Genomic DNA, 133,109 nt, shown 5'->3' on the forward strand with positions numbered 1-133,109 from the left:
TGATGTAACTTGCTGATGTGTTACAAATTGGTATATGTGGTGCGCTGATGTGGCCAATCCGATCCTAATTATAATATCCAATCCCATTCACATACTTGACCTAGGTACCTAATCAACAAAATCTATATACGTTGAATTGGAGTTCAGCAGTCAGCAAATTAACAAATGAGTTCTTGAGCACGATTGGATAGCCCAGTGGTGGGGTTATCCTCTGTTGACCCGGGGCACCCGGGTTCGACTCTGGCTCATCCCGAGAATTATTAGAACAGATACTAAGTTGTAAGGCATATAAGCTTGCATTGTCAAAAAAAAAAAAAAACAAATGAGTTCTTCATGCATCGTCTCAGTTAAAAAATATAAAACTATATTTATAAAATTATAAAAATTAAAAATTATATTATAAAAATTATAAAAAAAAATTATGAAAAATTATACTTAAAAAAATCATAAAAATTAAACAATAATTTTTTCTCAGAATTTTATTAGAATAATTAAAAATTTCACTATAAATTAGAGGAAATCATTTTAATTTGTTTTTTTTAAATTTTGAAATGATGATGTTATTGAGTAAATTTTAAATTTTGTTTGTTTCATATTTTATATAATTTTAAGTTTTAATTAAATTTGGTGTATTTCATATTTTATGTCATTTCAATTTTAATTAATAAATACTCTTAAATATTTTATATTCTTATGACAATTTTATTGAATTTCAATAATTAAATATCTATTTATAACTCCAGTACAATAAACAATAGCTATTATAATCAACCCATCAAACAGTACCAAAAACAGTAGCAAATAAATCCATCCACTAGGATCACAGTAGCAAAAGTAGTGGAAGTAATACTTAGATTGTACCTAATACATATTATACCTACTAGAGAGGCCTAGTTTCACTTTTTCTTTTGCCTTGGTGTAATAAACTGTTATACAATCTGTGCACAAAACCAATATATGTGTTTTTGTGTGCGAAACAGAAGAAGAATGAAGGAGACAGATTAAACAGAAGGATATGAAGAAAATCCGAGTCCAGTGCGAAACTGTCTCCTTAAAGCGTATTCGCCTCCTCACCGTATGTGCGGAACGAAAGCTTCCCAGGATAAAACGGATTGCGATGTCGTTAACAAGAACGGCACCTTCGGCGAGCTTGAATCGAGCAAGACAACTATCACCGGAGAGATTTAGGGTTGTGGTATTGAGAGAGGAGGAGGAGGAGGAGGAGGAGGAGGAGGAGGAGGAGGATGAGGAGGATGTGTTTGATGATTCAAAACCCTTCAACCTATATGGGTATTTATAGGTGCAGAAAGACTTGTGCACTACTCTTTTCTATAATTAATCGTCATTAATTACAGAATCGGTGTAAAACTTGCACGCCACACTATTCCATAAATAATATGAAACAGAATCAAATAAATATTTGCAAGTTATTATATCCCATATATAATCTGAAACGGAATCAGATTAAATATATCAAGATATACACCATATCAATTAATCTGAAACAAAATCAAATTAATTTATGCCATAATATTTGAGCCAAATTCCACTTGGAAAAAATAATTTCCATTATCAAAAAGATATCATCATATCTCACACATAATGCTCAAAATATTATTTACCAATATGGGACTTATACCCATATTTTCCAACAATCCCCCACATGGGTGAGATTGGTGATCTTAGTAGTAGCACACACCTGACAAACAGACAGACACAAGATTTGACTTGGTGATAGTTTTCTTCGATCAGATATAGCATACGACAGTTAGAGAATGCTCTTTGATCCTTCATTTGAGTAAGTATACCGACTTTACTGGTAGACAGTAGACGTGCTTGTCCTTGAACTGTTCGACCGTTTGTGTAAACGATGATATACTTATCACTATACCCTTTCTGACTCGTTCAGCTCTCATGAGTATGTCCATTTTGGCCATGGAACATCGTCCTGGTTCTGCGGGAGTTTCTACAGAATTGTGCCTCGCAATTCTCCTTTGAAGCGGCCCCACTTCTCTCCTACCTAGGTGATCTTTATCTTATAGAGTAACCTGCGTTTACTCAACTGAATTCCATGCGTGTACCACTCCATGTATTCACCAAAGATCATTAAAAGCTCAAGGCTTAACCTCGTACCTTATAGGTCTCACTGTTTCTTCATCATAGGAACAGGCCAGGGGTTACCCCCACAGTGATTTGGTCATCATGATTTAGTTGTCCCATTGAACCAAGTTCTTGGGATCTCCAGTCAGCAATGGTTGGGTGTCCACCATGATGCCGTTAAGCGATAGGCTTAAGACCCATTCTTCTCGATGATCTCTCAACCACTTCTTTTGGTAACCCCTTTGGTTAGCGGATCCGCAATATTATCCTTTGACGGTATATAGTCAATAGTGATAATCCCGGTTGAGATTAATTGTCTAATGGAACTATGTCGTCGTCGTATATGACGGGACTTCCCATTATACATTGTGCTCTGTGCTCTGCCAATAGCGGATTGACTATCACAGTGTATCCCTATTGCAGTCACATGCCTCGGCCATCTTGGAATATCCTCCAGAAATTGGCGTAGATATTCAGCCTCTTCAGCGCATTTATCTAGAGCCACAAACTCAGCTTCCATTGTGGAATGAGTTATTACCGTTTGTTTGGAGGATTTCCATGATATTGCTGCTCCAGCTAGTGTAAACACGTAGCCACTCGTAGACTTTAGTGCCTTCTTGCTAGATATCCAGTTTGCGTCAGTATATCCTTCTAATACTGCTGGGTATCTGCCATAGTGCAGTCCATAGTCTCGAGTTCCCCTTAGGTACCTTAGTACCCTTATGATCGCTTTCCAGTGATCATCTCCAGGATTACTCGTGAACCTACTCAACTTGCTAATTAAGTACGCAATGTCTGGTCTTGTACAACTCGTTAGGTACATCAGACTTCCAATTATCCTAGAGTATTCCAACTGAGAAACCCCCACACCTTTATTCTTGGATAGATGTAAAGTCATATCCACAGGTGTTCTAGCTTTCTCAGTATCATCCTTAAGAAACCTCTCAAGGATCTTGTCAACGTAATGAGGTTGACTTAGTGCGAGACCCTCTGATGTTTAAGAAATTTGAATTCCTAGAATTACATTTGCCAGTCCCATGTCTTTCATGCCAAATCTTGATTTTAACATGTCTTTTGTAGATTTTATCACTTTATCATTGCTTCCGGCAATAAGTAGATCATCCACATACAAGGTCATCATGACATAACTGTTCTCGTCATCCTTGTAATAGGCATAACTATCACATTCATTGATCTTGAAGTTGTGTGCTAACACGACCTCATCAAATTTCTCATGCCATTTCATAGGCGCTTGCTTCAAGCCATATAGTGATTTCACCAATTTACATACTTTCCTTCCTTTCCCAGGGACAACAAACCCTTCAGGTTGTTCCATATAGATTTCCTCATCTATATCTCCATTTAGAAAAGCTGTTTTCACATCCATCTGATGTACTGTTAAGTTTCGCATAACAGCGATTGCAAACATCATCCTTATGGACGTGATTCTCGTTACTAGAGAATACGTATCAAAATAATCAAGGCCTTTCTGCTGCTTGTATCCTTTGATTACAAGTCTGGCCTTATACTTATCAATGGTTCCGTCAGGTTTCAATTTCTTTTTGAAAACCCATTTGCTGCCTAGTGTTTTACAACCAGGTGGCAAGTCCACTAATTCCCAAGTGTGATTCTGTAGGACAGAACCATTTTCGCTTTTGATGGCCTCTTTCCACATAGGTCCATCAGGTGAGGTGACCGCTTCCTTATAGGTTTTCGGATCACCATCTTCGAGCAAATAGGTCATGAAGTCAGACCCAAAGGATTTCTCGTTCGTTGTCTTTTGCTCCTCCTCACAACCCCCACATTTTCGTCTTCACTTTCATCATTCTCATTTTCATCATCTACAGATTCATGAGTTCGTTTAGACGTCATAGGGTGCTCGTTTCTTGGATTACAAGGAAACGTAATCTCAAAGAATGAGGCATTCCTTGATTCCATTATCGTATTCTTTTGGATCTCAGGAATCTTAGAATCATATACAAGAAACCGATATGCTGTACTACGTGGAGGGTATCCGATGAAGATACAATCCACGGTTTTTGGACCAATCTTCACCTTCTTAGGTGTATGGATCAGTACCTTAGCAAGGCACCCCCACACTTTCAGGTGTTTGTAACTCGATTTCTTTTTCTCCCACATTTCATAAGGACTCACATCCTTATTCTTGCGCATGGTAATATTTAAAATATTATTTGCGCTTAAGATGGCTTCCCCCCACATCGATTGCGGAAGTCCAGAGCTTAGCAACATCGCATTCATCATCTCCTTGAGAGTGTGATTCTTCCTCTCAGCCACTCCATTTGACTGAGGGGAGTATGATGCAGTGACCTCATGGATTATACCATGTTGTGAACATAATTCCCCAAACGGTTCAACATATTCACCTCCACGATCGCTACGAATCCTTTTGATTGTCTCAGTCTGTTGTCTCTCGACTTCTTCCTTATAGATTTTAAATTTATCTATAGCTTCATCTTTGCTTTTCAGCAAATATACATAACAGTATTTTGTACAATCATCTATGAATGTAATAAAATACTTATTTCCCCCTTTGCACTTAATCTTCGTAAAGTGTCATAATTCACATGTCCTAATCTAGCATGCCATAAATTAGGAGACTCAAGCAAGTAAGCAGAAGAATTCTTCATTTCATTGTTTTCCTTAACGGACATTACATTGAGCTTAAACAGCCCATCACTTGCATATCCCTTGCCTACAAATATACCACTCTTAGACAAAACAACTTTATCTGACTCTATTACAATGCGAAAGCCATGTTTACTCAACAAAGAACCGGACACAAGGTTCTTGCGAATATCAGGCACATAAAGTACATTCTTCAAAGTCAGATTCTTCCCAGAGGTCATCTTCAAAATCAATGTGCCTTCCCCTTCATGGTAGAAGTCGCAGAGTTTCCCATGTAGAGCTTCTCACCAGCATCAGAAGCTATAAGGCTAGAGAAAATCGCCTTGTTGGAGCAAATATGCCTAGATGCTCCTGTATCAATCCACCATTCTCGCGGATTAGATCCAACCAGGTTCACCTCAGAGACCATAGCACAGAGGTCTATATCACCTATCTCCTTGGAGATATCATCAACCATGTTTGCTTCTTTCTTCTTGTTTGTCTTCTTAGGTTTCCTGCAGTCAGCAGACCTATGACCAACTTTATCACAGTTGAAGCACTTCCCTTGGAACTTCGAAGGCTTCGAAACTCCTCCTTTGGGTGCCAGTTTAGCCCCCTTCCCGGAACTGGTCTTCTTGGACTTAGAGCTTTGTGCATGCTCCACCATATTTGCCTTTTCACCAGCAATAGGCTTCTTTCCGGATCCCCTGTTATTTTCTTCAATGCGAAGTCTAACAATCAGATGCTCCATAGTCATCTCCTTACGCTTATGCTTAAGGTAGTTCTGAAAATCTTTCCATCCAAGAGGCAACTTTTCTATCACAGTAGCAACTTGGAAAGATTCCGTGAGACCCATCCGCTCGGCATGCATCTCATGAATAATCAGTTGCAATTCTTGCACCTGACTGTCAACAGTCTTGGAATCCACCATCTTGTAGTCAAGAAAGCGTCCAACTATCCACTTCTTGGCACCAGCATCTTCGGTTTTATGCTTACGGTCAAGTGATTTCCATAAGTCCTTAGATGTTACCTTCGAACTGTACACATCATACAGCGGGCTAGTCAAACCATTAAGCACATAGTTCCGACAAATATAGTCGGAGTGCTTCCATGCATCAACAGCAAACACCGCCTGCGTATCGCTCTCAACAGTGAGCATAGGTGTCTCTTCTCTTAGATAGCGAGACAAATTCAGTGTGGTCAGGTAGAACAACATCTTCTGCTGTCACTGTTTGAAGTTCGTTCCGTTGAACTTTTCTGGCCTTTCAGCGTGAGCAGTAGGCACGTGAGGCATAGCCGGCGCAACTGGCGCAACAGGCGCTGTATGCACAGCAGTCACAACCGGCGGAGGAACATGTCCTGCCGGACTCTGTGTAAGTGGAACACTGAACGGACCAAAGGTCATATGTCCCGCCGAACCATAGCCTAGAGGCGTAGGCCCAGAACCGTAGCCCGCAAGCGTAGGCCCGGAACCTTAGCCCGCAGGCGTAGGCCCAGAAACAGGTGGCACACCCCCATCTGGATTAACCAGTGCGTTGGGGTTAGCCTGCAACTGTTGTGTCTGATCCCCATCTGGATTAACCAGTGCGTTGGGATCAACAGTCGTACCGCTCATGGGGATTGCTCCATTAATATTATTCATTAAGTCTGTTTTCCAACACACAAACAAACCAAGTCAATCACAGATGTAGAACAGATGTAGGATACGCTTTAAGATTGTTATGCAATCTGTGCACAAAACCAATATATGTGTTTGTGTGTGCGAAACAGAAGAAGAATGAAGGAGACAGTTTCGCACTGGACTCGGATCTTCTTCATATCCTTCTATTTAATCTGTCTCCTTCATTCTTCTTCTGTTTCGCACACACAAACACATATATTGGTTTTGTGCACAGATTGTATAACCATAAACTTCTTCACATGTTTTGACACAGTTCCAGTAGCAATTCTTGTCATTGAACTCTGTGACTTGGACATCTGACTTGAGGTTAATATTTGCTTTTCATTTTTCTAAGCATTGGGAGGTGTTGATGCAGGCAGGGTGCTACCAGAGAGCACATGGGCTTCAATATTTTTTACTCCAGGTGCAGGCATCTGAAAAATGAAAACAAAACAAATTACTTAAATATAAACAAAACTAACAATTATTAAATTACTGATAAGGGATAAAACATACAAATTTCATTCTAAAATTTGTAGAGGGCAGAACAGTTTCAATTTCAACATCATTATCCAGTCTGGGAATTGGTTCTTCATCAATCAGATTCAATAACTCATCCATTAATTCAGCTTCTCCAGTATCAGCTTCCATATTCTGCAATTCCTTTTCAATTCTTTCCTCCTTGTTCAACTTCATTTCCTACCTCTTATTCAACCTCTGGTCCATTTTGTGCTTTCTTAGGTCTGCCTCTTATTTTTCCACGTTTTGGAGCTACATAACCTTCAGGTTTTGTAGGACATTTATTTATTCTGTGATTTTCTTTCCCACAATAGCCACAATGCATTTTTCTTCCCTTGTAACTCATTCTTTGATATTTTCCAGAGCTCACACTCCCCTCCCACCCTTCTCGTCTTCTTAACTTTTTTGGCCGACCTCTAAGCTTTTTCACAATCAGTGGTGGATACAGTATCACCTTCAACTTCCTCCCAGAATTCCTCCCCCTTTATTATTTCTAAACAGTTAAAATAGGTTTTCATGTAGGTTTCTTTTGTAAACCATTTGGCTACAAAATCAACAGGATTTTGTCTTGATTGTTGAATAGCCGTAACGACATGAGAACATGGTATGCCTCTTAAATCCCATATCCTGCATGAGCATGTCCTATTCTTGAGACTAACAAAACAACTTCTACTCATAATCTTATCGTGAATTTCAGTCAACATGTCGATAAGAGGCATGTACCTTGTTCTGAGTATCCAACTGTTAAAACATTCGCTCATATTATTATCAGTGTTGTCTGTCATGGAATGTGTCTCGAAAAATGCCTTTGACCACCCACTTGGATCCAACTGATTTATCTTCTCAAATGCTCCCTTGCAATGTCTTTGTAAGTCTTTCATTGCACTGTTGAAAGCTTGTGGATGTGTTGCGGTACTTGCATTCCAGATGCATTCCTAACAGCTTGTGAGGTGTAGACTTTTGTTAAATTTGCTTCCAAATGCCGTGTACAAAATCTATGTTCCACAAAAGGCAACAGCTCCCTAATGGCCTTATCCAGCCCCTTGTAAGAACAATAAAAATTCAGTTTAGGAACAATATTTAAGTCAAGAACAATAACAAGAACATCCATTAAAGAAAGCAACAAGCATTACCTTTTGTTGATCTGAGATTATAGTTTTGTTTGTTCCTTCTCCTAAATCAAGATCTGCAATCAACAATTCCAAAAACCATTTCCAGCTTTCATAATTTTCAGATTCCACAACAGCCATAGCAACATGCATTATACTATTATCACCATCTATTCCTATAGCTGAAAGAAGCTGTCCTCCGCAAACTGTTTTTAATAAACAACCATCAAGGCCAAGTACTGGTCTGCAGCCAACCTTCCAAGACTTTTTTGAAGCTTCATAGCATATATACATCCTCTGGAATCTTGGTTCATCCCCTTCTTGCAGTCTAGTAGTTCTAATTTTGACTGTATTGTTCGGATTGCTTCTTAGAATTTCTACACCAAATTTCCTAACATTAGCATAATGCTCCCTCATCTTATCTTCAACCCCCCTCAAAGCCTTTTGCCTCACTCTACAACATTTCCATTGACCAACATCAACTTTTAAAACTTTTTTGAACTCTTCTTGCATTTCTCCTAACTTCCAGTTGGGATTTTTTCTAATTTTATCCCCATATTTGTTAGCAAGCCACTTCACAGTCACTAGCTTGTTGTTGTAGTTCCAAACACAATTGTGGTCATTTAATAGAGTCTTTATTTGCCAACATTTTGTAGGTTCAATATAGGAGGCCCACATCTTAAAGGGACAGCCTTTAACACACCCCACTTGCATTCTTTTTAATCATCAACTAAAAACAGGTAGGACCTACCTGTTGCCATAGAACTTGACCTAACAGCATCCTTAAATTCAATTTTGCTGGCAAAACCAAGTCCAACCTTCCACTTAATATTTTTAGGAGCTATATTTGCATTAAAAATCTCTCCCACTCTTTTACCTTTTTTTTGCTCAGAAAGTGTTGCATAACACACTTCTTCATCACTTTCCTCTTCACTACTTAGCCCATCAAAAGAACCACTAAGGTCAGAACTGAGAGTGTTGCATAGCTTCTCTCTCATGTTTGTCCATGCTTTGTCTATCTTCCTTGATTTTTTTACAAATTTCATTAAACTCTTCATCACTGCAACTGAAATTATCACCATCTAATATATTATCAATGTCATTATCATCAATTTCATCATCCCATTTAACTGGTGTTTGATGATATACATAGAAAGTTGCAGTATTATCACAGAATTTGCTTAATTCCACCACTTCAGGCTTTGTTTCTTTAGTCAACAATGTAATGCCAGATTGACTATTGTAGTACAAAGAGTCAAATTCCTTTAATATGTCTCCTACACATACCTTTAATTCTTGGACACTGATCGTTTCGAGGTCAATATTATGATAGATTTTCCACGTATTGGAGGTGTACTTGACGACAGGAACTTGTTGAAATTGTCTTCCATAATATACTATAACTTTATATAATTATTGCCTGCACAAATCAAGTTACTCGATCAAGGTCTTAAAATTATAAACCCTAAAGGTAAACTAATAAATTAACATTAAAGACTTACATTGAGTCTTCATTAACACTGCAAGAAGGTGGATTTTGAACTTTAATCTCCGGTGGTTTCTTCATCTGGGTTTACTGATTGTATGTATATTGATAAGTCTGTGAATAATCGTGAAGTTGAGTTTGATTTGTTCTATCGGGTTGCAATATTATGAAATGGGCCAAGAATTTTTGGGTTGTTTTTTAATTTAATTTTGATTAAAAAATAAATGCGTGTCATATTACGTGGCAGTATTTAACCGAGTATCGTTAAAAGTCAACACCGGTTAACAGATATGCAAGTTAATTTTTGTTTAATGATTTAATTGAAAATGATTATTGGTATAATAACCCAATTGCAAGTTTTTTGAGTTTGATTATCCAACTGCAAGCTAAGAACGAGTTCAGTAATGAATTAGCCAATTAACCCTATAAATCGCACCAGTTGTTCTCAAGTTGCGACTACAACGTTAGTGTAAAGAAAACCGAGCTGCGACTTATGGTGTTTACTGTTTAGGGCTCATTTGGTTTGAAGTCTAGGTGTGGATTTTTATCGTTCCAAACTCATATTTTCTGTTTGGTTAAGAAAAAGATAGTATGAAATTTATATCCTAGAAACTCAGCAAGATATAGGTTTACAAGATATAGCTTTTTCGTATCCAAACAAAGAGATGAGTTTCGTGCATGGGTACAAGAAATCAACATATTTTTCTTTTGATTTTATCTATATTTATACAATTATATCTATATTTTTTATACAAACTAAATCAATGATAGAGTATATTTTATATATATTCTAGATGATTTTATTCTCATATTTAATTGTATTTTGCATTGATTTGGATATTTATTTAATAGATTTTAATGTTTTATTGTAGAGTGCAAGGAATTTCTAAAGTTGGAAGGATTTGAAGAAATAAAGCTTAATTGGACTCAAATTTGGATGGAAATTCAGATTTATTGGGCTACACGTATTATTTCGCTGTTTGGGCCATATCTGGAGTTCCGTACATCAGATTTTGACGATCTTACAGCCCACGCGAAGCTTAGAGAATTTTCTTTGATTCAAAGATGGTCCAATATCCAAAACCCAACTGGAAAAGCCCAGAAACTGTGGAGAAAGCAGACCTGCGAATTTTAATTACAGACTCCTATTCGGTTTCGGAGATTGCCTTGTAATTTGATAAAAGCATTAAAATACTTTTATTCTAGGACATCAATTAGTTTTTATTAGAGATATATACATAGAGATAGGGAGAGAAGAGAAGAGACTTTTACTTTTCTTCTTGTTCAAGATTTGAAGATTGAAGGTTGTTTCTCTATTCTCAATAATAGTTTAATTATGCATTTTTATTACATCTTGTGTTTTGTTAGTTTAATTATGAGTGAGTAGATCTATAATCCGGGGTTAAGTTGAACCCTAGCTATGATAGATGCATGATTCCCCCAACCCCAAATTGATTGTTTAATTGCTCTCGCTTATTGAGTTGTGCTGATTTACAATTACATGTCAGGCATGATTATGTGATTTGTTTGAACCGATATCTATTTACCATCGGAAGTTGGATTTAGATGGTTGTGATTTATCCAATAAGGACATGAAATTCTCCATGGAAATAGGTAGAATGGATTGTTAGGAAGCCAGGATGCTGTGTTTAATGTCTCTAAATTGCATGATACCATGGAAATAGGCTTGATTGTATTTTTAGAGAAGCCATTAATACTCGGAAGAGGTTAATGGTATTTTATAGGGCGCATCTTTCCTCTTGAGTAATATATTTGATTGATTGGGGTAGGGAATCGTAATTGCATTGATTCATGCTAGTGGGGATACTTAATTCTGGATGTTTTAATTAATTGATAAAATCCATATTTGATTTCGTATAATTAGTATAATCATCTCTAAAATATTATTGTGTTCTTTGCTTAGTTGAAATTGGTCAGAAATAACTAGTGTTTGACACATTTGTCTCTGTGGGATCGACTCCGACTTACCTTGCTACATTGTTAGGAGGATTTATTGGGATTTTTATTTGATAGGTATACGACAGCCTTGTCAAATTTTTGGCGCCGCTGCCGGGGACAAAGTGGTGTTAGATTAGTCTATTTTTGATATTTTTAGCTAAGTCTTTAGTTGTGTTGCTTCGGCTATTATCTCTTGTTTTCTGATCCTTTGTTCTAGTTTTCTTGATATATGCACACTCGAAGTTCAGGTACAGAAAATTTGATTCCACTTGATCCTGAAATTGAAGCTACAGCAAGAAAGCAATCCGGTGAACAAAGGAGAAACAAAAACAAGGAAACTATGGGCGAAGAAGTACCAGCGAAATCTTTGAGGGAGTATGGTATGCCAGACACCACAGGCGTCATGTCCTCTATTCTCAGACTAGCTGTCACAGCTACTCACTTCGAGCTCAAGCCTCAGTTCATTCAATTCATCTCTAATGATTCTTTTGCGGGCTTGGCTTCTGAAAATCCAGTTGATCATCTCGAGAGTTTTCTTGAAAAGTGTGATATGATAAAGCTGACCAATGTCCCTGATGATGCTATCAAGCTGCGTTTGTTTCCATTTTCTCTTCGGGATGCAGCTAAGGATTGGTTGAAAGATGAAGGGCCAAACAAATTTACTACTTGGGATGTTTTAGCAAAGGCCTTTCTACTTAAATTCTTTAGGCAAAAGAAGACTGCCAAGCTAAGGAATGACATATCTAATTTTCGTCAAGAAGATGATGAATCACTACATGATGCTTGGAAAAGATTCAAACGCCTTCAAAGGCAATGTCCTCACCATGGAATTCCTGATTGGTTGCTGATCCAAACATTCTATAATGGGTTGACACAAGAGTTTCGAATCTTTATCGATGCCGCATCTGGCGGATCAGTTATGGCAAAGAGTACCGAAGATGCAAGAACTCTATTAGACGAGATGGCGTCTAATGACAATTATCCTTACAGTGATCGAAATCAACCCAAGAAGGGTGGTAAGTACGATGTTGATGCTTTGACCATGTTGACGAGTTCTATGAAAGAATTGGCTAATGAGATCAAGGAGCTAAAGTCTGGGTCTTCATCTACAGTTGCTTTATGTGAAATATGTGGTACACAGGGGCACACTCAATATGCTTGTCAATATAATTCATCTGATATGGCTATGGAGCAAGCAAATGCCCTTTACAATCAGAATCAGAGGCAACAATACAATCCTTACTCCAACACGTACAATCCTGGTTAGAAAGATCATCCAAATTTCTCATACAAGAATAATCAAGCTCAATCTCAACCACCTGGTTTTCAACCAAGAGCACCTTTCAATGCACCAGTTCAACCACAAAAATCCCACTTGGAGAATCTCTTGGAAGGATTTATTTCAACACAGGTAAAGAAAAATGATGGAATTGATGCAAGTATCAATGAGATGAAAGCTCACAACAAGATGATGGAAAATGCAATCTCTCAATTAGCTCAACAAGTGAATCAACTTGGAAAGTCTTCGGGTCAACTTCCTGGCCAAACTGAGCAACCGCCAAGAGGTCATATCAATGCGGTAACTTTGAGGAGCGGCAAAGAATTGCAAGAGCCAGAGTCAAAGGTGAGAAAAAGGGTTGTGAATCTTGAAGAAGATGGGGAGAAAATTACATCTGAAAAAGTGATAGAGAATGATGCAGTGGAAGAAGAAAAGAAAGAACCAGTCGTTGTTCCTATTACACCATATGTGCCACCTGTTCCTTTCCCTCAAAGGTTGGCAAAAGCTAAGCTTGAGAAGAAGTATGGTAAGTTTCTTGACATTTTACAGAAGTTGCATATTAACATTCCATTCATGGATGCCATAGTTGAGATGCCTTCTTATGCAAAGTTCCTCAAAGATATTTTGTCAAGAAAGCGAAAGATTGAAGAAACTTCTACTATTTCATTGACGGCAGAGTGTAGTGCTATCTTGCAAAATACTTTTCCGAAGAAGCTAGCTGATCCGGGTAGTTACTCTATTCCTGTGAAACTTGGTGATGTTGAGATCAAAAGAGCTCTATGTGATCTTGGGGCAAGTGTGAGTCTTATGCCATTGTCAATCTGCAAAAAACTTCAGATGGGTGAGCTGAAACCCACACGTATATCTCTACAATTGGCAGACAGGACTGTGAAATTCCCTCTTGGTATACTTGAAGATGTTCCTCTCAAGGTAGGAAAATTTTATATCCCATGTGATTTTGTTATCATGGAGATGGAGGAAGATGCAAATATTCCTATCATTCTTGGGAGACCATTCTTAGCTACAGCTGGGGCTATTATTGACATGAAAAGTGGAAGGATTTCTTTTCAAGTGGGAGGGGAGAAGATGGAATTTCAGCTTCAGAATTCAATGGGTCATCCCTCTATGGATGAAACTATAAACAGGGTGGATGCACTAGAAGAAGCAATCAACGTCAAGATCAACACTCTAACATGTGATGATCCACTTCAAGAGGTTCTTGTGGGAGAAATTGATGCTGAAAATAGAGAGTGTGCGGACTATACGAAATTTCTTGATACAACACCGACAGTCATGCAACCTCATCTCAGTGTACTAAGCCGTGAAGATGTGAAGGAGAGTACTACGCCTCCTCAGGTAGAACTAAAACCACTTCCTGCATCTTTGAAATATGTGTTTATGGGTCCTAATAGTACATATCCTATTATTGTCAATGCTGAGCTTGATGACAATCAAATTGAGCGTTTGCTCATGATTTTAAAAACATATAAAAGTGTCATCGGGTACACCATTGATGATATTAAGGGCATCAACCCATCTTTGTGCATGCATAAAATCATTCTTGAGGACGAGCATGCCTCCTATAGAGAACCTCAAAGGAGACTTAATCCTAATATGATGGAGGTAGTCAAAAAGGAGGTTCTAAAACTTCTTGATGCAGGTATAATTTACCCTATCTCTGATAGTAAGTGGGTTAGCCCTGTACAAGTAGTTCCAAAGAAAGGAGGAATGACCGTTGTCAAAAATGATAAGGGTGAGTTAATTTCTACTAGAACTGTAACTGGTTGGCGTATGTGTATTGATTATCGCAAATTGAATAAAGCCACCAGGAAAGATCATTTTCCTCTCCCTTTTATTGACCAAATGCTTGAAAGGTTGGCAAAACATTCCTTTTTCTGTTATTTGGATGGATATTCGGGCTTCTTTCAAATTCCCCTCCATCCGGATGATCCGGAAAAGACGACCTTTACATGTCCTTATGGTACGTTTGCATATCGCAGACTACCATTTGGATTATGTGGTGCTCCTCCAACCTTTCAACGTTGTATGATGGCAATTTTCTCAGATTTTATTGAAAATATAATGGAAGTTTTTATGGATGACTTCTCTGTTTACGGAACATCTTTTGACATCTGTTTGCATAATTTAGAAAAGGTGCTTCGTAGATGTAAGGAAGTTAGTCTAGTTTTAAACTGGGAAAAATGCCATTTTATGGTACAAGAGGGAGTTGTTTTGGGTCATGTTGTCTCAAACAGAGGCATCGAAGTCGATAGAGCTAAGGTAGAGGTTGTCGAGCGCTTACCACCCCCAACCTCGGTGAAGGGTGTAAGAAGTTTTCTTGGTCATGCGGGATTTTACCGCCGCTTTATAAAAGATTTTTCAAAAATTGCTCGACCTCTAACTGAGCTCTTAGGCAAAGATGTCCCTTTTGTTTTTAATGATGCTTGTGTTGAGGCCTTTGACAGGTTAAAGAAAGCTCTTATCTCTGCTCCAATCATACAACCACCAGATTGGAATTTGCCATTTGAAATCATGTGTGATGCTAGTGATCAAGCTATTGGTGCAGTCTTGGGGCAAAGGAAGGATGGAAAGCTTCATGCCATCTATTATACAAGTAAGACCTTGGATGGAGCTCAGATTAATTATGCAACAACGGAGAAGGAACTGCTAGCAGTGGTCTATGCAATGGAAAAATTTCGATCATATCTTGTTGGCTCGAAAGTTATTGTTCACACTGATCATGCAGCACTGAAATACTTGATGAACAAGAAAGATGCAAAGCCTCGCTTGATTCGTTGGATTCTACTTCTCCAAGAATTTGACTTGGAAATTAAGGACAAGAAAGGGGCTGAGAACGTGGTTGCTGATCATCTTTCACGTCTTGTTCTTGGTGGGGATTGTGATAAAGACCTTCCAGTTGATGATTCATTTCCTAATGATCATCTATTTTCTCTTGCAAGGATAGATGTTCCTTGGTTTGCTGATATAGCTAATTATTTGGCTAGTGGTACTGTTCCTCACGGGTATTCATCTCAACAAAAGAAGAAGTTTTTCTATGATGTGAGGAGGCACTTTTGGGATGATCCTTTTCTCTACAAATCTTGTGCGGATGGTGTTATTAGAAGATGTGTTCCCGAAAGTGAGATTGCCTCTATAATCTCACATTGTCATGATTCACCATGTGGAGGCCATGCAAGTACTACTAAAACTGCTGCAAAGATTCTTCAATGCGGTTTTTACTGGCACACTCTTTTTAAGGATGTTCATCTCTATGTTCACTCTTGTGATCGTTGTCAAAGAACCGGAAATATCTCAAGGAGAAATGAGATGTCTCTAAACAACATACTCGAAGTAGAAACTTTTGATGTTTGGGGAGTTGACTTTATGGGACCATTCCCTTCATCGTTTGGGAACAAATACATCTTACTCGCCGTCGACTATGTTTCTAAGTGGGTTGAAGCCATTGCAACTCCTACTAATGATGCGCGTGTTGTGAGCAAATTCTTCAAGAAGACAATTTTTCCTAGATTTGGAGTGCCAAGGATTCTAATTAGTGACGGAGGAAAGCATTTTCTTGAAAATCGCTTTGAAGCTATGTTGAAGAAATATGGAGTACATCATAAGATAGGCCTTTCCTATCATCCTCAAACTAGTGGTCAAGTTGAGATCTCCAACCGTGAAATTAAGACCATCTTGGAGAAGACGGTTGCAAAATCAAGGAAAGATTGGTCTATGAAACTTGATGATGCACTTTGGGCGTATAGGATGCATTTAAAACTCCTATTGGGACAACTCCATACAGATTGGTTTATGGGAAAGCCTGTCATCTTCCAGTTGAGTTAGAACATCGTGCATTCTGGGCCATTAAAAGCTTAAATTTTGATCCATTGGCAGCTGGTGAGAAGAGACTTCTTCAACTTAATGAGCTAGATGAGCTTCGTTTCGAAGCTTATGAAAGTTCTAAGCTCTACAAGGAGAAAACAAAAAGATGGCATGACAAGGGTCTACTGCGCAGGGAATTTAATGAAGGTGATTTGGTTCTTTTGTTTAACTCAAGATTAAAGCTCTTTCCTGGTAAGCTCCGTTCAAGATGGTCAGGTCCTTTTAAAATTCGAAAAGTTTACCCATATGGCTCCGTTGAATTATGGAATACGAGTGGTGGAACTTTTAAGGTGAACGGTCAAAGAGTGAAGCACTACAAAGCTGGTGAGCCAATTGTTGAGAAGGTGGAGATTCCACTTTCTACCCCTTCGTCAGAATAACTCTCGAGGAGGTCGAGCTAAAGACCTTAAAAAAAGCGCTTCTTGGGAGGCAACCCATGGTTCTTGTAAGTTTGTATAATTATTATTCCACTTATTAGTATTATTATACTATCATATTTATAATATTTTATTTTATTTTACTGATTAGATTTATATATATATATATAAATTCTTTTTACTTCCATAAGGTGTCTTGATAAATTGTGTGAAGTGTTTCAGGATTAAAGAAATATTTCTAACAATTTTGAAATAGAAAAAAAAAGAGCTCAGCAGAAATTTGGAACGACACCTAACGCTCCCCGTAGCTCGCTTGGGCAGAATTTTTAGAGCTACAGCTCTCTGTTCCCTCCTCACAGCTCGTTTTTTTTTCCTCCTTACAGCTTCCCTCGGCAGAATGAAAAGAGCCGTAGCTCTCTATTCCCTAGTCACGGCTCCTTGAGCTTCTGCCTGCGTAGTGCGCGCTGTCCTCGCGCGCTTATTCTGTGATGCCGCGCGCTGGCCCACATTTTAGGCCTAGTTTAGAAGTAGTTCAGCCCGCTTCAATAGATTGGTCCAAGCCCAAGTTTCCAAATCCAGTCCAACATAACATGCCGTGAAGGCTGTTCGTTGCAATTTTTTACATCCACAGGACACAGGAGTAGTCATACACGTGATGTCAGCATGACATCAACGCCCAGTCAGCGCTTAGTCAGCAGCGGTCACCAGGCTATGTTCAAAAATAATGCTTTCAACGGGAATTGAACTCCTGACCCTTGTGCTTATCAAACAGCAGTGCAACCACTTGGCTAACTCTCACATTGGGATGGATTTCTAAAATTTAATATTTGGAGTTTTCCTGAAGCTGGATAATTAATTAAATGGAGCCACACTTCATTTTTTTCGAGCGGCACTTCGTGCTTATGCACTGGGGAGTATTTCTAACCTTTCTTTGTATAATATTTTGTTTTTGTTTTTTAGGATAATATTATTATTAATTTATTCATTGAGGACAATGAACCATTTAAGTGTGGGGATAAATCCTTAATGAATGGGAAAAAAAATCAAAAAAAAATTATATATGATTAAAAATTAATAAAAAAAAGAAAAATTAGAAAAACATTGTATATTGCCATGTCTTAAGTTTAGAAAATTCATGTTAGTTGCATTAAATTAGAGCATGTAGTTATTTAATTTTTAGTTTTTTTAGTAGTTTTTTTCTTTTAGTTTGCATTTGCATAATTCATGAAAGTATATAATACCGAGTTAATTTCTTGTGATGAGTTTATTCGCATAATTCTTGGCTAGTATTCTTGATCATATGTGATGTCTTGCATGCTTAGAAATTGCTTGTGCGGAAATTGTTTTTACACTATAAAATGCTCTAGAACCGAGACTTAGGCTAGCTTAATTCTTGAGTCTTTGCTATGAGTCAGGCGTAGAATTTTAACTATTCTCTTTTGAGCTTAGAGTATGTAAATCTTAAGTTTGGGGAAGCCATGGGATGTATATGCCTTTCTAAAAAAAAAAAGTTGAAAATAAAGTATCAAGTACTCCTTTGAGATCAATGGGTGATAACAAAATGTCATGTGAAAGGGACGATCCATGTGCATGTGCTGGTATTAAGTGATGTACTAGAAGTAGAAAATTTTCTTGGTGACTTTTCACAACCCTTGGTTACTGGAGAATTACTTGACTAAAAAAAAAAGATAAATAAAGAGCTAGCGAAGTCTTATGGTGGTCGTAACTCACTTACCCTGAGAAGCGTCCCGACCTTAGACCGAGCATAGATTAAAAAAGAGAAACATAGAAGAGAGGCATAGAAGTTCCTTGGTGACCCTAAGCTATAGTTGACTCCACTGTAACGAAGTGTTTAAGCATTATTCTGATTAATGGCTCATGGTTGAGACTCTGTTGAAGTTTGTTGGTCTCTGTTTTGTTTCATTAGAGAGCATATTAAGCACACACGAGGCACTCCGTACTTGCAGTGGAAGAGTTGCATAACTAATATGTGACATAGATGAATGCCTTGAATGTTGCTTATTCTGAAGATTATATGTTGACAAGGTTAATGCTTTCATGATTGTATATGCATATTCATTTAGTTTGCATTCTTGAGACTTGGTAGAAAATAATTGATTTTGTGGGTAAATCTTCTATAAACCCTCACGAGACAAAACTCGTCCTACTAGGGCTGCCTAGGGGTTTAACGGCTTGTTGCATGCGCTCAATGCAATCGTGTCATCTACGAAAGTGATGGTAGTTAGTCATAGATATTTTATTTCGCTTATTTGCCCGAGGACGTGCAAATGCTTAGTGTGGGGATATTTTGATAGAGTATATTTTATATATATTCTAGATGATTTTATTCTCATATTTAATTGTATTTTGCATTGATTTGGATATTTATTTAATAGATTTTAATGTTTTATTGTAGAGTGCAAGGAATTTCTAAAGTTGGAAGGATTTGAAGAAATAAAGCTTAATTGGACTCAAATTTGGATGGAAATTCAGATTTATTGGGCTACACGTATTATTTCGCTGTTTGGGCCATATCTGGAGTTCCGTACATCAGATTTTGACGATCTTACAGCCCACGCGAAGCTTAGAGAATTTTCTTTGATTCAAAGATGGTCCAATATCCAAAACCCAACTGGAAAAGCCCAGAAACTGTGGAGAAAGCAGACCTGCGAATTTTAATTACAGACTCCTATTCGGTTTCGGAGATTGCCTTGTAATTTGATAAAAGCATTAAAATACTTTTATTCTAGGACATCAATTAGTTTTTATTAGAGATATATACATAGAGATAGGGAGAGAAGAGAAGAGACTTTTACTTTTCTTCTTGTTCAAGATTTGAAGATTGAAGGTTGTTTCTCTATTCTCAATAATAGTTTAATTATGCATTTTTATTACATCTTGTGTTTTGTTAGTTTAATTATGAGTGAGTAGATCTATAATCCGGGGTTAAGTTGAACCCTAGCTATGATAGATGCATGATTCCCCCAACCCCAAATTGATTGTTTAATTGCTCTCGCTTATTGAGTTGTGCTGATTTACAATTACATGTCAGGCATGATTATGTGATTTGTTTGAACCGATATCTATTTACCATCGGAAGTTGGATTTAGATGGTTGTGATTTATCCAATAAGGACATGAAATTCTCCATGGAAATAGGTAGAATGGATTGTTAGGAAGCCAGGATGCTGTGTTTAATGTCTCTAAATTGCATGATACCATGGAAATAGGCTTGATTGTATTTTTAGAGAAGCCATTAATACTCGGAAGAGGTTAATGGTATTTTATAGGGCGCATCTTTCCTCTTGAGTAATATATTTGATTGATTGGGGTAGGGAATCGTAATTGCATTGATTCATGCTAGTGGGGATACTTAATTCTGGATGTTTTAATTAATTGATAAAATCCATATTTGATTTCGTATAATTAGTATAATCATCTCTAAAATATTATTGTGTTCTTTGCTTAGTTGAAATTGGTCAGAAATAACTAGTATTTGACACATTTGTCTCTGTGGGATCGACTCCGACTTACCTTGCTACATTGTTAGGAGGATTTATTGGGATTTTTATTTGATAGGTATACGACAGCCTTGTCAATCAACAACTCAAACATATAAATAAGAATATCATTAAAAATATCTTAAATTAATTAAGATTAATTATTCAAAAATATTTTTAAGCAAAAATATTCGTTTGACCAATCAAGCAAACTCATGATATCAGAAATGAAGTTGCAATTGTTAGTGTTGAGGACTCGGGAGCTTACCTGCTAGACGGATCTGAGATCCAAATCTTGAGAGGTATCAAATAAATTTTCGAAAAAGAGCTATATATTTTTAAATTTACTGGGACATTTCTATAATTTTATAAATTTAAAATGGTGAAAAAAAATGTCAAAAAGAAATTTTGGAGACACAAATATCTCCGTGTCTCTTACTAAATCCGCCCATCGGTTTAGGCTGAGGAAAAGAAAAATGAATTGAAATCGAAATCTAAATAATAATAAAAAAATTGAATTGACCGGAATCGATTACCTAAAAAAATAATTGAATTTATAATTTATGTTAACTATATTTTTTTAAATTATAAACAAATATTAAATATGCTAAGTAATTGAGACGTTTCTTCTCAGTTGGGCCCCTCTTTTTTCATAAATTCTAAATCCCAAAATCATAAAAATCTCGTTAGCAAAATCTTCGGTTAAACACATAGCTTGACAATTTGTTGAACTTGTAAGACATCATGCTTCGATGATATTTGCTATATTGGTTGGTTATAATTTATAAATAGTATGTTACTAATAGTTTAGATTGTTATGAATAAAATATATCACTTTAATATGATAATAAACGATTTGTAATCATTCTACATATTTTTTACAGCCTGTAGAGGTTCTACAAATATAGCGAGGTTCTACAAATATAGCCATATATAAGAGGTTGACTATAATTATAGATAACCGGAAAGTATGATTGTAGTGTAAAATTTTCTGAAAATTCAGTCTATTCGGTCCGGATCAAATAGATCGAATCAAAATTCGGTTCAGTTCTGTTCTTTAAATTACGATCCGGAACGAATAGACCAGATAATATATAATATAAATTTATATATATTATATATATCTTATAATATATAATTTATAAATTTAATTAGGTGAAGTGGTGATGATTAATTAATATTAATTTTTGAAATAATGCATGAATTTTAGTTTTATATATAATATAACTAGTTGAGAAGCTGCGCGTTGCAGCGGCCTATAAAAATTATATTAATGATTCAATATTAATATTTGTAGAACTAAACAAATTTGTGGCGGCCTATAAAATTTATATTAATGATTTTGTAGAATAAAATAAATTCTATATTATAAACATCTCGATGCAATACCAATACTAATATATAAAATTGCAAAATTGGACTATAATTTATGAGTGAAAAAAAAAGAAATTTTTTTTTTACATGTAATTAACGATTTAAAGCACGACAAATCTTAATTTAGTTGTGTTTTTTTTTAAGTAATCATGTTCTTCACTGACATTGTCACATTCCTCCAATTTTTTTGATTGGTTGTGCACAAAAACATCAACTTAAATCCATGAGATAGCGGTCTATAAATAACCTTACTTGCAACAACCTTTATTTTATTAATACTATATAAACAGTTTTCACTTAAAAGATGTTTGAACCGAACAAACAGATATTGTGGAAGTGTTGCATGAATAATATTTTCCAGTATACAAATAAACCATGTAAAAATTAATAACAACAACAAACATGTCCGATAAACAAAACAAATATTATAAAAGAATAACCAACAAACATATATCACTAACAATTAATTTATTGACATTTTCATCCATTAAAATCATGTCAAGACTATATTCTTCTCACATGTTTGGATTTGTCGATGCCAACATCCGACAAAACTCTTACTCTTATCAGCCAATCATCTCTATCGCTATCCAAAACATCTAACACAGTGTAACTCATTATTATATTACATAAAGAAGATAAATAGGCACAAAAAATTTGTTTGTGTTAAAATTTATGATGTCTAACCTTAATTTCTAGGGGTTGATTTGAGAAAAGACCAACTCATCAAAAATATTTTCCATTTTTGATATACACCTTTTCCAAAAATATGGTCGTAGTCTTGGAAGAGAAGTAAGTCTTTTTTGGTATCAAAATAATTGTAAAGAAGTTCAAATTCTGATCCAACCCTAATTTTCTCTAGTCTAGCCTCTCTCTTGTCGTAGCCGCCGGGGGCTTCCATCGGTTTTCACCGGTGGAAAGCCCCGAATCACTTGATTGTTTTGTTTTTCTTCCTAATTTTTGAATAATACATCTTCCCGGGAAATTTTGATCTAAAACCATCGGAGATTTCGCTGTCTCTCTTCCAAGCGGGTGAGTTTTAGCCCGATTTCTCTTGTTTTTGTGGTTCTGCTCCGGATCTGTTCTCGGGAGAATTCTTAGATCTAAAACCATCGGAGATTTCGTTGTCTTTCTTCTCTGTTTCAAGCGGGTGGATTTTCAGTCCGATTTCTCTTGTTTCTGTGGTTTTGCTTTAGATCTAAGGTTGTTTTCTCTCCCTAGTGAGAGTTTTGTTTTTCGCTTCTTAATTGTAAGCGGGGTTTTGATTTGGTGATGAGAGTTTATATGGAATCGCCGTTTTGGTCGATAGCTCAAACGATAGCTCTGTCAGGGCATGATGAAGAGGGTACCAGTTTTTCAACGAGGATGCATGAAGCGGGTACTTGTATTTGTATATACATTTTCTTCAAAATATCGTTTAACTGTCTCTTTACGAGAACAGGCGATTGCAAATCACTGTTTGTTCGACTCGATCATTGGTGTAGATGCCGTATGGCTTTTTATTATTAGATTAACACCTTTGTTTCAAAAAAAGAGTTCAAATTCTGATTTAATATTTATTACGGTAAGTAATTTTTATTTTTGATATATTGCAAAAGGTAGTTTTGAAACTTTCATCCAATACTTAAAAAGGTAATTTTTATTTTTGATATTTTTAAAATTAAAATCAAAATTTGAAACTTTCTTTTAATAATTTTGATACTAAAAAAGGTAGGCAAATTTTATTGTTGATATTTTGAAAAAGGTAGTTCTGAGACTTGCTTCGAATATATTAGAAACTAAAAAATTCCGAAACTTGCTTCGAATATATCAGAAACTAAAAAAGATAGTTTTAATTTTTGACATTTTTCATCCAAAAATTCCAGAAAATTAGAAAAATAGAACAGAGATATCTGAGAAGCGCCACATACACGCCCCTCGCTTCTACTTTGTATAAATATATTGATTTTTTATTTTTCTTAAAAAATTTCGATTATTTCGATCAAGACATAATAAAATTTCGATTCATTTCAGTCCGAAAAAAAAATGAAATTTTTAAATTTTCAGCCTGTTTGTTTGGTCCGGTATGATTTTGGACCGAACCGGCCAAGTCGGCACCCAATCTATACTATCAATATTAGGGTTAATTATCAAACTCATCACTGAAGTGGACAAATGGTATCAACTTCGTCACTGATCTCCACGGGGTATCAAGTTGCTCACTAAACTCGCTTAATGGTATCAAACTCATCACTGCCGTTAAAAAAAAGTAACGGAGGTTAGACAGAGTGACAGATTGACGGTTGATGTGGCACATTATAAAAAAGACTGAAGAAAAACAAATGAAAGAAAATAAAAAAAAAGTAGAAAATAGGAATGCCACATAATTTGAAGTTTATATGTAAATAAAATATGCAAACTTTTTATTAAATTGATTTTAGGATATAATTATCTAAATAAACGTATCGAACTAAATTTTATTATATAATTAACTAAACAATTAAGATTTACTTTTATGTTTTTTATTAGATTATAATTATTTTTGAATAATATTGAAATGTTTTCTCTTTTAATAAATTTTATTTATGTGAATATTATTGTTGGCAAAAAAATATTTTCGAGCTTATCAATAAAATTATGCTTTAACTCTCCTTGGGTCGCCCTGCCAGACCTATGTGTAGCAGGGGTCGCCCTGGGCGCCCTATGCTTGTGTTTTTGTAAAGTTTGGGTCGGCCGTTTTCAAAACAATTAGCCTGGTTAGTTTTGAAAGCTCGAAAAAAAATTAGTTGTTTTTGAAAAGTGGTTGAACATACTGGTTACGGGAGCCCCCATTCCCATTCCCACCAATCATCCAAACACCCCCTAAGCTAAGAGCATCTCCAACCATGTGCATCTGTTAGCTATATTATCTAGTTGGCATGCTGTATACCTAATAACTCCGAAAATGGGCCATTTATATTTGTATAAAAAAATTAGCGTAAAATTTACACCACGTGTACACATTTGTTGGTACCTAATTTTTAAATTTATAAAATTAAAATAAAATTTTAATTAATTTAATAACATATATTCTTGTAAAAAAGCTTCACTTGATTAAATTCAGAAAATAATTTATTTATTAATTTTATTTACAATACATAACTACTATGTGAAATTTAGCTATTAAAATATGAAAATAGTCAAATAATAGATTTTTAAATGATAATATCATTTCAATTAATTAGAATAAATTCAGAAAATAATTTATTTATTATTTTTATATAAAATATTTATTTAACTGTATTTATAAGAAAGTCATTCAAGAAACTTATTCACAATAAGTAATTATTATTAAAAAATATAATTATTAGAATGTGAAAATAACAAAATAACAAAATTTTAAAATATAGCTAACCATTATAGCTAACACTGCTGGAGCACAAAGCTTACAGGTTCAGCAAATTTTTACCTAATCATTTATATTTACACTTTTAGCTAACAGTTATAACTATCTCTCTTGGATGCTCTAACACAACTTTTTTTTTTTTTTCTAAATTTAAGCTAACACACTTGTGTTCAGTTATTCTACCAACTTTCAAAAGTCTCCTCTGGGCTTTGACAGCCCCAACTTTTTCACATTAACCCATTTGACGTTCACTCCCCTTATCCATCGTCCACCTACATAGTACTCCTTCCGTCCCAATCATTTGTATACAAATGGCTGGGACACGGAGACCAAGAAATTGTGTAAGAAATGAGTAAAGTTAGATGAAAAGTGGGTATAGTGGTGAGACCCATTTATATTTAATGATATATTTGAGATAGTGGAGGAAATTAGTGGGTGTAATAGTGTTTATATTATTATAAAATGGAGATAGTGGAAGAAAGTAGTTGGTGTAATGATTTTTTATATTATAAAAATTTACTACTTTTGCAATGTATACAATTGATGGGACGTCCCAAAAAGAAAACTGTATACAATTCATTGGGACGGAGGGAGTACATACAAATGTTTTCTGAATTTTCGCCGGTCTTGTTTTCTTTTCAATAGTTTTGACTGGAACATTAAGATTTTTTTTTATAGAAGACTCGATCATTAAGATGATCATTAAAATTTTATTTTATAAATAAACCTGTTTTGGACCGGTTACTCCTTCCGTCTCACTCAATTGTATATTGGCGGATGAGATCTTGACACGTATTCTAATGTTCACATAACAAAAAATTTTATAACTTATTTTGAACTTTCTTCCTTCCGAATAAAAATTTATTATCTAAACTTTTATATGAAAAAGAACAATTTCAAAAAAAAAATGGAATTATGTTTATATTCGTCTTAAAATGCGTGTCGAACAATACAAAGAAAGTAAATAAATAAGAGAGATGGAGGGAGTATAATATTATTGAAATTTCAAAAATGCTGAAATGCATTAATCTTTAATCCATGGATGGACAAATATAAATGGAAATAACTTGTAAGCTAACTTTTAAATTATAGAAATTTATTATTTTTTATAAATTAGATTTAAAAAATCAATAAAAACCTCAATTAATTCCAAAGAAGTGGACTGAGTAAATATATATAATAAAATTATATTCTCTCAATCCCGACCCATGTATGCGTATTGACACATATTATAAATTTTTTATAAAATATATTATCTTGAAAATGTTTTAAGAAATAAAAATTTAATGATAAATTTTTTAAAATAATTTTTTTAAAAACTGAAATAAAGATTTTAAAACATTAATTATAAAATTATATTTAAATATCTAATAAATCAAAGTAAGAAAATTATATAGAACTGAGGGAAGGAAGAGAATATTATAGTATCAAGTAAATAATTATTATAATTGTAAAATTAAAATTTTGAATAAGTCAGACTTAAGGAAATAATATGCATAAGTACTGACAAGAAGCAGACCGGTACATACACACTGCACGACTCTTCATCTCCTCCCGCTATCTGTGATTCTGTGTTACAACTTAAAAGCTGATTTGTGTTACAACTTAAAAGCTGATTTTCAACAATTTTTCTCACTCATTTGCATCATAATGGCGGAGCCTGGTGTGACGATGGAGGTCGGAAACGACGCCGTTGCGGTCATCACTATTCACAATCCTCCCGTCAACGTTGTAGAGCTTCCAAGTAATCACCTATGCACACAACTTTTTTGTATCTATCGGTTACTTTCATTTCATTATTATGACATGTGGTGGATTTTAATTGTGTACAAAAACATGTACATAATGACATGTGGTGAATTTTAATTGGATGACCCCCTGCATTTACACCAACCACCCCAATTAAAATTCACCACATCACTTGCCACATCATTATGTACAAAAATTCTGTACACAATTATGTGCACCTAGCACTACTCTTAGTTTTTTATGCTTTTTCTTACTGATTTTATAGATACAGCTACGTGTGTGTATCGTTTTAGTTTTTATGTATCGGTTGTGATTTTGTGTAAGTTTGTGTCTAAATATCTTTCGTTGTTGAGGTAATTACAGTTTGTAACATAGGTTTGCTCCAAACGCAATTTAATACTTGAACTTTAAAACGTGGCGATATGCACCCTACACTTAACATTCCCGTGCAAGTTGTAACCCCTAGTCACTATTCCGTCCAAATCTGCCGTTAACTTTAACTGTTTGAGAGATAACAACGTGTATATTAGTTTCCAACAGTTACTTTACCCTTGTGACCCCTCAAAAATTATGTATTATATTTTGAAATTATTTCTGAACACACACAACGATGTAAAAAAATTAATATAATTTTTAAAATATGTATCTAGATTTGAAATCTGAATATTTATTTTTTTACATAAACGATGTAACTTATTTTAAAATTTTAAAATAATTACATATTTTAAAAATTATTTTAATTTTTTTTACATCGTTGTGTGTGTTCCGAAATAATTTCAAAATATAATACATAAATTTTGAAGGGTCACAGAGGGTAAAGTAGCTGTTAGAAACAAATATACACGCTGTTACCTCTCAAACAGTTAGAGTTAACGGCAGATTTGGACGGAATAGCGATTAGGGATTACAACTTGCATGGGAATGTTAAGTGTAGGGTGCATATTGTCACGTTCTAAAGTTCAGGTACCAAACTACGTTTGGAGCAAACCTATGGGTTACAAAGTGTAATTAACTCTTTGTTATAATACCTGAGTCTACCGCCCTATATTGTTAACCAATCAGAAAATTGGAATTATTTTAGGACAAGTCATTCCAAAATTTTACACCAATCAATCAGAAGTCATTTCAAAATTTTAGACCAATGCTATTCATTCTCTAACTTTCCTTCTACCACCAGTTAACCAATCAGAAAATAGGAATTATTTGGACCAATCAGAAGTCATTCCTAAATTTTAGACCAATCATATTCATTCTTCAACTTTCCTTCAACCACCTTTTATAGTTAACCAATCGGAAAAAAAAAGGGAATTATTTTAGCACTAATAATATACATTATCCAACTTTTCTTCTATTAAATTTTATCCAAAATATTAACCACATACAAGTTAATAATGAGTTAATCAATACAATTTTTTATTATACAATATAATTAATCAACTCCTTTTCATTATCTGATTATAACTCAACTAATTAGACTCCTTTTCAATATCTAATTAAAAATCATCTAATTAGATAATAATAGAATTTGAGATTTACTTTAAGTAAATTTAATTGAATTCGATTCAATTTAAGAAATAATAAATTATTTTAGGATGTTAACCAATCAAAAAAGAGTATTTAATTTAGTACTAATCAAATATCATTCCTTATTTTAGGCTAATGATATCCATTCGTTGACTTTAGATAATTTTACAACAAATCAGAGTCCATATCGAAATTTTTTATATGACTAATCAATATTTATATTTTTAGATCAATTTGATAAATCTTTTTTTAAAATTATATGAGTCTCCACACCCTACAGATTATAACGAGCTTTTTATTTACTTGATGGCGGAAAAAAAAACAGTTTTCTTTATGTTCCGGTGGTTAAAATATTAACATGTTTTACATGACTATGGTCTTTCAAGTATTATATGATATAAAATTAAATATTTTCCATTTTATAAGATTAAATTTACACTCAGCTAATATAACATCGTTTTCATTACTATAAATATTTTATTATAATGTAAGAAATAATATAAAATCAACACAAGTTAGCATCCAGAATGACCAGTTTTCATAAATCTCACGGTGATTTTATAATTTACTAAGACAAAATTTTCACTAAATCCATAAAAATTTATTGACATAGATGAATTTTGACAGATTTACACTTTTACGACATATTCAATTGAATTTAATAATTTATATTATTTCAAAAATAAGTTAAGTGCATGCAAATTTTCAGAAATATGACTACAAAGACAATTATGCAGATTAAATGAATATGCGTATATTAATTAAATTATATAATATAATAATAACGACTGATATTAGGGCATTCATCCACCCGATCTGATCGACCTTAACCCAACGTTACTTTATTTAATAGGGGAAATTGAAAAGCATTATGACCTTGAAATTATTCGCCCGCTCGTGTCCCATTCTCTAACTGGCTCCCCAATTCTCATATATATTATAAAAAAATTTATACATAAATATTACATAATTGTTAAAATTAATATAATTTTATACGAGTCCACCCATAAATTTTTATGTCTAATCAATATTTCTAATTTTAGATCAATTCAATAATTTTTTTTAAAATTATGCGAGTCTCCACACCCTACTGAAAACAACGAGCTTTTTATTTACTTGATGACAAAAAAACAGTTTTCTTTTGTTGCGGTGGTTAAAATATTAACATCTGTTACGTGACATACATGGTCTTTTGAGTATTATATGATATAAAATTAAATTCATACTCATCTAATATAAACATCATTTTTGTAAGTGTAAATTTATAATTATAATGAGAGAAATAATATAAAATAAACACAAGTTAGCATCCAAAATGATCAATTAGAAATCTCACAGTGGATTTATAATTTACTAGGACAAAATTTCATTATGTCAGTGATTAAAATAGATATAAAAATAAAATATATTTATCTTTTTAAATTAATAAAATCTTATTTACATAAGTGAATTTGTTACAAATTTATACTTTTACGGTCCATTGAATTTATAATTTATATTACTTCATAAATAAGTTAAGTGCATACAAATTTTCTAAAATATGGCTACAAAGACTAATCATGCGGATATAAATGATTTTTTGTGTACAAATTAATTAAATTATATATTAATAATAATAATTGATATCAGAGGATGCATCCACCCGACCCGATCTACCTTAATATGACATTACTTTATTTAATATGAGAAATTGAAAAAATTTATTGCCCTGAAATTAGTCGCTCCGCTCCTGTTCCTATTCTCTAACTGCCTCCCCAATCATCATATAAACTATAGAAAAAAATTCATACATAAATATTACATAATTGTTGACAATAATATAATTTTATATGTACATTTTTTATCCTCTTATTAGTTTTCAATATTTCATATCATAAAAACAAATTAATTTACATCAACATCGGTGCGAATTCAAGAATCAGTATGAAACTGAGATAATTCAGATTTTGGATCCGAAACCGGGAGCAGTGATTGCATTCCATGATCTCTAAACGATAGTCGATTCATATATAATATTATTATATAATTGAAAAGAAAAGGGTTAATTATCAAATAGGGCACTGACTTCACCTCGATATATCATCTGTAACACCCGCGAAATTTAGTACTCGTTTAAAGCATTGATTTCACTAATTAACTAAGCCCGTTAACTTTTTAAAATGAATATAACGGCAGTATGCTCCACGTCAGCTAAAATCTGACTCAACATCCACCTCAGCGTATGCTCCCAGTTGCATGCTTATGTATATATGCGCGTATTCCACCCTCCATTTAACCCCTTTTTTGAAGTAAAAATTATTTTTTCTGGGCCGCAGTCAATGCAAGAAGTTAATCAAATTTTATGACTTTTTTGTAATGATTTCCTGGAGAGTTGCTAGAGAATTAAAACCTGTAAATAGAATTGAAAATGACTAACAAACTAAGACTTTGTTCAATAAACACCTCCATAAATTTGATACCAAATCAAAAAAAACACAGTAGCAATAAGATAGCAACATAACATTTAGTTTGATACCAAATTCAAAAGATCATCATGCGATAAACCAACATAAAAGTATAGCAGAAACAAAGTAGCAAAAGTAGACGATGTGGAACATAGTGACAGCTTATGGATCGTCTTCATCAACATCGACTGCAGTCTCAGGAGTGTTCGTGAATTTAAACTGTGTTTTTGCTATCAGCCTTACGCTCCTCCTTGGCTGAGTACTTGTTTGTTCTTCGGGTTCATCATCTTCTTCATCCAATGGCAGCTCTGCATCCTCTTCTTCTTCAGCATGTTGTGAATCTGTTGTTGCTTCACTTGGACGCTTGATTGGTGGCCACCTGAGTAGCCACTCATTGTTCAAAGGACCTCTGAGATCTTCCATAAATTTTTTGCCTTCACTTCCAGTCAAGCACTGTGATGAAGTAGCAGCTGATTTTGAGGTTTGTGAAGATTGTGTAGTCTCTGCAGCAGTTTGGCTAAGATAAGGCTTTGTATGCTTTGTCTTCGGCTGCATTTTTTCCTTGCCCTTACCTGTGATAGGGGCATCACTTGTTCTTATAAGGCTTGGTGCAGAGGTGTTGATCAACCAATGTCCTTATTTCAACAGTCTCCTCATTTTGAAGCTTTCTGCACCAAATGTAGAATGGACAGTTCTTCTCACAAACAACTTGACACCTTTCCACATTATTGTGATTGAACAAAATTGCTCTCCTCTCTAAAATTCCATAGTCTCTAACAGCTTTTCTGAATTCATCCATTGAGCCAAACCTCATTCCAGGACTGAACTTAATAACATCTTTACATTTATTTGGATTATACACTGAACTCTTCTTTTTTCTTTTTTTATTTGTTGGTGGTGGCCCTATGTACCCCTTCCTAACTGGCTCATCTTCACTTGAAGAAGCCACTGACCTCAGTTCATCAGAAGAATTTCTGCGATAATAGTCAAAAGCAACTGCATAATGCTCCAAATCACTAAAAGCCATGGTCTCAGTATCCTCCACCAAGTTATCAACTACCCCCCCAACATATGTCACAGTCCCATCGGGTGGGCGTGCAAAAAAACCCCGATGATGCACATACACATCAATTTTAACCATACTGAAAGCAAAATAATGTAAACATATGATTACAACCCAACACTACATATATACATGCATCACGATATGAACAGTCATAATGGATATGATGAACGATATGATCACAGAGGTGAAAAAATACATACCTTTCAACTCAGGCTGCAATGGATTGCTGTTATCTTCGTTTCGCCGCTTCGATTCACCAATCTCTCCCAAAGGGGTTAGGGCTTTGATTCTCCGAGCTCTCACAGAGGGTTAAGGGTTTACGTCGTTTAGTGTGTTTTCTTTATTTTGTTTTGTTTTTACTTTTTAATTTTGTTTTGTTTTTATTCTTTAAACTGTGTTAATTGACTTATATTTGACTCTTACAGCTGTTGCCCAATCACTATGCGCGCGTTGCCTCGTCATTGTACACGTAGACGACGTTAACGGTTTCCGTCTATTTTAACGTTTTCATTTTAAAAAGTTAACAGGCTTAGTTAATTAGTGAAATCAATGCTTTAAACGAGTACTAAATTTCGCGGGTGTTACAGATGATATATCGGGGTGAAGTCAGTGCTCTATTTGATAATTAACCCGAAAAGAAAATATGGTTATTTCATTTCATATAATACGAGGGTGTTGATCAGAGTATTTAAGAAATAATATTATTTTCTTAAAAAAATTATACCTATATTATGTAATAAAATTATATAAATGATAACACAATATATACTTGAATTTATAAGTATACAAATTTATTTTTATTTTATAAAAATAATCATTCGGTGCGTAGCACCTAGCACGGGTAAAACACATTACTGTAATGAATTACTTATTATTCTATATGTTTTAGATAATATACCTTTTAAACATTGAATACAGTTACTTTTACGCACTAAATACTATCAAAATGAAAATTTAAAAGATTAAAGTATCTAAAATACAGATTCTTTGTTCGAAAAATTAGAAATAGGCTCTTTTTGGAAGTTATAGGTTTGAGATAAAATTAGAGGTTCAGGATGATTTAGAGTTTTGATCATTTCAATCTGGTATTGTTATCGTTAATATTAATGTTTGGTAGTTAGCGGATTGAAACAGAGGTTTGAGCTCAATATGCTAATTTCAAAAAATTATTTTGAGGAGTTTCTTTTTGGGTTAGAGGATTTGATATGTGTCATAAAAAACTAAGCAAACAGCTATTTACCAAACAGTTTTAGATTAAATCGCTAATTCAATCCGCTAATCAAAACATCTATTTTAATTAGCTAATCAAAACAGGTAATTCAATAGCTAACCACCAACTGCTAATTCTCGCATAGGCTCATTAATAATTCACAATTCGAGTACGTCCCAATTATTATATAAATGTTTATTTCCTCCAAAGTCTTTGTATATTGTGTTTGAATATATAATTTTTCTGTCCTAGCAGAATGTAGATGTCTTTGCACACAGTTTAAAAAATTTATCAAATCTAATTTTTTTAAAATTATTTAAAAAGCTTTTTAAAATAAAATTTTGATAATTAAATTTTTATTTGAACACAAAGCTCTTTTTGGAATAAAAACAAAGAAAATATAAAAAGGTTATAATCATATATTTTATAAAATCTAAAAATATGTAAAAATTAACATAAAGAAACTATATAAAATATAGTGGCCGGAGAGAATATATATAATATCAAGTAAATAATTATTCTAACTGTAAAATTAAAATATTTGAATATACGTTAAAAAATCTAGACTTAGGGAAATAATATAAATACGGACAAGGAGCTGAGGATCTCCAAGGAAATTATTATCTTATTATTCTATCGAGTTTTTTTATTTTTTACATTGGCCCAAGTTGAGATTGGACAAATTTATTATTTTCAGAGTTTATTAATTTACCGCGTATTAATTTAAAGAGTTTCGACTGTATATATAAACATGGTACATGGGTCAATGGTCATGAAATGACACTACAAAGTCAATCGTCAGTTCAGTTTGAGTAGGTGAGTCATGATCGGAAGTCGGAACTTTCAAAATAATCTCCCCACCTAACAGGAAAATGAAAAAGATTTTCACTCTACAAAATATTTTTTTTATATATACGCACGTTTTTTCGTCTTTCATATCAAATTTTGATTATTCCAACTTAGAACTCAAAAATATTTATTCATGTAATTTAAAATTAGAACAAAACTAGAAAGTAACTTAAAATTTGAAGTTGATAAGTTGTATTTCTTGAATTTACTGAATTTTTTTAACAAAATTTAATATATTATTCAAATAAATATTTATCAAATTTATTTTTAATAACCTATAATATAAAATTATTCCCTAAACAGTCTTCTAAACGGTAGTAAAGAGTAAACAGACAAAATCGATGAAAATATGAAACAGAATTAATCGAATAATTAATGTATTTTCTCAAAAAAATCAAATAATTAACGTATTAAAAAGATTAATCAAATGATTAATCAAATAATAATATTTAATTTATTTAAATAATTGTGAAGAATTACCCATTTTTTAGGATAATACGTTATTGTAAACCTCTCTTCACTGCATGCCTCCAACAACTTTCAACAGGCCGCCAATCAAATGTGAACTAAAATAGTCGTACAATGGTGAATAACACCAAAATTAATCCAGTTATTCATACCAACTTTCCGTGGCATTATAAATATGGAGTCATGGACCCATAACATAAATCGGTTAACTACAAAAATGGACCTGACATAATGTTCGGGTACATTTGTTGATAAAAATAGTTATTCCTCATTTATTTTTGTAGGTTTGTGTATAAATATTACAATAATTAATTAATTATTATTCTTTGTTTTAGATATTATAACTTTTAAACATCGAACACGGTTACTTTTACTAACTAAATATTATCAAAATGATGTTTCCTCGAGTTGTGCTATTTTGTTTTAAAGCCAACTCGCGTTTTAATATTAATGCTATTAGTATGAATTATGAAAAAAAAATATTATCAAAATAAAAAATTAAAAGATTAAAGTATCTAAATTAGGGATTCTTTGGTCGGAAAATTTATACTCATAAATAAGTGGTATGAGGTTGGGATGAGTAATATGATTAAACTGATACGGGTTTGAGGTATCATATATCAGATATTGTGTGTGTGGTTGTGTGCTGGAATCAATAAATATAATTTTTCTAAGAAATAAATTATTAATTAATACTCGTATTAATTAAAAATATTAAATAAAATTATTATTGATATATATTTTACATCATTAATTTAATTTTGTTTCAAATATTAATATTTCATTACTTAAATAAAAACAAAAAAAATTAAAAATGAATGCTTCTCATACCTATATCTCATATCCACCTCCGATATCAAAAACACATATCTTACAGGTTTAAAGTAAGGGTCTGAAAATTTTGATTTTTTTCGATCAAACACCGGTTTGAAATGAGAAAACTCGGAAAAACTCCATGCCTGATTCCGGTTACCAAAACACCTCTAATTCACAATTTGTGTAAGTCTCAATTATTATATAAATGTTTATTTCCTCCAAAGTGTTTGTATATCGTGTGTGAATATTTTAAGCTAACACACTTGTTCAGTTGTTCCACCAACTTTCAGAAGTCTCCTTTGACAGCCTCACTATCTAACTTTTTCGCATTAACCCATTTGACGTTCACGCCCCTTATCGATCGTTCACATTAACACATGTTTTCTAAATGTTCACCGGTCTTCTATTATTTTCAATAGTTTTGACTCGATCATTAAGATAATGTTTAAAATTTCATTTTATAAATAAAACCTGTTTTAGCGTTAAGAAATTATTAATTTCATGAATGATGTGATATATTAATATTTAATTAATACATCGATTGATATGAATAGACGTAACAAGTAAGAAAAATTTTTATATCATAAAATTTTATTTTTTTCTTAAATTTTGAAATATAAAAAATTAATAAAAACTTCTTAATTATATAAAGAAATGAAGTGGACTGAGAATATATTATAATTATAAGCAGAATGTAGATGTCTTTGCGCACATTTAAATTTTTTATAAAATCTATTGTTTTTGAATTATTTAAACAAGTTTTTTAAAATAAAATTTTAATAATTACATTTTTATTTGAACACAAAGTTCTTTTTGATATAAAAACAAAAAAATTATAAGAAAGGTTATAAACTAATAATTTATAAAATCTTAAAATATGTATAAATTGATATAAAGAAACTATATAAAATTTAGTGGCTGGAGAGAATATATATAATATCAAGTAAATAATTATTTTAACTGTAAAATTAAAATATTTGAATATACGTTAAAAAATCCAGACTTAGGGAAATAATAATATAAATACGGACAAGGAGCTGAGGGTACATACTGCACGGCTCTTCATCTCCCTCTGATATCTCTTTTCGACTTAAAAGCTGATTTTCAACGATTTTTCTCACTCATTTGCATTATAATGGCGGAGCCTCATGTCACGATGGAGGTCGGAAACGACGCCGTCGCGGTCATCACTATTCACAATCCTCCCGTCAACGCTTTGGCGCTTCCAAGTAATCACCTATGCACACAGCTTTTTCTATCTATCGATTACTTTCATTTCATTTCTAGTCAATTTATGCTTGTTATTACTGATTCTTTAGATAAGCTATGTGTGTGTGTATTGTTTTAGTTTTGATCAGTTGATTTGACTCTGTTGTTGACTTTTTGATGTGCTGGTTTTGTGTATGTAATAACTGTTACGTATCGGTTGTGATTTTGATATCGATGTTGTGATCGGTTTGTTGTGATTCGTTGTGTTTTTTTGGTGTTGATTAGATGTTTTGTTTTTAGTTTTGGCTGGATTGAAGGAGAAATTCGCGGAAGCTACGAGAAGAGATGATGTGAAAGCTATTGTGCTAACCGGTAATTCTCGATAATTGAGCTGATTTTAGGTTGTTTGAGTGTTGAGAGTGTTGTGATTTGAGTTGTTTGATGATGAATTTTGACTTGTAGGTGGAGGAGGAAGGTTTTCGGGAGGATTTGATATAAATGTTTTCCAAATTGTTCATAAAACTGGTACGTTGATTAGTTGAGATAGTTGTAATATAATAAAGCTTGATTGTGATCAGAACTCATTCTCATTTGTATTGGATTGATAGGCGATCGGTCTCGATTACCTGATGTGTCTGTTGATCTTGTGGTTAACACGATTGAAGGTATTTACACTGTCGTATTTTTTTGTTATAATTTATTTGATTGTGCTGATTTGAATGGTGATGAGGATGAATTGTAGTATGGAGGTAATGTTGATGTGAATTTGTTGATTCAGATGCGAAAAAACCTGTCGTTGCTGCTGTACAAGGACTTGCACTTGGAGGTGGCTTGGAATTGGCTCTGGTTTGTAACTTTTGGATATGATAACAGATTGTTTAATAATTCAGTCTTGTCTGTAATAATTTTGTCCATAACATAACATGATCGCGTATTTGCTCTACCTAGGGATGCCATGCACGTATTGCAGCACCTAGAGCTCAACTAGGTTTGCCTGAGTTGACACTTGGAATCATACCTGGATTTGGAGGTGCAATTGCTGTGTGTGTGTGTGTGTGTATTTATTCATTCTTATAAAGGAATTAAGTGTTATATTTCGAGCAGCTAACATTATTATCATTGCTTCAGGTACACAACGGCTTCCCAGGCTTGTTGGACTGCCAAAGGCAATTGAAATGATGCTGGTAAGCCTCCCTTTCCTGTTATGTTGAGAATAAACTTTTAATTAAGGAGTTATAATTTTTTTTCCAAGTCTTCAGGAACATCATTAGGTGTACCTTTAACTTGTTTGGTAATGGAATATGCCAAATTTTGTTTAAAAGAATCCCATGTGCATTCATAATCTAAACTAGAATACAGTTTTATTTGTTAGCAGATGCTAGATTGTCAGTCACTTAAAATCTTATACAGGTTAAACTCCTCAGCTATACCTTTTGGCTTTTTATCACAAACTATTTGGGTAGTATGAGTTGAGTCGTGTGGAATTAAAGGGATCGGGAAGTGAAAAGGAAACATAACAAAAACCTTATAAAAGAACTATTTTGCTGGTTTGGTTACAGATACCGCTATTAAAGTTATCTGTGCATTCATATAGATTGTAAATGATAAAAGTCCTTTTGCAGTATTCTAAATCTATACTGTCTGAAGAAGGAAAGAAGCTAGGACTTATTGATGCCATTGTGTCCCCTGAAGATTTGCTCAAAGTATCTCGACAGTGGGCCTTAGACATTGCAGACAGGCGCAAACCTTGGATAAGTTCTCTTCAAAGGACAGATAAACTTGGTTCTCTTTCAGAAGCAAATGAAATAATTAAACTTGCAAGAGAACAAGCCAAACGAACTGCTCCAAACATGCCTCAGCATCAGGCATGCCTTGATGTAATGCATGATGGGGTAGTTAATGGAGGATATAGTGGGGTTTTGAAGGTAATATTACTAATGCTTTTCTACTAGATAGTTATTCCCCTCTGGAAAATATTATAAATGTTCAGTCATCACTGGTTGAATTTGGGAAGTCTTACGAATTCAATTCATATGCAAGCTAAATATCTATCAAATACTTTTTGCAGGAGACTGAAGTGTTTAAGGATCTGGTGCTAACAGGCACTGCCAAAGGTCTGGTTCATGCTTTTTTTGCTCAACGTGCAACATCTAAGGTACATTACTTGTAAAAAAATTGATATAGTATCGTGTCATAAAGCACAAGGACCTCTATATATTTGTCTTTGGCCTTTTCACTTTGATCTTATCTTTGTGGATTTCAAATGACTGTTAAAATTGAGTACGAGCTTTAAACTCGAACTGACAGTTAACTTAGCTCTTGTTCCTAACTAGAGAAACACCAGACTTCTTACGGATCTATTGCCCCTATATTTTCCTTCATGCTGAACTAAAAATTAGAATGTTGATTAAATGCATGTTAACCCATCGTAATCCTCATTAGGTATTCAGAAATCTCTGTTAAGATTCCTAGAGCCTGTATTTCGGTTTGCATGTTTTGTTTTTGTCTTTGTATTTTTATCTATTCAGATTTCTGTACGATGACCTGGGGTCTTATGTTGTCAGGTACCTAATGTTACTGACATTGGGCTCAAACCAAAGCCTGTAAAGAAAGTTGCTGTTATCGGTGGTGGTCTCATGGGTTCAGGCATAGCTACAGCTCTTATATTGAGCAACATATTTGTTGTTCTTAAGGAAGTCAATTCTGAATTTCTTCAAAAAGGAATAAAAATGATTGAAGGTGATTAGTGAAACTGATGAATTATTTTTCACTTCTATGCTGAGTGGACAATTTCAATTTTATACTTGTGCACAAATTAATAAAGACTACATGCATACATTTCAGTTTTCACACCTTTTAAACTGTGCCAGGCATCAAGGATACTGCATTTGTATTTATTTATTTGTTTATTTATTATTATGTTCTTTATTTGACAGCTAATGTTCAAGGGTTGGTAGCAAGGAAAAAGTTGACAAAGGATAAAGCAGAAAAAGCTTTATCATTGCTCAAAGGTGTATTGGACTATTCAGAATTCAAAGATGTAGATATGGTCATCGAGGTGTGCTTCATTTTATTATAATTGGACTGTAATATAAGTCTACATCTAATTCCCTAATAGTCGTTACAGTTTTCATTATTTTGTCAACTTGCTTGGATTTCATGAAGTTGTGAATGTTTAAGTTTTCTGCTTAGTTGTGCATTTTGTATTCTGTACAAATATAAATTAGCACTAGTACCATATGATTGCAGGCTGTCATAGAAAGTATTCCACTAAAACAAAAGATATTTAGTGAGATTGAGAAAGCTTGTCCTCCCCACTGCATTTTGGCATCCAACACTTCAACAATCGACCTCAACATAATTGGAGAAAATACACGGTCACAAGACAGGATAGTGGGGGCCCACTTTTTTAGGTTAGTTTTATATAACCTCTTCCTTTTAAGCAGATTGTAAGCTTTTGCAATATACTGTTTCCCTTGGAGAATAAGTGCAAACTGCGAATTGCTGTAGCAATCTTTTATATGCTGAGGTAAGGAGGTGTAGTTTTATTTGTCTGGTGTCATTTTTTCAGTCAAAATTTTTTAACAGTACTTCGTAGTTATATTTTGCTTTGTTACTGGGACTCTTCATTTGCCTTGAGTACCCTTGTCAGAAACTCGACACTTGGACATGGGCATGGACAATTTGACAATTATTTTGGGCAAAAAACGTTAAAATTATGCTACACTTTTAGCCGAGTCACAAATATATTTTGTGCTTGATTAAAGATCATATCATCGCTATAGCATATAACAAAACAAGTATTTTGCCTTGTCTGCCTAGTTGTTTGTATTGGCAATTGATGATAAATAAATTAGTTATTTCAAACTTAAAAGTTTGTCTTGTTTATTTTCTTCTGAAAGGTTCATAATTATCCAACTAATGTAATTTTTTTGTCCCTTCCACAACTAATAAAAAGCATCTTGGGTGTTTCTTCTCTGTTTTTTTTTTTACTTATTAGATGCGTCATGACTCCAAAAATGTTTATATAAAGCTTTATAGTGATGTTTTATTTTCTGTACTAATATTATTTCATACTGAACAGTCCTGCCCATGTGATGCCCCTTCTGGAGATTGTACGGACGGAGAAAACTTCTGCGCAAGTAGTTCTTGACCTTATGGCAGTTGGCAAAGCCATTAAAAAAGTTCCTGTTGTGGTGGGAAACTGTGCAGGATTTGCTGTAAACCGGACCTTTTTTCCATACACCCAGAGTGCACATATCTTAGTCAACTTAGGAGTAGATGTTTTCAGAGTTGACAGATTGATCAGCAGCTTTGGTCTGCCCATGGGTCCATTTCAGTAATGTTCTTCTCTTTCAATATCAAATTATTCAATTGGATATTTTCTTTGGCTTGTACAGAAAAAATGTGTGTGTGTGTGCGCGCGCACCCAGATGTAAATGTAGAGGTAAGATGACAGAAATACAGCATGATCATGCTCGGATATTGGCATGTGGGGACTGGGGTCCTACATGACAGTCTTTAGGAAATATTATGCAAATTCTGTGATATGCAAGATATTATCTGGCAGAATTTTGTTGAAGTGATTTTTTAATTTAAGTGTGATTTATAATCAATGATATTTGTTATTCATGCATATGTCCTCTTTGTAAGGATAAAATGGGTAAAGATCTCTAAATTTTTTCCATAATACTTGCAGGCTTCAGGATTTAGCTGGATATGGTGTAGCGGTTGCTGTATCAAAGATATTTGCAGATGCTTTTCCTGATCGCACATTCAGGTCGCCTTTGGTTGACCTTATGATGAAAGACGGACGCAATGGTAATTGCAACTATATCCTCTTTTGTTTTAGTTCTTTTTCTGTTTGTGCATCTTTGTTCCTGACATAAATTTCACAGGTAAGAATAATGGAAAGGGATACTACATTTATCAGAAGGGAAGCAAACCAAAACCAGATTCTTCAGTACTACCAATTATAGAGGAGTCTAGAAGGACCACAAATATTATGCCCAAAGGAAAGGTATGTTTCTGCAGTGTCAGACTGATGTTCTGTTATGATATTTCTTTATGTTGATGACTGATGGCCATTACTGTTTACTTATGTAAGCAATGTAGATTGTACTTGAATCAGAAATAGTTATTGATGTGTAACTTATGTGGCAGCCTATAACAATCACTGACAAAGAAGTTGTGGAGATGATCCTCTTTCCAGTTGTGAATGAGGCTTGTCGTGTTCTCGACGAAGGATTTGTTGTTCGTGCATCTGACCTTGACGTCGCATCTGTCCTTGGGATGAGTTTTCCCTCTTATCGGTGAGTGCTGGAACATAATAGCACTTCTCCTAGTTCATTCTTGCTAGATTCTTCTGTGAAATTGTCATTCTTTTAATGAATATCTGATTGGCAGAATGTATTATAAAATGTGATGAATATTCTTTATTCTTGTTTTAGTTGCACCTTAAAATACTTTACTGTCATGTTTCTATGCTGTGTTAAAAATGATTCAATTATTGGTTTCCATTTTGTTGTTTTGGTTCAAAGTAATACTTGATGCAAATTGGCAATATAACTATATAGCAACTAATATTTAAATTAGAACAGCTAATGGATGTTATGTTAGGACAAACCTGTTTTAATTGATTTATTTCCTTTCTTATTTGTACTTTGTTGGTTGGGGGTTTAACTTGCCTCCTACCAAGTCCACAGCTTTTTGTTAGTTAGGAAATCACATTTACTGTACTAAGGCCAGTATTGTTTCAATTTTTACTTGAGGTTCAGCGTGAAGGGAAAATCACCTTACAAAACCATTATTTGTATGCCTCTTGATTTTTTTAATGATTATATATATATCGTAGATGTGGCAGAAAAAGGTCAAAAAGTCCATACCTGGTGGAGGCCAAGTTTGTTTGATGTCAGTATATTTACTCTCAGTTCCTATTATATTTCGACCTTAAGAGATGGGCGGAATTGCTTTGGGAAGAATATCAATCAGTCATCATACTGTACTTTGATGATGCAGTAGAAGTTCATTATTAGTACTCACATGCCTGCAGATTCATATGCAATTAAGTTTAACTGCAAAGTGCATTTTGAAATGGAAAAATGCGAATTACCCACCTCATTTTCATTGGTCGTAAATTGTTGGCACTATTTTGCTTGTCCATAGAGACCATACTTATTTATTGTGTTTAGAACTGAAGTACTTTTCTTTCAATGCTTTTATTAGTCTAATAAAAATGCTTATATCTTGACTTATCAACATATTGTTGGCAACTTGGCAGTGGTGGGATTGTGTTTTGGGCAGACACAGTTGGACCTAAACACATATATGCAAGTCTAAAGAAGTGGGAAGAAGTATATGGTGGTTTCTATAAACCATCAAGATATTTGGAAGAAAGAGCAACAAGAGGCGTACCATTGGTAACTATTCTTTACTTTTCATCTCTCTGTGTTCTAAACTTTAATGTAGAATATTATTTTTGTGTTGGTAATATTTCTCAAATTCTTCTCTAAATACATGTTCTGTGTAGTTACTGGTTAGTATACTAGATTATTCCCGGGGGATGCCCGGTTATATATTAATGAGATTAATGATGTACCTTATATATATTAAACAATATATATGTCTTGATATTTATATTTTTATAATATATTAAATTTATAACTTCAATTACTACTCCCCCTTTTTTAAAATATAGGTCGTTTGACTTTTTGACACATATTTCTAAATTCTTTGACCGCATAGTTAAAATCATTATCTTTTAAGTTTTCCTTTCTTGAATAAAACTATATGGTTGATTTTATAATTCAGAAAAGAAAATTTTAAAAATAATGTTTTTTACTACATGGTCAAAGAACTTAGAAATGTGTGCTAAAAAGTCAAACGACCTATATTTTAAAATAGAGGGAGTATTACTTGGATAAAATAATTTAGTTTTACATGATTAATTAAATATTTTGATTTATATATTTCATACTATTTTGAATGTGTTAATAAAAATATAGAACATACATATAAACATATGATAAAATAAAATAGTATATCACAAAATTTAAATATTATTAATAAAAAAGTATCACTTTTATAGATATAAAATAAATTAATGAGTACTTTTATATAATATATTGATAAAAGATAACAAAGCTAAATATGAAATGGAGAGATTAGTGTGAGCTCTTAACAAAAAGAGAGAGAGAGAGAATTAGTTTTGAGTCTATAATGAAATGAAGAGGCAAGAGATTTAGTGGGAGGTGAGAAAATGAAAGAGAGAATGAATTAATTAAATAAGTACACCTAAGCAACAACTTTAAAGGAAGAGATGACACAAGTACATTAAAAATTTGAGAGAAACACATGTATCAAATTAAATGTGAGAGTGACACACGTAAAGCTTGTTCTTTGTTTTAGTATATAGAATGAAGATTGATGCTCTAGACTAGCATCATGTTATATAGAAACAAACTTGTGAAGTGTATGTTAAACTTGCTTATGTACTCTGATGTTTCAGTTTATGAACTGTTCGGTATACTTTTTGTTCTTAATGATATGCTCAAAGGGGTCGATGATTCCTTGGCTAATTTAGCTGCTCTTTATCTTCTTCTTCTTGCATCCAGACTTCTCATACTTTTCTCTCTATGCAGAGTGCACCAGCTTCATCCTCAACATCGAAGTCCCGTCTATAAGAAACTCATCTACATCACTAGTCGTTGGGGGAGAACAGCATTTTGAGTACTCATAAATAAAGAAGTTTTTATGGTGCCTGCAAAGATAAAGAGAGAAGCATCTTGTGTTGTTTTTTAGAAAGCTTACATTTATATTTATTTGCTCCAGACTTGGAATTATTTGTATCAACTGCAATTACGTTAAAAATTATTACTGCAAAATTATTTACACCTTGCTGTATTGATGTTTCCGTTGTCCTTAATCTTTCCTATAAATGATGTATCTACTGTTTATCGAAATATTAATACAGGATTATGTTTATATAAATTTCAGACACCAGCTGGTGCAAACCTCAATATACCCCAATGTGTAAGAGCAAGTCCAATGCAATATTATAAGTGGTGTCATTTCTATAATTTGAAATTAAATGCTAAAAATCTCAACTCCAATGGGGTTCTATATTTGGATGCAAATATGCATCCTTGGTTCTAAATTTGAAACCAAGGATGCATTTATGCATCCATGCCACATCATCAACTAACTACAATTGGTATGTATAGTGGTAAACTTTAAATAAAGTTTAGGTGAGAGGGACTAAAGTTACATAAATTTGGAATTATTTAGATGCAAAATGCATCTAGCATCGGAGTTGAAGTTCTATTTTAGCACTAAAAAACACTTTTTAGTGCTAAATTATAACAATAGCTATAGCTATTTTGCATCTTGCATTGGACTTGCTCTAAAAGTGTAAAAGGTTTATAAAGATTGTAACTACATAGACATGTCCTTGTTTTTAGATCTGGTCGTCAGCTCACTGATCAAGTTTAACTTCTGGGTAATTATATTTCTTGTTCGTTTAACGTATTGGGCTTGCTTTGTACTAGGGGTGTTCATCAAACCGCCTACACCGCATAAACCGCCCGCACCGCTCCGCACCACACCGCAAAATGCAGTTTTTCTTTTTCGTGGTGCGGTTGCGGGTTGAAATTTCAACAAACCGCGCGGTGCGGTGCGGGTTGCGGTTTGACATTATACATGCGCGGTTCAAACCGCACCGCACTGCCTAATATATAAAAATATATCATATATAATTACAAATATTTATATTATATAGAATATAGATAGATTATTTATTATGATATTATCTCCTATATGTGTGTATATACGTTCAAGTTACTTAACTTAATTTTAATATTTTTACAATACAAATTAATGTTATTTTTAATTCGACAAATTAAATATTATAATTATATTTGTTTTCCAATAAAATGACTTGTAAGTGTTGAAATCTTTTCATCTTCATCATTATCATACTCATATTTTAGTTTATATTTCTTTTAATGAGTATCGTAACTCTAAATTTGTGTGTGTGTGTATTATAAAAATTATTTTTAAATACATATATTTTAAAATTATATTTATATTGTCATTCAAAAGTATAATTTTTTTGAATGTATAAACCACGCAAACCGCACCACACCGCACCGCAATTTTGTGGTGTGGTTTACGCGGTTTTTATATTACGCGGTGCGGTTGCGGTTTACGAATTTCCCCAAACCGCATACGTGGGTTGGTTTGCGGTTTTAGGAAAAAACCGCACCGCCCGCACCGCGAACACCCCTACTTTGTACGTCTAGTTTGTCTACTCCCTCTGTCCCAGTTAATTCTATACGTTTCTTTTTAACTGCTCGACACGCATTTCAATGCTCTTATAAAATATAGTTCCATAACTTATTTTTGAGATTTTCTTTTTCTGTATAAAAATATAACATCCAAACTTTAATTCAGAAAAGAAAAATTTTAAAAATAGATTGCACAACTGCATTTTGCAGGAGCATTAAAGTCCGTGCCGCGTCCCCGTCCCCCAATGTATACTACTCAGGGGGACGGAGGGAGTATTTTTTATGATCTTTCCCCTTATTCGTTTTATTGTATATTTTATATTTTATTATGGCCGCAACAAGTCGTCAAATAAATGTATACTCTCTCTGTTTTGGAATATAATGTTTTGGAATATAAATCGTTTGACTTTTTTGCACACATTTCTAAGTCTATTGACCGCATAGTTAAAATTATTACTTTCAAAATTTTCTTTTCTTGAATAAAAATATATAATTAATATTATAATTCCAAAAAAGAAAATTTTAAAGAAATGTTTGCCAAAAAGTCAAACGAACTATATTTCAAAACTGAGAGAGTAATGTATACTCCCTCCGTCCCCCTCAATTGTTTACATTGGAGGGGGACACGGAGACCAAGATAATGTGTGGAAAATGAGTAAAGTTAGATGAAAAGTGGGTAAAGTGGTGGGACCTATCAATATTTAATAATAGATTTGAGATAGTGGAGGAAAGTAGTGGGTGTAATAGTAGTTTTTATTGTTAAATATGAGATAGTGGGGGAAGATAGTGGGTTTAATGATTAAAAAACTTACTATTTATGGTAACGTAAAGAAATGAGAGGGACATCCCAAAATAGTAACCGTAAAGAAATGAGAGGGACAGAGGGAGTAACATTTTTAATCGAAGAATAGCGCATATTTCTCCCTTCCGAACGTAATACAAAATTAAATGCCAACCATTTAACGGTCACTAGAAACATTGGTGTTGGTGTGGCAGTTGTTATGCCTATGACTCTGTGAGCCCTGCAGATGCTACATAATAAGTACTGTATTTCAATGTAAGCAGATCATAATTTCAATTGGTTAAAGTTGAAGGAAATAGGTCAGATCCTGGTCAATTTCAAAAATAGGGCCAACTATAATTTAACATCCGCATCATACAGGAGATTGGAATTACAGAGATGCAGATGCAATCTGAGAAGTTCTCTGGTCCTAATATTTTACAATGATTTCTCACTCTTCTGTTTCGAAGTCCCGTTTTCAGAAGTAAATGGAATTCTAGACTGCAAGTCATTATTAGAAGCAGCAGATACAGATGCTGGGTTAACCGTCTGAGGTATCAACACAGGAGGAAGCATTGAATGTGCAGGGGCACCGTTAAAAAGCCCTGGGTGATGTATACTTCCCGTACTGGCATTTGCCGTGGCATTGCTGAAGGCATCGATTTTATCATCTGATTCAGTCTGAGCCATCGTGGAACATTTTCTTTCTGCGATATGGACAATGCACACATTAATTCATAAACGGGATACAAGAAATTGATTCCACGTGTGACATCTTATGCATAAGATTATGCAAGTACTAAAAACCTACTACAATTGGCTCTTTTTTTAAAAGATAGGAAACAAATGTGAGCTTGTATCACCTGATAGAAAAAATATCGTAACATTTGCACCAGAGTGCATATATCTGGCAATTCTAAAAGAGTCTTATCAAAATGGAGAGTATTTTCCAACATTAGTTACAACCCTCCAAATCATAAATCATAATTAAGCAAGAACCAAACACTCTAACCTTAGTGCACCAGAAGACAGAACTCATCTATGCAAATATTTTAACACATGATATGCCAGGGGGCTGGAACTTAAATGTGCACAAAATAGGCCAACCTCTATAGTTCATTATGATCCCCTATATTACAATATAAAATTACAAGACTACAATAATGAGCCAATGACACTAGTAGAGGGTGTGCATTTTACTACCTGAATGCTATAGTTTATTATCTTACGAGAAATGAGATGCATGTTAGATTTTTTAATTTTGCTCACAGCTCTGCCATCACCAGTTTTAGGAAAAAGCTGAAAAGACTATTTGCAGTTCATGAAAAAGTGTACAAGTCAAATGTGCAGAAAAAATAATATTTTATTCGAAAAATTGGACAGGAGACTTGCCTTTTATTTGCCCCAAGGTGATGAGTTTGTTCAGACAATCTCGAAACTTTGTTAAGATAATTCTTTCTTGTTCAACATATGTTTCTGTTACGCCCTCGCCTTGTGGCAACTGAGAGGATGCATTACCACCATTGCCCAAAACCCCACTTTGGGAAGCAGCAAACAGTGTATCTTGTTCATCACACATCAAAGCCAGTGTTCCAGGAGACATTGGCCTTCCATTTGATGCATCAGCACCATCAGAACTGGACTCATCGGGTATGACTTTTTCAATTTGGTTAGCACTAGAACAATCATCAATCACAGATCTTTCAGCATCAAATTCCCTCTGGTTTTGACACCTTTCTTGATTCGATGAAGTAAGGGAGTTTTCTTTACGATCTTCTGCCTGCTTTTCCATAGCATTTCTATCTGAAATTTATGAAGTACAAATTAAAAGAAGTACAGATACAGTACCATGACAATAGATGTTGTTGGGGCGACATAGTTACTAAGCATGCCCAGTTTGCTGAATATATTTAGATGAATTATCTCTAGTTCTTGGATAGTAAATAAGAAGATATCATGCTCATATGGTTCGCGAAATATATTTTTCTTCAATACAGGAGAAACATGCCCCAAAAGAAGCATATAGTTTATACAGATGACTAGATGAGTACAGGTGGTATCCGCAGAAAGAGGCTCTTCAATTTCAAATTAATATAAGAAGCTCTGAACTTAATTTTTGAGTTTGCCCACATGTATGTTCTTACCATATTTCCCTACAGCTTGGTACTTGAAAATTTTACCTTTCTACTCCCAAATACATTCCACTTCTTTCCTTCACAATGCTTAGGCTCGTCAACTGAGCCAAAAAGTTTACAGTAAGGGTGACTATATCTTTAGTAGGCCTTTTTATTAGTGCAAAAACTTCGAATGGGTAGAATCGACCAATACTACACTGTCTAGATAAGTGGATACTCAGAGCAGGTGCTTAATGTGTATGGAAGTTCCTTCAGCAGCTTAATGACCAATGTTAAATATGGTCCATAAACTCCAAGGTCTGGGTGAAGGCCAACTAAAATGGCATCTTGGGACTTGGGTCATGATATTCTTACTCAATACTTCTAAAAACGAGGTTAAATTGAAATTTTTGCTTATTGATAATTTGAATATTGTTGGAAAGATTAAATTTAAACCAAAATTTTATTGCATTCAGGTGGCAATAGATCGTTGAGTTTACTTGTGAAGGTGCAAATATATACCTTCAATTATCTTGCCAGTTTCTCCTGTATATACCACTAGAACCGAGCAAAGTTGCTTTAAATCTTCGGGTTGGATTATGCCTTCTAAGAGAGACCTGAAACCATTCCGTAACTGATTTTATTAAGAACTGACAAATAACAAATGTTGATCATATGTCAAAGTCATCTAAATAAACTTGACAAGCACATGCATTCCTACCTGTATGATTTTGAAGGACCCACGGCAGCACAGTTGCTGACACCAGAACCAGGATTGGTAGATAAAGATGAGGGTGCAGGTCCTCTAAAAAAGTTTGTCTGTCAAATTAAAAAAATATATGAACATATATTTATATATCATCAAATCATGGATGTATTGCGGATCTCGATATTTTTTACTCGTTATGAGCTGCACCTTTCGTTCAAGTACTTCAGAAAAAGTCATACATATGATTAATTTATGAGGTTCCCCAGTAAGTTTACATGTCATGTAGATACTAATGCAGACTACCCAGGAATAACCCATCACAACCAGATAATTTTTCCTTTTCACCAAGTAAAATGTACATTTAAATGGGATACAAGTTCAAAGGTCTAAGAACATGTTGTCGAAGGGGCCAAGACTAGAAAAGTACCTGCTGGATATGTGGCTGCCTGTGAGTGGATAAATCTTTTGCTGTTGAACCAAAGAAAAGTTCCTGCCCTTTCCTCTTCTTGAACACCGGAGGTCCATAACCAGAAGATCCAATAGCTCCTGTAATGGCAGCATTTGCTGCCTGATGCATAAATGCGATGTTGTTGGCATGATCACCATGAAAGAGGGCCTGCCTCTCTTCACTTCCTTCAAAATTCTTGCAGTCCATGCACTTACAGTTTTCGGAGCAGAGAATGTTGGCTTGAAAGCATTCACAGTACTTCTTCAGGCACCCTGATTTCTTGCAATGACATCCTTTATTATGCTTTCCCAAAATTAAAACTTCACCAGCTTCCTCCTAAATACAGTACAAAAATTTAGCAAGTTATCCAAAAGAATAAACAGTGACATTCAAACTGATTACTCGAACTGGTAGCAGTTAAAAGACAATTCAGTCTAAAGGACAGGTTTGGCAATCAGCATGGCTTTCACGTTTTCTGGAGTGAACTCATAGTACAGATGCAGAGCAATAAATAAGTGTCAGCAACTACACACAATTATCTTGAGAGTACAATTGATTAATTAATTACTTAAATTTACAATTCTGTCATTTTCGGGTACCTTAAATCACAAAAAAAATGCAACTACAGAGTTTTTTATGAGGTGCAGATGAAGTGAGATGTCAACTATTCCTGGACAGTGGACAGGCATCAAAATAATGCCTACTGAAAAATGCCTATATGATACATATTGATATTTCAACTACGCAAGCAAAGGCGAACGTGGAAAAACACACAAGCTCAAGGATCATAAAAAAATGGGTCCTTATTAATGGTATTCGCTAGCAACAACCTAAATGATTTGGAAGATCCAAAACCAAAAAAATGGCATTTGCTAGCAACCTAAATGTATTGAATCGATTCTTTTTAATGAATAGATCCGATCGCAACTTCGAATATGGAATTCAATGGGATCAAATAGGAAAGGATACTATTGAATCATAGAACTAATATGATTGCTCAGATTATTAACTACAACAGAAGCTGGTTGAAAATTGATGCACTAGCATATCTTTCAAACAAGTTTTCAAACTTTTTTCTCTACCCTGACACTCAAAAGGGCAATGCAAAAGTGAACTAATAACATTAAACAGAAATGTACAACTCACATACCCTATTATCACGAGTAGCATGTGGGCTGCTAGCTATTTTAGGCCGAAATGCATTTGGATTGCGTTCCAAAGTAGCTTCAACAGCTTCTCGTCTGGCAGGCTCATTTTCAACATTATTATGACAATGTACACAGTTGCAACCATCACAATATATTCCGGACGCAAAGCACTCACAATATCTGAACACCACATTAACAAAATGAATTTAAATCAATCTCAAGTTCTAACCCAAAAATGGGCAAACTAACTGGATTTTAATGTATTCAAAAAGGTCATCTAGTGTACAGAAAGAAGAAGAAATTAAAGGGAAAATGCTTCGAACCACTGTTAAATGATTTACCAAGTACAATAATGCAACTTTAAGAGAAAGGTCATAAACTAATACCCACAATCCCACACTGCAACCGTGAGAGCTTGTAGCCAAAGAGTAAGGAATATAAACACTCCACATGGATTATGTAAACTATATGTAATTCAAACCCAGGAGGCAGCAGAATTTGGACGATTAGTAGGTAAAATATATCAAGTTCTACTCAGCATAATAATAAAAGCCAATGTAAGAACATAACAACATGTATAGCACCATTGCACAGGCCACTAAATTATACTTTTAATCCAGCCAGAATTGTTACGTTCAAATCCCCAACTTCGCAGATGTTTGAGTAATTGTTTGTGTAAGAAGGTATTGTTTAATATCAAATAAGTTATCACAATACTAAACGGATATGTGATATTATCTAAAACGTCATTTTTCGGAATTTAATTTGCCTAGATCAGTATATGACTATATAGTTAGCTGAAACCACATATTGTTTGATGTATTAGTTAATAGTTATTAGAACCAACTACCACTTGACTACATGTACCATCACTAATCTCTATCTAGAGTAATAAAAAGAATGTAATCAGCTACACATCTTTCTTTTTTGATACGATTCATTAGAGTCAACTTTAAACTTAAACCCAATTGCACTTTTGCTCTATTTTATAAAAACATGTATGAAAGGGGATTTCAGCTCTAACTTACAAAGTAATTAAACTCCACCCCAGAACCTTCGATTCATTTTATATAATCAAAATTCACCAACGAGCCACATTCAAGTAATATTTTATGATCTAAACGCATCATTCATCATGCACGGAGTGTCATCATCTTATAATTGTCCTTGGGTGCACTTTTATAGTGTTAGATATACTAATATACAAAATTAGCTCTTACATGTTCCTATAAACTAGAATGCTACACTGATAGCACAAAGGTATTACTGGAACAGAATTTTCCTGTCATTATTACACAGTTCTTGCAAGACAAAATAGAGGTGTGTCAGCAATACTTACAACTTCAAGCAGCGGGAATGTTTGCAATTACACTGTTTTTGCTTTTTTGGTGTACCATCTTTCACTTCAGAATTTTGTTTTGGGCGAGCTTTCGGCGAATCTGGTTTTCTGAAAAGCAAATGTAGTGTTTCAGTATTAAAAATCAGAAAACAAATCCTTTGCTGCTTCTTCACAGATATACAAAAGAATTGAGGCATCATAAATGTTAAAAGGTGAAGCAATTGTAACTAAACAGGAAAAACACATTGGAATATGCACCCTCTGTGTATTACCTGCAAAGTTCTCGTTATGCAGACTTAAGTAAGCAACAGATCACCTCTCACATACCCATTTTACAAAAAAAACATATACAAAACATTGGAATCAGAATTCATCTATAATATAAATGACATGGAGAATGTGTGAGTGTGCAAGTGTCCTGATTACATTAATAAGCACGAGAAAGTATACTCATTGTTGTGTGATAGAATATGCAAGCACGATCGAGAGAATCTATTACTAGAGATTATACTCACAATTAACATAATACGGGGAAAGAGAAGATGTATAATATAGTATGGGAAAAAAAGATTTTTAATTTTTTTAACGCAGAGGCTGACGCTATGAAAGCGTAATTGTATTCAAATTTTTAACCAGCAAATCCACAGCTTATTACAAGATAGTAAGATACCATCAAAAAGAACGTAACAGCCTAAATGTAAACATAATCAAACCAATACTCCAATTTATCTAATTCCTTAATATCCCAAATGCAAACACCTAAAACTACCACCAAGATATGCTAAACACACATCAAAACTAACAGCACATCCACAGTTTCTTACAAAATACTATAAAAAAAACAAAACTTTAACAGCTTAAACATAACAAAATAATTACTAAGAAACCCCGAAACCTAATTCCATCAAACCAATCCACCAATTTATCTAATTCATTAATATCGGAAATGCAAACACCTAAAACCACAGCCAACAAATACGAAACACACAACAACAAAACTAATCAAATCAACTAAACCACCAAAACTCCACACTTACGAAGGCCTCATAGGCGGATGAGCCGCCTGCCCCTGCGCCTGCATCTGCATCAACAACGACTGCGTAATCGAGGCCGTTTGCACTACCACCGGCCTCACAGGCAATTGCTGAACCACAGGCCTCAACTGACTTCCTGCCAACACTTGACTACTCTCCGCCATCCCCGAAACACCTCCAAAATCCAACTGCCTCTTCGACGAAGGCTCCGATTGAGGCGCCTTCTTCGAAACACCCTCACCTTGCTCCATCTCACTCATATACCACAATTCCTATTCCGCAACACAATTTCAACAAGATCGAGATCAATTTACCTAATAATCACTTATAACTCACTTATACACCGCGAAATCACACCAAATTCACCGCCGCGAATCGATAAATTCATCGACAAACAACCAGAAGCAACGAAACTCAACGAACAATCACGCAAACACATAAATATGAATCAATTCAATTGAATCAATGAGCTCAATCGATGATAAATTATTGAATATGTGTGCGATTATACATACAAGATTGTTGTATGTATATATTGAATGAGAGTTTGTTTTGTGTTGTGTTGGGTTGATGTAGCTCCCTCTCTAGCTTTTGAAATTTCAATTTCACAATTATTTTTGACGGTGTGATTAGGATTTCATCGGACGGTGGATATTTGGTGTTGGGTTGTAATTATTATAATTTCACTAATTTTTGATCGGACGGTTGTAATGGATTTATAATTTCGACGATTGTGATTTGTTTGAGATGGTTCGATGATCCTACGGTGGAGATTTGGAGAGGTGTATTGGATTGAGATTTTAAAGCATTTTTTTGCATTTATGAAATCCGAGGGTATTTGATTGGGATTGTCTGAAATCCATTAAAATCTTGAGATATTCAATTGGGATTTCAAATTATGCTACAAAATCTGATGGTATTCAATTGGGATTTTAAATTATGCTTTAAAATCTGATGGTATTCAATTGGGATTGTTTTGAAAACTGATGGTATTCAAATGCTGATGGATTTTTTTTCATTTCATAAAATGATGGATTTTGTGGCATTTTTCAGTGTAATTTAAGTTTTTTGAAATCCCACCAAAATCAATGGGATTTTGAAGCATTGTTCCTAAATCCTATCAACTCTGCGACATTTTATCAAGAATCCGCAAAAAATCAAAATCTTATGCAATCCATTAAAATCCATAAACTAAAAACAATCCATTAAAATCCCAATCGAATACACCCCCGTTGATGATACTACACCCATGGGTACGAAAAGATTATAGAAATGACTCTAATTTTTCTGCTTCGAGTTTAAAATTTTAAATTTAAATTAGCGGACAAATATATTGAGATATATAACATGTTTGAGAGGTGAACTATGAGTAAAGTTAAATCTAAAATTGATGATTATTTTTTATATTAAAACAATTTATATTTCGAAGAAGAAATGATAGTATTCACTGTATGATATAACTGCAAAAAATTTGATCGTCACATTTTTATAGAATGGATCGGAAGGTGCCTTTCGACATATATATAGTTAGAGGGCTATGTTCATGAATAATAATTGCGATAGAATAAAATAAAAAAATAAATATTTCCAAAATGTATTCGCTTAATAATTTTAACTCTAATTAGTTATCGTATTATCAGTCCATGACATGTATAAATAATTATTGATATATTGCATAACAATTTAGTGTTGTATCGAAATTCTGATTACAATTAAACCTATTTTATCCTATGTCTTGTACATGCAAAAAGCAAAACTCGTAAACTCACAATTATGAATATTATGTTCTTGTGATACAACAATTTTATGAATATTTGAAAATGGTTGTCTTTAAAAAAAAATGTCGGTAAAAACAGTTTGTAAAATTATTGTTTAATAACAATTTTTAATATTCAAATATTTTGAGTTATATGACAAGAAAAATAACAGTTTTAGATAAAATTTGATAGTGAAATTTGTCAAAAAAAATGGAAAAAAAAGTGTTTTTTTCTGTGAAAACTTGGGGTATTTTTTGATCGAATTTTCTATAAGCACTAGCTCTCATGAAAATATTAGCTTTTAATTGATGGATGAATAATAAATGTTAATGGCCCTCATGCATTCACATCAATTCCACCAATAAAAACAAGCCTTTTTCATGAAAGCACGTGCTTATGGTATGCCTTTGGGCACACATTAGAAAGACCCGTTTTAAATTTACAAAACGATTTATCGTCTGCCTTTTTTGTTTACAACAGCCTTGTCACATGAACCAAACCAATGACTGGGTTTGCAATGTAGCAAAACTCTGGCAATTCTGCAGATTACTCCCCATAATCGAGGTAGCTCAATAACATAAGTTTTGTTCTATGTTTAACCCTCTGACTGATTCACACAGAAACAAGAGTAGTTTAGTACTTTATAACATTAATATGATTAATAGAAACTGGTGATTGTCTAACTCTTTCCTTTTTATGTAAACTGAAGTCTGAAGTAATAACAAAAAGTAGACCAAGAAAGAGAGAATGTAACCTTAGTTTCGCTTCTGCAAACTAACTGCAAAATACTGGATCAGGGATAAAAGTGATGAAGACAATGATAACACGATATAAAAGAGAGTATGAGTCTCTTCTGGGCTCACAACAGCACCAAGAAATTGTTTTATGGAAGCAGCAAGACTTGTAAGGTATCATATGGTCTCCTCTAACATACCTATCGAGGCCACTACAAGTAATTGTGATTTGCTCCAACAGGACTCAGTAGGCATCCCCAACTCGATCGCGTCCCAGTGTCCGCCTGTCATCTCGATCTCTTTCCATGTAGATATCCCTGCGGTAGTTCTTTAGTGGTGGTAGATCCCTGACCGGAGACCGACTCCTCTCTCTCACGTCATGGGGCCTAAGCAGAGGTAGATCCCTGACTGGAGACCGACTCCTCTCTCTCACATCATGAGGCCTTGGCGGAGGTACATCCCTGACCGGAGACAGACTCCTCCCTCTCATGTCATGAGGCCAGTGACCACGAGGAGGAAGCAATGTAGGAGGCTCAGGTGGAGATAGTGGTCGCCTCTCATACCCTTTTCTGTCGCTTAATAAATGGTCTCTTTCCCGCTCTCTATCCCAATCCAGCGGCATTGGTCTTTCAATCCTCGGCCTGTCCCTGAATCTGTCCTCAATATAATCTGGATGATCTCTGCGCATTGGATGATCAGGAAAACGACCTTCACGCCTGCGATTTGGAGGACCACCGAGCCCAAAGTCTCTAGGACCACTCCTAGCCCAACCCCGAGGAGGGGATCTGTAACCACTCATGGGCCTCCCAGGATAACGGTCTAGTGCAGGTCCTGGTCCAGGGTAGCGCCGAGCAAAAGGAGGTGGAAACCCAGCATAACCCCTCCTAGGACTCCGAGCTAGATCATAACGAGGCCTTTTGCACTTGTTACAGGACTCTCGCCTTGCAAAGTTCAAGTTATTGCATCTGGAGATGCATCAAATACTAGATGAGACACATGATTATATTACATTGAACAAGAGCCAAAAAGTTTGAAAATATGATTTGATAAAAATTAGAAACAATAAAGAAAATGAAAACTCAGGCAAATATAGGAAGTTAAGATTTATACATATTCCACAGATCTAACCTAACCCAATAACATATAAAATAAATCAATTCTAAATATAAAACTGCATTAGCTAACACATGTATGACCTACAAAACTGCATCTGCATGCCAGTGTAAATGTGCATCAATGGCTGGCACATATATAAAAAAATTAACAGAAAGCTCAAGCTAACCAAAGAATGGGAAGTTAAGATTAATCCATATTCCATATATATAACCTAACCTATATACATAACAACAGGAACATTATTTCTACTAGTATGAAAAATCAATGGGGAGCTATAGTAAATAGATAACATCATTTAAACATATACACGAGCACAACCAATGAAAAGCATCAGTAAATGTAAATATGTCCTGATTAATAAAGCTATATACATGAAAGACTCTCAAGCTAACTCAAGAATGTGGAGTTTGATGCTCAGCATGAAAGCGCTAGTAGAAGAAAATAGAGGGCATTAAGTTAATAAGACTCACCTGGGGTCAGGGCATACCCAATCTCCTTCCCTGGGGCGCACATTAGGACTGTTTCTAGGCAGGTCGTCCCCCCTGAATGTCCCTGGACCCAAACCTCTACCATTAAACCTGCCACCTTCCCTCATATGACCATAAGGAGGTGAATGATCTCGATATCTTGGAGGATCTCTTCCTCTGCCAAATCCATGACTGCGAGGTGGACCATTTTGATGATCAAATTCAGGACTATAGCGACGCTCAGTAGTTCTGCGTCGCACAGGAGAAGCTGAACCTGCACGCACTCTATATCCTGAAAACCCAGTGATGTCCAAAGAATTAAAATATTGAAACCAATAACGCATGATAAAAAACAGAAGATAGAAATGCCCCAACAGCCAAGGAATGACGATTGACCCCCACAATATATCAAACTCATCCAATTCTGCATTTCAGTTGCCATCATTCCTGCATTCTTTTCATGTAACACAGAAACACTAGACTAGGCATAGAAGAATGTACAAACTCATCCGCTTAAAACCAATGATCCGATAAAACAAACCCACAGTCAATTATATCATGTAATAAAAACCATTACCACTGACTAGAGGGAGAGAATTTAACCATATTGCCACCCATAAATAGGCACAGAGTTGAGAGACAGTCTAGTATTAATCCTATAAAAATTGAGACCGAAAATTCATGCCAATGGACCTGCAAGAAGCATCAAGACCAGCTACCCAGACCTACAGAGAACTAATAAATCAAGGGGCCACAGCGTGCTATGATTTAAAAGTTGAGTAACCAACCATCCATATATCCACCTCCTTCGTAACGGTTAATACAATTTCTTACATGTTCAGTTCAAGTACCCAAATATTAAACCATGAACCCTATTAGTGCGTGGAAGATACAAACTAGGTTATTTGTGTAACCAAGTTTCGCATAATGTTGAAGTGAACTTGGGGAAGAATCAATTCAAATCAGTTAGCCAATTTATCTGAATGAATTCCTATGACTGTCCAATCAAACAAGGCACAAGTTCCAGCAAACCATGGACCTCACTTTAATTATCAACCCAAACCCACCAAGATTAACAATAAATATTATGAGTAACCAGGCATCATTTCCACAACTGTGCAGAAACCAAACAGAATATGAGCCCAATACAAAACATCATCCTCCATTAGTTGCTCCTTCCTTGGATGCTAATTTAAGCTGAACCACTCATCAAAAGTACCGAACCCCTGAACAAAATAACGCCTCCGTCTTAACACAAAATGAAACCATGGCAAAACCTTGTGCGTTCATGATCTCAGATGACTCAATGTACACATGACACTGCCACATGCCTACCCCAAACTAAACACACACAAAAAAAGAATTCCCAACCCAAATTCCATTCCCGGGAAACAAACCAATGCGCCTTCTCAAGACACCATGATCTTGCACCAGGCAACATTGTCAGCTGTAAAACACAATAGCAAAATTTATTTTTAATCTGACAATCAATAAATATAGTGCTGGTGCAACGCATATTGAGCAGATTTCTGGAACCTATTTTGGATCAAAGCTAGTACCAATATTTCAGGAATCCAACAAGCAGCAAGAATGCACCTATAGAGCTCATGAATCTCTGATATAACTTATGATTTAGATGATACTCCCTCTGTTTTCAAATGATTGACGCTTGACTTTCTAGCACACACTTTTAAGAGCATTGACCACATAGTTAAAATTATTATTATTATTAAAATTTTATTTTAGTGAATAAAAATATAGGATTAAAACTTTTATTCACAAAATGAAAATTTCAAAAAAAAAAATAATTCTAACTATGTGGTCAATGCTCCTAAAGTATGCCAGAAAGTCAAATGTCATTCATTTAAAAACAAAGTACTGTATCAATTTAGCAGAGTCTTGTGATGTTAGTCATGTTACGGCATCAAACATAAGTGAACTGGAAAAATGATAATCAAATTGCAAAAAAACCATGAGACAACACACTATACAAGAAACAGGTTTCAACATTCTATAAAATTATATGTTCTGCTAGAAAGTGCTAGCAGTTTGCATAAAAGTGGATACTAAAATGCAACTCAATTACATAAATAAGTGCTAAGGAACTGAACACAGATAACAAATCATCAAACATAATAGTTCTGAAAAATATTTTTTTAAACATAATAGCCACAATAAGAAAATTTGCTTTAGTAATATATGCTCGTTAGTATCATTATATTCCAGGCATTAATAGCCTGGAATAAATTGTTTTTCAGGCTCGAAGCATAAAAGCCTAGAATAAAATGTTTTTCAGGCTTCCAGCAGAGCGTCATAATTATAAATGAGAACTTTAATTACTGTCTTGACTTTTGTGACCTTGTATAAAAGCGAATTTTGAACAACTGCGAACAATATCAGCTGCAGTGCTTTACACAGCCAAAATGTATGTGTGTGAGAGAGGGACGGAGGGAGGGTGACACACACACACACATATATAGAGATAGAGAGAGATTTAAACAAGAAACAAAGGCTACATCATCATATATTGTCAATAAAGGCTTTTTTAACAGTTGACAAGAACATAACATTCAACAAAATCAAAGAACAATTCGGTTACAAATGCATCAAAACATTGATTTGTAGCACACTAGCACTATATTGCTACATGCAGGTATATTCTCAAAATACTGAGGCTTAAAATTCAGAGCTGCAAATGTGAAAAGAGCTTTTACACTTACTCCCTCCGTCCCAATCAATTCTATACAGTTTCTCTTTTTGGATGTCCCATCATTTCTATACATTCCCAAAATAGCAACTTTTTACAATATAAAACACTATTACACCCACTACATTCTTCCACTATCTCCATTCTATAATAATAAAAACACTATTACACCCACTACTTTCCTCCACTATCTCAAATCTATTATTAAAAATAAATGGGTCCCACCACTTTACCAACTTTTCATCTAACTTTACTCATTTCTTACACTTTTTCTTGGTCTCCGTGTCCAATCCCAATGTATATTATTCACTGGGACGGAGGGAGTAATACTTAAAAACAGTGCTGGTGTAGAAAATACTGAGTACTCCAGAATATAGGTCCATGCAAAGCCAGAGCAAGCACGAGCTATGGTCCTACTATAATTCAGATATTCAAAGCTAATAATCTTATATCTATCTATTACCATGTTACATATATAGGTTAATAATAAAAACTTACAATATAAAGTAAAAAGATTTTATTTCTGCCAAAGATTAATTTATATAAATACACACACAAAGATACTACTTTACTCAATTATACAATTCGTAATTTCAAAGCTGGCAAGAACAACAAAACCGCTATTTCACAATACAAAGCACAATATCACATTATAATGCGTGATGCGTCACTACTAATTCTTAAGCCTCCAGTCTATTTAAAGCTTAATCAATCACAGAGAGGCGTAATTAAAAAGCAACTAATAACAACAAAACCATCAAACATCGCAATTTTACAAAAACAAAGCACAAAATCACATATATTAGTACCACCACTACATCCTACATCTTCAATCCATCAAACACTAAACTATTATACAGTCCGAAATTTCAAGTAAAGCACCAACCATAAAACACAATTCTGCGACACACAGCACAAAATCGCTTGAATTAGTAGTATTAAAGCCTTAATCAAGTATCCAATACACAATCTTAAACAAGTTAGAACAACACAATCGTCAAACACCACAAAATTGCACACCAAAACAAACAGATCTACAATTTATTCACAGTAATTAACAAACTAGATATTTCAAATATCACAAAAAAAAAATTGTGCGTTTTTCTTACCGTCAGCAAATTGTTCGGAGCGAGAATAGGGAGGCGGGCCGGGTCGGACCTCGCCGGGCTCGTAGTCGCTACCACCGCCACCGCCGTCGCTGTCACTTGGCCGGACGACGAGACTACTGAGAAGAGGCTGATGTGGCATCGCCGGATCTTTCTCTCTCGAACTCATCTCTCTCGCGCTCTCTCTCTATCTCTCTCTCGCTAATAATAAATAAATAAATTGGTTGGAGAGAAGTGAGAACCCTAATTAAAAAGAAGCTATGTGTGTGCAACTTTACCAATAATATGCGCCTAGGCACATGTTGAATTGTTGATGCAGCTGTGATATTTTCACTTTTGTAATTTTGTCCGTATTATTTTTGATTTTTGATGTGTATAAAAGAATTAAAAAAACGGCTTTAGTTATTTAAATAATATGTTTTTTACATACCCTGGTGCTCCCTCTTAAATTAGTTTTAAAATTTATATAATGTTAATATTTATTTGGCCTTCTAACATACTACCTCCATCCCAAATTAGATGGTCCCGTTGACTTTGGGCACGTAACTTTAGGTGCATTGACCGTCTACTTCCGAAATTTATTTTTTTATTTTTTTTTTGTAAATAAAAATTTCATATTTAAATATTTATTTGCAAAAATAAAATTTTAAAAATAAGTCATGTAGCTATGCGGTCAATGAACCTTAAACTGTGTGCCCAAAGTCAACGGGGCCATCTAATTTGGGATGAAGGGAGTATCAATGTATAAATGGTTAAATAATTTTTTAACAAAATATTCTCATTTAAATTTTACTCTCTTTAATTAACAGAAAGCATTAATAGTAGAAATTAAATTCCATTGTATAAGTTAATGACTATAAACATTATAAAATTTTATTTGATACAATATTTTGAAATGATATGTCCGTGAAGACTTTCTTCATATAATTTAGAGGAAAATTATTTAATTAATAAATAGTCGATACACAAAAAACGATAAGGTGCAATTTTAGTTGATTAGTCTGATGAATGAGTTAAAGAAAAATTTTCTGCCAATAATATCTTTTCATAATTTCTTCAGTATGTTAAAAGTTAACATTCAAATTAAAATTATTAAATTATCTAATTTACCTCGATATCCAATTATATTGTCATACTTGACCTATAATATTGAACAACATCACATGATTAGATTATGTAGTAAGTATATATATATTTGACCTAACTGAATACTTAATCATGATTATAACGAAATTCATATTTTTTTATGAAATAAAAGATTATTTTATTGTTAGGAGTCATGTTTTTAAAACTTATTTCAGAAGGATGTACAATGATATTATTCAAAGTCTTATGTAGTACTCCATTGCATGAATCAACAAATACTGATTTATTAAGTCAAATTTGTCAAATAATTTTTCAAAACCACTCGAATTATTGAATTTTTTTATTTTTTTAATATATTTTCCATTAAAGTCTATTTCAAAAATGGTCAACAATGTTAAGTGACAAAATCATTGTAAATTATGTGATATTGAACAACTTTCACCTCTATCTTTATATGTCTAGTTAGAGTTGAGGATGCAACTGATTCTCGTAACTTCAACTCATTCAATCAATAATTTTAACTTATTATTATTATGGAACCCTATGTCATTAGGCTGATGATTACATGAAACACATTCTGGTGTTGGCATGATATGAACTATCTAATCATATTGGGCCTATTATCCCCTACTTAAATGAATGTATGGACTCATAATTATCTTTTTTTCAAATGCCTTCAAATCGTTCACTTGATCTTTAAGAATTATGGACTTTTGATATTTTTAGCCTTCTAAAGAGTTTTTATTCAAATTTGTCTTTACCCTCAACGCCTATAATTAAGGTGTATTATAGACCTTCTCCACAATATTTTTAGATTGAGTAGAAGATGACACTTGTCCAAACAACTAAATCTTTAATGACAACATCAGACAAAAGTCTTCTAATCATTAAGTTGGGTCTTCTTAGAAATTTATGCTCATTGCTTGTCATATGTTTGTTGTATTTTCTCATTTTTCTTGTCATTTACTTCTCTGACCTCATCAACCTCAAATCATTACCTCCATTTTTTGTTTGATGTGGTTTTCTTAAAGGTGGATAATTTGATCACTTCTGCCATGAATTTTCACGATTGTTACAATCATTTTATTCCTCATGTATACTTTTTCAAACAATGAACTTGGACCCTACTTAATTGACTTCCACTTAGGCAGATTCATACCATTCCTCTTTGAAAATACATATATACCTCTCTAAGAACACACCATGGTTACATGCTCCTCTCCTTAATCTTTTTGATCTTCCTTTTTAGGTTCTTGAAAAAATATTGTTAAAACATCTTTGTACCACTAAATTCCTAGAAATCTTTCCATCTTGGTGTTGGAATAATCAATTTATTGGACAAACAAGCCCATAATATTTCTGCCTATTTTTTTTTATAATCTACATTTTAACTATTTTACATGTCATAAAAGTTTTTACCAGGTTCATCACGGATTTATCATCATATAACAACATAATACCTTTATCAAAGTTATGTTATTCATCTTGAAATTACACAATATCAGTTTTACTATAATTATACGTAGTAGCAAAGTCATAAACATCCTCAATATGGATCAAACCTATGTTAATATTTATGACGACAAATCAAAAGATGAAGATTTACTTTATGTGCTCCTTGTTATTCAGGGGAGTGATTAGGCTACACTCACACATGACCACATCAAAAATCTCGTTTTGTTATGCAATGCTCTGATCAATTAATATTTGTGTTCCAATCAAGTTTTCAAAATTGTTAATGCTTCTTTCAAAAAGCAATCATGTTTTTCAAGATATATTTGCAGCAGAGATGGCTGTTCGATCAATCTTGTAATAGGACATGGCATAAATGTTGAGAAATCCAAAAATAATGGAGAAGGCTCAAGCTGAAGTCGAAATGCAATTCTTTGAAAAGTGAAATTTATGGAAGAGAATATATAGAACTTCCCTTACTTGAATTCAATTATCAAAGAAACCATGCGATTGCACATTTCTACACCAATACTACCAAGGGAATCGTGAAAAAGGTTGTGAAATTAATGTATTTCTTACACGAGCATAAACAAAGATGATAGTCAACATATGGGCAATGTTTAAAAGTCCTAAATACTGAAGTCATTTATTATTTATCTATATCATGTTAGAGCATCTCCAAGAGACTCTTGAATAAGCTCTTAAATTGAAATTTGAGGGGGGAGAAAGAAATTTTTGCTCCAAGATATTCTTACTAGTTCTTCATATCACCAAGAGTCTCTTGTTTCTCTCTCCTCTCTCCTCAAAGTTAAGAGCCACTACAAAGCTCTTAACTTATTTTTTACAATAAAATATTCATTCCCCCCAATTATATTTGAGTTTGTGTCATATACAAGTCCAAACAAGAATAAAATATTTATTATCAAGATGTTTCATAAATTTCAACAATAAAATAAAAAAAGAGCCGAAAATTATTAGCATATAAATCTTCAAAAAGATTATACTAAATAATCTTTTTTTTTGAAACTACTAAATAATCTTTTTTTTAATCGTGCGAAGCGCGTTCCCCAGTTATGTATAAAAACCGCATTTGTGGTGCGATGCGGGCGGTTTACGTGGTTTGGGCAGTTTTATGATCACCCCTAGTATTCGCTACCTGGTGGTGATCTAGATATCTAATGGAAATGCCATAATGGAAAACTAGAAATTCTTTTCATAACTCTTGTTGTATGTTTTAATTGCAGCTCTTCCTGTGAATCTGTTGTGATTGTTACTCTATTATGTGATTATATATTGTGTTGATTTCAAATAATCTAGTGGACTTGTCTGACATTCAGTTGTTCATTCTTGTATCTATTTACAACATGTAAACAATAAGAATGAACGGCAACAAGAGAAAAAATAGGACTTGACAGGCAAGCTAGAATGAGGGTTAGCCGAAGAGTTTCTGAAGTAAGAGTAAAAGTGACGATCTTTGTGATTTATGACTATGTACTTTGAATTATATTAGTAATGTAAACAAATTTGTAAAATGACGATCGATCTTGAACTTGTGGGGCGGGAGTTTGTAAGTTAAAACAAGTATGTCAGATATAGTGTGGCGGCCTGGATCCACGAGATGTGGGTCCTTGGCGTCACATATACACACATGAACAACTTTTATTTAATTGCTTGTGCTTGTTTTTGACGGAGGCTAACAACAACTATAACCATCATTTGTCAAGTTGTATCAGGTTAATAATAACATTTCATCAACAAAGGAACCTAACATTAGGGTTGCATGATAACCTTTGCTACACATAAAGCTAGCCAGGAGTGATAACTACAACCAAAACAGAAGTTTACTGGTACTTAGATGTCAGTATACATGAAGAGGAGATTGCTTGGATAATGCAATAGATATCATTGAGGATTCATATAGCTTTGAATCTCCCTCCATTTCCATGCTTTCCTCTTCATCATGATTCCAGACCTTTTGCTCAACATTAGGCCCATAAGCCCAACTGCACACCAAGAAGTACAAGAAATTTGCTGCACACAGTATTGAAAGGACCCAATAATAATAATCATAATGGCCTTTGTTCAAGTTATTTCCAACCCAACTTTCTTTGCCACCATGCTTGGAAACTTTATCTACAATTTCCACAATCAAACTGCCTAACAAGTTCCCAAAGGCCATTCCTAATGCGAAAAGAGCCACTGCAATACTTCCCATAGTCTTCGGAAACTGAGAGTAGTAGAATTCTATTTGTCCAATTGCATTGAATCCTTCAGCTAGTCCTATTAAAGCATACTGTGGAATCAGCCACATTGCTGACATGTTCACCACCCCTTTAGGAGTGTCTACTAGTCCTTCATCGATGGCATGTTGTCGACGGATATTCTCAGTTATTGCTGCCACTGCAGTGGCAGCAATGGAGAGAAATAGCCCGGTTCCCATACGTTGCTGGAGGGTAAGACCACCTGGCCTTTTCGTGATCTTTGTTATAAGGGGTACTATCAGTTGATCATATACTGCAACCCATATAGTTAGTGTTAGAAGTGTGAATACTCCGTAGGAGCCTGATGGAATCTTGAAGTCTCCTACTAAAGTTCTGTCCATTGTGTCTGCTTGGAGTACTGGAAATGAGTGTTGGTTAACTGTGACCGCGATTATGATGCCTGTGGACCAAATTGGGAGTACTCTGATCAGAGCTTTAAATTCTTCTACTTGTTGAACTGTGCATATGCTGTCCTTTGGCCCTATAGTTAAACCATCTGGTTCTCCAATTCTACGGATACAAGCCTTGTTTAGGAACCTACAGAAGTCGAGAAATTATAAGTATCATCCTCAGAGTATAAAAATAAACAGGAAACCTATACCTCAGCTGCTCTGTTGGTGAAACAAATTTAGACCCTTTGTTATGATGATACCAGCCATCCAAGTGTTCGGGTGGCAAAGCGAGGTGCTTGTTTTTCCAAGATAGTGAAATAACTTGAACAAAATCTTGAAGCATGCTCTTGTTTGGCTTTATCTTGATAAAAAGAGGAGAGCCAATCAAGAATAGTACTGTTGACAGTAACAAGCATCCAACTGGAACTCCGAATCCCACAATCCACCCGAATTTGTTTTGAATATACACTATAACAGTTACTGAAATCATGAGAGAAATTCCAACTGAGGCATAGTACAAGTTAAAAAACCTCTGCAGAATTCTCTCATTTTCCGGGTTATCAGGCTTATCAAACTGATCTGCACCAAATGCTAGAGAACACGGCCTAATTCCACCAGCCCCTATTGCCATAACAGCCAGTGAGATGAATAGAAGTGCTAGCTGCCCTGAGTCTGGCTTCACACAATCTCTTGGCTGTCGAATATCACAATCAGGAGGCGTGAATTCTGGAATTATGGCTGTGAACCACAGAATGATAGTTCCCTGTATGAGAAAATTTAAGTAAATGAATATCAGTATTCTGAACATCAATTATGACTAATATCAATTAGCAAAAATTAAAAACTATGAATATTATTTTTGAGACAAGAAGGTAGTGAGCTTACAATTAAGGTAACAACTGTGCCCCAAGCAATGACACGAAAGCGGCCCAAGTAGGAATCAGACAAGAAGGCTCCCAAGATTGGCATGAAATTCGCAATGGCATTCCACAAGAACAAAATAGTAGTTCCTGTAACAACATCCATGTGATACTCAAAAACCAGGTACAGAATCATGTTTGCATGAAGCCCTGTACTTGCCACCTTTTCAAATGCCTCGTTCGCTGCAAAGAAACAAAAAACCATCTAAATTTCCAGCTTCTGAAGCACAATATTAGGCCATACAATTTTATTTTTCCTGAGAAAATACATGTATCCAACAAAACAAATCACCTATGATAAAAGGCATGGTTCGAAGTCCTCCTAGTTTTCTGGTGACTATTTCTGATGAAAACTTCATCTTTTCCATTACAAATAAGTAGCTCGAATTTTAGCAGTTTTCTGCAGAACTTAAGACCTAAGATATGGAGTAAACATCTGACAAAGCTATTTCTATGCAGTTAGTGAGTTATTAAAGTAAATTAAGGAACATTATGGGGATGCCTTTAGTACTTTGTATTATATGTATTCGGCAATTCCAAGTAGAATTTTCTATGTTTTCTTCATGTATTCATCTGATGTAAAACCGGCATTACAAAATTGACTACCTTCTTCTGGCATAACAGACATTCCCATTACCTTGGCTTTTCTGAATATTTTTCTTCGAACGTTAAAACTTAAAAATAATATAAAAATCTAGTAATGTCCCGAATGGATGGAACGAGTCCAAGTGTGTTTAAAACAAGGCATGAAGTAGCGTCGCCAGGCTTAATCATCGGTGACTACAGACTAGAGCATGTACTCGGGTTAAAACTTATAATCAGCTATGACAAGTGTAATGCTCTTCGACAGTCTTGTCATTGTCCAAACTGCTCTGGATCTGCAGGCATTGCCTGTAGCAAGTTGAAATGGTCAAGTTACTATTCTAGGAGAATCTGGTTTTTCCTGTAACCCTGTGGTTAAAGGGCAAAAAATTCCCATCATGTTATTTAATTTTTGTTCCCATTACATCATATTCGGTATAGGTGACTTGCTCCTTAACTTACATCGGATGATTGTACTTAAATACGGGTTGAGTTATATGGAGACTACTATTTTATAGTAGAGTGGAGATCATATATTTTCTTCAGGCAAAACATAATAGTTTATAGAACAGTATGTTTGTAATGATCTGCAAGAACAACATATATAGTCTCCAGATCTCCGATAAAATAGTGATCTCCATAACTTTTCCCATGTATGTCACAATAAAATGAAGTTTGTTATATTACAAAGTATAAAGTAGCAGTATGCTAACTAATGGTCATCTCCGGAATCAGATTCATCTGCATTATGATTATTCATCAACCACTTGACGTCGATGAGATGCCCTTGCACCATCTTTTCTGCTATGATTCTCCTATTACATCGTTATACATTGGTCGATTCATACATTTATAAAGATGTTTCTACGAGACTTTAACATATCTTTATGAAGTTTTTGATAAATTAATCGTACTTTAGCTAGCTATTTTGTTCTTCACTCAGACATCTGAGGACAAAAATATTAACAATATTGTTAATACAAATCTCCAGGTTAAATACGAATCAAGAAAGTGCAGCACTACTAATCAAAGAATATATATTCTGCACATATTAGTGAAGTTTCTGTACAGCTCTTGCTAATAAGCAAATATTAAGTCGAAACACATAAAGAATGAAGCTTATCTTTCTTTCATATTCTACTGCACATACTATATACATTTCCTTGGAGCATTAGCTGTCATGTGGAGAAGCTTATTTCTCCAGAAAGAATGTCGAATTGAACTTTTCTGATTGCATGTCTTCACATCTTCCATGAATATATGGCGTCGAAATCAGCCTAATCCCCATGCCTGATATCCAGAAGATTAGTTAAGAGATTGACATACTTCTTACACTTGTTAGTAGTTACTAATTTGTATGAATTTAATGGTACTGCATGATTCTCAGTCATATAGAACTGTTTGATATTGAAATTTTTGTTTTGACTTGCATTTTTGACACGAAAAATTTATATCTGTTACCTGGATCCTGCCATTGGAAGTGCCAATTACTAGAACCTCTTCATCGCTATCTAAGGCCATGCACAGAACCTTTCCATTTGTGCCGGTTTGCAGCGTTTCTTTTTTGTCAAGTTTCTTTCTGCACCAAACTTCCACTATCCCTCCTTTACATCCCAAATAAATTAAATCTGAGGTTACCTCCATGGACCGAACTTCCAGTGTTGATGGGACTGATCCAATGATATCATAAGTCGAAGCACTCCATATCTTGAAGCACATGAATTGAACAATATTTAGTATAATCAACCACTATGATTTTGTTATGATCATAGTTATGCAACACTAAAAAGAAAAAGAAATAGTATGTTCCTCATCTTTGCCATTGGATAGGCATGAATTAATTACTGGCCATTAGTCGAAAATGTATGTAATGGTACCTTCACTGCTGCTCCATCCAAGGGAGAACTAGCTGAATATATTAGCCCATCATGAACTTGCAGTGCATATATAGGATTTGCCTTGGTAATAAAATGTCTTGAGCCACTTTGGATGGTACAGAGTGCCCCTGTTTCCAAATCGATTTCCTGCAAATATCAATTAATTCAGTCTAAGAACAATGAATAAAACAATAAACAGTTCCAACAAGCAGGCTGTTGTTATCTGTGCTACCTGAATGCTGTTATCGTGGCATCCGCAAAACAACTTCCCTTGTACAAGTACCAAGCACTTTACATATTTTTTCGGATTCAGCAATTTTGATGTTCCATTCAGTGAGTGTACCTAATAGAAATATAAGCTAAGTCTTGTTAGTTAAGGGGACAGATACAAACCAACTTAGTTGCTTAATAGAAATGTATCACTGTGCATTACTTTGATTCCAGCCCCATTAGGAATGTAACATGAGATGTTGTTTGCAATTGCTAGATTATTAACATGGTCCTTCATTTCAGAGACATGTTCACATTGCATCCCTTCACTGTCAACATTCCAGGCCTTCACAAGAAAACAAACTCTCAGCAATGAAACTGATACATTGAGAATGTAGGCCTTGAGAAAGAATATAGCCTACCCTCACGGTCTTATCAAGAGAGCCGCTATATAGTTTATCCCCTGATTCTGAAACTGTCAAGCTAGTAACTGCCTTGGTATGCTCTCGAGTCTCTTGAATTAAATGCAGAATGCTTCCTTTACCAGTCCACGCCTTAAGCAGCGAATGGGAATAAAAGATTTCATCAGAACAGGAAAAAAAGACAAGGATACATGATATATCAGTCGTATAGTTTAAACATGTGCTGCCTAGTTACCTTGATTGTGCCATCCGAATGGCCAGAAAAGATTTTGTCTTTGAAGCATACTACTGAGAGAACTTCACCATTTGCACTGCAATCTTCTTGAACTAGTTCTTTATGATTCCACATTTCCTGAAGGAACCAAATTAGTCTAAGATTAGAATAATGTCTTTCAATTTTCAAGAAATTTGCAAGAGAGTACGAGAAACTAACATTACTAGAGTCATCTCCATCTGCTAGACTTTTTAGCATCTCGAAAGCCACTACAGAGAATTTCTTAAGTTCCCTCAGGCCTTTCAGGATATCTTTCATGTATAATGTTAAATCTTGCAGCCCCTCTGAAACTCCATTTTCCATATTAAAATGGATTTAGTCAGTGACAAACTAATATGAAGTACATGTATTCTGCTTTTGGATAGTTTATATACATTAATGAGTCTACACACAACTACTCATAATTTAGATAAATAAATACTCACCAGGTTCATGGATAAAGCTGCTTAAAGCGAGCATGGAAACAGCTCTGTCTTCTATGTCCTTCGCAGACTTAAAGATTGAGACGAACTGCTCGAGCAAGCAGGCTCTGGCTGCTCCTCGGATTCCAGTATCTGGAAGTCTAGCAAGCATATCGACGAGCCAGGTAGCTGATACAAAGCATGCTGAATGTAACTTTGCATTTGTACTCTTTAAGCCTTCTGCCAAAGCCTCGAACAGTAGACCAAACTCATGGCTCACCAGGGCAAATGCCACTTTTTTCTCCCATTCCTCAGCAGCATTCTCCTCTTCCTATTGATTGAATAGATGAAATACTAAAAGAGAACTTCTAACTGGTAAATTCTGAACCGATACCATAAAACAAAATAATGCGAGCTCACCATCATTTCTCCACTATTCTGAGAAGTCATCATATCCTGGTCCTTTAGCATCTGAGACTTGTAATTTTTGTGAAGACCTGCGCGTCTGAGAAGTAAATCTCGGGCTAGGGACTTTCCAGAATAAGAGAACCTCCCTTGAAGGACCAAAATTGTCTCAGCAGCAGCTATTTGCGCATCAGGGAAATCTGAATTTCTAAGACACGAGATGATAGTATCTACTGCTTCTTCTCGGTATATACTTGCCTTCCTTGGCTTCATCTAAGAGTACAGAACTGGAGGTTAACTTACTCACATTTTTTAATTTTGAAAAAAATGCAAGACAGAGAGAGGTTCAAACCAGAATGTCGAGTTGCAGAAGAAGACCGGCTACAACAGGACGTTGATCCTGGCGTGCTGTTTGCAGATATATGAGTAAGGTGTGCATTGTACTAAAAGTACCTTCATCCTTTATGACATGGAGTATATTTTCATTATCTATTCTTCTGAAGAATCCCAAAATTAAAATTAGATTTTTTGTTCATGCTTTATGCAACTGTAAAATAGCCACAATTGTACATGCTTAGTTAAAAACAAGAGAAAGAAACAGAATAAGAGTACCTGTGCAGCTTAACTAACTCCGAAAGAAATTGAACTATCTGAAACCTTTCTTTTTCATTTGCCTCCAAGAAGCTTTCTATAAGTGGAGCCAGTTCGGCCTTCTGAGCAATAAGGTTCCTACGGTTGCCATCTTCCTGTATACATCTCAGCAAGATACTGACAGCAGCACACCTTTCTCCGTGCCACTCGGCTTTTAAGCTGTATAGAATATTTTCAATCACTTCATCTGAAATAAAACTGCTCAGAGCTCCTGATATGCTTATTTCATCGGCACTTCCAAGAATCTGTTTAAGCAAAAGAACAGAAGCTGATTGTGGCCTTATACACATTTTGACAAAATCATCCTCTTTCTTTCCTAAAACATTTAATAAAGAATCTAGTATTCCCACATCAATGAAGCTTGTAGCAGAACTTCTTAAGAGATAAACCAATACAACAGCCTCTAGCAACCCCTTTCTAAAGAGTGCTACCACACATTCAACATCAGGATCTACTCCACATAGTGTCTGGATCACGCTATCGTCTCTTGATCCAAGTTCAGAAAGAAGAAAAACTGAGGCTCTCAAGACTTGAGCATCAACAGAATTAAAAAGGATATCCACAAAACCATTGATAATTGATGGTTCTGAGAGCATGGTTTGAATATCTGCTTGCATGTTGGCTTCCTTCCAGAACTTCTCAATCCACAGTACTGCCATTTCAGACTCCTTCAATATTTCTGACATAGATAAGGTTTCTATTGCATGACGTAGCTCACCAACTGCGCCATCAAAAGTAGCCTGGCTTATGACACTGTCAGGAGACGCTAGAGGCGCACCATTGCTAAAACTTGGTTCACTTTCCTGATGTTGATTATCAGATTTAACAGGAGTTGGACTGGAATTCTGTTCTCTCCATCTTGCAATCAGACGTTTGAGCACGTAATTTGTATTAGGCAGTTGAGTTCCATTTAGCTTTTGCCTTGTAATGGGGCAAGTTAAATTCCCCCTATCAATCCATTCTTGGATTGCTTTACGCTCATAAGTCTGTCCTGTCTCAAGAGTCACTGGATCATCAAATATATAACTTGTTATCGGACAGACAAAATCCCTAGGGGCCTTATGCTTTCCTCCACCAGGCGGATTATCAGTATCTGTCATTTCAGGATCTGGAGAACTGGTGACAATAAAATAAAAAAAAATAAAAAAATGGAAACTAAAACATTTCAACTATGCGTAAGAGTATCAATGGTACATACCAGCTTGAATCTGTCGAACTGGCCAACCCTATAATCTGAGACTGGCTTTGTCTGGAATCCAGTGAAGAACTGCTTTGGTCCATTTCCTGGAAGACATATTATAACTAATATGAATAGCTTTGTAAATCAGTCAACCAAGGTCCAAGAATAACAATTCCTGTCAATATCAGTACCTCTTTCTTCCCTTCACAATCTGAAGAAGAATAACTATAATCAGCAACTGGTTCAGATTCACAGTCTTTGTTAAACGATGCCATGGATCTCTTTAACGATCCCCGGTTAGTCAGGACTTTCAAAGAGACCCTTTCAGGGAAAAAGGATGGAAACTTGGAGAGATTTCTTGATACATGTTTTTCTTCGTCGGTCCATATTGGCTGCAGGAAAGGAAGTAGTAGAGAAATAACATGTCAATCACAGTGCGAAATCTTGAATCTCCATACTAGATCTCAACCACAGAAGCTAAAATGACATGTGAATCATAATGCAATATCTTGAATCTCCATACTGGATCTCAACCGAAGAAGCTAAATCCTAGTTGACTAAATATCATTGCATCTCATTATAAACAAAGAGCTGAAATCTTGACACTCAAAATGCACATGCATACATGAGCATATTTCACATGTTAGCTAGAGCCCAGAGGTTTATATAATTCAACTATAACATCACCAACAGAAAAGGTTTAAATATGCAAGATGTTCATTTAGAAAAACTGTTCTATGTCTGTTGTATCCTCCACATGCTTAATATTTCTTGAAAATTTTTAAATGTCACATGAGATTCCATTTTCGAAGGAGGGCCAATTCAGACTTTGTCCCTTATTTGTTCAATGAAGTCAATACAGCTTCAGTATTAATCAAATACAAACATTGACATGTAATCTTTCTAAATCTTCGATTAGTCTCAATAATGAACCTCAATCAGACCTAATTTAACTGAAATAGTGGCAAAAATTGCTATATTTGGTATTAAAGAAAAGAATATAGAAATATAGTTTGCCTGCAGATATTTAAAAACGCGGCTTCTGGGTTGAGGGACCATGTGTATCAAGAAATCCCATCAACCGTTGTAGAAAGGCCTAATGGCAAATTTCTTTCTTCCACTGAAACCAAGCTTCCACTTACTACACACATGGGCGGGACTAGGGGAAGGCTAATGCAGGCTGAAGCCTGGGCTGAGTTAGAAAAATCAATGGATCTTTTATTCTCAGTCATAGTTTTTTCCTTGAACTTTAGCAGATTTCTCCATATAAGCCCCGACTGATTTCATATAAACAATTAAATAATAATAATTTTAGATTTCAGCTCTGGTCATTTCAATTTGTGGTTCCGCCACTGACTACACATATTCTACCCCACATAGCTTAGAAGGTCAGGGAGACAAGGCCAATGGACCGCTATTGACTACACAAATTCTACCCCACGTAGTTTAGAAGGTCAGGGAGACAAGGCAACCGAACCAATGGCCTCTATAGTTTTTACTTCGCATTATCTTCCTCTCTGTAGTTCTTTATGACACATTTACATGATGTTGTTTCTCAGTTCTACTAGGATATCAAAACTAAGCTTTAAAATATGCCTTAAGATATTACTAGTTGATGTTCCAAATTAAGACGAAAGGTGATGTTGATGAGAACTTCACGACTTATCTATACTGGAAACGAAGATGATTAAATTACTGATGATATTAACTTATAAGAATAAAACATATCGATCTTCTAGGGGAATTGTCTAAGCTGGGATCTTCATGGAAACAACTTCTCTGCCTCTAGGAGTAAAGCAATGATCTGTTTACATATTACCCTCCCCAAATTCTGCTCTACGAGCAAAATGCACTATTCCAATTTAATCCTACTGGGGAAATTAAGGCTGCAAAGCTAGCTATCGGAAGAAGGAACTGAACACAGAAAAGTAAAACAGACATTAAATAATAAATCTGGAAAATAATCATTACATTATACCGTCCATTCTTCAATCCAGGTCCATCAGTATCAATCTCCACCGGGTCATGATCACTACCCTCAATTCCGCCCTCTCTATCTGTCAATTCCAGAACCAAAGAGGGCGGATCAATCACTACATATTCATCTTCATTCTTCAAAACCTCCTTAAAATACCAAACAAACACCCTACAATTCTCATCAAGAACATCCTCATAATTCCTCTCCAATTCCTTCAACTCCGAGGCCTGATTGCCATTCATCTTCGACAACAAAGTCGTGCAGGAAACGCCAACAGACTCCACACAAATTGAATGATCATCACTGTCATAACCAGAGTCCTTGCACAAAGAAGACAGAATTCTTGACTTTTGCTCATTATACCATTCAAGAACTCGAACAAAATGTCGTAAAAACAACCCCTCGAATAATTCAGGTGATATTTCTGATCTAGCAAGAGAAGGGTCATCATAAAACACTTCCAACAAACTCAAAGCACCTTCAATAGGCCGGTTCAACAGAGAATAAACAACACACGAAAGAAACCAAGAAAACACGTTTTTCGGGTAAGAATCAACAATTCTTTCAGCTACCCTAAGCGACGAAGACTTGACAGATGCATCACTACTTGATATTGCAGCTTCTAATGTCTCCGAAGCAATGCTCATTTGTTTGACAATGTTTTGGTCTAAATTCGAGGTTTTCTGCCCGAAAATTGAGTATATTCGACGTCGAAAATCTCGTTGCAGCAGAATTTCGGATACGAAGGCGGTGGTGTGGCGCAGAATTTCATCTGAGGTGGTGGCAGAAGAGGACATGGTGGTGGAACAAGAAGTTGAATGAAGGTGTTTGGTTTTTTTTGTTGTGGGTTTTGGACAGAGCTCAAGGTAACTAAAATTTAACTGTTCACTTTGATGGCGGGAATGGTACGGCACTACACTATAAATGACAAATGTGGAGTTTATGTTCGTTTTTAAATTTTCTTCAAAACCGAAAAGAATGTTTGAATATTATATAAATATATATAAACTGTAACATCATGACGAATGAGAATTTCCTTTTATTGAATGATAGTATTATTTGTCAATGATATTATTATTTGTCAAATATTGATTGAAATTCTTAAGACATGTATTTATTTGAATAAAATGGAATGAGTGGAGAATGAAATGAAAAATTATATAGGAGTCGTTTGTTTGGATGAGTTTAAAATAAGTGCTTCTTGTTTAAAATAAATAAGTGGAGTAGAATTTAGAAGCATAAGACTTATAAGTGATTAAAGTGTTTGGGAAATAAGTAGAAGTCTCGAAACAAAAACTAGCATTCCTAGCTTTTTATAAATGCGTCTGGACTTATTACACAAACGGTACGAATAAGTGCTCTTAACTTATAATCCGAAAGCTGGACTTATAAGTGTTAAACAAACACCCACATAAAAATTGTGGAGGAAAAAGAAAACATGAGATAATATTGACTAAATATGAATAAGTTTAAATTTGTTGTCATAAAGATCGTAAAAAAACATGATAGAGATGTCGGATACAGATGCGAAATGAACATTTCTCTTAAAACATACGTGTTAAAATTTTAGTTAAAATAGTAGTAATGAAATTAGTGTAGGGATGAAATTTATAAATATTTTCTTTAATCAACATCATGTTGCAGTACAAAATTCATTTCATTTCATTAAAGTGAATATAACATTATTCTCCTTATATATTTATGAATTTTTATTCTATTAGTTTGCCCATATTTCTGTCCACACAGGTGACAACAAGAGAAAATAATAGTACAAGTGAACATGGAGGAACTCGATCTAGTAAAATCTTGAAACGAATAATAATAATATGTCAAGATTAGGATATAATATTATGATATAATATGAGAAAACTTCTAATAATATATTATATTATTCAACAATTTGTAAAAAATTTTTTACAAGCTATATAGTTGATAAGAATAGGTGACAATGCAGATCAATACTCTCTCCGAAGACACTCCACAAACAAGATAATAAGAATAAAGTTAAAAAGAGTGTCCAAAAAGTGAAATTTGATTATTTAATTATTAAAAAACAAATGAGGAATGAGTTAGGGATTATGAGGAATGAAATTTGGATCTTAAAGTTTAGGGAATGAATAGGGACTCTGTTAGAGTGAATTTTTGCTTATATTACTCAAAAATTTAACTTAAGACATCATATAACTAATATGCTCTTTATTCTTATTATCTTTTTGTTAAAAGAATTTTAATTTAATTTAATACTATAATAATGATAAAGAACACAAATAGAGATTATTGTTGGAGTTGTTTTTATGATTCCTATTTTTAGAATTTGAAGTATTTATTATATATTTAAAGAAACTACACAGCTGGAGATGTTCTTGGTAGTTAAGTTCGGATTTAACCCGTTGTAGATATGTAGGGGTGAGCAAAACCGAACCGGAACCGAAAAACCGAACCGAACCGTGTAAATTCGGTTCGGTTCGGTCCTAATTTTCTGAAAATTCGGTCCATTCGGTCCGGACCGAATAGACCGAAATAAAGTCCGGTCCGGTCCGGTCCGTAAAAAAATATTTCGGTCCGGACCGAATAGACCGAAATATATATGATTTTAATTAATATTTATATTATATATCTTATATGTTATAATTATAATATCTAATTTGTAAATTTAATTATATCTATGTTTAATGAATTGGGGGTGATTAATTAATATGAAAATTTTAAAATAAAAGATGAATTTTAGTTTTATTTATAATATAATTTTTTATTTTAAAAATAATTTCGGTTCTTTCGGTCCGGACCGGACCGAACCGAATTATTTTGGTTCGGTCCGGTCCGGTCCATTATAAAACTTCGGTCCGGTTCGGTCCGAAAAAAATTAAAACTTCGGTCCTCGGTTTATTCGGTTCGGTCCGGTTTTGGACCGGACCGACCGAATGCTCACCCAAGATATGTATAATTCAAAACTCGAAATTGGACTACCACACTAATGTGATAGAAATAGTTCCTTGTTAAAATATGTAGTTTTACAAATTAATATTATATACACAGAAAATAAATAGATATAGCCATATAGCTATTTACAACAAAGTATAATTTAAATAAAGCAATGATAGCCGATAGGCCGTCCATAGCCGGCTTTGACTGTATACACTATGTCGCTTCTTGGACGGTTCACTGCATATAATTAACGACTAATTAATCTTTGACAACAATTAGTTTATTAATAAACTTCTTTTTCTTTTGAATACTTGCTATATTTTCCAATAAGTTAGACCGCTAGACCCGCTAAAATCTCAATAATTTATTAGTTTTAGAAGTCACTTGTTGTCTTGCTAGGAAATGACAAGTTGTTGCAACTTTTTTGTGAATTTGTCTTTATAATTGTACGTATATCACCGACCTTGGGCGTGGTTGACCACACTACTTTTAGATTGTAGCGTGTTTACGTGGAATTTTTTGTACCATATACCCTTCCGATACGTTTCTTACGTCGTTTTGATTTCTTGCACGTATTTTCAGATAAAAAAAATATATCCCTATACATTATTTTTCAAATTTACTTTTTATGAATAAAAATATAAATATTAACATTTTATTCAGAAAAAAAATTTGTAAAATATTACATAAAAGTATGTTTTTGGACGTCTTAGATTACGTGTACGAAATCAAAACGACTAATAAAAAGGAACGGAGGATCTGGTTATTGTTTACATTTTCATAAGGTCGACTTTAAATAAAATTGTGTGATTTTTCGTTTATGAAATATTTTCACTTTCCTTTTTTAATTGTTTATTTCTAAATTTTAATAGTCAAATTGATCTTTTTAACCAAGAATCATGAACAAATTTTCTATTATCTTAAAAACTAAAAAATCTATTTTAATATAAATTAAATATACTATATTATAATATAATTTTTTAATATTTTCTCAATATATATATATATATATATATATATATATATATATATATAGAGAGAGAGAGTTAATTGCAATTGGCACCCCTTTGATTTCGGTTTATTGCACATTGCACCTAATAGTTTTGGAAAATACACTTTGCAGACCCAGACTTTTAACCCGTAGACACTTTGCACCCTTTCCGTTAATTTCTGCCGTTACCGTTAACTTTTGTAGGGCTATTTTGGTAAATTTAATTATATTTAATTAATATCAGACTTTTATTTAAATTTTCTGACCATCTAAACGACATTTTTCGGAAAAACTCAAAGAACGAAAGTTATAGAGAATAAAAAGATCTTTTTAGAACAATAAGGTTCAAAATTTAAATAATTATTTAAAAATGATTGTTCATTTTTACAAGATTGCTAATTTTTGAATTTTTTAAAAATAATTATAAAAAGAATTACGAAAATTTTGAATCTTATAGTTCTAAGAAGATCCTTTTATTCTCTACAACTTTCGTTTTTTAAATTTTTCCAAAAAATATCGTTTAGATGGTCAAAAAATTTAAATAAAGGTCTGATTTTAATTAAATATAATTAAATTTCCCAAAATGCCCCTGCAAAAGTTAACGGTAACGGCATAATTTAACGGAAAGGGTGCAAAGTGTCTACGGGTTAAAAGTCTGGGGATGCAAAGTGTATTTTTCAAAACTATTAGGTGCAATGTGCAATAAGCCGAAACCAAAGGGGTGCCAATTGCAATTAACTCATATATATATATAAAGTTCGGTTAAACTTTAGTCAATTTCACCATTAAAACTTAAAATTGGATAAGTTTAAAGTGACGGGGAAGTACCGTCTATCTTGAATTTATGTTCAATATTATTTATATATTAATTATTTCTTGGCTATTGTCTTTAATAATAAATAGAGTGATCCAAATATATAATATTATATATATTATATTATTTCTTTACGTTCGAAGTTTATATTTTGTATTGCTGGGTTTTAATTTTGACAGGATGAAACCTGATAAACCCGACCTAACCCTACCCTACCCGACCTATGAATAAAAAATATTTTTCAGGGTTAACGAGTTTGAATTTTTTTAAACCGATTATATTAGATTGGGTTGAATTTTTGCCACTAACCCGGCTAACCCGACCAATGTTCAACCCCAAGTTTCTACTATCGAAATTGCCTGACGATCAGGTTTCAAGAACCAGAAGATTCCAGTATATCTATCTTGATTATTCGTAATCAGTTTTACCGAAGTAACATCAAAACCAGATTGACTGGTCAAGTATTTCATCAAGTAAAGAATGCGAAACATCACTTCAGTATTAGTCGTTCGTGAATCAAACCAGTGCACAGGACGTTAGTACATACGAAGTTGTTCAGCGCATTCTATCAATGAATTATTGATCAAGTCTATTGAGCTGTTCCCGAGCCAAAGTGAAGTCAAGCGCTTCCGATTAAAGTCAAATTGAAAAGCGATGCCAAATATTTAAATTTAAATTATTTTATATATGTGTATATTATTACTTGGCGCCACTTGAGTATATCTGACTCAAGTATTAACCAAATGATAATATATATGCATATACATATATACTACTGGTGCCACTGCACTTGCATGAAGATTTTGGTTAATTGATCACTGCACTAGAGTAACCTTCTCTCGCGCCACTTAAAGTCTCTCCTAGTCGAAGGAGAGTCATCTGTGATGGCATGAAAGCAACGGGCGCCACTAACAAGAGAAGCTGAATAAATACTAAGTGTTAAAGGCGCCACTTACATGCATTTCCTGTGAGGCGCCACTTAACCATCAGTGGGATATTTCTAAGGCAAACCCACACTTTCATACAATGTGCTAATGAGGGGCGCCACTCAGCTCTACGGGCCCATGTATTTCGCCACTTAAGGAACTGCAAGGAATACTCTAAGGCAAGTACACAGTGCATAGTGCATACATGGAAAGGTTGCTGGCACCACTTAGAGTTATACTCAGTTAACTGGCGCCAGTTTATTTGTTTTTACCACTCTTAGTTAAACAAATAACAAAACCTGGATCACTTATATATTAACCACCCTTGATTAATATATAACAGAACCAGGATCACATAAATGTTTAACCACCTGTAGTTAAGTAACGGAATCTGGATCAATTAGCTAACCATGGTTAGATGTTGAAGTCCATAAATAGAGCCTTTGTGTTTCATTTGGAAACAACTACACACTTTGTAAAGTGCACACACTATACACATACGAGAGCAAAGATAAAATATCTGTGATTACGAGTGTTTGTGTTAAGTGTGATTTGTAGTCTCTGTAGCCGACCGTTGTGTTGGAATTTATAGCACCCGAGGATTATTTATAATACATTAATATTCTCCGAACTTGCTGGAGTTGTTTTGCGATTGATATACGAACTGAATTGAGCTCTTTCGCAATCGATTTAAAACAAAGAATAGGTATAAGACGTATTCAAGCCCCCTATCTACGTCTAATTGGACCTAACAATTGTAAAATGATTAAATTTTTTATGTTGAGGGATGCATTCTGCCAACATATTTTTATATGCGACCGAATCGAAAAACGATAAAAGTTGATGGGTGCGAAATGCTAATTACAAAATTAAAACTTTCTTCTTTTAAATTTGACCGCTTTAAAAATATGGTACCCAAACATATTGAAAAAGGATTCGACACATCTAACAACTTGAGACACCTCTCAAGTCCAGTGGCAAACAAATAAAAACCCAAAACCCCTGTTTTCATATTTCAATTATTCCAACAACCTCCGAATTTTTTATTACAAGATTCTCCTATTAACAATTACTAATGATTATTATAATGAGTTGTTGGAAATCCCATGGACCAGAGTGACCTACTTGATACTTTTAAGTCACTTCAATATTGAGTTTGATCCTTTTAAATTATGTAAAAGTTATGTGTGTATATATATATTCCAAATTTATAATTTATGAAAAATATTTATAGTTTATATTTCGATATAAGAAGTTCACGAAAATAATAATCAATTATATATTTTCTATACATCTTAAATTATGTGTAAAATGAAACTGAATAGTACAAATAACATTTTGACCTAAATATGACAAATGGACAAAACATTATTTATTCATATAACAACATCATTCATTACAAATACGAACACAAATTATTAATTAAACAACGTTTGTTCGTTCATGATTTTACATATATATTCTCCCATAGTGTAATTGAAGAAATCAATTAACCAAGGTAATAAACTGAACTAAAACATCAACTGAATTTTGAGCAGCCAAGGGAGAAAAGAGATCAGCTTCATTAGAAATAGCAGAACCCCCACCAGCTAAATCGGAAAGAGCTCTGAATGTAATGAAAGGAGTGTTTTGCTGAAGACATATGAGAGCCACGGCTGCACTTTCCATATCAACTGCTGTTGTATTGAATTTTGTATACAGAAATTCCCTGTATGCAGCATTGTCTACAAAAACATTGGCACTTGCACCTCTTTGGACTCTTGTAACTTTTGGTGGTCGTGGTAAACATGTGGTTGCATTCACGCATCCGTTCAACTTCATCGCCTGTTTATTCAACACGATTTTTGAATATCCCGTAAATTTTTCGTGAAATATATTAAGTATTTTGATTGATTCAATATTTTACGAGTGAAATTTGAATGGAGTATTTTACTTAGATATGAGGGGAATCTAGGTGGCACTAACATTAATCTAGACTCAAATTTGAAAGGTGATATTCCTAGGTTGGTCAAATAAAATCTATTTTTTCAAGATTGGATTCAAAATTTTTAAATCGATTTAATTGGGTTAGACAGATAGATCGACTTAAATACGTCTAACCTTACCTATCCATGAACAATCCCGACTAGATCTAAAATTTCAACATAAAATATTTTAATTTTCATTTTTAGTTCAATTTTTTTATGACAACCTATTTTATTTTTAAAGAAGGCTAATATTAAAAAATCAAATATAAATTGTCTTAGCCCTGGTTTTTCAAAATTCTGACACGGGGTTGTAAGATATGATTAGGGTTATTACCTCGAGATTTTTGGCAAGGGAGAAATAGTAAGGATCAACAGAAACCCAATAAGCATGTTGTCTTTCTTCTGGCTGTCCATTTTTTGAGAAAATCTCTTCCGGTTGATACCATACATTGTTCAAATAATTGTCCGTGAATTTTCCGTCCGCCGTGCTGTTTGTAAAGTCTGAGAATTTTAGGTATCCGACTGTTCTCGTGTAATCTTCGTTAACTTCTAAAGGTAGTTCATCATTAGGGCCTTGTCCATAACGCTGCCACAGTAAATTGAGGTTCGTCATTATGGAATTACCATAAATGAATATGATAAAAATAAAATAATTCGATGCATTATGAGCTATCGTAGATAGGCCCGGTATTGTATCTTCCACAATTTAAATTCTTTCATCGAGTTAAGTCCATGGTTAAAAGAAAATGTTGAGCAATGAGCCCACTGAAAATCTTGCATAGAGATAAACCCTTATATTTAGAGAAGTACATTAAAAATTAATTTTTTTCCTCAAATAAGTCTTTATTTTTTTTTGGCAAATAACGAATATGAGACATTTCTTCAACATTTATATTCAAAAATCTTATAAAAATATACATTTTTTTTTTTAAAAATAAGGGCTTATTTTCGTGATAGGGATGTTTCTAAACAAGCACAAAATTTAATGTAAGGCTTCTCTTAATAATGATTATTTGAAAGTAAGTTTTAGAAAGAATATAAGTACATAGTAAAACAACAATAAAATAACTATTTTATTTTTTTGAAGAGAATAAATAACTAATTTCTTTACTTAAGTATTATATAATAGAAATATATTTTCGATCCTGACATGTGAATATTCTTGATAAATAAATAAATAAATAATTTTGGAGATCAAAAGTATAAATTGTAAAGAAGTTTAACTATCTCCAAATATTTACATGAGTGAAGTTCCTTGTAGACCACATTTCATTGTAGGATGGTAGATCAACATTTTAACCATTCATTATTTTCAATCTGACAGTCATTATTATTCTCTTTTATTACATTTCAAATTATGTTTAGGGGGTGTATGCTAAATATACTGTATAAAATACGGACCATCAACTATGCTATAATCATGAGCACCAATTATAGTTTTGTGTTTTATGTCTCTCCGTACTATGTAATAGTTCCGCATATATATGTAATTGTCTGCCCACTTCGTTCATCATCGATTATCATTTTTCTTCTCAATCTTGGGGTTGTTGTCACAATCTCCATCGTGCTGCACCTCCATTGGATCTGATTATTTTTGTTCTTAAACATAGTTAAAGAAGATGATGACAATTACAATGAATTGTTCTGCAACTACAATGGATCGTTCTGCAAGACGATGATGACAATTACAATTGTCATCATCGTAATGCATTTTCATTGTATGCATGTGTACAATATGCAATGGGGTGCAGAACAATTTATTATAATTGTCATCACCCTCTTCAACTATATTTAAGAACAAAAATTAGCCAGATCCAATGAAGGTGCAGTACGATGGAGGTTGTTAGCTTCAAGATAGAGAAGAAAAACGATAATCGACGATGAACGAAGTGGACAAACAATTACACAGATGTATAGAACTATTGCATAGTACGGAAAGGTACATAAAACTTAAAACCATAATCGATGTCCATGATTATAATTGGTGGTCCGTATTTATACTGTATATCTACATTCACTCACTAAACATAATTTAAAAAATGATAAAAGTTTGGCAAAAAAAAATGATAAAAGGAAAATAATAAGGACCGTTAGATTAAATATAATGAATGTTTAAGATGTTGGTTTACAATGTGGGTGTTTGGAACACCCAACTTCCCACTTTTTTTTATATATAAGTTGAGCTAAGCTTATTTACATGTGTTTGGATGCAGAAGCTGGGAGTGGCTTTTCAGCCTTTTTAAGCCAGAAGTTGGAAGTTAGAAATGCTAGATTTTTTTGAGTTTTTTTTCGTAATTTGCATTTTTATGAAGTTTTTTAATTTTTAATATGTAATAAATTTTATTTATTAATAATGTTTCTTGTATCTTTTATAATTTGAATTTTTTTTCTAATTTATAAATTTCAATTACCAAACACTCAATTGATTTATATGTGAAGTTATCCAAACACTTTTGATAACTTATAAGTTAAGTTCACTTATCACTTATTATTCTCTTCTTTATTTAAAGCAATAGGTTAATTCTTTTAAGTTAAGCAAAACGGCCCCAATATTACAATAAAAATATGTTCTACAAGAAACTTTACTCATATTCATATTAGTGCAGTTTATAATTTTGTGTGTAAAAATATATAAGTATAGTTGGGAATCACAAAATTGAGTAAGTAATAAAAGTGAATATAAGATTTTAATATATTTTTTGTTAAAATTATAACCTCATTATTATTAATCGAATTAAAATTTCACGAAATGATGTCTAAAAAAACAAGGACTATAAATTGGTACCTGCCAAACCCATGAGGCCTGTATGAGCCCAATACTGAGGAATGGTTACATCGCCGATCTCAAGCTCAGGATTTGCATTCCCCGCAATTCCAAAGTGAAGAACTCCTTTTATGTTATTAGATTTTTACACGTTTCAAACATTAGTAAAACATATTTCAAACTCAATATTTACGCTCCATTATATATATATATATATATACTAGCTTATAACCCGTGCAATGCACGGGCGGTTATAATATTTGTTATTTCATCGTATATATTTTAACTTAAACTAATTTTACTGTAAAAATAAAATTATGATAGAATAATATGATTAAATAAAATTTTTATTTAAAAGATGATAAATTCTTAATAGTTAATTTTGTCAAATGACTAACTAAAAATTAGGTCGAACATATATATTTTACTGAGAATGTTAAAATACGTTTTTTTTTTCATGTTATAATTTAAGAAGATCTATAAAGATCTATAAAATCAGATATAAATCAACCAATCAATCTTTTAATATTTCGTTATTGATAATTAATAATATAGTATGGAACATATTAAGTTAAAAAAGACGCGTAAAATCAAATACTGACCCATCATATTAACGTAAATGTTTTGGTTTAATAGATAATAAAAAATAAATTATAACATATTATAAATCAAGAAGGTTCGTGGGTCGAATACCAACCGGCTCACTGAACTTGACTGCCCTACCGACTAAGTGACTAACTGAACTTTTCATGTTTCGGATTTAACAGTATAATAGTATATTATAGATTTATAATATTACTTTTAAAGTGAGTCCATCAGTGTATTTTAAAATAATGTTAATGTATTTTGGTTGAAAAATATCACAGGTTATTTATTAACAATTATATATAATGATATTATATTTTTATATATGTAGCTCGTGTTAAAAGATAATATATTTTAGTTAAAAGAAAATAATTGGTATATAGATAGGACCGTATTTTGGCCCAGGTATCGACTTACCAAACTTTCAATATTTCGACTTAAATAGTATAGTATAGATGCGTATATATTTTTTAAGGTTTGACTTTAGTGTCTGGTATAGTCAAATAGGTCTTATATTTGTTTTATGTTTTGATCTTATATTTGTTTTATATTTTTATTTGTTTATATTTTGTTTGAAGGCCACTAATTTTGTTTCCCACTAATTATAAAAGTCCGTATAAAAGCCCGCGTATCGACTGATCAAAATTTTAATACTTCGGGTTTAATAGTATAGTATTTTTTAAGGTTTGACTTTAGTTTTGGTATAGTCAAATAGGTTTTATATTTGTTTTATGTTTTGATCGTATATTTGTTTTATATTTTGTTTAAAGCCCACTAATTTTGTTTGAAGCCCGCTAATTATAAAAGTCTGTATAAAAGCCCGCGTACCGACCGACCAAACTTTTAATGTTTCGGCTTTAATAGTATAGTATAGATATATATAGGCCTTTGTTCTATGGAGACCTAGATTATATGGAGTACAATGGAGACTTAATCTGGACCATTAAGTCAGAATTACATCTGACGGTTGGCCACAATAAGAATATTATTACATATAATCAGATATTATCTCTTTCTCTCTCCTCTTTCTTCTCTCTCGCTGGCGGCTCGCTATCTCGTCTCTCTCGCGTGCTATCTCTCTGGAGGCTGGTGTTCTGATCTTTCTTCAGTTTAAATTACTGCTACATTGCGTCTTTCAACAAATCAAGCTCAGTCATCTGCAAATCAAGCTCGGATTCGTGATAATGTCGATTTAACCTATTCTTCAGGTTGATTATCTCTCTCTTGATTTTGGTACACTTGCAGTTATCTCTTTATCTCTCCGTTAATTTTGATTTGTTATATGTTAGAATTTAAATTTTCATTGTTTCTCTGATATGTTTTAGTTTCAATTTGTATTAATTTTGCCTGGTTCTGTTGTAGAATCAAATTAATTCGATTTACTTATAAGTTTTAGTTGTACTGCTTCTTATTTCTCTCTCGCTATGTTGATTTTGATTTGTTAAATGTTGACTTTCAAGTTTTATTATTCATCTCATATGTTTTAGTTTTAATTTGTATCATTGTTTCCTGGTCCTGTTCTAGAATCAAATCAGTTTGTTTAAATTTTTAGTTTTTAGCAGTAATGTTGCTTTGGTTCTACTGGAATGTTTTTTTGTGAATAATGCAGTTTGTAATTATTTCTTGAATTTTGGTTCTGTTGCAGAATCAAGAAAGTGAATTTATTAAAAATTTAATTTCTGCATAGTTCTGTATTGTAGGTTTGGTTCTACAATAGAACCTTTTGTAACATAGTTCTAAGTAGAACCAGTATGTCTGACGGATAATTATATATGCTTCTGATTGTAGAATCAAAACATTGCCCTTGATCATGATTTGGTAATTATGCTTTGCATACTTGTGCCTGGTAAATGTAAACATGTTTTTGAGTATATGATGATGATCAGTTAAGCCCCTACCGTGTTGACAGGACCAGTCAGGATACCCAGTGAGTGTTACAATATACACATGAGGATTTGTCATGCATAGTAATGTATGTGATGCTGAATAGCTCTCCCTTTTTTCCCTTTAATTTTCATATAATGAACACAAGATAAGTTCAAGAAAATATGTTATATATATGAATGCTTTTGGTATTAATGAACAAGACTAACTATAAAAAAAACTCCTGTAGAAAAAAATTCTCATGTTCAATTAGAATTCAGGTTGCGAGGTCATATCAGAGAGGGGAAAACATTCATATAGCAGAACAGGAGCAGTACATACAACATATATTGGAGGTGACCTCCATGCTGATAGTGTATGTTTTTCCCAGGTATCCACATCTCTCGTGTTCGATTTCACTTCCCACTTCACAAACAAGAATAGCAGCAGCAACAACCAGCAATTAAAGTTAATTCATTGTAAATTACGTACTAACCACATGTCTGAATTACTATAGTTCTGTCATCCACGTTGACAGGTTAGCATTAGGCGCAATCGTGGCTCGTGAGATGATGCACTCATGGATGCGCATGGATGCGCATTGAAGGTACTTGTTCTCTTTTTTGGCCTCTAAAATCGAAAAAATAAAATGAATCAAGTTTGCTGATTATGGTGTACAAATTGAACCTGACTGAATAGGCTATAGACATCGCGTAAAAGGGGAATAGATATCTTGGTGTCCAATACTGCTGTGCAATGACAGTCAGAACAAAGTTTTTGACCATCATTGAGGTTAACATTTCTCATATTTCCTATCTGTAGTGATCAAGTGAAGTTCAATTTCATGATTTTTAGCATTAAAAACACGGAAAAACTAGTGTATATATATATATCTAAGAAGTGGGATTAATTCCTCAGCAAATTATAATGATATTCAAACACAATGGCGTCTAAAACATGTTATAGTATATCTTTATTTATCAATTAAAAGTATTTTGCTGGTGTTGCGGGGAATCACCACCACAAAGCTTGAATCTGAAACAGCTGAAGCACATCGGAGTCCCATATGACAAAAGTTCATTACAGATTTTCTGACCCCAATTGCTACGCAATAAGACATTAGAATGCATATGTTGATAAATTACTAAGTGTAAGTTGGAGAACTAATTAATGCGTGATTCTCAACTCTAATATTTCAGTCCTATTAGCGCAGACTCAAAACTAAATAAAGACCAAGCAGTCTGTCTGATTAGTGAAGGTTCACAAACTGCTGCGTACATTAATGAGAGAGGGAGAGCAAAAGAGCCAAGCTGGAAAAAGATTGCAGATCTTGGAATGGAAAGTAATTTAAAGAAAGCACAAATATCAAGGAAGCAAGCAAAGCTGAAAAAAAGACTCAAAATAATGCCTCTAGTGATAAATGCTGATTTTCACTATTTAGGTAAGAATAGTAAACGGATTTCAGAAGGCTCAAAGAATTTTAGTGAAGCTGTTAAAAATAATATTATGGCCAGTGGTGCAAGTGACGCAGGCCAGAGAAAAACTGCAGATGTTGGATGGGAAAACAATTTGAAAGGAAATGCAGTCATCAACGAGGCATGCACAACTGAAGAAGAGACTTACAGTATGTCCCTGGTGGTAAATGATGATTTTCACTAGTCAATTTTTATCTTTTGAAAATAACGTTATGTTTAAATGCCTAATATTGGATAAAATGTCATTCTTCAATTTAGGAGGCTGAACACAGTTAACTTTTGTTTAAAATAGTTATATACTGTTGAATATTATCCGTCGAACTAAGTAAATCTTATTTATATTTTCTGGTTAATGGTTATTTGCAGAGGATGCTAGCTTGAAAGTTTATAAAAACGCAAGTGAACTATCAAATGAGATGAACAATAACAATGCCAATGTCAGTTTTGCGAGTCTGAACTAAGATCTAGATGGAGACCCTACTACCTGTCCGATTCTACAAGGCTCATGAAATCCTAATGAGGCTATCAGGTACATTTCTAGGGTGTGTCGTGCAAAGGATACAGACCAGGGGAGAAATCCAGATATTGAAGTGGAAAGCTATCTAAAAGAAAATGCCCATATAAATGAGAGAAGTAGGCGCAATGACCGACCTTTCAACTTTGATAGATCAAGAAACTTTGAATGAATAAGAGAAAACATGCAGCAGGCAAGGTCCTGGTCCTAATAACTAGTGGATTCATTAAGGATTTTGATTTTTTTAATGTTGAATTTAAAGTTTTATTTCATCTAATATGTTTTAGTTTCAATTTGTATTATATTTTGTTGGTCTTGTTCTAAAATCATTAGTTTGTTTAAAATTTTAGTTTTTAGTTGTACTGTAGTTTTGCTTCTACTGTAAAATTTTATTTTATTTTTGTAAATAATGCAGTTTGAAATTATTTCTTGAATTTAGATCTTGTTGTAGAATCAAGATAGTGAATTTACTGAAATTTTATTTTTGTTTTCATAATTCTGTATTGTAGGTTTGTAAGTTTGGTTCTACAATAGAATCTATCTAAACAAGTCCCAATTGAAAACAGTATGTTTGGCTGATAACTATTAATGATTCTGGCCAATAACTATTTATGATTCTGTCGAAGAATCAAGACATTACTCTTGATTAATATTTAAATGAATTAATATTTTTATTTTTATGTTGATTTTACTATAGAAGCAAAATGACAAAAAAAAACTACCAATTAATGAGATATATTAAATCCCGACACAGGAATGAAATAATAATATTGATTCTATACTAGAACCATGTTTTATAAATTATATAAACGTGTAAGTTACAAAATCATAATTTATATTAAATTAAAGAATTGATTCTATTGTAGAACCCTAATTAAGGCGAGGCTGAAGGGCCGAAGGCCCTGAAGCCGAGACGTAGGCGGAATAAATAAACTTACAATCGTTAACATTTAGGGTTTAGGTTTGGCTTGCAGAATGATTAATTCGTACTGTATATTAAATTGGCCGACGGTTAGGGTTTAGGATTGAGGGTGTAGGGCCGGTAGCCCCTACTCCCTCGAGCCTAAACCCTAATTAAGGCGAGGCTGAAGGGCCGAAGGCCCTGAGGCCGAGACGTAGGCGGAATAAATAAACTTACCATCGTTAACATTTAGGGTTTAGGTTTGGGTTTTAGAATAATTAATTCGTACTGTATACAAAATTGGATTGTATGATATAATAAAACATAAAACAAATAATAATAAAATACTTAAGATGATAACTCTTACAAGAGAACTAAAATTTTTAATAAAATGTTATTAAATAATGATATTTTTGATGATTTTATAACATAATCATGACTTAGAACTTATAGTAATGGTTCATTTTTTGATTATGATTCTTTTATAGAACTAAATACTAATGTTAATTTGATTCAATAGTAGGACCATGTATTTTATGTTTATTGTGAAATACTGTTAGGATTAAAAAAAATGATAATGTTAAATTTGATTCTATAAGAGAATCATGTTTGATGAGTAAAGTGACAGATATGTAAAATCCTGACACAATCATGATATGGAATTTTTATTGATGTTTCTAAATGTAAAATCCTGACAGATATGAAATACTGTCGGATCAAAATACTGATGATGTTATTTTGATTCTACAAAAGAATCATGTTTAATGAGTAAAGTTAATGTGTTTAATTTTAATTTACTTATGATGCTAAAAGTGAATTACTGACAGCTGTGAAGCACTATCAGGATCCAAATACTGATGATGTTAATTTGATTCTACAAGAGAATCATGTTTCTTGAATATACTGAATATGTTAAAATTCAATTTTACTTGTGATGCTAAATGTGAATTACTTACAACTGTGAAATACTATCAGGATTGGAAATACTGACAGGAACCGGATGAACAACAAACGACAGGTTAGGGTTTAGGGGTGAGGGTTTAGGGCCTTTAGGCAAAAAAAAATATTCTAACCTGTAGCTAAAGATACTATGGAATTAATCACTTACAAATACACAAAACAAAAGGCAATGGTTCACATGAAAAAATAAGCTAGAACCTTAACAATCAGTTTCTTTACAAACCAATATCAAAGTCCCCACCAACAAACAAACCCAAGCTTTAAGCACATAACTTAAGGCCTTATCATGAACCAAGTTCTCAGCTCTATGAACCAACATGAATCTCCAGGAAATCAATATCAAAGCCAACCAAATACAAATCCTGACAGCATGACCAGATATAAAGCAACATGGTCTCTAGCTGCCCCTCTCTCCGGAATAAACGACGACAAAAGAAGAGTATTGTACAACATTAAATCAGGAACTTCTATGTCTTGTCCACATGCCACCGCTGTAGCTGCCTATATCAAATCCTTTTTCCCTTCTTGGTCTCCTGCTGCAAAAATCTGCTCTCATGACCACTGGTAAGATACACATCTGAAATCTTACAATATACATTAATCTGAATTCTTGATCAAATCCAACTAACTAATATATTGTGAACTATAACTGGTAATATACTTATGTCCATCCCCCAGAACAAACAGAAAATAGAAAATACTCTTACCTTCCTAGGAGTTGGCAACACCTCTGATGTTTTTCACAACCAATTGGTGCAGATCCTCTCCTGACCAAATGGAGTAAATGCATATATTTACGAGCATACAAATACCAGTTCCGACCGAGATTAATAAGATCTTAAAAACGCTCTTTTAACAAAATGTGACATCCGGATACCAGGACAATACAATACGTCAACAAGAAACAACGGAATCCATATTCATAGCTGCAAAAACAACTTTCATGGGATTTGATCGACCCATTTTAAAGGGCTCCCCTGGTGCAAGTGATGCAGCTGAGAAGTCCTAAGTCCTTTGCTATGCTGCCATTTAGCTCATTACAGAATATTACTTTTAAAACAAAAATAAGCATTAACTAACTCAGACAAAACTAATTTCACACAACTACATCAATGCTTCTACTCTAGAACAAGAATTTTATAAAATATGGTTCGAACCCTAAACTATTAAACAACACACATAAAAATCAAATTAATTAGCTTATTTGTATATAGAATCAGAACTATGAAATTAATTCAATCATATAAACACATATGCATTATATTTCTAACACATATATGCTTCTACTATAGACCAAAACTCATATGATCAGTAACAGAGATTGATTATAGAACCAAATATATATATATAAGATTCTACTATACAACCACTACTCTACATTATTTGATTCTATTACAGAACACATTATTTTCATATACAAAAACAGTCATAAAATAAACAATACAAATGTGATTCTATTCTAGAACCACAATTTTACTCAAATATTACCAATAAATATATGCTTCTACTCACCGCAAGGACTTCACATGATTTGGTTCTATTCTAGAACCTTAATTTCTTTTGCAGAAATAGTCATTAATTAACAATAAAAACTTATTCTACTCTAAAATCACAATTTTAAACAAGAATTAACAACAAACATATGCTTCTACTCATGACCACTACAAAAGAACTTGACACTGTCTATAAAGGCTACTTTACTTGAATCGAAAAGTTAATCGAAGATAGCTACAGTAGGAGTTCACATATTTAAGCTACAAGAAGTCACGAATTTCGGTCTACTCAATGTATTAAGCTAGTATGTTTACTTTTGAACTATACTATAAATTAGAATAAGTTAGTGTGGCAACAGAAAAACATCCAGCATGTTCTAGTCCATAAGACAACTCGAGAGGTATCTGAAAGTTCACGCTTTCCACCTGTGTAATTGAACTTATTACGCACAGAAAGACGCAACACAACATAGAGAAAGCCTTTAGATCCTATAAAAATTATCTTCACGAGCCTACCAACAAACATTAGGGGTACCCCTTCACCTACAAGTATCCCATGATCCAAACCTTTGATCACCTAGTCACAAAAATATAAAAAAAGCAATTATAAACAATGTACAGCTGAAAATTATCTAAACTCGTTCAAAATTGTTATGTATCTTTGCAGTTACTGTAGTATTCTTTGATAGTCCACAAAAGGTTGTCTGTGACACTTCAGGAGTGGTTTGTAAAAAGTTTTCAACTATTTTGCGATATTACACTAAGAATGGTGTGATGTCCATGACACTGGAAGTGATTACTATTGTTTATTCAATCCTAGACTTTATGCACTTCAAAAACACAAAACTCTGTATGCAAACTCTCAACTCAAAAACCCATGTTATTCTTTGCAAGAAAAATACTTGGCACTTAGCCAATGAAAAGCCAAATATGTTGCTTACGTTAGCATTTTACAACACGTACATGAGCATGATGAGCATGTGATAGTAATTTTAGTTTCCACCTTTCAGGTTCTATTATAGGACCTTAAATCCATACAAATATATAGTCCTTTAATTAACTAAAACATATATGCTTCTACTACTCTAGCATCACAAATTTTATATTCGTTTCTATTAAAGAACCCTAGATTAATAAAAGAAATTAGACATTATATTACTAACACATATATGATTTGACTATAGAATCAAATTTGAACTTGAAAATATTAAAATTTTCTAATAAAGAATCAAAACTAAACAAATTACTAGTTTACAGGAATCACTAAATATTCTATCACAGAACCAGAATCCAAGGAATTAGTAACAGAGATTGATTGCAAAACCAAATGTATATATAAGATTCTACTATACAGCCACTATCCCATATTATTTGGTTCTATTATAGAACATTATTTTTAAATTCAAAAACAGTCATGAAATAGACAATACAAATGTGATTCTATTCTAGAACCACAATTTTACACAAAAGTTAACAACAAATACATGCTTCTATTACCAATCAGGACTTCACATGATTTGGTTCTATTATAGAACCTTGATTTCATATACAGAATTAGTCATTAAATAAACAATAAAAAATTATTCTACTCTAAAACCACAATTTTACACATAAATAAACAACAAACATGTGCTTCCACTCAAAGCCACTACTTCACATCATTTGGTTCTGTTACAGAATCTTAAATCACTAATCAGCACACATAGATTTAACAGTTATTGTTATTTCATGAGTATAATCAAATACAAGAACACATGGATGTGGAATTAGATATAACACACAAATAAATCAAATCACGAGTCAAAAGTGGAGAATAACCTATGTAATACACGCAAATCAGAAGTTTAAATCTCAGATTCGATACTCTAATGCTGGATTACTGATCTACGCTTTGATTCTTCAAGCTTTCTCTCTAATCTCCGCTGTGATTCTCTGGACACTCTCTCTCATCTCCACAGATTGTATGTGCTCTCTCTCTTTGAGAATAGTTTTTTCCCCGGTGTGTCTATCGTGTGTGTATATTTTTTTCTATTCGTAATAAAATCCCCAGCCGTTAGATTATATTGTTGTAATTAATGGTTGGATCAGAGGTCTCCACGATTCTCCACATAAGAAGGGTCTCCATAGAGTGGGACTCAGCCTCCGTTTTATAATAAAATCAATGTTTAGAAAATATTAGATTATGTTGAATATATGGAGAAGATAAATATTGTAATTTTGTATCTCTTGGTAAATATTGATATTTATATGTTTTGAAAAATAATATATAAAATAACCTTCTTTTTGTGCGATTCGTTAATCAAAGACATGATAACACCTTCAAAAAAATAGAAAAATTTGTTATTCAGAAAAATCAATTCAAAATATATTATTTTTTAAAACCTATTTCTCATTAAAAATGGACAATACCAACCCAGACTTCTCACTTTCGTAAAGAATTCAATTCCAATTTTCAGGTGTAACTTGAGTGTGGGAAAAGAGTGCATGACACTAAAACAGATTGTTAGGTTTTCGAAGGAGGTAAATTCTAAAAGCTTCTCTCCTTCACCTAAAAACATGTGTCGAATATTCATCATTTCTCATTATTTTCCGAAAACGTCATGGAATTCCAGATTCACGGATATATAATCAAATAATCAAATAATTGAAGACTCAATCGAATTGGACTTGTCTCACAGTTTATTGTTCAATTCTCTAATAATATTAACAACAACAACAATAATAATAATTAATGTTTAATCACATAGCAAGACATGCTCTAATATTTGAACCGGAAAGATTTAATTTGAAGAAGGTTGAGTTTGTTTTTTGCACATCCTGTAATTTGTAAATTTATAAGTTTGTTAACTTAAGAGAATTTAAATTATGATTTATGGGATCCGCCTTTAAACTGGTTCTTGAAAGAATTGAATTAAATTGTACGTATACATACCATGCTTAATCCTGTCATAACAATGATGACCTTCTTCTCCTTCAAAGTCCCCACTCTAAATCTTCTTCCTGCACGTAGTTAAATGTGATATTAAATAGCCCAAATCTCCATAAATATATTTGTTATCAAACCCTGGTTTCGTGAAGGTTCAGCTGTAGTTCTAGCATCCACGGAAATTATTACAAATTAAATTTGGTGACTGTTTGGTTTGATGAATAAGTAATAGAGAGCTGTAGTTATATTTGATGAATTTCTAAAAAATTGTGATAAAGAAATCTTTTCTCTATAAAAACAGTTTTCACAAAATATATAACCAACACCTTAATTTTACGGTAGCTTATGTCTCTGCCTATTACTGTGTAATTATGTAAAATGAAGTATGAACCTGCAAAATCCAGGAATGGAAGATTTTCATCAACCAGAAAGCTTGAAGATTGAAGAAGAGGGTTCATCTCGTAGCTGTTTGGCACAACAATCCCGAAGTATGAACCCTCATTGTTGATCCTCTCTATATCTTGCATTACACTCTGGGGAATTGCACTGTCAGCTACACATACAATTCCCATCATCCAAATAAGCCACATGCAGTAAACCTTCATCTTGCTGATTATTTCGCTATTTCTCTCTATGTATTCCCTCTATTTACGGACGTGTTTGCACAAAGAGAATCTGATATTTATACTGCTTTTCAGCGTCCACCTCTCCCTCCCTCTCCTGAGTTGTATACACAAGAGCAGGGCCGTGCCTGAGATTTGAAGTGCCCTGTGCAAAATGTAAAAAATGTGCCTTAATAATCTAAAAATATATGAATACATGCAATAATAAATATTGACACAAAACTGTAAAAATCATATTACAATTAAAATGCATAAAATATTTTTTTTCATATTATAAAAATTAACTGAAAATTATAAAGAAATAAAACAAGTACATGGATAATATAAAATTATCTGAAAATTGTTTTTCTAGCATTTTTTGAAGCAAACCCACTAATAATATTTTTATAGTCTACATTTTACAACAAATTGTTTCTATAGTCTACATTTTATATTTAAATTACTTGTTTCATATTTGATATATATATATATATATATATATATATGCATGTATAAATTAAAAATGAATATATATTAAAATAAATTAGTTACTAAAGATCGAATCATTATTTTAATGATATAATTACTGCATATGGTCATCAAGAAAGAAAAAACATAGTATAAGTAGTTAAATTAATTAATTTTAATGAAGTTATTGAAGTTAGTAGTTAAATTAGAATTTTATCTAACTGTGACAATTTTCAATACAATTATTTTTCAATACAAGTATTTATTTTAATTAACATGATTATGATATAATTAATATTTTTTAGAATTTATATAACTTATTCAAAATAACATTTAAAAATTATTGAAGTGTATAACACTTTTCAATTTTTTTCATCTACAATTTTTTAATCTTAAAAATAAAATTTACTTTTTTTGCTATTTTTTTCATTTTAACTATACATACATATATATACACCTACATAAAAATTGTGCCCCTAATATTTAAGGGCCCTGTTCCGTTGAACAACCTGCACACCCTCAGGCCCGGCTCTGCACAAGAGAGCGACAACACTTTAATGCTATTCTAAATTATAATTTTATAAGTTCAATAAGTATTAAACTGATCAAGTTTCTCTCAAAATTAGGATTTGCAATTTTGAGAGTCGACATATTCTAACCGCCACTTCTCCGCTCTTCATCCTTCATTCGTTCTCCTTATTAATAATGTTTGCTTTTCCATCTTTTCTTATATTTATCAATTTTATCAATAAAACCAAGATTTAATCCTTTTGGGTGAGTTGTTGTTGAGTACCTTGTCATCAAGGTTGTGCCTATCTTTTTGGGATGTTTGTGTTTGTTTTGATGATTCTGTGTGTCTTGTTATGAGTTTCGGTAACGTTTTCAAGAAGGTGTTGTATGATATTTTGGGTGATCCGTATGACTTGTATCAAATATGGCATGGTGATAAATATCGCACGAGCTCACCTTTCACGACATAATATTGTTCATGTTTTGGGGTCATTTTTTGATTCAATATTAGTATTAGTGGATGTAACATTGGGTTACAATGGTGATGCTACTAAGTTCGCAACTGATTTAGGTTAGAGTGTTCGAGATTTGATTGTAATACTTTTTATTCAAAAAATTTAAATATTCTATTTATTAAGCGATCTAAAAACAAAGCGGCTATATGTTTATCACGTTTTTTGTTTCTTAATCAGGTTGTAATTGACAGTTCGAGGGTTTGTCTCGGCTGGGTTTCGATTATTTATTAAATTCTTCACTTTTCGTCAAAAACAATTATAGTTTTATGATTTATTTTTAAAATCTCTTTTTCCTAATAAAAGTTTAACCATTAATTTTTTATTTCAGAAAATGAAAATCTTAAAAATAAGTTACAGAATCATATTTTCTAGAAGCATTAAAGTATGTGCCAAATAATTAACGTATAAAATTAAATATGACGACAGAGCTAGTAACAAATTTTGATAGTCCTGATTTTTTTTTATAATAAAAGTTCATGTTTTCTTGAGCTTCACATATATAAAATTATTATAATTTTTTTAATATATATTTATGATTTTATATCTATATCTTTAAATTTGTATAAAAAATGTAGGCCTATTTTATTATGCTTCACTCGGTGAGTCTTTGAGATCAGTATTAAATTACAAAAATCAGATATCATTTTGATTATTTTTAATGATAGCTGTTAAATCTTCTAAATTAAATAGATGATAATTGCTAAATATATTTATATAAAAAAAATAAATATTATCGATGACTATTATTTCAGACATATTAAATATAAAATTTATATTATTATTTGATTAAGGATAATAATAATAATTCTATACTATTCAATCTCATAGATAAATTTCATATTTAAGCAAGAAAAATCGTTTGTCTTATATTATTTCATAAATTAGATCAATAAAATTATATAATTAATAAATATATTAAAATTTACAAAATATCGATAATAACCACGTTTTTTAAACTCTTATATTAATATGTAAACAACGTGCGAGTTACGACTTAGTACTGGTGGTACTGGTACCAACGAGTCGAGTGCCGTGGGTGACACATGCATAGTACAGGACAAATTGATTGTATTGGACATTAGTGGCATGCTTGCGACACTACGATAGAAGTATCATGCTAGTGTCTCGCAGTGTTTTTGAGATAAAATTTAAAGAAAAATTATTATGTGACAAATTAATTCATAACGTTGATTATCACAACTTTTGAAGTGCCTAACTTGAAGTTTTAGATCTTCCAACGTTTTCATTATCATGTAACTTATTTTTGGAAAGCCTGTGTACAAGTTTGTTTGTACATTGTTTAGCCACATGAATATGACGAAATATCATCCTCTCCAAAAAAATTTTAGTTTGTAGCATATATGTTGTATAAATATAACACGTTATCGGTACGAATTTACTAATTTAAAATTTTAAGTGAATTAGTTAAGTTGCGGGGTATCTTTGATGAATACTTCAAAGCAATGCACGACTTCAACCATCTCTCTCAAAAAATATATCTTCATAAGCCTTTTTCATGTGTTTATATTTTGAAAAGACTTCATATCACCTTTCTCTCTAATTAAGTTATACTCCCTCTCTTACACCAGATTCTTTACCGTTTCCTTTTTGTATGTCTCATCCAATCTTTTATATTTCAAAACTTATCAAAAATAGTTAATGGATCCCACCACTTTCCAATTTTTACTCTCTTTTTACACTACTTTTACTCCATTGTCTCCTTTTTATACATTAAAAATCAATAGGTCCTACCATTCCACCCACTTTTCTTTATCTTTTCCACTATTTTATACATATTTCTTAACCTCCATGCCGAGACCAAACGTAAAGAATTGGCTGGGACGGAGCGAGTAAATTTTACTTAAGACATACTCCCTCCGTCCCACTAGATTCTTTACATCGTAGAACGTAATCTCGACACGCATTTTAAGGCCCTCGTTAAGTATATTTACACAATTTATTTTTGAAATGTTTTTTTCTAAATTAAAATTTAGACGTTGAATTTTTATTAAGAAAAAGAACATTTAAAAAAATTCATGCACTTATATGAAAGTCTTAAAATGCGTGTTGTAAAGAACCTGCAGGGACGGAGGGAGTATAATTTATGTCATGCCTAAGTTATGCTACATGATACTAGGTTAATTTATGTTATACTGTATGTTACTGTAATAAACTATGTCACCCCCTTAAACAACATGCATTTTTTTGAAAACATCATACAGAAATTAGCAGTGCTACAATGAAGAAGAAGATCAGATATTTACAATGATTTTTTTGGCTTCCTCGGTAATCCAACTGCCCTTCCTTGGTCACAAAGTACTTTATGCACATCATCTGGAAGAAGTTCACAGAAAGTAGAAGGCAATAACTTTTGCATAAATACATGACAATCATGTGACTTCATGCCTTGAAATTTTAACTGGGATCTCTTACAACACCTTGAAAAACCATCTGGGAGTTTCACTCGATGCACCCAATTACATAGCAATTTTAACTGATCCTGGGTTAGGTTATATCTAGCTTTTGGCTTGCGTGTACCATTAAGCCACAACTCTTGCATGATGCCCATTGCTTCCAAGTCCTTTCCCGATCTTATGGTATCTTTTCTTTTTACGCTATCAAGAATAGTATGAAAAATGTTAACAAACACATTTTTCTCCGTGTGCATGACATCAATGTAATGACGAAGACGCAAGGAATTCCAATATGGCAAGTCAAAAAAGCAAGTGACATGCGTCCAGTTATGCCAATCTCCAAATCCAATTGTCCTTTCCTTGGAATGTTGTTTTCCAGGTTGTGGAAAAATTATACTATCAAGTTTGTTGCGAATAACACAACCTTTCATCCGATTTTTTCTCCGTTTATCTAAAAACCCGTTATGCAACCCATAAAAACTTGACTTCCTACTGTGTGGCAGTTGTTTGGCTTTAACTCCACCCATACACACATGACAAGCCATTTTCCCGTGAGTTGACCATCCACTAACTATTCCCAACCCAAGAAAGTCACTTATAGTCCATAATAGGGATGCTCGCATCATAAAATTAGTCTTCGCAGAAGCATTAAATGTCTCCACACAAACATTCCATAAAGTGATCAACTCATCAATTAGAGGCCTGAGATAAACATTCAAATTCTTTCCTAGATCATTCGGCCCGGGTACCAGCAGTGTCATGAACATATATGGATCCTTTGTCACCATAGTGTGTGGAAGTTTGTACACAAGTAGCACAACGGGCCATACTAAGTAAACAGTAGATGTAGCATTGTTGTACGGGGGAAATCCATCGGTTGCAAGGCCAAGTTTTACATTACGAATCTCCGCTGAAAAATCAGGATAATTCGTATCGAACTCTTTCCGTTCTTTTCCATCTACAGGATAAGTGAGAACCCCTTTGGTCACAATTCTGTTTTTGTGATACTTCATATGTGCAACCGTGCGGGTAGACATGTACAAACGCTGCAAATGGTCAGTGATTTTGAAATGTCTAAAAATCTTTCTTGGAACAACATTATTCCCAGCATTTGTTGTAGCTTTATATCGACTCAATTTACAATACTTGCAATTTCTTATATCTTTATCACTGCCATAGAACAACATACAATCATTCTCGCATGCATGTATTTTTTCATATGCCAAAGTACTCAACCTTTTAACCTTCTTCTTAACAACATAATAGTTGAGAGGAAGCTTATGTTTATCGGCCGGGAACACATCTCCAAGCAAAAAGAGCAGCTCATCAAAAGCTTTATCACTACATTTGTTGCGATTCTTCCAATGTAGTAATTTCGTAACAAACTTCAATTGAGAATATTTGAGATTGCCCGGGTATATTGGCTTACCCACTTTATTCACATTATCTAAAAAAATTGATGCTTGCTCATTCAGGTCCTCGTGGCTACTATTTTCCGCTCCAAATCCCCCCCCCCCCCCCCGGCCAATAGCATCCATAAATATTTCATATTCATCAAACACATCCTCACGATCATCCATTTGTTCATTTCTTGACGCACTAGCTTCCCCATGAATGCACCATATAGTATAACTCTCAAGAAAACTGGTTGCAAATAAGTGGAACTCAACATCGGGAATGAGTTGGTATAATTGATTCCGACATGTATTTCAAGGACAATTAATTAAAAGATTCGGATCATTCGGTTTACTAGAATTGCTTCGCGCAAATGCCAAAAAATATGTAAACCCCTCATTATAATCATCCGTAAAACTATATTCACCGGGTTTTATTCGCTTAGAGATCCAACTACGATCCGGAGACATCTATAAATAATAAATAACAAAATTGCAGTAATAAATATGCACACAAACACACATATAAATATTGAAAAATTATATTAATCTTAATATAATATAGAAGATCCAAATTTCTACAATTTAAATGGAGAAGATAGAAACTAAATACTTACAAGAACGATTGATGCAAGTGATGATTGTAATTTGTTATATCATATTTTTTGGTCAGGAGCATATTTTTTGGTTTTGATAGTAAGGGGAAATGATGTTGGAGAGAAAGAGGCAGTAGGTGCCGGGGATATATGGTAAGATACGACGGAATTATCATGTCCGTCATAAGTTCTGCTTAAAAAATTAATATCCTACCATTTGATTTAAATGCGGGAAGGTGGGAGTTAATGAGTTAGGTAAACTTACGACGGCGTAATTACAACGGAAAGAAAACCCATTTTATTTTCATTTTTTGTCTTTAATTAGCTAAATATGTTAAATTACGACGGTTTCATTACGACGGAAAAAATAAAATTTATCATTCTCATTTATTTTCCGTTTTTAAACAAATATATTTATATAATTATATGAACTTACGACGGAGTAATTACGACGGAAAAGAAAACCATTTTATTTCCATTTTCATTTTGTCTTTAATTAGCTAAATATGTTGATAAAATATCAAAAGATAAAGTTGATGATCAAAACGAGGAACGAAACGATGATTTCTATGAGTAGGAGAGCGAGATTGAAATCGCCCATCGAGTTAGGGTTTGAATAGAGTTGTTAGATTTGGATTGTGCTCGGGGTTTCTCCAGTGGGATGTGAGAAACGACGAAACATGGAAATGTTACCGACAGAGCATACCAACTTGTTTTTTTATAGTGTTGAGGGTTGATTTCTGAGTTGTTTTTAGTTGATTTTGTAGTTGCTTTTGTGATATTAATACTGGCCCCGCAGGGGTACGGATTTTCATGAAACTAAATGTAATTTTCAGCATTTGCAACCATTTGATTTTAGTTGATTTTGTAGTTGCTTTTGTGATCACCATTTGCAACCACTTGCAACTTATTATGCAACTAAATGTAATTTTCAGCTGACATTTTCAAAGTTGCATTTCTGATTGCATATATGGTTTAGGGATGGGCACGGGGGCACTTCGGGGTCGGGGAGTGCTATCCCCGCCCCCGATCCCCGAATTCAATACCTATCCCCAACCCCGCCCCGAACCCCGAACGGGGATTCTTTTCCTCCCCGATCCCCGCCCCGAACGGGGAACGGGGATCCCCGCGGGGATTTGGGGAATTTTAGTTTTTAATAAAAAATAATAATTTTATAATATATAATATACTCTTTCAATTAAAAAACAAACTACTAACTCATAATATACTAATAAAATAATATTATCTCATATTTATAACATCAAATCATATTAAAATTGATTTATAATATAAATAAACGACAATTTTAAAATTATTAAATATATTATATTGCAATATAATAATAATCGATCAATAAAAATTAAGATTATTTTTTTAAATTTTAATAATATTATAAAAGATATCTATTTTTAATAATAAATTTAGTATAATATATATATATATATATAAATATATTATTATTTACATATAAAAAATTATTTTTTTACAATATATACAATCGGGGTCAAAGATCGGGGCGGGGAGACACGAAACCCCGCCCCCGCCCCGATCCCCGAATTTTTTATAAAATCTTCCCCGCTCCCCTCCCACGAAAAATTCCCCGAATCCCCGACCCGAATGGGGCGGGGATCGGATCGGGATCGAGCAGGGCGGGGTAAATGCCCATCACTGATATGGTTGCTAGCAGTTGCAGGTATAGTTGCATATGCAACCACCGTATTTTTGCAAATATTTTCACGAACATAGTATTTTGAGAAAAGGTCCCAATGTCAAATTTAGAGTTAAAATGCCCGAAATAACATAACTCGAAAAAATGGCCCCGGCCTATCATTTGAAGACGGCACATCGTGTAACGTTATTAAACAACATTCAAAACGCAAGATAGACTTGTGTTGGACACTTTTGATTATTATTTTTTCTTTTTTAAAAATAATATTGATAACTCATATTAAAATTGCGTTTTACACCCAAAACACAACTTAAAGTTACGTTTTGAACTATAAAATATATATAAAAATGGGTAATCAATAATAAATTAACAATTATAACGTAAATTAACATTGCAGGGTTCATATTTGAGTTTTAGAATGATTAATTTATACCTGAAATTAAATTGACTAATGGTTAGGGTTTAGGATTGAGGGTTTATTTGAAGCTTTAGGGCCGACCCTATAGCCGAGGAACCAGTCTAATAAAATAATAATTGAAACGTAAATTAACAGTCGTTAATCTTTTAGGGTTCATATTTGGGTTTTAAAATGATTAATTTATACTTGAAATTAAATTGACTAATGGTTAGGGTTTAGGACCTAAACCCTAATTTAATTCGAGGCTTTGCCGCGAGGTCCTAAAGCCGAGGAACCAGTCTAATAAATAAATAATTAAAATGTAAATTAACAATTGTTAATATTTTAGGATTCACAAATTAGGTTTTAAAATGATTAATTTAGACTTTAGAATATTTTAACGAGAAAATGACAATACAAGTTAAGTCTATCGAGAAGAGGGAAAGTGGATGATGTGGAGCAACCTTCTTGCAGAAGTTAAAAACGTGAGATTAACTCATGTTTTAGAAGTTGAGCGTAGCATGAATTAACGTTTGCAAATTGAAAAGGCCCAGCCCAACTAAACTGAATGCTGAGTGATTGAAAACGCCAACCGAATTGGCGTGTCAGTCTAAATGCTGAATGAATTACGTTTTGCTGTGATATTCGGGGTTATTTTAATGCAACGTGACTGTGAGAGTCATATTATTAATTAATGTGACTGTGAGGATCTACACCCCAGTAATTTTTGCAAGTTGTTTTAAAAAGTGACAATATTTTTGTAAATATTCTTTTAAACTTGGTTATTTATAAAAAATTCCTAAAATATATGAATATTTATTCAGTGTTCACAAAATTTTAAGGTAATTAATGAATTCGAATGTTTTTTATGAAGATTATTTTATAAAATATAACAGTTCTGTGATGAAAATCCAGCGGCAATCTGAACTATACAGGCACGATCCTAAAAATCCATATTGTTAAGATATTATAAACATGCATGAAAAGATCAGATGCAGGCAGGTGGACTGGTATGCTGAAGAATAGGTACCTCTAAAACTATAGATACATGTAATCAAGAATTTAAGCTTGATCATCTAAAGTTGATTAGAGAGCTCCAAGGGGCCTGGAAATATATATAGTAAATAGCAACTAACACACTTAATAAACAACGAGATATTCATGAAAGATTGCAGGCATAGCATCATGAGCAATCAGCCTTAAAATTGTCAGCAGAGTGACTGCTCGTGATGTTATATCGTCAATCTCTGGCTATATTTTAGCTTCTTAGTTGATTTTCCTAGCAGGGCTGCCATGGCCTTGATTCAATGGAAACCGCCGCCTCCGAGAGCTGCAGGACCCCAATAATCAGCTCCATTGTCACTCTCGACTTGGAGTGTGCATGATACTGGAACAAGGCACAACCCTCTGCTCTTTAGGTCCTTCTTTGTCTCTTCATCTGGTTTCTGCTAGAAGCAATGTCAACAAAATTTGAATGAGCAAATGAAGTAAGATACATAAAATTAGGACAAAGAGCTTTTGCAACATTTGGTAAAAAAATTATTTTCAAATAAAACGTTTAATTACTATCTACTCCCTCCGTCCCATTTTAACTGATTTTTATTTTTTTACACTTATTTTAAGTGGTTAAAAAATCACATCTAAATATGATTATTCTTTATAAAATTTATATCAAATAAAAGTAGATTCAATTCAGAATCTAAACTTTTTTTGATTTATCTAAACGTTTTTTTGATAAGAACTGAAATTTTTATTGAGTATAGTAGATATTGTATTTCACGGCTCAATATACGTGTCAAAAAGTTAAATATCACTTAAAATGTGACAGAGCGAGGAAGGAGTGCCAATTTCATTTGAGAAACATATTAATTATCAATTTTGTGCCTCTAGCCTTTTTCATATATATCAAGTACCTGATCTGGAGCGGTTTTCCTCTTGAGGCCGTTATTATCATTCAGCAGCTGAACGAAATCAAAAATCCGAAAAATGAATTAGCAAATTGATCGGTAGATTTAAAAGGACCAACTTTAGTGTACGTAATTTTAATATTTTTTCATATAAAATGTATTAAAGTGCTTATAAAGCTGGAGCCACATTTGCGCTTTCATATTTTCTTTACAGTGAGTAGACAGTAAGCTTTAAAGCTTTTTGAATTTGTACAAGTACAAGCTAGCTATCAGCTAACCACATTTGGTGTGCATGTCTTTTAAATGGTAATGGATCCAATAAAGCATGTATTTATTTAAAAAGTAATACCTGACCAGGGTCATCCGGAAATAAACAATTCCTCTCCCCTTGAACCTGCATAATTAACACAGTTAAATCTCGAAAAATAAATATCCCAAACATGATTATTTAGTTATGAAAGTAAAATAAATAGTAGGTAATAAATTATTTATTTGATGAGATTATTTGATTTTTAAATTTTCGATATTCTACTTTGCAGGTAGTCTGCAGTAGCTATTTAAAGAGAATGGAGAGAATCAAAAAATATTGTAATGGAGATAGAGCATGCTGATTTTGCATGGGGAGATGTGATATAGATAAAATAAAAGTGTACTTCATTTTGAGAGCTTACAGAATGTTGGTGCTGCTGCCTCATGTTAGTTCCTGATCCACTGCCCAGGTACGGCAAGCTAAGGGCCTGCACAATTTAAGGGGGGAGAATGCATATGAAAGAATATTTTCAGTTCAAAACTAAACAAACACCTCCTCTTTACGGGATGTCGAGAGTTCTATATTTAAACATTATTTATTGTATTAAAGTAAATATTTTCAGTCATTACATGGTAGTTTGTGAAAAACAATACATATAACATCACCTCAATTTGACTCTGAAGGAATCTTATGTACCCAATTGCTTCTAACAAAACTGAAGCTGTGTCAGTCTGCAAAAAGTATTTTAATTTAACAAAAGAATTACAATCAAATCAATATCAAGCCCTAGGTGAATTATTAAATGTTAAAGTAGTAGTAATTAGAAGAAATAAGTGATACTGTATTATTATATACCAGATAAATTTAATTAGTTACCTTTCCGAATGGGGAAACCATCTGGTGAAGAGCGGTAATTCTGTCTCCTAACTTTTCCTTCCTCACCTGCTTAATTTCACATTACAATTCACTAATGAAAAAGATGATATATAAAGGAGAAATATTGGATGACAACTTGCTTTACTTTTTTTAATTTTCGGATGGTTTCACTTTTTTGTGGATGTAATATTAAGAGAGTGGTGAGGATAGATAATATATGTATAGGATCATCAAGCTTAAGAAATGGACAATCAAGAAAGACATTCGGTTACATCCAAAATATAATTTGGTAGAGAGAGGGGGGGAGGGAGAGAGAGAGGGAGAGGGAGAGAGACAGGGAGGGAGGGAGAGAGAGAGAGAGAGAGAGAGAGAGAGAGGGAGAGGGAGAGGGAGAGCGAGAGGGAGGGAGAGGGAGAGAGGGAGAGAGAGAGGGAGAGAGGGAGAGAGAGAGGGAGAGAGAGAGGGAGGGAGGGAGGGAGAGAGAGAGAGAGAGAGAGAGAGAGAGAGAGAGAGAGAGAGAGAGAGAGAGAGAGAGAGAGAGAGAGAGAGAGATTACTTTGAAGGTAGGCTGAGATGCTGAAGAAGAAGGTTGAACTCTAGCTTTCTTTGCTGCCCCTCCTATGGATGTGCTGTGGCTCTTCACATAATCAAGTAGATCAAAGAAACAATAATTCTAGTTACTCGGTCACCTTTAAAACGGCTTGAATATATAAATAATGAGCTGCTAGATTTAACTACCGATTTCTATATAATCCAGTAAACGATTAGCTTACGCTATATATATGTACCATTAGACAAATGAAACCCTAATGAATACCTCGGAGGAACGATCTGGTTGAAGATGTCTTCCATCAGCCTTACTATTAGAGAAATCAAGCATGTTGCTGCCTAAGCTAGTAACACAAGATTTCGGAGACGAAACCGGCATCAGTTGAGGCCAAGTAGGCTCAATTGCTGCTTGAAACTGTGCATTCATATTATTTTCACTTCCAAACATATGATAGCTGTTTGATGAGTTCTCCCGTTTAATATCGCCGTGAAGAGAACTAATTGAACCTATTGTAACCGCCTGTTGCTGTTGTTGCTGCTGCTGTTGATGATGCTGCTGCAACAATTGTTCTTCCCACTTGTCCAATTTCAACACATGCTGCAGATGGCTCACCCCGGACTTCTCTTCTTCATCCGCAAGTCCTCCCCTGTGTATAAAATATTAGAGAACAAGATCAATCAATTTAGTACAGCTCCGACCAAAGAAGTTATTCTCTCTGTTCCAAATTAAATGTCGACTTTCAAAAATCACACAGTTTAAGAAAAGTGAATTTTGACAAAAAAAATTGTATTAAGTCTTTAACTGAACATAATATGTGAAATATGGTTGATCTTGGAAATATAAATTAGAAATATGTGAAGGAGAGTTGATTTTGGAAATATAAACATATATTGAAAGTTATAGTGAACAAGTATTTTGAAACAAAATTTTTCTCTAAGGTGGACATGTATTGTGAAACCGAGGGAGTATCAATTTATAAACCTAAAGATCGAGAAATCGAGAGAGATTTAGTTACATGACTAGCTGGCTCCATGACTCCGGAGCTTCCTGGTTGTTATCCTGCCAAGGCGGCGCGTACTGAGGAGGAGAAAAAAAAGGAGCAGAACCTTGAGGGGGTTGAGGCACCGGCCTCATGTTATTGATGTTCCACCAGTTAGGGCTTCCGGCCGCCATCACTTGTTGAACCGGTGCGCTTTGTAGCACTCCTCTATTCATAATCTTAATAATCTCGATCTCGTTCTTCTAGCACTAAACTTCTTGTTTTTTGGCTGAGCTCGAGTTTCAAATTACTCGGAAGCTGGAAAATAAGATTTCCTTTTAGGAGCTTGGAGATGAGAGTTCTAAGGTTTGATTAAGTAGAGTTAGAAGCTCAAGTTTTGTGAAGAGAGAGAGAGATGAGGATTTTGAAATCATAGGTTTTGATGATACCTTTGTCTTTGTGTCCTATCTGCTAGCTAGCTATGGCTCCCTTTCTCTTTCTCTCCTTTCTTTATTAGCTTTTTTTTTTTTCCTTTCCTTTCCTCTTTTTTATATTTTTATTTGTTTACTTTTTTTTTTCCTTCTGCTTTTCTCCTGCTTTTGCTTTATCAATAAAGTAGGGCCGGAAAGGTAGTAGCAATTCTCTCAGTAAATTTAATTACCAAAATTGAATAAAAAGTATATAAATAAGTTTAGATACCTCCTCTTCCGGGTTTACGCAACTCAAGGTCGATGGTTCGAGTCTTGTAAAAACACAAACTCGTAATTATTAAGGGGTGTTTGGTTCATGATTAATGAATCTAGTTAATGGTAATCAGAATCTCAAAATCATGTGTTGATGTTTTGATTAGCCATTTTGATGGGTAAACCGTTTCTTAGACACTCCTGGGATACTCATTTTTATACCCTTCATATTAATACGTACGGCTCATTCCCATTCCTGATTCCCGTCCTGATCTGCCATCCAAAACGTCTCCCAAAATTAATTACATTGTGGGAGTACGTCACAGTTGCGTCCCTGCTTGTCAAGTTAATTTATTGTTTTTAGAAGGTAATTATGGGTTTGGAAATGATTTAAGTAAGGCAGCAAATTTACAAAATATTGACAGTCTTGTGAGGGCAGATATTTAGGTTAAAAAATCCATTAGGGTGCAGAGAATGATCAGAGAAATAGTACTAGTAAACACAGACTTCAAGGGGTCAAAATCTAGGGTTTTGGAATTCTTGAGAATAAAACATGCATATAAGAGAATGATCCGTTTACCAACATGAAGTTAGTGTTTGGCATGACAGCCAACTCCTAGTTAGTTCAATAAAGGAGTACTACTTCACTCGTTTAGATAATGCAACTGTAAGAGTCAATCCTGACCCACTCTGCTCAGCAACTTGTTTCGAGGATTCAAGGGTGTTTTTGTCTTTGTAAGTACACATATATACATGTATTCGATCAAATGTATGGTATCTATAACCTGGTACTCTCTCGACACCTAATTTACGTTCAGAGTTTATACATATTTTCATAATAAACGTATTCGTTTATCTTTTTTATGTTTTAAGGAACTTAAACTGTAACATCCCACATCGGTTAGATAAAAGAGTATTTGGGCTTTTATAAGCACAAACAAATAACTAATGTATACCAATTTGTTAGCACTTTTGGGCCGACCTGTGGTGGGTTGTTGGATCCGGTATGCATCTAGTTGCCCATTTATAACATCCCAAGCCCGCAACTAGATGCATACCGGATCCAACAACTAGGGGTGTAAACAAACCAAACTATTCGTGAGCTACTCGAGTTCGGCTCGGAAAATATTCGAATTTGATTCGGTAATAATCGAGCCGAGCTCGAGCTCGAGCTATTCGAATGTTTTACCGAGCCGAGCTCGAGCTTCAAATTACTCGGCTCGTAAGGTTCGCGAGCCTTATCGAGCCTCTATTATTTTTTAATTTTTTATTATAAATATATTTTTACAAATATATTCAATATTTTATTTATAATTTATATATTTAATCGAATCGAACTCGAGTCGAACCGATCATATTTCGAGTTTTTGTCAATATTTGGTAACTCGATTCGAGCTTTCAAGCCGAACTCGAGCTTATCGAACTATTTACGAGCCGAGCTTCGAACTTGAAATTAAAGGCTCGGTCGAACTCGAATTCGAGCTCGAGCCCCGAACTTTTCAGTCGAGCTCGAACCGAGCCTGGTAGTGTTCAACTCGGCTCGGCTCGTTTACACCCCTACCAACAACCCACCACAGGTCGGCCCAAAAGTGCTAGCAAATTGGTATAAATTAGTTATTTGCTTGTGCTTATAAAGGCCCAAATACTTCTTTATCTAACCGATGTGGGATGTTACATAAACAGTTTGAAATCTCACAGAAAAGTGAGAGATATACATACATATTAAAACATTGCTCGAGTTTAAAAGATTAACTCTTGAAATTAAAATTTAAAGAATATTTTGATGATAATACATGACTAACATATCCGTCTTTTTCAAATAAAATTTGAAATCTCAAAGTTTTGTATAATTTTGAAAAAAATATTATGAGAACAAGAGCTCGTCGAGATTCAAAATAATTATAATGTTATTAGAACAAGAACATGTCCTGTTGAGCACGGTTGGATAGCTCACCGGAGAAAAGTTTATCCTTAATTATCGTCTCATGTCCTGAGTTTGATCCTGACTCAGTCCGGAATTTCTTAAAACAAATACTAATTTCTAAGACTATAAGTCATATTCGTTATATAAAAAAGCATTTCCTCTTAATTATTGAAGATCCAATAATTTAGTCTAAAAACAAAAAATTAAAGAATAATTTGATGACAAAACATTCCTTAGAACCAACCAAAGTATTAAAGTATGAGCAAAGAGACAAAGAAAGGCTTAAATCTAGAAGAGAGTGACAAGAAAAATGGAAATAATATTTGGGGGTGAGTGAGGATTTATTGAAGGTGTGGCTAGCTAGCTAGGAATGGGATGTCTGGTCCATACTGCCAAAATCTTTGTCGGAGTCTCCTTGTCTTTTCCTCTCTTTATTCCTCTTCTTTTAATTCCTTATTTATCATTTTCTTGTCTGTTTTTTCCATCTTCTACCGATAAATAAAACCCTCCTCTTTGTCCCGTTTCGCATCGTATAATATTCCTTCAATTCCTCACACGCACAGATGAACATTAAAATAGTAGTAGTTTTTATACGCACTCGCGCAAATATTTAGGTCATACCAGATAATTTAATTGATTCGACTACGCATTGCATCGGTGCATCGATTATATATTATAATTAAATTTTGATATCGTTCAATTTGTTTAGTATAGTTATATAAGAAGATGGAAATTTTAATTATGAATAAAATAAGTGAAATGAAGAAAATGACTTTCACACATGTAAATTCTTGAATAACAACATAAATTTATTAAATATTTAATTTATAATATTGATCTAAAATTAAACACACTCTCGCATATCAATCTTACTATACAAATATCTCGATCCGTAGAGTTATACCAACACATGCATGTAGGAGAGCATGCATATGTATACAGCTTTTGTAGTAGGGTTGATTTCACAAAGTCCAATTATTGGAGTTCCCCAACATATTCTACTTGAAGAACAGGACATAAATAAACATATGAATTATTATATATTATCACCTGCAAGATTAATTTTTATTACTCTAATATATATATATATATTATCACCTGCAGGATTAATTTTGTGCAAAATAATCGTTGTTAGCTTGACTATCGCTGTCCTCAGCTTAAATCTGATGAACAATGATCAAGACAAAGATTATATTATTAGTATAAAGTCAATTAAAAGTTCCAAAAGTCTTTAGGCAGTCCCACTTGGTAAAACTAAAACAGTGTCATTAATCACTTAAGAATAGTAAAGAATAAATTTATAGCTTATTTCAGAGCCTGTTTAAACTGAAAGTGATTGAAAAATAAAAATTAACTTAAACATCTTGAGATCCAAATTATTAGATAGATGTGGATGTTATTGTATTTTATAAAATTAATTATAACGTATAAAAATCTATGAATTAATAAATAAATTTACTTTAACAACTTCTCTAAATTAATCCTAAATTAGTTATTTTCAAATAAATCCTAAATTAGTTAAACAAATCAAATATTTACTTATTTTAATTATCCAAACATAGTATTTAATTAATTATTTCACAAAAAGATTTAAGTAATTAATCAAGTAAGAATCTATGGACAATGCAAATCCAACCCCCTACAAAATCTGTTTACCTCTTCCCTCTTTTCCAACTAAGTTCTATTTTTAATTTTAAAAAGCTCTAAATTAATTAATTTTTTCCTCATTTTTTAAAGTAGGTGATGGAAAACGCTTAAGTACTTGGATGTTTAACGCTAATAGACGATTCTATCAGCATAAATTGATTAAATATTTTTCAATTAAGGTAACGGGCGATGCTCACCTGCTTAAATAGTTAATGCTCATAACAGGCTTTTTTCTTATCAGTCTAGATGAATTGAAAATTTTTCAAGTTAGATGTCGATTTTGTTGAGAACTAGAAATCAATGAAAGCAACTCTGAGAAATAACTTGATTTATTATTGAATAAGCTTGGCTACATATAGCCTTCAACAAGAACAGAATGAGAAATCTAAGCTCAGGTACCCGACGTGATAGCAACAACTAAAGAAAACAAACCACTACGCACGTACTAAAGAAAACTAACTAAGCACGTTCCTATATAATAGGAGTTATTCAAACTGACTAGAAGACTTATCTAAAACTCAAACTGAACTTTCTCTTCATTCCCTCCCTTAAACTAGTTCTTGGCTGAAACTAGTTTAATTCAGGAACTTCACAAACTCCCCTAACTGATTTCGAGACCTTTCAAAAGCATCAACTGTAGTTGGCTTTGTCATCCCATCTGCCAGCTGATCTTCGGTTCCGCAATAAACCAATGCAACTACTTCTTCTTGTGTAAGATCACGAAGAAAATGGAAATGCACATCAATGTGCTTGCTTCGGCCATGCAATACAGGATTTCTTGACAATTTGATTGTAGAACTATTATCACAGAGAATTAATACGCACCTACTTTCCTCCATACTCAGCTTTTCATATATCCTCCTCATCCAGATAGCTTGGCTAGCACAAGAAGCTGCAGCGACAAACTCTGCTTCAGTAGTTGACAATGTAACTATAGGCTGTTTCTTTGATGACCATGCAAGAGCTCCAGATCCCAACATGAAAACATAGCCGGACGTACTTTTTCTGTCTTCTATGTCTCCCGCGTAGTCGCTATCTGTATAGCCAATGAGACCTTCACATTTCCCTCCCTTCTTGTAGAAAATATCAAGTCCAGTAGTTCCTTTCAAGTACCTAAGTATTCTTTTAGCCGCCGATAAGTGCAACTCAGTTGGTTTAGCCATGTACCTGCTGATCAAGCTTACTGCATACATCAAGTCTGGTCTCGTAGTCGTTAAATACATAAGGAATCCTACCATTTGCTTGAATAAAGTGTCGTCAACTCTAACCCCATTTTCATCTTTAAAAAGTTTACAACCTGGAACAATAAGATTACGGACTGGATTGCTGTTCTCCATCTTGAATCTCTTTAAAATTCTGAAGCATATTTTTTCTGGCAAATATATATCCCATCTGAACTCTGCAACACTTCTATACCCAGAAAAAACCTCATTTTACCCAAATCTGTCATATCAAACTCTCTCAACATGGAACTTTTGAATTCCGCAAACATCACTTCATCATTGCCAGTAAATATTAAATCATCAACGTATAAACTAACAATGAGAATCTTACCTCCCTCCTTTGTTTTAGTGAACAAAGTATGCTCGCTGTGACATTTCTCGAACCCCTCCCTTATAAAATGTGATTCAATACGACTGAACCAAGCTCGTGGAGCCTGTTTCAGTCCATAAAGAGCTTTCCTCAGCCTATATACTTTATGTGGATGGTCCTTCAGCTCATAACCTCTAGGCTGATCGACGTACACTTTTTCGTTAAGTTCCCCATGCAGAAAAGCGGACTTTACGTCAAGTTGATAGAGAGACCATCCTTTTTGAGCAGCTAAAGGCACAATCATTCTAACAGTATCCATTCTCGCAACCGGCGCAAACACTTCTGTGTAATCAATCCCTTCTTGTTGGACGTACCCCTTTGCTACCAAGCGTGCCTTATGTTTGTCCACTTCACCATTCTCCTTGAGCTTAGTCTTATAGACCCACTTCACTCCGATACTTTTTGCATATGAAGGCAGATCAGTGAGCTCCCATGTGTTGTTTTTTCCAATAGCCTTCATTTCTGTATCCATAGCTATCCTCCAGTTGTCATGATTTACTGCTTCTTCAAAAAATATGGGATCTGCTGAAGCATAGAGAGCAAAGTTAGCATCTGTACCTTCATCTTCTGAAAGCCCCTCTCCACTTACATAATCTTTCATCCATCTTGGAGGCCTTCTCATACGTTCTGCTTCATCAGTCGGAGGGCTACCAACTGGTTCTTCATTGACTTCTTCTGCCTCTCTCACAACCTCATTATTTCTGGCATCATTTCCTTCATCTTCACATTCCAAGTTAACCGCTACATGTTCCTGGTAACTAGCATCCCAATTCCAAGACTTGTCTTCCTCAAATACAACATCCCTGCTAATTACGATCTTTTTTGCAACCGGATCATAGAGTCTGTATGCCTTAGTCTTCTCACAAATTCCCAGTAATACACAAAGAGAGCTTTTTGCATCTAACTTTGTTCGTTTTACATCAGGAATATGCACATGTGCCACACATCCAAAGACTCTGAAATGCTCAACTGAAGGTTTAATTCCACTCCAAGCTTGCTCTGGTGTTTGATTTCTTACGACCAATGTAGGACTTCGATTCAGAACATATATTGTCTAGTTTACTGCTTCTGGCCAAAACGATTTGGGAATCCCCTTTTCTGACAGCATACATCGAACCATGTTCATCACCGTTCGATTTTTCCTTTCAGCTACTCCGTTTTGTTGTGGAGTATATGCAGCCGTTAATTGCCTTTTAATGCCATGCTCCATGCAAAATTCATTGAACTCAATTGATGTAAACTCTCCTCCTCGATCTGTTCTCAAACATTTTATAGATTTTTCCACTTCTTTCTCAACAAGAGTCTTAAAACGTTTAAACATGCTCAATGCATCAGATTTTTCTTCCAAAAAATAAGTCCATGCATTTCTAGGAAGATCATCAATGAAGCATATAATGTACCTTTTTTTGCTGTTGGAGATGGGAGAAATTGGTCCACAAAGATCTGCATGAATAAGTTGGAGCTTCTCTGTGGCCCTCTAGTTGTTTTTCTTTGGGATTAGATCTCGGTGTTGCTTCCCAACCATGCAGTGAGTACATACAGTTGACGGACTCTTAAACTGAGGTATCCCTTGCACCATATTCTTGAACTAAAGTATCCTTAATCCTTTGTAGCTGAGATGTCCATAGCGACAATGCCATAAGTGTGCCAAATCATCTGCAGAGGTGTATAAGCAATCTGGCTTTGGAGATGGTGAGCTTGAACACAACATAAACATTCGATTTGTTGTCATTCTGGTCTGTATGATAAGCCCCTTCTCTGGATGATAGACTTTAAGCTTTCCATGTTGAATCACAATTGTCAGTCCCCGTTCATGTAGTTGACCAATGCTAAGAAGATTGTTTTTTAATTCTGGCACAAAGAATACTTCACGAACAACATGTGTAATGCCACTTAGTGTCAGCTTCACGCTACCTTTCCCTAACACAACCATACATGTGTTATTTCCGAGTTTTACATTCTGCTTGAATTCCTCGTTTAGATCGCAAAATAGATTCTTATCACCACACATATGATTGCTACATCCAGAATCCAAGTACCAGACATCTCCCCTGCGAGCATTATTCATTTCCACATATGACATCAACAATAATGCTTCTTCTTCTTCTTCTAATTCAGCATAGTTTGCTTCCTTGTCCCAACCTGGACACTCATATTGAAAGTGTCCAAGTTTGTGACACTTATAGCACTCCACGGCTTCTTTGTTGTTGAACTGGCGAGCGCGACCTCTTCCCCTTCCCCTGTAAGCCCTTCGACCTCGTCCTCGTGTACTACCCCTATCTTCAGTAGTTATTTTGAGTGCGTGCTCTTCTCCTATACGACGTTGAAACTTCTGCTCATGAACAATAAGAGAGCTCTGCAGTTCATCAATGGAGAGTTGGTTAATATCTTTAGACTCCTCGATAGAGCAAACCACATAGTTAAACTTTTCACTCAATGATCTGAGAATTTTCTCCACCACAATGACATCTTGCATCTTTTCACCATGGGTTCTCATCTTATTTGCCACTGCCAGAAATCTAGAAAAATAATCAGAAACACCTTCTCCAGATTTCATCTCGAGATTTTCGAACTCTCTGCGGAGAGCTTGCAGATGTGACCTTTTAACTCTAGCACTTCCTTCATACTTCTTTTTCATTGACTCCCAGATTTGTTTGGAGGTGTCCTTCGCAAGAATGATCTCCAATATTGTTCGATCTATAGCCTGAAAAAGATAGTTCTTGACTTTCATGTCTTTGAGCTTCAATTCAGCAAGCGCCTTTCGTTGCGCTTCTGTTTGCGTGGCCTCCTCTTTTCCTTCTGGCTCAACATAGCCAGTCTCTATTAATCCCCAATACTCTTTAGAACGAAGGAAATTTTCCATTAACATACTCCAATGGTCGTAATGACCATCTAAGTGAGGAATGGACGGCTGTACAAAGTTCCCTTCGGTTGTCATCTTCTTTGCTGCTGCAAGAGTAAATCTCTAAGACTGTTGCTTCGATTTTATCGAACCCAGTGGGGGCTCTGATACCACAATGTTGAGAACTAGAAACCAATGAAAGCAACTCTGAGAAATAACTTGATTTATTATTGAATAAGCTTGGCTACATATAGCCTTCAACAAGAACAGAATGAGAAATCTAAGCTCACGTACCCGACGTGATAGCAACAACTAAAGAAAACAAACCACTACGCACGTACTAAAGAAAACTAACTAAGCACGTTCCTATATAATAGGAGTTATTCAAACTGACTTGAAGACTTATCTAAAACTCAAACTGAACTTTCTCTTCAGATTATCGATGAATGTGTTTCTTGTCAGCCTAGATGAAGTTTTATCCAAATATGATGGAGGGTGACTCTTATCCACTTGTAAGCTAAGGGTGATATTATTTTGAAGACCCACATGAGATAAAGGTAAGTTTTGAAGACTCTCATAAGTTGGGGGTAATAATATTTTGAAGTTTAGAGTGATGTCTCTGTTGCTTGATACGAAGAATAATGGGATGTCCGTGCTATTTTTTTACTATCTTTTTGTGTGATGGAGAAACGAAAGATGGCGCGCAGTGGATATCTTACCTCCCACTTTACCCTTTTAAGAGTATAGTTTAAAACGGTAAGAAGGTTTTATGCCTTGGTAGCTCGTATTTTCGGTAAATTATTAAGACGACTCTCCGTATCGGATATTGCTTCAGATTACCCTCCGAAATATAACTTAGAGACCCTCTCAGATATTGCTTTAAAGAACCCTCCAGGATATTACTTATTGAACGATCTCGAGAAATACATATGTCCGATTTTTACTTGAGGCATATTTTTTACTTGTGTCTTCACATATAATATACGGCACCTGCATGTTCCACATATTTTTATTAATCTTTCAATTTTAGTTGTTTTAATGACTTAGGAAATTCAAAAGATTCACAATACTTAGTTATACATTCCATCCGACTGCACAACAGAACTACGGATTTTTGTTACCGCTTATTTTTTTAGACTCAATAATCTCCCAATTTTTTAACAATAATAATCAATTAATAATTAATCTTAAGACCGAATTAATCATTTTCTCCTCTAAAATGATAATAACCTCTAATTAATTATAGTCAATATCTCTTAACGATATTTTTCAAATCCAGAAGATATTCCAACACCAATACGATTATAATAAAACCAAATTATTTCAAATACATCCATAAACAATCGTATGAATAAAAGCAAAATCCTAACAAAATTGTATTGACTTGATTCCTATATAAATAGGATATCATGTATCTTGGAATAAGATCCGACACATCTTACATGTTAAGACAACTCTAAGTTCAGGCCCAAAGCATGCAACTTAAAATTCAAAATTCATTTTTTTTAATTATGTGGACAACCTCTAAATTTGTTACTCCTGTCATCCCAACAATTTCTTTACATTCCTTCTTGGGATGTCTTTTTACATTTAATTGAAACCTACTAAATATAGTAATAAAAATTTATAATATAAAAAATAACTAACCCCACTACCTATTTAACTATCCTTCATTTATACATTAAATATAAATAGATATCCTCACTTTTCTTATATTTTGATCATTATTTTACTTATTTGTTTAAATTTAGTGTTCTAACACAAATTTAAACATCTCATTTAGATGGTGGGAGTGTCATTAAATTTCTCCGTTAACCTATTCCATCCACGGTAGTAAGATACGTATATTATTGAGTAGACAGCTTTGAAACTTGGTGTGTCGTATTATTTTAGAAATCGAATAATATTGACATGAAAGAGTGTGTTAATTTTGTTTCATATTGTTCATGCTTCTCATTGGGTTTCGAGTAAACAAACCGGGGAAATTCCCTTGAATGATCCCAAAGTTAGTTAAATAATACACCGTGAGCTTACTTTGTCTTATAACCTAATCCTACATTTCTGGCATTTCTTGTACAGAATATATCCATCTACTCTAAAGCCCTAACTTGCTCAGGAGGAATTTCTACAGTAGACACTTTTTATACTACTTTTATATAACAATTATAATTATTAGGCTAGTGCATAGGAGTTTTCAAACAAATATGAAAATTTGAAAAAAGCCTAAAAATTTACCAATAATATATATTAGGTGAGGTACTTATATTTGCAGGGTTCTAATTAGATTAATTTCCAGACTCTAATCTATATAAATGCTATATATTATACATTTTCAAATTTTATATAGAAAATCATGACTTTCGAGGTCTTAAATAACGTGTATAAACATAAGTATTGTCCGTTAATAATTAATGGAACAATCCCGACAATTTATATATAACTGGTTCAATTTCAGATTATTCCTACTACCTCTTTCTTTTAGAATTTTTATTCCATCATTTCAGAAATCATGAAATCGTGACATTTTTACCGACTTTATTTGCATGTGTGATTAAATCTACTATTTGGATTCAGTTGTCTACTTTTACTTTTACCTGCGCACGAATATACACAGTACATGTACACCTAGTGCATACGGATATTTTCATATGTCTATGCACATTTAGGGATGGCAAAATTTTCCGAACCGACGGATATCCGACCGAACCGACCCGAATGGTTTTTACTGAACCCGGTTTTTATGGTTTGGTTTCGGGTTTGGTTTTTATTTTTAAAAACCGATTGAATTTGGTACGGGTTTGGTTTTTAGGCCAACTGAACTGGTACCGACCCGAATAGCCGAAACCCGATTCGAATCCGAACCAAACCGAAACCCGACCGAACCCGATATACAATATATATATATATATATATATATATATATATATATATGTATGTATGTATGTATGTTTGTATGTATGTATATATGTGTGTATATATCATATTTATATAAAAATAGTCATTATCAAAAGATGAAAAGATATGTGTAAAAAAGAATAATTATATTATAATATTTCATCACTTATTCAAATATTGAATATGATACAAAGTTGTTTATAAATACTAAATACATATTCTTATAATAAAATAAACATAATCTAGTATTGAATAATATATGAACAAAAGAAAAGTATCATCAAAAATTTTGTTCAACTAAATAAATAAAATAAAATCCATACAATCTTATATTAGAATATAATGTTTTATTTTCTTGTGTATAGCAATTAACTTACATTTATTTTTAATAAGCTGAATTAATAAAAAGATTTTAAAAAACTGAATTAATAATACTTTACTAATACTTAAAAACAATGAAGCTTCTATTTAATTATGAATTATTGTAATTGCTAATTTAATCATGAATGTTTTTTAACAAACTGAGGATATGTTAATTTTTGAATAAAAGACTTCTTTATGAACCTATATTTTAAATATATTTTTTTAGAATTTTTTTATATAGTTTTCGGTTTTGGTTAAAACCGAACCGAAACCGAAAACCGGTGGTTCGGGTTTGGTTTTGGAACTTCGGGTTTCGATTCGGTTCGGTTCGGGTTCGGTTTTGGAAAACAGTATTCGGTTCGGTTTCGGTTTTCTCTAAAACCGAACCATACCGACCGATTGCCATCCTTATGCACATTATCTTCGGCATAAAGTTTATAGAGTCCTAGACAATGAAGTGAAAGTACAAAGTACTCCCTCTATCCCATTTTAAGTGTCCACTTTGCAAATTTCACACATATTAAGAAATAATTAATATCATGTTTTGATCATTATCTTCCACAACTAATCACCTTAGTTTTCATAACATATTGATTATGCACCTCATTAATTACTATGTATTTGGACCTTTTTTCATTTCAAATTACACTATACATTCATAATCTCTCTAAATACATTTATGAGGGGCTTGTTGGTTGTATTTAATTCTATATTGGAAATAGTATAAAGTTTACATAGATTAAAGAGTATGACACATATTTTGGGATATTTTTTTTTGGCAAAATGGACACTTAAAATGGGATGGAGGGAGTAGTAAATTACTGCAAATCAAATCGAAAAAGGGGTACTTATTTAGCAATTAAAAATTAATATTATCAGGATTTATCCTTAACTAGTTAGAGCATTCAAACCATGAAAAATTATTATCTAAAAATAAGTTTGCATACTAAAAATAAGGATGTTCTCGTTAAAATATGGATGACTATATTTGTCGAAGTACTACAAATCTGTGTAGCAAATGCCACATTATTATTTATAATATTAAAACAACACATTTTATTTATAACAATTTGAAATAATAATAACATTCTATATTTAATAATATAATGATAACATGCTATGTTTAAAGTATATTCAATTAATGTAGCGAGTATCATTGACACAAAATGTGTTACGGTTTTAATAAATTTTACATAAAATTTTACAACTCCAATTTAACTAACGATTATAGCCTTCGCTACTAAAGAGAATGAGATATATGTCATGATTTATTACCATTCTACAAAAATTATTAATATTTAGATATAGGTAAAGTCTAATAATTGAATAACCAGAATCAGAAAAGAAGGAAAAGAAAAAGGCATGCATGTCGAGTTCTTCACGGAAGAATGACATTACGATTGGAAACATGCAATGCATGGGGTTACTCGGTCTCACAGTATATCCCAGAATTCAGCAAAGTGGTCGAAACCGGAGTTGGGAGTCTTAAAGCTTAATGTTGATGCAGCTGTAAAGTTAGGTACTCAAGCTTTCTCTATTGGTTTGGTGCTTAGGGACTATACAGGGACGCTTATACAAGGTATCACTCTAGCCAGAAGTATGGTTAACACAGTCGTCGAAGCTGAATCTCTTGCAATTCTGGAAGGTCTGCAATGGCTTAACTCTATGAACTATGATAAGGTGGTAATTGAATCAGATTCTCTCATCACGGTGCAAGCTATAAATTCTTCCTCAGACAATTTTTTAGAAGTGGGTTTTATCTTGGATGCCTGCCGTACTATTTTTGCTTCTAGACCAGGCTATTCAATCTCTTTTGTTAAAAGGCAAGCGAATAGGGTTGCTCATTTAGTAGCCAAATTACCCTGTTCTCTGAATTGCCAAAACTTTCTTACGTCTCCTTCAGGTCTGTTGTTGGAGGCTCTTTTGGCTGATATTTCTGAGTAATGCAATCTGCTTTTATTCAAAAAAAAAAAAAAAATAATATCCCAATAGATTGACTTCAATTTTGATGGGAATTTGATTTGATTAGTCGGGAGAATGTGTAAGATAATAGGCATTTATACATTTAAGATTTTTTCCAAAATATTTGAAGATATGAAATTTTTACAAAAATATCATTTTTGAAATATCATGTGTAAATATATTTATTTACATTTTTGACTAAAATAATTATTTTTTTGAATAATATTTACAAAAATACGGGTTACAACTTGTCAATATATAATTGGTATTCAAAACGTAAAGAACGTGGTATTTTTGATAATTTTTATTTAATTTTTCATACATATTTTAAAGATAAATTTATTAGATTTCTTAAAAATTGTGTGAAAATATCTTTTTTATTCATTTTAAATTAGCATAAAAATCAAAACTAGTAATTTCGGACGAAGCAACTTTGAGCGAAGGGAGTTACATGTACCTATCGAAACAAGTAGTAAAAGTAGTTAGATATCCGATAATTTGAACCGATGCATGTGGCTAAATTCAATTAATATTAGGTTATCATTGTTTTTAAGTAAACATTTTTCTTGAATAATCCCACTTTTGGTCAAAATGATATGCTCGTTGCGGGTCTTCTCAGCAACTCCCTCATAAAATAATTAGTACTTTAGTTGTGATTCTCTGATTTCTTGTCCGTAGAATTCATTTTATTCATGTTCTCTTTTTAACTGTTTTAAAACTTATTGTTAATATTTAATTAATATAATAAATCAAATTAATTGTGTTAATTTAATCAAAAAATATGATTTTTAGTAATTATAAATGTACTTAATATAACTAAATAAAAAAATAAAAGTTTAATGGTAAACGAATCTAGAGCGTGTTTGTCGCCGCTTTAAGCGCGATTTAAAAGCTGTGTCCAAATTTAAACTCAAAAATATATAATAAGTCAAAAGTCAGCTTAAAGTCAGAAATAAGTCAGAATCTGACTTAAAACCCGAAGCTAGTTTGAAGTACTTTTTTCAGTGACTTAAATTTTTTTTTAACTTTTTTTGATAAAAATTACCCCTAAGTTCCGAGGTATCTATAAATTAATTTTATTTTTATTTTTATAATCTTAATAACCTTTAAGTCACTTTTCTCAAAAAAAAAAAACCTTTAAGTCACTAATATGTTAAACTTATCCAAACATATATTTTAAGCTCCCAATTATTCATATAAGCCACATTAAGTTAAATTATAACTCACGTAAAATCATGAATCATAAGTTCTGTCAAATATATTTCACCGCGACTATGATATCACAATCATCAACTCTGTCAACAATTTGCAGAACTCCCTAATCAGTCTTAGCAGTGAAATCAACTGCAAACTACAGAATCTAAGATAAAATCTGTCTTCGCGGTCCCTTGTCAAAGAATTGCTGACCTTTAAAGGCAGCTACAGGCGCGTATTATTACTCGAGCTCCTAGCTTATAAATTACTTAAAAGTAAAAAAGAAAAAAAGGCAGCCACAAGTTGAAATAATTTATGGGTGAAAAGGACGTTTTGGCACCTTAGTCATTAACAACAACGTTGAAATTACGTGCACGGTTATCAAAGTGTGGATCCTTGATTCTTATCCAGGCATGATTAGTGAATTTTGTTGTTTTGTATTTGCCCTGGCGTCACTAAAACTTTTACCTTTCTCACTTTCCTCTCTTTAATTCTTAAAGCTTTTTAGCTCTCCTCCTACGTAATTGCACTATCTTAGCAGGGGAGTAATGTTCATGCACCCTTCAAACTCAAGTCCAATATAAAAAACAAACCAACAAAAACACCGTGTCATGTATTTTCGTGTTTTAAAATTAATTCATAAATGTATGTAAATAAGTCTAATTAATGAATTTATAAAACACAATTTTAACAAATATATAATTCTAGTATCACTTTCTTTAATATGATAGCATTTTATATAAATCATTTATTTGACGCACTTTGAGTGATAGATGTATTTATATCTTATTGTCCAAAATTCTGATTTCGATATTATTTAGCCCAACATTCGATATAAAATATACAAAATTTTAAAATTTATAGATTAATTATTGAAAAAAGTACTTATGTATGATTAAGGAGCTCGATTTAGAAGAAAAAATAAATATAAAAAAACACAAATTGTATATTGATGAAACTCAGCTGGAACAACTGAACCCTAGTCAACTTATAAATCAAGTTCTAGCTCTCCTTATCTGACTCAATGATCACGACAGATTTGAACACAGACATGGATGGAGATTAAGTAATTAGAACGGCCATGATTAATGTGGAGGCAGAAAATTATGCTAGGAAATCTTAATTAATTCCTCGCTTTAGTGGTTAGGGAATTAACTTTTCCCGTATAGAATATGATTAAGAAATTGTTAAACAAATACACGGTAGATGGCTAAAAGAGATCGTATCTTAGTAGAACATAAATAAAGCCAACTATCATTTTCGTTAAGAATTTTAAATATCATGGCCTTTCTTTTTTCGTAGATCTAATAGACTACGGATCCACAAGCCAAACGTAGCCATCATGTTTTTAGATGAATTATTTGGTTTTGTCTTGTTATATGATTTGAGAAAAATGTGTGTACCATCTTAATTCTTACCATAGTTTCGTTATGTATTTGAACAAGTTGTACGATGATCGGCAATATTATATATGCTAGACAAGAATATGTTATTATTTTCTTGCAATGTGTCCTTAAAGATTTAACCTAAATTAGGTTAACGTGCAAGAACAATAATGGAAGGTATATAATTTTTTCTATTAATTATAATGGAATGTTCTATCATTTTTCAATATATAATCGTGAGTAACTAGTTTTAAAATTTGAATTTTTCACAAATATATACATATCTATTTGTGTTTGTCGCTAATTATATTTTAGAGTAAATTTTACAGTTGTGTCCAAAGTATACACCGATTTTCAAAATAATCAGAGTTCCAAATATTCAGAAAGCTGGTGGCCAAACTTTGACTCTGTTTTTTAAGAGTGTGGCTCCCGTTAAATGTCATTTAATGAGAGACACACTTTTAAAAAACGGAGCAAAATTTGGTCACCTTTTTGAGAATTTGAAATTCATTTTTATCTTTCTGTCCATTCAATCCGTTAGTGACACTTAACGGAGCCATACTTTAAAAAGCGGAATCAAAATTTGGCTATGTTTCTAATAATTTGAACCTTTGGCCAACGTTTTGAAAATCGGTAAAAAACTCTGACTACAACATTAAAATTTACTTTATATTTTAAAATTTAATGTGCAATACGGTGACTCTGTAAATGATGATTTCATGAACCCGATCAGTTATTCCACGCACTTCTCGATATGGGACTATCATACTCCCTCCATCCCATTTTAAGTGTCCACTTTGTAAATTTCACACATATTAAGAAATAATTAATATCATGTTTTGATCATTATCTTCCACAACTAATCACCTTAGTTTTCATAACATATTGATTATGCACCTCATTAATTACTATGTATTTGGACCTTTTTTGATTTCAAATTACACTATACATTCATAATCTCTCTAAATACATTTATGAGGGGCTTGTTGGTTGTATTTAATTCTATATTGGAAATAGTATAAAGTTTACATAGATTAAAGAGTATGACACATATTTTGGGATATTTTTTTTTGGCAAAATGGACACTTAAAATGGGATGGAGGGAGTATTACATTTAGTATAACGATTTTTCTATGGTGTGCCCATGGGCACACATTAAGCACCAAAATTTATGAAATTGGAGGGTTTTTATTGGCTTACCTTCTTTAATAATGGTGGACCCCCTGCAGTTACAACAACCACACCAATCAAAACCCTCCATTTTTATTAATGTTGGTGCTTAGCATGTGCCATGGGCACACACTAGCCAGACCGTTAATATAATTATTCGATATCACAAGTTTTTGTTATATATTTCGCAAAATCATCAATACAAAAAGCTCGGGATCCGGTGGTACCAAGAGACAGTAGCTCGCTTGATTAAGTTAGTTAGCCTTTGGCACATGCTTTAACCTGTACAACTACCCACTGTAGTATAACATTCACGTGCTTAAGTCACCTGACCGACAGCCAGACGCTGTGGCTCACAACTTTATGCCCATTCTCGGGCCTCAGTTTGGACCAGTTACTCACATGGCCTCTTGCTCAAAGCTAAGCCAAAGCACGCCAAACAAAACTTATTTGATTTTCTCGCGAACTTGGTTATGAGATTCCACGTTTTACATATACATCCTCGTGACAACTTGTCGGGTGAGGAATAAAAGTGGGAACGTTAGTTGAGTGAGAGTTCCATTTGAAATGGTAGACAATTTGTTCTATTTTGGTTGATATTTGAGTTATACAATCAAATATTTATGAATTAATGGTATTGAAATCGTTAAATTGAATATTAATCAATTGAGATTAGATATATACTGTCGCTATCATATTGTTGAGATCGAAATTTGTAGAACAAAACTAATTTATTATTAATTATTAATTAATCGATTACTCTTTGTCATCTCTATCATTTGTATTCAGTTTTGTTTACGTTACTCGGTACTTGTTCTAAAATTTTTAAAGATTATAATTTTATAGCTTATTTTTAAAATATTATTTTTGATATTAAATATTTATTCAAAAAATTAAAATAATTTATAGAGTTACCTTTTTCATAAAAACATTAAAATATACACCTAGTCTCCTATTCCAAATTTATACACTCTGCTCGTAGAGAGGGAATATCTTTATCATTAATTTTATCTTAATCTAAAGGATATCTATGCGGTTTAGTTTCTAACTTTAGATTTAGTTTTAATTTGAACATGATTCATGCATATTTATAAAATTGTTTTCTTTCACATGACTTTAATGTCAATGAATTGTACTGAAATATAATGCTAAAATGAAGAGCTTTTTCATTCTTTCATCCATGAAAAATATTTCATCTAACTAGAGGGTATATAAAGATGTCCCACGAAAATTTAGATAAAAGACTTGATGTTTGGAAAAAACAAAACCCACATATCTAAGAAATAAAAAAAGAAAATTTTATTCAAAAAAGTCTACCGACTAATCAAAGGTCAGGCAGAAATGTCCCAGAAATTTCATCAATAAAATTTTAATCAATGAAAAAACACCCTACTAAAAAACACAAGATCCGCGGAAAGGAAAAATATAAAGAGAGAAAAAAAAGAGAAAGAGGTAAAGAAGAAATTAAGCACGAAAGTTTATGTTTAGACACAGAAACACAATTATCTAAAATAACATAATCATTTTAATTAATGACAAAACAAAATCACTATATACGATAAAAAAAACTTAAGTATGACACCCTTCGGAAAAACATGATAATTTGAAAAAAATGATGCTCGATGACATTAATAGAATTTGCAAATAAAGCCTAGCATATCTAGCTACGAACGAATCACACATATCAAACTATGAAATACATAATCATAATAAAGGATAAATAATTTACCCGATGTAATAATTAGAAACACTAAGATCAAAACTTGTGAACTTATACTATTATCGTGGCTCAATTTACATGGTATTTATTGTTGGGTATCAGCCCATTATAATGGTAGTATGTGCTTGGGTGATCCAAAACATATATGAATAATAATTGTATATTTAAACAATTATTATAAAAGGTATGTACTGGTCAAAAATATGAGAAGTATTTTTGGGTATTAATCGAGTAGGAATAGAATTTTGATTTGAGTTAGAAATCAGAATTGGATTAGGATTATGATTAGGTATTTTAGAATTATATTCTGATTTGTCTAAGTTGGAGATTACTATATATACATAGTCATATTGTGTTTGTTAGGTGTGCTCAAGATATAGATTTAGGGGCCGTTTGGTTGGGGGTAGTTAACAAAGGGAAAGGGAAACAACCAGTTTCATTCCCTTTGTTGTTGTTTGTTTTACAAAAATTGTCATTCCCTTTCCCTTCTTTTAGTTTTAGGTTTACCCCAAATCCCACATTATCCATTCCCCACCCTCCCCTGGGTATATCTTTTCCCTTTCCTGATTCTTATTTTATTATCATTTATAATTTATTTCAGATGTCATTAACATCAAAAGTAATATGTAAAATATTTTTGAAAATCAAAAATAAATTTTAATTTAATTTTTATATATTAAAAATAATTTTAATATAAAATTAATAATATTTTTAAATAATTAAATATATCAAATTATGAAATATAAATGAACTATATTATTATATATGTAAATATATTTGAAATTTTTGATATTAAAATATTTGAAAATCAAATATAAGGATAATCATATAATTTTCCATTCCGTTTCTGGATCAAAACCAAACAGGTAATATAATTCAGCATCATTCCTTTCCTTTCTTTTCATTTCCCTTTCTGGATTCCATTCTGTTTCCCTGAGTCGAACCAAACGGCCCCTTAGGTATCGCTTGTGAGCGGATGCTTGAGTGTTGTGAGGCTTGAGTATCCAAGTTGGTTTGAGTATCATTGATAACGATTTTGATTAATAATACAAGTTGGGCCGTGTGTTTTCCTCGTCATATATTTTTTTTGTGTATTTTGCATTAAAGTTGAATCTCGTATTTTTATCCCTAACAAGTGGTATCAAAAGCCGAGGTCAGGATCATGATTGATGAGGTTGGAGGAAAATTAGGGATTTAATCGAGAATGCATAGTACGGTGAATATTGTTAGCAGGAAGAGACAATGCCACGTGCGGTATGACGGTTGGCTTGCACCGTGGATCAATTATGATGGACTCTAGATGGAAGAAGATTGGAGTGTTCTTCTAGAGATCGAAAGATTGTGAAAGCAAAGATCGGGTGACTCGTCATATGAAGGGGAACTCGTGAATTGACGCGCACGATTTGGTTGATGGGTAAAGTTTGTGAGAACAAGACAGGGAGATTCTTGTTCGAGGAGAGGCATTGGCGGATGGTCATCTGTGCCTTGGTGGTACTATTGATTCAGTTATGAAATTGTATTGGGCTAAGGGGAGGATTGTTGGGTATCAGCCCATTACAATGGTAGTATGTGCTTGGGTGGTCCAAAACATATATGGATAATAATTGTATTTTTGGACAATTATTATAAAAGGTATATATTGGTCAAAAATATGGGAAGTATTGTTGGGTATTAACCCAGTAGGAATAGGACTTTGATTTTAGTTAGAAATCAAAATTGAATTAGGATTATGATTAGGTGTTTTAGAATTATATTCTGATTTGTCTAAGTTTGAGATGGCTATATATACATAATTATATTTTGTTTGTTAGGTGTGCTCAAGATGTAGACTTAGATATCGCTTTCGAGTGGATGCTTGACTGCTGTGAGGCTTGAGTATCCAAGTTGGTTTGATTGTATTATTGTTGTGCGTTTTCCGCGTTATAAATGCCAATAGATGTCGACAGCGGATGTGACTGGAATTGAATTGCAATCGCCTGACTCGTCATTGACTCATCTCAATTGCTGAATTGTACCGAATAAGATTTAATATTACCTATGAGTCTGTAAAATTTTCTTTATTATCTTAACATTAATAACAAGTTCGGTAATTATCAAGGCTTTAATGAATGATGTAATGATATATATATATTAGTTGGAAGATTTTGATTTGAACAATTTATGATGATCAATTGAATAACAATATAACGAATATTACACATTTGTGATCGATTTATGTGTAGACGGAGAAATTTGAATTAGAAATTTAGTATTTTGAATATATATTTTTCCGATAAAGGTAGTACTTTTGTATAAAATTGAATTAAACGCATTTTTGGTTGACCATTTTCATGGAGGCTGGGAATGGATGATTCAGATAGACTTGTCAGCTTAAACTGGGTGAGTGTCTTTTATAACCACTTTGCACAGAACACTGTCCAAAATAACCATGTGCAGAAACAGTGCCCTGAATGACCACTGAAACACGCATTCATTGTCTGCGTATATAGAAAACAAAAAGAAACAAAGAATACGCATTCCTCGTATGCACATCTGGTATTGAATGAGCACATTCACGCATTCTATGCATGCGTATGCCGTCACTCATGTGGCGCACTTGTCTCATTCTACAGTACTTGCATGCCTTTTCATTTAATCAACTGCTATATATCCTTCCTTAAAATAATTATTGCACAGCCTTATATCACATGGAGGTAGGTGAGCAGCTGAATGCGTATTTTCTCTACGCGTCTTTTTTACATTTTCTACAAAAAGTACACACGCTATTTGATTGGTTAAAATGGACACATTTCTCGCATATAATTATTTTGGGCACATGACCCCTGAAAAAGAGTTATTTTGGCATTTTCTCGCTTAAACTAGGTTGCAAGTAATTTGAATTGTGTATTATTTATTGGAATAATAGTTAATCATATCAATCAAGATATCTTTTTGTCATCATTTTTATTAATCCTATTTTGTTCTGAATAGAAGGGATTGGAAATACGTTCATCTAAATTGAGTTTTATGTAAAATGCACCGAATGATTTCGGAGATTTTTTAAAACATTATAGCAATATTAAGCTTAATTAATAATAATTTTTTAAATAATAATTGATGTAGTAAGAAAAAGCAGAAATTGGAAGTGGGTCGAGATTCTCGGCTCAAACGTTTAACAGAAGTTAAATGGGGCTTTTTGTAGGCCTAGGCCCACTCGATGGTAAGAGCATCTGCAATTATTATCGTACTTCGTAGATTAATTTAGTTTAAGAAATCAAGGATTTGATTAAAAAAAATTAGAGATTTAAGTCATCATATATGAATCTATCTTTAATATTTAGCAGACTAAAATAATTACCTGAACTCAAAAAGTTTATTAAAAAGGAATTATTTGAGAGTGTTTTTTCAATTACTTTTTTATTATATTTTAAGTAATTAGCACTTTGCACTCTTTAACTTTGATCATTTTCGCGATTTGGTCTCGAACTTTGAATTGTAGCAAAGTGCATCCCATAGCTTAAGAATTTCAATCAGATTGCACCCCTTTGACTAACTTCCGTCAAAAACTAACAGTCAACATTATCGGTGGAAAATTTTAATTTTGTAATTAGCACTTTGCACCCATCAAATTTTGTCATTTTTTTGAATTAATCTCATATTTTTATATGTCGGCAGAATGCAACCTTCAATATAAAAACTTTAATCATTTTATTACCTTTTAACAAAATCCCGTCAGATATTAATATTTAACATTAAATGGAACAGATAAAATCGAATTATCATATAATTTTAACAGATAATGTTAGATATATTGGATATATTAGTAATTAAACAACAATTATTTTTAATTTTAACATACAAATACGCAACAATCGAAAGAAAAAAAAGATATGTGAAGGTTGGGGACGTTTCTGAAATGTTGATTGTTTACGTTCACCGTTTGCACGCATTTTGAGACTCTTATAAAGTATAGTTTCATAACTTCTTTCTAATATATTTTTTCAGAATAAAAATTAAAACATCAAATTTTTATTCAGAAATTTTTTTAAAAAAAATATATTATGGAACTATATATTTTAAATGAGCATTGAAAAATATGTCAAAAAGTAACGTAAAGA

The 133,109-nt window shown here is 33.4% G+C and overlaps 9 protein-coding genes, 1 long non-coding RNA gene and 1 other non-coding gene across 14 annotated transcripts; 1 reads left to right on the forward strand and 10 right to left on the reverse strand.

The window, feature by feature from the left end:
- Nucleotides 1-7,781: 7,781 nt before the first annotated feature.
- LOC108197933 (uncharacterized) lies at nucleotides 7,782-9,011 on the reverse strand. Its single transcript, XM_017365670.1, has 3 exons — nucleotides 8,765-9,011; nucleotides 8,038-8,705; nucleotides 7,782-7,946 (listed from the first exon to the last, which is right to left on the reverse strand). Exons 1-3 carry the CDS (start codon nucleotides 9,009-9,011, stop codon nucleotides 7,782-7,784), a joined length of 1,080 nt encoding a protein of 359 aa, XP_017221159.1.
- Nucleotides 9,012-12,182: 3,171 nt separating this feature from the next.
- Nucleotides 12,183-12,289, reverse strand: LOC135148571 (small nucleolar RNA R71). Its single transcript, XR_010286651.1, has one exon. It is a non-coding gene; the product is annotated as a small nucleolar RNA R71 (small nucleolar RNA).
- A 14,566-nt stretch (nucleotides 12,290-26,855) lies between these two features.
- LOC108199516 (peroxisomal fatty acid beta-oxidation multifunctional protein AIM1) lies at nucleotides 26,856-44,460 on the forward strand. 2 transcript variants are annotated; one of them, XM_064082739.1, is made up of 18 exons: nucleotides 26,856-26,977; nucleotides 36,869-36,940; nucleotides 37,031-37,093; nucleotides 37,177-37,233; nucleotides 37,347-37,414; nucleotides 37,517-37,598; nucleotides 37,697-37,752; nucleotides 38,191-38,493; nucleotides 38,637-38,723; nucleotides 39,133-39,307; nucleotides 39,505-39,626; nucleotides 39,818-39,981; nucleotides 40,653-40,907; nucleotides 41,268-41,389; nucleotides 41,467-41,588; nucleotides 41,732-41,880; nucleotides 42,849-42,987; nucleotides 44,209-44,460. In XM_064082739.1, exons 1-18 carry the CDS (start codon nucleotides 26,884-26,886, stop codon nucleotides 44,248-44,250), a joined length of 2,172 nt encoding a protein of 723 aa, XP_063938809.1. In that variant the 5' UTR covers nucleotides 26,856-26,883; the 3' UTR covers nucleotides 44,251-44,460. The 2 variants fall into 2 exon arrangements, with proteins under 2 accessions (XP_063938809.1, XP_017222842.1); XM_017367353.2 differs by lacking the exon at nucleotides 26,856-26,977 and adding an exon at nucleotides 36,403-36,588.
- A 2,341-nt stretch (nucleotides 44,461-46,801) lies between these two features.
- LOC108197393 (protein tesmin/TSO1-like CXC 5) lies at nucleotides 46,802-54,014 on the reverse strand. The gene is made up of 8 exons (XM_017365001.2): nucleotides 53,429-54,014; nucleotides 52,392-52,499; nucleotides 51,055-51,232; nucleotides 49,884-50,240; nucleotides 49,469-49,566; nucleotides 49,270-49,364; nucleotides 48,026-48,436; nucleotides 46,802-47,340 (listed from the first exon to the last, which is right to left on the reverse strand). Exons 1-8 carry the CDS (start codon nucleotides 53,683-53,685, stop codon nucleotides 47,072-47,074), a joined length of 1,773 nt encoding a protein of 590 aa, XP_017220490.1. The 5' UTR covers nucleotides 53,686-54,014; the 3' UTR covers nucleotides 46,802-47,071.
- Nucleotides 54,015-55,923: 1,909 nt separating this feature from the next.
- LOC108199448 (uncharacterized) lies at nucleotides 55,924-61,598 on the reverse strand. Its single transcript, XM_017367258.2, has 3 exons — nucleotides 61,316-61,598; nucleotides 57,503-57,791; nucleotides 55,924-56,881 (listed from the first exon to the last, which is right to left on the reverse strand). The coding sequence occupies exons 1-3, from the start codon at nucleotides 61,479-61,481 to the stop codon at nucleotides 56,161-56,163; spliced, it is 1,176 nt and encodes a 391-aa protein (XP_017222747.1). The 5' UTR covers nucleotides 61,482-61,598; the 3' UTR covers nucleotides 55,924-56,160.
- Nucleotides 61,599-65,482: 3,884 nt separating this feature from the next.
- LOC108197934 (protein NRT1/ PTR FAMILY 1.1-like) lies at nucleotides 65,483-67,918 on the reverse strand. Its single transcript, XM_017365671.2, has 4 exons — nucleotides 67,716-67,918; nucleotides 67,389-67,606; nucleotides 66,713-67,266; nucleotides 65,483-66,648 (listed from the first exon to the last, which is right to left on the reverse strand). Exons 1-4 carry the CDS (start codon nucleotides 67,789-67,791, stop codon nucleotides 65,709-65,711), a joined length of 1,788 nt encoding a protein of 595 aa, XP_017221160.1. The 5' UTR covers nucleotides 67,792-67,918; the 3' UTR covers nucleotides 65,483-65,708.
- Nucleotides 67,919-69,028: 1,110 nt separating this feature from the next.
- LOC108197653 (putative E3 ubiquitin-protein ligase LIN-1) lies at nucleotides 69,029-76,320 on the reverse strand. 2 transcript variants are annotated; one of them, XM_017365329.2, is made up of 15 exons: nucleotides 75,397-76,320; nucleotides 73,617-73,817; nucleotides 73,444-73,529; nucleotides 72,207-73,361; nucleotides 71,947-72,091; nucleotides 71,610-71,867; nucleotides 71,214-71,520; nucleotides 70,948-71,072; nucleotides 70,750-70,866; nucleotides 70,515-70,646; nucleotides 70,316-70,438; nucleotides 70,115-70,225; nucleotides 69,883-70,029; nucleotides 69,467-69,712; nucleotides 69,029-69,295 (listed from the first exon to the last, which is right to left on the reverse strand). In XM_017365329.2, the coding sequence occupies exons 1-15, from the start codon at nucleotides 76,198-76,200 to the stop codon at nucleotides 69,278-69,280; spliced, it is 3,975 nt and encodes a 1,324-aa protein (XP_017220818.1). In that variant the 5' UTR covers nucleotides 76,201-76,320; the 3' UTR covers nucleotides 69,029-69,277. The 2 variants fall into 2 exon arrangements, with proteins under 2 accessions (XP_017220818.1, XP_017220817.1); XM_017365328.2 differs by having other exon boundaries at nucleotides 70,948-71,078.
- Nucleotides 76,321-82,531: 6,211 nt separating this feature from the next.
- On the reverse strand, nucleotides 82,532-85,920 carry LOC108197936 (bark storage protein B; the record flags this gene model as incomplete). The annotated part of the gene is made up of 4 exons (XM_064083005.1): nucleotides 82,532-82,883; nucleotides 83,361-83,612; nucleotides 84,660-84,811; nucleotides 85,812-85,920. Coding segments are annotated over 4 exons (852 nt in total), but the record flags the coding sequence as incomplete, so codon positions are not given.
- A 6,282-nt stretch (nucleotides 85,921-92,202) lies between these two features.
- LOC135148233 (uncharacterized) lies at nucleotides 92,203-95,459 on the reverse strand. 2 transcript variants are annotated; one of them, XR_010286169.1, is made up of 3 exons: nucleotides 95,400-95,459; nucleotides 92,796-94,158; nucleotides 92,203-92,665 (listed from the first exon to the last, which is right to left on the reverse strand). It is a non-coding gene; the product is annotated as an uncharacterized LOC135148233 (long non-coding RNA). The 2 variants fall into 2 exon arrangements; XR_010286168.1 differs by lacking the exon at nucleotides 95,400-95,459 and having other exon boundaries at nucleotides 92,796-94,587.
- Nucleotides 95,460-100,862: 5,403 nt separating this feature from the next.
- Nucleotides 100,863-102,596, reverse strand: LOC135148326 (uncharacterized). Its single transcript, XM_064083006.1, has one exon. It carries the CDS (start codon nucleotides 102,594-102,596, stop codon nucleotides 100,863-100,865), a length of 1,734 nt encoding a protein of 577 aa, XP_063939076.1.
- A 3,489-nt stretch (nucleotides 102,597-106,085) lies between these two features.
- LOC108197116 (transcription factor bHLH68) lies at nucleotides 106,086-110,117 on the reverse strand. The gene is made up of 9 exons (XM_017364627.2): nucleotides 109,671-110,117; nucleotides 108,923-109,301; nucleotides 108,662-108,742; nucleotides 108,106-108,171; nucleotides 107,895-107,960; nucleotides 107,651-107,716; nucleotides 107,329-107,373; nucleotides 106,986-107,033; nucleotides 106,086-106,517 (listed from the first exon to the last, which is right to left on the reverse strand). The coding sequence occupies exons 1-9, from the start codon at nucleotides 109,868-109,870 to the stop codon at nucleotides 106,377-106,379; spliced, it is 1,092 nt and encodes a 363-aa protein (XP_017220116.1). The 5' UTR covers nucleotides 109,871-110,117; the 3' UTR covers nucleotides 106,086-106,376.
- Nucleotides 110,118-133,109: the final 22,992 nt, after the last annotated feature.

The sequence above is a fragment of the Daucus carota genome, chromosome 8 (genome assembly GCF_001625215.2).
Source record: "Daucus carota subsp. sativus chromosome 8, DH1 v3.0, whole genome shotgun sequence".
In the NCBI taxonomy this organism is placed as follows: domain Eukaryota; kingdom Viridiplantae; phylum Streptophyta; class Magnoliopsida; order Apiales; family Apiaceae; genus Daucus; species Daucus carota.

Excerpts from the sequence above, each read along its gene's own strand:
- LOC108197933 (XM_017365670.1), bottom strand. The coding sequence starts at position 9,011 with ATGAGAGAGAAGCTATGCAACACTCTCAGTTCTGACCTTAGTGGTTCT. Across the intron at positions 8,706-8,764 it reads GTCAAGTTCTATGGCAACAG|GCTGTCCCTTTAAGATGTGG; the intron begins GTAGGTCCTACC and ends GGTGTGTTAAAG. Across the intron at positions 7,947-8,037 it reads TAATCTCAGATCAACAAAAG|GGGCTGGATAAGGCCATTAG; the intron begins GTAATGCTTGTT and ends TGTTCTTACAAG.
- LOC108199516 (XM_064082739.1), top strand. The coding sequence starts at position 26,884 with ATGGCGGAGCCTGGTGTGACGATGGAGGTCGGAAACGACGCCGTTGCG. Across the intron at positions 26,978-36,868 it reads CAACGTTGTAGAGCTTCCAA|TTTTGGCTGGATTGAAGGAG; the intron begins GTAATCACCTAT and ends TTTTGTTTTTAG. Across the intron at positions 38,494-38,636 it reads GATATAGTGGGGTTTTGAAG|GAGACTGAAGTGTTTAAGGA; the intron begins GTAATATTACTA and ends TACTTTTTGCAG.
- LOC108197393 (XM_017365001.2), bottom strand. The coding sequence starts at position 53,685 with ATGAGTGAGATGGAGCAAGGTGAGGGTGTTTCGAAGAAGGCGCCTCAA. Across the intron at positions 50,241-51,054 it reads ATGCTACTCGTGATAATAGG|GAGGAAGCTGGTGAAGTTTT; the intron begins GTATGTGAGTTG and ends TACTGTATTTAG. Across the intron at positions 49,567-49,883 it reads GGCAGCCACATATCCAGCAG|ACAAACTTTTTTAGAGGACC; the intron begins GTACTTTTCTAG and ends TTAATTTGACAG.
- LOC108199448 (XM_017367258.2), bottom strand. The coding sequence starts at position 61,481 with ATGAGTTCGAGAGAGAAAGATCCGGCGATGCCACATCAGCCTCTTCTC. Across the intron at positions 57,792-61,315 it reads CTCCGAACAATTTGCTGACG|GATATAGAGTGCGTGCAGGT; the intron begins GTAAGAAAAACG and ends CTGGGTTTTCAG. Across the intron at positions 56,882-57,502 it reads TGGGTATGCCCTGACCCCAG|ATGCAATAACTTGAACTTTG; the intron begins GTGAGTCTTATT and ends ATGCATCTCCAG.
- LOC108197934 (XM_017365671.2), bottom strand. The coding sequence starts at position 67,791 with ATGGAAAAGATGAAGTTTTCATCAGAAATAGTCACCAGAAAACTAGGA. Across the intron at positions 67,607-67,715 it reads AACCATGCCTTTTATCATAG|CGAACGAGGCATTTGAAAAG; the intron begins GTGATTTGTTTT and ends GTTTCTTTGCAG. Across the intron at positions 67,267-67,388 it reads GCACAGTTGTTACCTTAATT|GGAACTATCATTCTGTGGTT; the intron begins GTAAGCTCACTA and ends TTTCTCATACAG.
- LOC108197653 (XM_017365328.2), bottom strand. The coding sequence starts at position 76,200 with ATGTCCTCTTCTGCCACCACCTCAGATGAAATTCTGCGCCACACCACC. Across the intron at positions 70,030-70,114 it reads GCCACGATAACAGCATTCAG|GAAATCGATTTGGAAACAGG; the intron begins GTAGCACAGATA and ends TGATATTTGCAG. Across the intron at positions 69,713-69,882 it reads TGGATGGAGCAGCAGTGAAG|ATATGGAGTGCTTCGACTTA; the intron begins GTACCATTACAT and ends ATGTGCTTCAAG.
- LOC135148326 (XM_064083006.1), bottom strand. The coding sequence starts at position 102,596 with ATGGATGATCGTGAGGATGTGTTTGATGAATATGAAATATTTATGGAT.
- LOC108197116 (XM_017364627.2), bottom strand. The coding sequence starts at position 109,870 with ATGAATAGAGGAGTGCTACAAAGCGCACCGGTTCAACAAGTGATGGCG. Across the intron at positions 107,374-107,650 it reads GGCAGCAGCACCAACATTCT|GTTCAAGGGGAGAGGAATTG; the intron begins GTAAGCTCTCAA and ends TTAATTATGCAG. Across the intron at positions 106,518-106,985 it reads GGAAAACCGCTCCAGATCAG|AAACCAGATGAAGAGACAAA; the intron begins GTACTTGATATA and ends TGCTTCTAGCAG.